Here is a 144,179-nt window from a genome sequence, read left to right on the forward strand (position 1 = left end):
TTTTGAGTTATCTATAACATGCCTACAAAGTTTCTAGAAAGATAGACTATGAATTGCCATAATGGGTGCCTTTTGTGCTCTCCTAATCTCTTTGAAGCATATCACTCTTTAAAAAAATATTCTCTTCTCTGACAGAGAATGAAATGAACTCTTGGTATCAATTCCTTCCTTAAGAGATAGGCTTTTAGGTGAAAGATTTTCTTCTTGCTTTGAGCTCTCTCCTTGGTTTGCTTTTGATTCATCATGTAGCTCCTCCTCCTTCATCTCTTCGTTAGGAACCTTCCTAGTAGTTGCTTGGTCCTTGCCATTAATGACTTTCCCTCCTTGTATCATCAACCATAGTATAAGTAAAAAGAAAAATCATTCAAGTTTATTATCAGGGTAAAGAAAATTTTTAGCAAAGGGTGTCTCTTACGCACAAAAATTAAAGTACCCTTAAAATTCTTTAGGCAAAGTATTAAAACTAAGAAGAATTTTTAAAAACCAACAATGTGACTCAAAATATGGTGATTTTGATCCCACCAATGCATCCGGAAGGCCCAAAAATCCTAGGATCAACTCCTAAGTCGCCTCTTTTGGACACCCGAAGAGGAAAAAATGTCAAAGAAACCAAGGAGCACACAGCATTTTGGGAGGCTTTTTTTGACATTTTTCCCTCTCCGGGTGTTCAAAAGAGGCAACTTAGGAGTTGATCCTAAGGTTTTTGGGCCTTCCAAATGCACTGGCAGGGTCAAAATCACCATTTTTTTTAGATTAAAATTTTCTTGATGGTGCCCTCCTTGCACAAAAACTATGTACATGTGTGGCTCTCCATTTTCGTGTAAGAAGAACACCATTAAAATAATTTATACAAAAGCATTTGTGTCATCCCTATGCGAAAATAGTATAGTCCGACATGTAGCTACACTATTTTTGCAAAGAGCAGACACAAGCACGAAAACAAATCAAAAAGATATTGTCGTTCCTATGTGAAAACAGTAGAGTTAGACATGCATTCGGCTGCGCTATTTTCGCATAGAGAAGACACAAGCATGAAAAAAATTTCAAAAAATAAATTGCTATGCAAAAATAGTGTATTTGGACATGCACTCGACTACTCTATTTTTGTGTGACGACATAAATTGAAGAATTTACAAATAAAGCATTAAGATTACGAAATTTGACCTTACAATGAGCGTCCAAAATTAGAGTATAGAAAATGAGAAGAAGGTCCAGTCTAAATCGACCCTCTGGAGAAATGTGGAGAGAAGAATGGAGTTGACAAGAAAAAATTGGTTGGATGCGAACGCATCTATATATATAGTAGTGCACAAATTACCTAGATGAAATTTGAATTGACACAATTTACAACGCACGTGTTTTGAGGTTCATGATTGAAATACTATTTATAGCTCTCAAAAAACTTATATATGTCATTTTTTAACCATCCTTTGTATTTTTTTAAGAATTTTTTATAGAACATAAAGCTCAAAATGTTGTTAAGGAAACACAAAGGTACAAATTTCCATTGAAATTTTTTGTAGAACATTTTTTTCAATGCAAATCTAAAGTGCATCGTCCCTACACAAGCATAATGTACACGGATGCCTTGTTGAATACACATAAATCGCATAGCACCAACACATCCTTGTCATTATATGAAAAAATAATAATCTAATGTGTCCTTGCTACGTGAAAATAGAACACTCGGACATGCCTCCGAGTGCTCTATTTTTGCATAAACGACACAATCAAGTAGACATCAATCTCCTTGCTAATGTCGTCTCTATGCAAAAGCTAGCCATCCGAACGCTCATTCAAATGCTCTATTTTTTCATAGCAAGGAAACAATAAAGTAGGAAAAAGACGTATTGCTTACGTCGCCCTTATGCAAAAATAGAGCGTCCGGGTGCTCTATTTTCGCAAAGCAATGACAGCATTGTCATTATACTTCACTTTATTTTGCATAGCAGCAATATTATCCAATCCTTCTCATATGTCATCCCTATGTGACAATGATATGCAAAAAAAAGCATAGAACCGAGTAAAACGCTCTCAACAAAGCACAAACACTCTCAAGTGCTAGTCACACATAGACCATATGCATCCAAAACTCTCATTGCTATCTCTTTCTCTCTCTCTACACTCTCTCTCCTTACTCAACTCGAATGCACGATTTTTCCTCAAAGAAAACCTTCTGTGTTTTTTTATTTTAGACATATTTGCACTCTGAGCTAGTTGATGAGATCTTCTATAAAGTCATGAAGCTCAAAGAGATCTCCGTTTTCAAAAAACAGGTTTTGAATATGAGTCCTATAGCTCCATTTATGAGCAAAACACTGACATGTTGTCAATTTGCCTTAAGCTGAGCAACTTGTTTCTCTCTCTATCTCTCTTTGACCTCACAGAAAGATCAATCTTTCACCTCTTGTGTCTTGTGGATTTTAGCACCTTGCTACCTTGATACATGAGCTCTATGCGCCTTGCTACCTTGATACATGAGCTCTACCTTGATACATGAGCTCTATGCGCCTTGCTACCTTGATACATGAGCTCTACCTTGATACATGAGCTCTATGTGGTGAGCTCCCAATACCTTTATAGCTATGGAAACTGCGAGCTTCGTTGATTTGTTGGCCGATGTGAAGCTCGTCCAAAAGAGGGAAACTCCGGGAGAGGGATAGCACTATAACCTTAGGCTCTAATACCACTTGAAGAGTGCACATTACGTACAAAGAGAGAGGGAGAAGAAGAAAAGACACCCAGTGTTACTGGAGCTCTCAGTGAGGATTTGAACTTCATCACTGCTCCTTATCGTTGTATATGATCAAAAGAATCAATAAGGTTAGTACGGTCAGTGTGATGGGTGTCTGGCTAGTTGGCCTAGACCCTAACACATTCTAAAACGCTTGGGAAAATTGGGCTCCATGGATAATGGTTCCTACCGTATTTTGAGATGTGGGTCAAGAAAAGAGAGGGACAAGGAGTTCAAAGCTATTTTTAAAAGCATTTTGAAATTCTTACAAGAAAAGGGTGCATGGTTGCAGCTTTCTCCCTGAGTTTACTACATGCTTGTTGAGGCATTTTGAAATGCACCAAAATGGGCCGCATGCAGGTTGCATCTAGAGACACTTAGAGAATTGTGGGACGTTTTTTGGAAGTGCATCTTGAGAAGCTAGTGAGGAAGTACATCCTTGGTCAACCCCACGAAGTGTCATAAAATATAATATCTAACTAACCCAAATGATTTTCTCATATTAAACTGATCAATTAATGTGGGAGAATAAATGGGAACAAGAGTTAGAATATAGACATGTGCTTATGGATATATCTCAGCATTGGACCAAAGTCAATGGGTCCAAATCAGAGATGGTATGTCAAAGATAAATGCTAGCTAATGGAGCTTGAAAGACCTTAGGGTTAGCTTCATTAAAGACCTCCAAAGGTTAGTGTTAAAAGTCCTTAGACCTAGGACCTTAGGCAAGCTCCAGTTGAGCTTGAGGTGGGAACCCGGCCCAAGCTTGAGGTGCTTGTCGTCGTCCTTGCTGACTAAGGTTCTTGAGGGGCTTCATGACTAAGGTGCTCAAGGGGTGAGGTGTTCCAAAGTCAACATGATCCCTACAAGAAGGGGTGCAATCCCTAAAGCTAGGAACATGAGAGAGAACACACACACACACTTATAACAAGCCCAAGACTCAAGAGGTAATAAGGACACATGTCAAGCACCTACACATGTTGTCCTCATGTAGTGCGTAAAGCCTATTGGTTGACCTCTAAAGGGGTCCAATGAGCATTTAGTTTAATTAATTAATTGTTTAATCATTATTCAAGCCCTCTCTCTCAAAGGGGTATGAAGGACACTTGTCATAATTCTACCCTTGTTGCTTGATATGCACAAAGCATGTAATTGGCCAGGCTTGAGGAGGTCCAATCACCATCAAGGAAGAGCTAGAAGAGGGGGTCGAGCCAAGCAAGGAGGGGGTGTGTTTTTATCAAACCCAAATGATTTTATCATAGTAAACTAATCATCTCACCCTTCTCTCCTACCCTTTCTCTCTCCTCTTTGTGTGTGTGTGTGTGTGTGTGTGTGTGTGTGTGTGTGTGTGTGTGTGTGTGTGTGTGTGTGTGTGTGTGTGTGTGTGTGTGTGGAGTGAACAGGTTTAGGAAAGTTGACTCTCATGTCTTATTCTACATACAATGTCTTCTAGCACTCGCAAGGATTCTTCTTCTTCAACAAAGTCTACAACCATTGTATAAAATGATCCAAAATGTCCTAAGTGTGGAGATAGCAACACAACCACTCAACCAACGACATCAAAAACCATGATCATGACATACTTGGTATCGTTGAAAGAGACCATAAACAAACAAGGTGAAGACTTACGAGCACTTGCAATGAAGAATGGCACGCTAAGGGTTCTTGTGGTTGAGAATGAGAATCTCAAGATGACACTTGAGATGCAAACAACACGTTTGATGCAACTTGAAGAGGAAGTCAAGGAATGTAAACGCTCTCTTGTGGACTTGAATGCTTTGAAGGAGCATATGAGCAAAGTAGAGCATGACCATGTATTAAAGAGAATAAATTTGACACCATGAGCCAAGATGTATGCGACATGAAAAATGTATGCACAAACAAGTCTTGGGCTGATGTAAGTGGTAGCAATGTGGTTCCTAATTCCTCCCTCATGCAAGCTATGGTTCAAACAAAGAATGTTGAGAATGTGGATGTGGAGGAGTTGAAGAAACGGGAAAATTGTTATTCGTGGAATCCCCGAAGAGAAGTTAGAGGCACCTCCTCCTCTTGCCATTGTTATTGAATATTTCTTCAAAACCCACTTTGGCATGTCCAGAGGTATGGTCTATGGAGCACATAGAGTGGGTAAGTAAGGAGCTCCTTGCTTGGGAGAATAGCCAATTGTATGCACCATGCCAGATGAAACCAAGCGAAAGATTATCCTTGATAATAGTTGGATCTATTTGAGGGATATAAAATGTTTTGTATGTGAAGATCACATTGTTAAGCAACAAAATATGTGTCGCAAGGCATATGAGAAAAAGAATATTAAAAGCAAGGAGATCTCTCACGAGGAAAATACCCAAGGAGGAGGCAAGTTTCTCGAGCAAATAGGGATGCACGACCTATGAGACTGAGTTACAATTGAAAATATACTTTTGGAATTGCAATGGATACCCATGGAATGCAGGGGTTGGCATTGATGAACTAGCAAGAAAAGCCGATATTGTACTTCTTGTTGAAACTTGGGAGCATGATACACAAAGGATAAACGGCTTGGAGGATTACAATGTACATTCATTGATGTGGTCAAAGAATCTCAATCAACGAAGTGGGCAAGGAGGGGTAACATGTATTGTTAAGAAAGGATTGAAATATTTTATATCAATTGTGAAAGATGACAAGTACAAACGTTATGTATGGCTGAAAATTATGACACCCAAAAGAGCACCCATTTTTGTAGCCGGTTGCTACATTCCTCATCATGATTCTCCCTTTTATTCTTGCATAGATAGAGATAGGCCATTTTTTTATTTAGAAGAGGACATTGCTTATTTCAAAGGCGAAGGTGATGTTATTGTATTTGGGGATATGAATGCTCGCACAAAAACATTGCAACATGATACTCAACTATTTGATATGCCATACACTTCAAGGGAGTTGGAGGAAGTTCACTCGTATGATCGTACTTCAATGGATGAGAAAGAGCCAGATCTCTATGAAAAGTTACTTTTACACATGTGTAATAGCACGAGTATGCTCATTGCCAATGGTGTATCTTTGTGGAGTGGAACCAACGGATTTACATGTAGAAAACATAATGGGGATAGTGTGATTGACTATATGCTACTCTCCAAAGCCATCATGTATCGCATAAAGAGTTTTATGTTTGGCCAATGGACTTCGGAATCAGACCATTGGACCTTATGTATTGACCTTGCATGTGACCCTGTTGTACCTGTGTGCGTATCTGGAATCTATAAACGGGGTATAAACGGGCTCAAAGAAAACCGTGTAAACTTGTGTATCGGTTTAGACTATGGAAGTCGATGTCAATTTTCCGCTGCAAGAATGAAAATGTACTAGTCGAGTAGCCTCCAAAAGAGTCGAAACCGATCTTATGCCGTAAAGCGTCATCGATGCGCTTGATGCTGATGTCGGGTGTCACTGATCTATAATAGAGGTACCTCACCCACGCATGTTATGAGACGAAGAGACGATGTCGATGTCAGAGGACTAGTAATATCTCTGCTCTCTCTCTCTCTCTCTCTCTCTCTCTCTCTCTCTCTCTCTCTCAAACTAAGTCGATGTCGAAGCCAAGATGCAAAGTAAAGGCGATACCGAAAACTTGAGATCGAATTGATGTCGAAGGTCGAGATGTGCACACACGCTCTATGTGTGTATCGATGTCGGAGTCGGAGAAATCGGACTCGATGTCGGAGAGTCCGGAGGCGAAGACGGGATACCGATGTCAATTTTGAAGCCGGAGATACCCAAATACACGCAACCACTCTCTCTCTCTCTCTCTCTCTCTCTCTCTCTCTCTCTCTCTCTCTCTCTCTCTCTCTCTCTCTCTCCAACAAAAAATGCAGCCGTTTTTTGACCTAGTAGACAGCAGTTCACTATTTTGATCATAACTTCTTCATCCGAACTCCAGTTTGGGTGATCTATAGCCTCAAACGAAGAGCACAAATCCCTCTATGTATTGATGTAAAGATTAAAAAATTTCAAAGTTATGGAAGGCATTTTTGTAGCAGCATATCCAAAGTGAACAGGTTCAAAAAAATTGACTCTCATCTCTTATTTTACATACAATGTCTTCCGACACTCGCAAGGGTTCTTCTTCTTCAACAAGGTCCACAACCATTGTGGAAAATGATCCAAAATCTCCTAAGTGTGGAGATAGCAACACAACATCCAACCAACGACATTGAAAACCATAATCATGGCATACTTGGTATCATTGCAAGAGACCGTAAACAAACAAGGCGAAGACTTACGAGCACTTGCAATGGAGAATGGAACACTAGGGGTACTTGTGGTTGAGAATGAGAATCTCAAGAGGAAACTTGAGATGCAAACAACACATTTGATGCAACTTGAAGAGGAAGTCAAGGAATGTAAACGCTCTCTTGTGGACTTAAATGCTTTGAAGGAGCGGATGAGTAAAGTAGAGCATGACCATGTATTGAAAGAGGAGAAATTAGACACCATGATCCGGGATATATACGACATGAAAAATGTATGCACAAACAAGTCGGGTTGATGTGTGTGGTAGTAGTATGGTTTCTAATTCCTCACTGATGCAAGCTACGGTTCAAAAAAATAATATTGAGAATGTGGATGTGCAAGAGTTGAAGGAATGAGAGCGATGTTCCAAGAACATTGTTATTCGTGAAATTCCCAAAGAGAAGTTAGAGACACCTCCTTCTGTTGCCATTGTTATCGAAGATTTCTTCAAAACTCACTTTGACATGTCCAAAGTTATGGTCTATGGAGCACATCTAGAGTGGGGAAGCAAGGAGCTCCTCGCTCGGGAGAACGGCCAATTGTATGCACCATGCCAGATGAGACCAAGCAAAAGATTATCCTTGATAATAGTTGAATATATTTGAGGGACATAAAAAAAATTTGTATGTGAAGATCGCACTATTAAGCAATAAAATATGCGTCGCAAGGCATATGAGGAAAAGAATAAGAAAAACAAGGAGATCTCTCATGAAGAAAGTGTGTCCAAGGAGGAGGCAAGTCCCTCGCGCAAATAGGGATGTGTGACCTATGAGACCGAGTTACAATTGAAATATGCTTTTGCATTTGTAATGGATACCCATGGAATACGGGGGTTGGCATTGATGAACTAACAAGCAAAGCTGATGTTGTACTTCTTGTTGAAACTTGGGAGCATGATACACAAAGGATTAACGGCTTTGAGGATTACAATGTACATTCATTGATGTGGTCAAAGAATCTCAAGCAATAAAGAGAACAAGGAGGGGTAGCATGTATGTATAAGAAAGGATTGGAATATTGTATATCAATTGTGAAAGATGACAAGTACAAACGTTATGTATGGCTGAAAATTATGACACCAAAAAGAGCACCTATTTTTGTAGCTGGTTGCTACATTCCTCATCATGATTCCCCCTTTTATGTTTGCATGGATAGAGATTAGCCATTTTTTTATTTAGAAGAGGAAATTGTTTATTTTAAAGGTGAAGGTGATGTTATTGTACATGGGGATATGAATGCTCGCGCAAAAACATTGCAACATGATACTCAACAATTTGATATGCCATACATTTCAAGGGAGTTGGAGGAAGTTCACTTATATGATTGTACTTCAATGGATGAGAAAGAGCCGGATCACTATGGAAAGTTACTTTTACACATGTGTAATAGCACGGGTATGCTCATTAGAGAGAGAGAGAGAGAGAGAGAGAGAGAGAGAGGGGGGGGGGGGGGGGGGGGGGGGCAGGAGGGATATACAAAGAGCTAGAGAGGAAGGGAAAGATAGGTATAGGAGGAGAGATGGAGTGGGGTTAGAGATATAAATGGAGTGAGAGAGGGAGATGAAGGATAAGGTAGAGATAGGGAGAGAAAGAGATAGAGATAGAGAGAGAGAGAGAGAGAGAGAGAGAGAGAGAGAGAGAGATAGAAAGGGAGTGAGATAGGGAGAGAAAGAGATAGAGATAGAGAGAGAGAGAGGATGTAGTGAGAGAGGGGGGAGAGGGTGTTAATTGTTTATAAATATGTCTTAGTGTGTCCAAAAAATTGTATCTACCTATACCATTGTAAAATTTCTTCCAGCGAGTGATGGCTTCCTCTTCAACATACACAGTGAGTTTATTCTTGAATACTATTACTGTTGAACCTTTACTACTTGATTGTCTGCAAGATTTGCCATGGTGAATTCAGGAGATTATGAGGGTAGTTGTAACAGTGAGATGTTTGCCATCCTTTCCACCCTTGATGGTGACATTCAAACTCAAGTGAAAGATGATGTGACATTGGGTGATCAATATCAATTTATATCGGATTCAACCTTTTCTCTACAAAATTTCTATTGGTTGTAAACAAGACTACAAACATCAATATTTTTGTGGAAAACTCCTCTAGGTCACATGTGTCCATGGTGGAGTTATCTGACAACTCCTCTGAAGAAAAAGAAGAATTTGTTGGTCTAACCTCCAACAAAAGCCTCCAAGATTCTAATTACGTGTGCCAAGAATCGTTCACCACACGAGACACAAGTTCTCTGGACCTAGGCTTTTGCAGTTGAATCTCGCAAAGTAGATGGTAATTGTTGGGGTATAAAGCCCAATGTGGTCGCCCAGGTAAGTGGGCGGGCCGCCAGGTATGTACACATATTCTTTTGTAAAAACCTAATAAGAACTCACTATGCTCTACACATTACAGTAGAGCGAGTTCACCATATCCTCGTGCTCTTCTTCTCGCACTCTCTCTCGCGTCGCACTTCCGCTCGTACTCCTTCAACTGGTATCAGAGCTCAGATCGAGGCTCGGGGCAGCACTGCAGGAGGCTAGAGTCACCAGCTCAGATTGCAGTGAAATTCGACAGGCAAAGACACGGCCACCGTCTTGGGTCATCTCGGCCACCGTTCGGCTTTGACAAAGGTCTGCGCAGGCCATTTTCGACTACGTGGTCTCGGCGGGTGCAGATCCGACTATGCAAATTTGGGGTTTTTTGGCCTACGACTGCAGGTGCTGAGGATATCGACACTCCCAGAGTGTTGATTTGTGGTTGTCTACACATCGAAGGACGGCTCACAGTTCTTGGAGGCGTGTCACATACGACACGGGCGCATCTACACACAGACTGTAGGCAACATCCACTAGTTCATCAGATAGCTAGCTTGTTGCTTGATATTCCAGATTTCATCCTGACATTGCAGGTACTTCCACATGGGATGTATTGTCAGAGATGATGTATGTGTGTTGAGGGTTTGTTGGCTGTGAGTCACGCAGCAAACAACCGCCGCAGGGATTACAGCATACAGTGGGAAATTTGTGGATGTATGACTTTGTGGGAAGTCTATGTACTGTCAAATTTACTGCAACCTTTGTTGAGGGTCGAGTGAGGTTTTATTGAGCTGGGGGATTCTCGAATGTTGAGATCCTTTCGGTGATACAGGTTTTGGAGCGATCCCTCGAGCACCCTTAGATAGGCAGCTAGGATGTATTGACTGTGAGTTAGACAGTTGGGATTGCATCTTTGCTTTACTGCCGTTGAGGCATTCTCACAGTCTATGCTTACAGGAGTGTGACAAGACAGTGAGAGACAGTACAGGTGCAGGACAAGTTTACCCGCAGCTTACAGTGTGAGAGAGAGAGTGTTTTTTGAGCTATTTTTGGTCTGTTTTTTGAGTACACCAGAGCCATTTTACAAAGGAGACTCTGTTGAAATTTATGCAGAATTTGAATCTTTCTTGGTTCATTTCACAGGTTGATATTGGTTCAGAGGTCAGTTTACAGGGGAAACTCTGCCGAATTTTTCCCAGGAAAGTAAATCACTGTGAAGCGTAGCTATGGCTGGATCACAGGACACTGCTCTTTACAATATCAAGAAGCTGGATGGAACCAATTTCCCATTGTGGAAGAAGCAGATTTGGCACGTGTTGGTACAAAAGAAGCAGATAAAACCTATAAAGCTCAAGGGGATAAAACCAGAAGATATGGACGAAGATGAATGGAGCGAAATGGATGAATTAGCACTTTCTACCATTATGCTGACTTTGGCAGAAAGCGTTTACTTCAATGTAGCAGACGAGATGTCGGCTTATCAAGTATGGTTAAAGCTGAGTGATCTTTATGAGAAGCAGAGTGCAGCTTCACAGGTATACTGGCTTAAAAAGCTTGTTGACTTGAAGATGAAAGAAGGGACACCTATGTCCAATCATCTGAATGAATTCAACACAATCTATAGTCAGTTGTCAGCTCAAGGTGTCAAGTTTGATGAACCTGTTAGAGCTATGTTCCTGTTGATCACATTGCCGGAAAGTTGGGACACTTTTCACACAGCTTTGAGTAATTCTGCACCTCCAGATGGTTTGAACATAGCAGGTGTAGAAGGAAGTCTGCTTACTGAAGAAACCAATAGAAAGACAATGGACAAAGGCAAAGGAACAGCCTTAGTTGTCAGGGGAAGGACCAAAGAAAAGTACAAAGGTGGAAAGAGGAATCAGTCTCGTAGCAAGTCCCGCAGCGCTAAAGGCAAGAGTGACATAGAATGCTACCATTGTGGCAAAAAGGGTCACATGAAAAGAGACTGCAAAGAATGGAAAGCAGAAAAAGGCAAAGAGAAAGCTGAAGACCATGGTGAGAAGAACAAGTCCTCAGTGAAGATTCAAGAAATAAATGTGACAAACTGTTGCAGAGGATGACAGTCTAGTGTCAGGAGACATCTACTTCTTGAAGAATACAATGGACTCAGCTCTTCTTACAGCATCTAATGGAAATGCACTGAGTGACTGGATTATAGACTCAGGGGCATCACTTCATGTGTCTCCAAACAAGGAGTGGTTTACCTCTTATGTGACCACTAAAGATCATGTTCGGCTAGGCAATGGGAAGACATGTGAGATCTTAGGTGTTGGAGATGTTCAATTGAAGTTTCAGAATGGCTCTTCTTTCACGCTGAAGAATGTGAGACATGTTCCCGCAATTACAAAGAACTTGATCAGCACAGGTTTACTTGATGATGCTGGCTACGTCACCACTTTTGGACAGAACATGTGGAAGATATCCACGGGTTCTATGACAGTAGCACATGGAGTAAAGTCTGGAGGACTTTACATGTTATTTGTATCAAAGTCTCTAAAAATGTAATCAATGTAACCGAGCAGCCGAACGTTTCTTTGTGGCATAGCCGGTTAGGACATATGTCCAAGAAGGGAATGGAAATCTTGTCTCGTTCTGGTTATTTGCCTGGCTTTTCATTTAATAATTTTGAATTCTGTGAACATTGTCTGTATGGTAAGCAAACACAGCAACCACATAAGCATAGAAGCAGTAGAAGAGATACACAGTTGGCACTTGTTCATAGTGATTTGTGTGGACCTATGCCTAACCTATCTCTAGGGGGAGCTTCTTACTTTATGACATTTATAGATGATTACTCGAGGAAAGTATGGGTTTACTTTCTCAAGCACAAGGATGAAGCGTTTAGTGTTTTCAAAACGTTTGTGACACTTGTGGAGAATCAGAGTGGCAAGAAGCTTAAATGCTTACGCACTGACAATGGTGGAGAGTATGTTTCAAAGGCCTTTCAGGACTTTTGTGAGTCAAAAGGTATAAAACGTGAACTTACTGCTCCTTACAATCCTCCTCAAAATGGTGTTGGTGAGAGGATGAATAGGACCATACAAGAGAAGGTCAGAAGTATGTTGTCTAATGCACAGCTGCCAAATGGGTTTTGGGCTGAAGCTGTATCAACAGCTGTTCATCTTGTAAATAGATCTCCTAGCAAGGTTTTGCAGAAGGATTCAGTGCCAGAGATGGTATGGTCAAGCAAAATGCCCTCATACAAGCATCTCAGAGTCTTTGGTTGTGAGGCATATACTCACGTTCCAAAGGAATTTAGGAACAAACTTGAGCCAAAGAGTAGAAATTGCATCTTTCTAGGCTATGGTAATTCTGGTGAGATGGGGTACAGACTTTGGGATCCCGAATCCAGTAAGGTTGGCCGCAGCAATGATGTTCACTTTAATGAATCCAAATATCATTCTAAACGAGAGAGGGTTGAGGAGATTAGAAGAGTTGTCTTCCAAGAAGATGGACCTGCACGTGCAAGACAAAATGTCAAGGCTCAAGAGGAGCAAGGACAGGATAGAGTGGAACCACAAGTTGTGGCTGAGCCTGAGCCACCTATTGTGCGTAGATCTAGACGTGTCACGCGACCTCCTGATAGGTTTGTTCCATCTATGAATTATGTCATGTTGATTGATTGCAATGAGCCTTCATGTTACAAGGAAGCAGTGCAAATGAAGGACTCCGGGAATTGGCAATTGGCCATGCAGTCAGAGATGACAGCTCTGCATAAAAACAAGACATGGAAGCTAGTTAAATTACCATGGGGCAAAAAGGCTCTACCCTATAAATGGGTTTACAGGTATAAGATCACCGCTCATGATAGTCAGCCAAAGTACAAAGCAAGGCTTGTTGCCAAGGGCTTTAAGCAAGAACAAGGCATTGACTTTGATGAAGTCTTCTCTCCGGTGGTCAAAATGACTACATTGAGATGCTTTCTTGCATTGGTTGCCATATTAGATTTGGTGTTGCACCAAATGGATGTCAAGACAGCGTTCTTGCATGGTGATTTAGATGTGGAAATTTACATGCAGCAGCCAGAAGGGTTTGTTGAGAAAGGCAAGGAAGATTGGGTATGCCAGTTGTTAAAGAGTCTTTATGGCTTAAAGCAATCACCGAGGGCATGGTACCATAAATTCCACAAGTTTATGCTTTCTCAAGGCTACAAACGTAGTGAGTTCGATCACTGTCTATATACAAAGAAGGCTAAGGATGGTAGTTGGCTGATCCTTATTTTGTATGTGGATGACATGTTGATTACTGGCAAGCACTTGGAAGAAATTTCAGCTTTGAAGTCAAAGATGGCAAAATCGTTTGACATGAAAGACATGGGTGAGGCAAGTCATATACTTGGTATGCGCATTGAGAGAGACAAATCAAAGAAGTTGATTTGGTTATCTCAAACAGAGTATATTGACAAGGTTTTGCGACGTTTCAATATGGAGAAGGGAAAGGCACTGAGTGTTCCATTGCCACCATATGTGAAACTTAGCAAACAAGATTTTCCTGTGTCTGAGGAAGAACAGGCTGAAATGGATAAGATTCCATATGCGTCTGCAGTGGGTAGTTTGATGTATGCAATGATTGCTACTCGCTCAGACATTGCATTTGCAGTGGGAGTAGTAAGTCGATACATGTCAAACCTAGGCAAGAAACATTGGGAGGCAGTGAAAGGAATATTGAGATACCTGAAAGCTACAAAGAGTATGTGTATATGCTATGGGAGTCAAGAGCTAAGTGTAAAGGGTTTTACAGACTCAGATTATGCAGGTGACTTAGACAACCGAAGGTCTACGTCAGGGTATGTCTTTACATTGGCTGGTGGAGAAGTATCATGGCGTTCTAGATTACAAGATTGTGTTACTCAGTCTACTACAGAGGCTGAATATGTTGCAGCATTAGAGGAATGCAAAGAATCAATTTGGCTTAATCGACTAGTAACAGATTTGGGAATCAAAGAAGAGATGCCTGTGTTATATTGTGATAGTCAAAGTGCTATACAATTGGCTCGCAATCCAGTTTATCACTCAAAGACAAAGCATGTGGATGTGAAGCATCATTTCATCAGGGAAATGCTCGAGGATAAGCAACTTCAGCTTGTCAAAGTTCACACCACAGAAAATCCTGTTGATCTACTTACAAAAGGACTTCCCTCAGAGAGCTTTGCGCATTTTCGCAAGCAGTTAGGTGTAGGGTAGTACATCACTTCTCTACATCTCTTGTATATTAGCTTGTATAGTAGCTTCCCTCACACTTAAAGTACCACATTGGACTTGAAGTGGGAGGTTGTTGGGGTATAAAGCCCAATGTGGTCGCCCAGGTAAGTGGGCGGGCCGCTAGGTATGTACACGTATTCTTTTGTAAAAACCTAATAAGAACTCACTATGCTCTACACATTACAGTAGAGCGAGTTCACCATATCGTCGTGCTCTTCTTCTCGCACTCTCTCTCGCGTCGCACTTCCGCTCGTACTCCTTCAGTAATGGGAGCAGTTGTTTGAGAAAATGGGGAACCACGAAATAGTAATGAGCTTCTCTCAATATTAGAGGAATGCGGCCATTGATCCATACATAAAGGTGATATTTCAACTTCTCAACTCCGAAGATGTTTCGCAAACATTTTCATGGCATCCTTGTATCTCCTATTATTACCAAGTTTAAACACTTGATGAGAGAAGCCACTACTACACGAATTGAAGGCGGCGTAGAGTCTCAATTGCTTCAGTTGAAGAATAGTTGCGGGTATAAGTTTTTCCACGGCATATTGTTTCCAGAACAATCCATAGACCCCACAACAAGATGCCACATATTCAAAATGTCAATCAATGGTCTTGGGTTTGGAGTCAAGCTAGTAAATAGAATGCAACAAGAAGGGAATGGGGACTTGCGAAGGAGCTGGGTTTGCTTCGATCATGTGCGAAGAGTGATGGGATGGACAACAATCATAGCACAAGTCTACGATCCTACGTAAGCCCTATGCAAACATCCTTCAACCCCCTATTCTTTCCTTTGTGGCATTGATTAATCATTTGTCTACACAGGATTCAAGAGATGCAAACAATTGCCATCTGCTGCTAGATGAAAGAAGAAGACACACAGGATTCAAGAGATGCAAACAATTGCCATTTGTGAGATGAAAGTAGAAGACACACAGGCACAAACCATGTTTTGGGAAAGGATGAATGTTGTGTTTTTGGACAATGGACACCCTCCAGCTGATTTAAGAGGATTCATGGCAGATGGGGCTAGAGAAAATTAGAAATCTATCCAAACAATGTTCAACGGAGTTCCTAACAATGTTATGGAAGGAAGAGAGCGCTCATGCTTGTTTCATTGGCAGTAGAGCTTGAACATTCACACCATGCAATACGTGCATAAGATGAGCACAAGCGTATGTGCAAATTGTGGCATTGTGCAAGAAGAGAGGAAGAGACGCCAGCTTGTACAGAAATATACGAGCCTGGTGGGCTTCTGGAAAAGTGTATGACTGTAACTTGTCTCAAATGGACTGTTGGCTAAGTTAGTGGCATGTACGAGACCCTCGATGGAGAAAACCCATTGTTGGGGTAAAGATTATCCATTTAATATTTGTGGAAATGTTATTTTCATAGTTGGTATACTATCTGTTAATACAATTGTGTTACAAGAAGTGGATGATTTGTCATACATACCTACTACAAACCTTGCCAAAACAAAGCATGCAAGTTGGCTTGTTGGTGAGGGAAACAAAGAAATGTTGAGCTTGTACGATGCATGTGTGTCCGATGTATCGAACACTTTTCTTCAAAGTGTGAAGATGCTTGCTTTTGTGGAGGGTAGATACCAAGGGGCAGGACCTTCTAAAGAAGAACTTGCTCATCAGACACAACAAGGCCGAGCACCGGGCCCAGCTACTATTGCAAGGTAGATTGAGGAAGAGCTCAGAGCTACAGCCCTATTTCAACAACCAACAGTGGAGGGGGATATATTACAGTATCCAAAAAGCGAAAATAGCCTAGGAATGTCAGCTATGAGGAGGAAAATGCTACACATCGACTTGAGTATTTGAAACATCCCGCAAAAAGTGGAGGTCTCCATGAAACTACCAGAGTGGCCAATCGGGTAGGAGATGAACAGGAGGGTGGACTAGTGGTTGAGGAGATAGACATTCATCAGACAATCACAAAGCAAAGTGTATATGGCTTGCAAGCATATCTACTTCATCTTCCTTTGTTACTTTGGATTGGATTTAAACCACAATATGTTTATTCATTAGAGCAAGCTATCGAATGAGGATTTATTTCATGTGTTCAATTGTCATCATACGGGATAACCGAGGAGTGCAATTGAGTTACATCCCTCAAATCTATTGGTCTAGTCATGTAATTGTATCGCATGAATTGTAACTGGTCTTTTAATATAGTTTTTATTTTTTTGAGAAATTCAATATATGCTAAATTATCCCATTGAGAGGGACTTGTTTGCAATCTCACTTGACAAATCATGAAAATGCATAATTCTTTCATATTCATGTGGTACACCCGGAGTTTCACGTAAATCAACTCAGGTGCAAAGGTCAACAACATTGAACTTACATTAAATACCATGTGGAAGTTCAAATTTAAAGGTCGTTGGTCCTACTTGCTGATTTAAATGGTCCACTAAACTTCACAGAGTTTTCTTGAACTTGAAAAAAAAATGATTATTTTCCATGAAGTTACTTGATGTCCTTCTTGTTAGCATATTTGATCTAGTGATCTCTAGCCTTGTAGTCATGCGATCTTTTCTTTTCCTTTCTTTGGCTGAAAAAACAGAGATTCTAAATGGTCCACTAAACTTCACAGAGTTTTCTTGAATTTGAAAAAAAAAATGATTATTTTCCATGAAGTTACTTGATGTCCTTCTTGTTAGCATATTTGATCTAGTGATCTCTAGCCTTGTAGTCATGCGATCTTTTCTTTTCCTTTCTTTGGCTGAAAAAACAGAGATGCTTTTCTCTTGGATACCGTAGAAAATTGTGTCATCCATACCCTAAGTAAGTGATGGTTAATCACTTTCACTTTAGGTTAATGTGTCAATATTTGATACCTTTGTATCCTTGGTTGTAAAAATTCTTTGAGAAAATCTTAGGATAACATACTTGTGCCATCTAAACCACATCAATAAACAAACTTGTCCCAAGGAAATATATATATACTCATAAATTATACTCATCTAAGTACATACTCCTCAGAAATGCTAAATCACATGGATGCTATAGAGTTAAGTTGGATGGGATCATATCCAGACCCTTGGTCTTTGTTTCAACCCCTATTAGAAAAAAAAAGCATGCCAAAACAAACTTGTCTTGGAGATGTTTCATATAGTGTCTATGGCAACACCTTTAATTGTTGCTGACACAACAATAAGCAAGGGAATTGCCATCAAAATCCAAAAAGACTACATAAAAAATCAAACCAGCAGTAAATCTTAATTCAACCAAGGACCTTGCTCATGATACTTATCTAAAAAATAAGAGTTTCCCGACTCAAAGGTTGTTCTATGTATATAGCACTCACCATAATTGTGAATACCTTCAAATGGTAAGATGTATGGCATACATCCACAGCCTGTAAACTGGTGGAAAAGTATGGAGTAGAAGACCCTTTGCCATATTGCAAATCCAATAAGAGAAGACATAACCCTTGAATGGAAAATTGATACAATGAAAACTGACTATGAGAGGGATGCAAATAGACTAAACTATTTTGCAACTTAGACAATATAACAGAAAAACCACATGCACATATGTTGCGACATGCTAGTAATTGAGAATTTATTGTGAGATATCTTAAGTATAAGAGAAATCTAAGTTAACACATGATTTCTCATAGCCGCATGCTTCAACTTCTTGGTTTGCTGATGAAGATTTATCCCATACATAACCATTCCATGGTCTTGGAAAAATTGTGTGAGTCAAAAGCATGCTTTGTATTAAAAATCACGTATCTAAACACATCACATCCTTTAGATGGATAAAGAAAATCTTCTTGCAAGGCCTTGCATAGTGCATAGAAAACTAATTTTGAGTTGAAACCATGCCTTGCATGTGTGGAGATTGAAGCAAAAATGCAACTCACACATAACTCTCATGGTATAAGCATCAAATTGAAATTCAATGTACACATCCCTTGAATGAAAGAAACATAAACTTGCAAAATGGTATGAATTCATAGGCCATCTCCATAGATCAAAATTATCAACATGGAAACTGAGATAAGCTAAATCATCTAATCTCCACTAAGTGGATATTAGATAAACTTGCAAAATGGTATGAATTCATATGCCATCTCCATAGCTCAAAATTATCAACATGGAAACTGAGATAAGTCAAATCATCCAATATTCACTAAGTGGAAGCTAGATACATTCATGCACTTGCTATCAAGATGCATAAAATCATTTTGATATGTAATAAGCACTTGCCACACCTTGAACTATCTAGTGAAACTCACGATCTCAAAAACATGGACCTTTTCAATTCATAATAATATGAGCTAGTATTGAATAAAAATCCAAACATTTTTTTTGTAAAAACAAAAATGTTCATGCATGTGGGTGCAAGATAAGTCACAGCTAAAGTGTCTACCTTACGGTTGAACTAGACAAGCGGTCTTGCAACATACTCAAATAAGCATTGAAGCCTTTAATTGGCTACTTTCAACATTTTTCTATTGAAAGTAGGTCTCATGCAACCTTATCTGGCACTAAGGTTGAACGCTTACACTAGAGGACCTGAGTAGGAGATCTAAAACATGTATGCATACTCATTGTTTGGTATGTTGTCATTCCACTTGCTCAATTGCAAGTCACAATAAAACTCAAATTCATGAAGTTGAGCATCAACTCCCACTAATAGGTTATCTTGTTGCACGTATGAAAATGTCTCTATTAGTGTCAAGATTTTCCACATCAATGACGTGATAGTTGGAGATTAGAACATCTTTTTGTGATGAGAAAACGTGGAAAGGAAATATCATTCACCTTGTTGGGAAACTGACACAGGAGGACATTAATGTGTAACTCTAGACATTAGGACATCTTTTCACAATGAGAAATTAACTCTTGGTCAAGCTACAAAGGCCTTGCAGCAAACTCAAATAAGCATTGAAGCCTTTAATAGGCTACTTTCAATATTTTTCCAGTGAAAGGCCTCATGCAACCTTTTCCATTAGATTTGGCAGAACATGTACACTGAAAGACTTGTGCACAAGATTGGGTAAGTGTGAACCTTCAAAGGCAATGAGGAACGCATCAAAAAGGGAAGAGAGCGCAAGAATTTTGGTTTTTTGTGTAAGGATGATTCGAGAAGCCTAGTTATAGATGGAGACGCCTAGTCACATCAGAGGTGTACCATTTAACCTTACAATCTTGCTTTAAAACCATGAATATCAACTAAAATTACCTATATACGTGTTCAAATTAGAGTCATTGATTGATCAAATATTCACTCATTGTCCTGCATAAATTACTCAACATCATAATTTGAGAAGTGAAGGTACAATAGGTGCGAGTAAATACCGGCTAACATATTTGGTTATAGATAGCTTGTAAGAAAGTGAGTAGGAGATCAAAAACATGTACACACATCGTTTGGCATGTTGTAATTTCACATAATCCATCGCAAGTCACAGTAAACCTCAAATGCATAAAGCAGTCCACACACAAACACATGGTTAACATTCCATGTGATTTGACCAGGGTGGTGGCATTCTTTTTTGTAAGGGCTGGCTTCCAAACAAAGATGTACCAACATGTGCACACAAGACATGCAGGTTAGACTTCACACGACAAGATCCAAAACTCAATTGATTGATGAAAATGGAAGTATTAGTTTTATACTTATAACACTGGCTGAAAATCAACAAATTACTGATCATAACGTTGAATTCGGTATTAAAATTTGGTGACATTTACAAGAGGACCAAGGGGGGACATAGGAAAATTTTGAGTCCAACAGGAGGTTTTTCATTGTTCTGTAATCCCCTCATGCCAAGCTGTAAGTTGCTTGCTTCAGCCCATAAAGCAGCATACATATACTCGGGATGTCTCATCCCAAGGTAGCAATCACCTCTCAGAAAAGGACATGAACAAATGGCAGGAAATGCTCAACCTTATTCCCAAACTCAATGATGACAATTACTTACAAAGCAGATTGTTAATGCACATACTCTATAAATTTTTCACCTAACTAGAAGGATTTGTTAGCAAGTCCAGAGACTGTTTAAGATATGATACAGCTGTTGTAACATCATCAAATGCAAGGGCACTAACCGCAAATTTCGCTGCTTTCTGAGCTTCAGTAATTTTGTCAGGCGGAGGGTGGTAAGTACTTATTTTAGTGTTTGACAAAGGTGCACTTGTTGTTCGTCCTAACCCAGCAGATTCGTTTGCACTCCCGAAGGAGCCATACTCTGCAGAAAACGGTGCCGATGCGGGGTAACTCACAGCATTTGGATAAGAGCCCTGTGGCTGAGACTGGTAGTAGGTTGCCTCCGAACCCCCATTACTGCCAGGGTAGGCCCCTTGAACATTAGGATACCCGTGTCTGCTGGCCGCCGCTTGTGTGTACTCAGGATAATGGCCCATATGTGGCTGATTGTAGTACTGATCTATCGATCCCTGTGGACTTACAGTCGAAGACGATAGAGCTGATGGGTCGGCCATTGAAGATGGATGGTACATGCCAGGATAAGCACCAGCATAGCCACCTTGTGTATGGCCTGGATGAGCATAATCCTGGGGCACCTGCTGTGACGTATGGTCAATGTAGTGATCCTGACGGTCAGGTGGTGACGTGTGGCTAGAAGTTGCTTTTGAGCCACCGTCCAATGTTGGATTTACATCTCCAAAGCTTCCACTTGGAGCATGCTGCATCCGCGTAGTTGCATCGTAAGGAGACCCCTGACATGCAGAAAACAATAAGAGTATAAGTCACCCCTCCTGTCATACATAAAGACGCAAAAGAGCGAAAATCCTTGAATAAGCAACACGAGTGTCATTTCCCCAACCTCCACATACGTGGGCTCATCAAGAGCAGCTCACATTTGCATCATAATGAGAGCATGTAATCAGAAACTAAATGACTAACATGACAAAACAGTTGACAACTGTAGCAACATCTGCTAGATTCATTTTGCAGCTGCTATAAAACATCAGAATTTTATAGCTCACATTTAATTCATAAATGAAAATAGTGCGCACTCTATTAGCAATGTTTGGTAGATTCTTTCTCAGTTTTGAAGTGTGCACAGACTAAAACAACACCTAGCCTTAACCGTTCTACCAAATTTGCATTTAAAGGCCATTTGTGGCCCCCCATCAATTAAATTAAGGAACCTCCTCCTACTGAATGTACACCAGGCAATTTGTGCTCAAAATCATCAACACTAACAACCCACCCTAAAGAAGCATGGCTGCCTTATTATACTATTGACACGCAGAGTATTATACTATTGACATGCAGAGTAAGGTTGCCAGCGACTGCAGTGCAATAATATTCCCCATTCCCTTACAATTGTCAACCCCAACTTACACATCTCACATCAGCAAACGCATGCAGGTACCTTGAAGCTTTTAACACAGAGAGAAGACATAAAAGGTTTATCGAGAGTTCTTGTTCAACAATTTCCACAAACTTGGAAGCATGAAGCAAAATCCTTAAGAGGCCAACAGATTTGCATAGCCTCGTTCAGGCTTTCAACACAAACAGGAGATAGGAGAATGCTTACCACAGAATCAACAGATCTGCGAGGGGACATAACAAAATCCTCATCACCACCTGGCGGCCCAGGTACAGGTTTCCTTCCTTCGCTGAGAGCCTTGCGTATGTCAGCTGCCTTCCATGCAGCATACTTCTGTTTTTGTTCAATCTGGCCGGGAGAAAAAACTGATAAGTTTAACACCCAGAAGAACTTGAAGCTAATTCATAAACAATTTAGAGACACTCACATCAGGTTGCAAAGGGCCAAATTGGTGCAACACCTCAATGAATATGCTGGCAGCATAGAATGTTTTCGCAGTGGTCCTGTGAAAACCAGAAGGCCCTAAAAATCACATTGGCAAGTTAAATGATGACGAAAGAAATCAATCTCAAACTTAAGCTCACAGATCTGCTCGTCCTGCTCTATCCTGCTTGTCTGCCTTTGCAAAAACGCTTAAAGCAAAGCCCTCGACATACAAATTGTCTTCTGGACTCACTTGAACAGTTTTTTTGTCCTGTTGAGAGTTTCGCACATGATCATATACATCAGTAGAGCTGATATCCAGTAAATATGAAAGACTGACACAATTTATCTAATAAACATAGCCTAAGAATGGCTAAACAAAATAAGATAATTTAAGGTTTACTGTGTAGCACTTCAGTGAGATACCTATCAAAGTACACAAAACCAAAAATTAATATTTGACCAAAAAGATACTGAACCCAAAACATATCTGATTATTTAAAGGATGGGCAAAAGTACAAGCATCTGTAAAGGGCAGGCACCATGAGGATGCATGCTCTCATATTGTCCACTCCTCATCTCACCGAGGATACATGTAGCTAAAATTCTATAAATGCACGAAGTCATATGCACACTTGACAAGTTGGCTTCACCTCACAGTGGGGGCCATACAAGTGAGCAACACAGAAAAGGTAGGCCAATGCTGAGAGGTGGCATTGAGCATAGGCCAACAGGTATTAGAAGCTCACACAAAACTGGATCATCTACACAGCCCTATGTTACTTCTCCCCGTCAGGCTCTTCCTACGGGAGGAGATGGGAGCATCACCATATGTATGTTTGTCAAAGAAAATATGTACTACTCCACATTGGGAGAGGTCTTCCTCAGGGGGGCTTGTACTACTCCACATTGGGAGAGGTCTTCCTCAGGGGACTTCATCGCCCGCACACAGAGCTGCCTGTGCGAGGTGTATGATTATGTTGAAATGGAGTTACTCCGTTCAGTAGAGCCAGCAGAGGTGGGGACAGCCTGGACATCAGAGGACTCAAGGCCAGACAGAAGTCGCTATGGAGATCACCTAATAGAGCTAGGAGCATGAAACTGTCTCTTTATTTATAACAGGAAGACACAATGGCCTAAATCGGGAGGATTGACATGAGGACATACACGAATAGGAGGCACTGTGGTGGACTACCTCATGGGGTCACTAGAGGCCTCACATCCAGTTACCTCGCTTTTTAATTCCACCACAGCCCATTGGTGCCAATCATACATATCTGGCATTCTTAGTAGCCGTACCAATGATGCCATCACCACAACACTACCATCCACCTCACACATGATATGGCTGACATATCCACCAACAAAGCACATGATGGGCTTGAGGCCCATGCATACTCTCACCACACAGTTGGCCTCATTGTTACGTACAGCTGTGATACAACTTCCACAACCGAATCCATTTCGGGGAGCTTGCTAGATCTAGGACTGTGCCCCAGAACAGATAATATGAATAAGTGTAGAGAGATGTACCCACACCTTTGCAAACACAGTCACATAAAGAGGGGGACTGTCACAAACGGGAGCGCATAGCAATATAAAATATATTCAGATAAATAAGATTTATCACTTATTACGGAAGCCAGAGGATATAGAGAGAAATAGTTAGAGAGAGAGAGAGATAGAGAGTGAGAAGATCGACACAGTACTGGACCAGAAGATGGTTTGGCCCTTGGGTCCCCCCCGTAATAGTATCTTCATTACTGAGGAGAAGTCTATACAAGCACTTGAACCAAACGTATTACCACGTTCATTCTAGAATAAAACTTGATGGTTCCCGGAAGCCTCGTCTTTCTATTCCTATGGCAAAACCCTATTCCGAGAAACTTCCGTTCCTTGTTCCAAATCCTCGAGAACCAAGGTTCTCGCCTCTGGATCTCACCTTCCAGACTCAGGGCATGGCATCCCTGCAACTCTTTTCCAACTCTGTTCCCAAAGTCCTCTTCCCGCAGAATAACTCTGCTTTCCCGGACACGAAATCTGTACTTGAAAATCTCAACTTCCGGATCACAACTTGAGAGACTACCTCTCTCCGATCCGTGGATCTACTTCCCAAACTTGGATACGAGACCCTTGGGCTGATCTGGCTCTAGTTCCTCGGAGCACTTTCTCCTGCAGACGCTCATGCCTTCCTCTGCTCCTACTCCCTCACTAAGAAGAAGTACACCTGCAAACAAATACTTAGAGATCATAACATAAAAATCGTTACCTTCAAAGTCTCTATGCTCGAAACGCAACTTGGTTCTCGAAAAGCAATACCCCGGAAGAGATCTCTACATAGAAAATCCTCTCTTCCAATCCTACACACAAAAGAGGTGTGTTCTCGCGTTCCTTCCCGTAAATCAGCCCCGTCTACGACGTTTATGGGCTGAAAACAAAGAAAAACAGTAACTTCTCGCGATGGAAACACGCTTCGTAGGCACTTCTTCGCGAGGGAACTCGCGCACTGGTCTTGGCGACGTCTGGTACACTTGGGGTAGCCATGGGCATCACCGGCAACGTCTTCTTTGCGGATGAAATCTGCAGCAGCATCTTCTTGCAAAAACTGTTCTTCTCCTCTGAGTGAGGGCATGTAATGCTTTTATAGCTCCTAGCCACAGCACGAATAGCTGAGCGCAAGCTGCTCACGTAGAGTATACGGCCGTTTTTTTTCTTCTTCTTTTTTTTCTTTTTTTTTGGCGTTGTTCTGCCAGAAAGAGAGAGAAATCGCTGGCTGGTTTTTGCTGCTTTATTTTCCAAGTTGCTGCCCACTTATTAAGTGGGCGGCCGGCGTATTTTAAAAATAGTCTGAATCTGCCCAAAAACTCAATAAAACCTTATAAGTTAAAAACAATGTTTTCACAACATTCACAAGCGTCCCTGGATGCAATCACATGCACATTTGCAATGCAGACATAGACTTCCTCGCGGGAAAGCATCTGCTTTCCCGAAAAGCAATCCCGCTTTCTCAAAAAGCATTTGTTTTTCCTCAAAGTTTCCTCTGAACCCATCTTCATTCAAGTGCTTCCTTTTCCTTGTGCACATTTCTAACACGGTTCGGAATTTCCTCTTGACTATATATATTCCCTTTCCGATGCAACTGTCACCCACCTTGTAACACATTAGGAATACCCATCACCTAGTCTTTTCCTACCGAACTTACGGTACAATCTCCTTCGCGATGCTCTATGTCACCCATCCTATGACGCATCAGAGATATCCGTTCCCGAATGGTCGGATACTTCTTTTCGATGCTCCCTGTCACCTATCCAATGTGACGCATCAGAAGTACCAGTTCCTGGTGGCCTTACAGATATTCGCGTTCTCATTGCTCCCGTCATTACTTCGAATGACGCACTAGGAATACTCTGTACTCGGATGTCTCCAGTGAAAAACCCTCTCACTTAAAATTCCAATAATTCACCCAGAAGAGACATGGTGAGGCTCACCCGCCATAAAAAGCAGGCTTTTACAGAGACACAGGCGATAGAGATGTACCGTTTTCCCCTAAGCAAAGATAGCTCCATTTCATAGCAATGATGGTTATGGTAGATAGAGCACACAGAAATTCATTATTTAAGCATAATGGAAATTAGCAACTAATCACACATGTAATCAAAGTATGCACCAAGAGAGAGAAGTAAACTTGATTATTGAACTAACACCGTGAGTACATGATTGCACCTTTAGATAAAGCTAGAGTATGTAGTACAAGGGTGTAGCGCAAGTGCATGTGAATCCAAACTCACCTCCAAATCAGTCCCAAGAATCATGGGTCCACCCTAGAAGTGCGGGGGCTGAATATGGTGCCAAATACAAGTCACCTGCCCTCATATACGCCTAGGACTAGGCACATAATAGTCACAAGACTCCTTGCCAACTAAGCTCCATGTAAACAAATTGGGATACACACCAAGAAGCATAAACCATAGGCCAAAGCCCACATAACCTCACAATCCTCCCCTTGGGGTTTGGGCTATGGCTAGTGATAAAATAAAACAACATACTCCAGCCTAAGGCCAAAATAAAGTCACATCCTCTATCCAGCAAAACATCCCCAATCCAAGAGACCAAACATCTCTAATCGAAGAGACAAATTTGCACACTTCTAATTTAAGAGACCAGCTAAAAACACCTCCCCTCAAACAATGTATACAAGACTGAAACCAAGTTAATTAATTGCTAGCTCTAACATGAATCCACTGCAAGAGGTAAAGGCAAAAGGAAAAGCTAGAATATGTCATCACTCTCATAGTCACAAGAGACATGATTGTTGATGCTGACTTCTTCTTCTTCTTGGTCTTCATCTACTACATGAATTGAAGCTTTGGCCTTTGAGCTGCTGCTGGTACTACCCTTCTTCTTGAAGCATTTGGAAGGAGGATGGATCTGCTTCCCACAACCGGTAGAAGCCTTGGATATGAAATAATCCTTGACTAAATGTCCCTTCTTTGCCACATTTAAAGCATGCTTTTGTACTGTTATTGGATGCAGTTACTAATGCTCCTCCCCTTGATGGTTGATCTATCCTTTGCTTCCTCTCTTCAGATTGAAGGGACTTAATGGCATCTTGCATGCCGGAAGTTGGGTCTTTTTCTTCAATGATAGTGACAATGTGATCAAAATTAGATGATAAATGTAACAGACTTGAACACTCCAATTCAAGAATCAATCGCGACAGCACCAAATAACCACTTCAAACAATTCACAAATCACAATAGATTTGCATTGGCCCAGCGGAGTTTCGTGCCTAGGGATATTGGCCCCAAAGACTGGCACCCCTTTCGGTATTTCTTTTTGTGTTAATCAGTTCATAGTACAAGAGAGTGGCTCGGGGTTCACTCTCAGACTCTGTGTCCAGATGCTCTGAGAAGTGAAGGCCCAAACCACTTATTTAAATGTTTACAAGGGATGCCAAAAGTAGAGCCCCAAAAGCATCAAATCAAAAGCAATTGCTATCTCTCTCTCTCACAAAGAGTCAAAACTTGAAAGCAAAAGCATTCTCTCTCTCTTTCTCATTGCGTAGAGAAAAAGCAAGATTTGCATCGCTCAAAACCAAAAATAAACCCCGTCTCCGCGATTTCCGAAAATTAAGGTTTCTGGTAGAAATTAGGCTGCTGTCCGTAGCCACGTCATCACTTTGTGACATACCTCCCTCTTGAAAGCATTGTAATCGACCGCGATTACGCCTGCAAAACCGACAAAAGCCATAAACCGTCTTAGCAGACACTGACTGTTAGTACCTACGTACTAGGAACACACATCTAGCACATGTACAAAATCGACAGTCAGATCACACGACATCACAAGACATCGCCAGACATCACAGGACATCACATGACATTCAACATTCATTCAGATCTTAGACCATGATTTATCGGCAATGTAGTTAGCAATCACATCTAGGTCCCATCGGGACCTCATCGATGTCCGATTGACTAAACCCTATTGCAACCATGTCTATTCGAGATCAATCAGACCAAAATGCTGCAATTATTTCGTCTATCAGTTCCTGCACTCAAAAGAAGTCAAGAACAAATCAGTATCATTATCAGGAATTCCATTTCATAAAGTCATCCAGCAGAATACTGTCCGCTCTCAGTATCCCTGAAGCTCAAAGAGACATCAGTGACTTTAGTATCAAAATCAAGGCATCTGTTGACAAAGGAGCGGAGTAACTCCCCTCTTGTGCATCCCACTGCACCAGATCTTCGGTCAAGCTGAATTTCTGGGTTCCGTTTGGAGTAGACTATGCTAAACCAAAACATCGAGGTAAAGTTTCACAATCTGAGGAGTATCTGCTAGGTCCTCCTCCTCCATACACTGCTCATGAAATGCAGGAAAGTTCTTGAACTTAACCAAGAACCGCCTTCGGACTTTAGCTTTCTTCGTATCCCTATGTGCCAAAATCTGTTCAGGAACAAGGGTCTCCTCGTTTTCTTCCACTTCGGGTTGCTCATCAGGCTCCCCATCATCAGGCACATTACCCTTAAAAGGTTTCAAGAGACCCACATGGAATGCATTGTGATTCCTCCAAGTATCTCGCAATTTCAATCGGAAGGAGACATCATTTATCTTTTCAATAATCTGGAAAGGTCCGTAGTATCGCATACTCAGCTTTGGAAAAAGCCTCTCCTTTCCCTTTTTCTTTCTTAGGCGTGCCTTCTCAAAATGTAAGAGAACCCAATCATCCTCCTTCAATTTCAAGTCGCGACGACGGCAATCCGCTGCCTTTTTTTTGTCGTTCTTAAGACTCTTGCAAAGTCTCGCGAACCTTGGCAAAAGCCGTATCCAATTCTCGTGAATGTTCATCCGCTTCAAATATCTAATCTTTCGTGCTCAGGAAGGATGGAACCTTCACAGCACTTTCAACAATCTCAAATGGCGTCTTCCCCGTCGAAGAGTGTAGCTTGTTTTTGTAGGCAAATTCCACCAAAGGTAAGTTCTTTTCCCATTGAGTCTTCTGATCCGAGATACAAGACTTCAATAAATCTAAAACCACTGAATTGGCAATCTCAGATTGCCCGTCAGTCTGCAAGTGGAACGATGACGAGAACTGCAACCGCGTGCCAATGTTCTCCCAAATTGCCTTCCAATACAAACTCATAAATCTGGGGTCTCTATCGGAGACAATCATCTCAGACGTGCCATGTAATCGGAAAATCATCGTGATCATTCTGTGTTCTCGGGAGATCAAAAATGAAATCCATTTCAATATTTTCCCAGGGGCGGGTGGGTATGGGTAAAGGCTGTAACAATTCCTGTGCCTTATGCCTGTCAAACTTGACCTTCTGGCATACTGCGCACAAACTCTTCCACATCCTTTTTGAGTCTCAGCCAAAAGAAGTATCTCTCTACCCCTTCATGGTGGTAGCAATGCCGCAGTGACCCGTAAAAGGTGGACAGTGGCATTTTGTCATAACCTTTTCCCACAACAGCTGTGTAACGCACAACATAGTCTTTCTCATCAAGTAGCCTTCCCGAAGGGAGTATCCAGCTATTGTCTCCCAATCCCGTATCCGTGTGAAAATATCAGCAAAATCTGTATTTGTGGCATACTGATCGACCATATCCTCGAAGCTCCTATGATGTATCGCGGAAATAGCCAGAACCAACGGCTTCCGAGACAAACCATCTGCCACCACATTCTTCTGTCCTTGCACATGGACAATCTGGAAGTGAAACTGTGACAAGATGTTTGCCCACCGCATCTACTTTTCTGAAAGCTGCGTCTGTGGCAAGAAGTACCACAAACTCTGATGGTCTGTAAAGACAGTAAAATCCACTCCGAGTAGGTAATGCCGCCACTGAGTAAGAGCATGGATAACCACCAAAAGCTCTTTCTCATAAATCTGTGCTGTCATCTCCAGCCTAGAGAACAATCGGCTCTCGTAAGCAATGACATGGCCTTCTTGTATCAAGACCGCACCCAGACTACGACCATAAGCATCACAAAATACTTCAAATGACTTCTGCAAGTCCGGCAAAGTCAAATCTGGTCCTGTAGTCAGTTTCTCTTTCAATGTCTGAAAGGCAGTCACCTCTGTGGATCCCCACGAGGAAGGGACTCCTTTCTGTATCAAGATATGCAAAGGGGAAGCAACCACTGCAAACTTTCGAATAAACCGTCTGTAGTACGAACACAGTCCCAAGAAGCTTTCAACTTCATGGACATTCTTCAAATCGGGCCAATCACGGATAGTGTCTATCTTGGCCGGATCCATTTGCACTCCTGTTGCTGAGACAAAGTGTCCCCAAAAAAAAAAGTATCTCTGAAGCATATGATCTCTATGTCCTGTTTCATTCTTGGAGAAAACAATGATATCATCAAAGAAAGTGCCAACAAATAGCCTGTACTCTTGAAAAATCATGTCCATCATCCGGTTAAATGTCGCAAGAGCATTGGTAAAGCCAAAAGGCATCACCAAAAACTCAAATAACCCAAAAGTCGTCCGAAAGGCTGTCTTGTAGACGTCTCCCGGCGCGATTCAGATCTGATGATATCCACTCTTCAAGTCAATCCTGCTAAGCACGAGGATCCCTGTAACCTGTCGAGTATATCATCGATCCTAGGAATCGGAAATCTGTTCTTGATGGTGATTTTGTTAAGAGCTCTATAATCGATGCACATTCTCCAAGATCCGTCTTTCTTCAAATCCAAAAACAGTGGAGAGCAATACGGTGAAGTACTATGCTGGACAAGACCATATTCCAAGAGGTCTTTCACTGGGTTCATAATCTTTTCATTCTGTACTCGGCTCACACAGTAAGGTGGCCGGCTCGGTGGCGTGCTTCCAGGTATCAGGTCAATGGTATGATCTTCAGGCCCTCTAAAAAGCAATCGGCATGAGTGTGGAGAAAAATCTTGGCGTTCTTTTGTTCAGGTCAAAACATATTCAACCTTTATCCATCGTTCAGGTCTCTCCCATAAGAATGAGTAAAGAAAACCGAAGTTCATCAAGTACAATCTCTGAGCCCTTCATTTGTCAAAGTCGCTTTCTCGGCCTGGTAGTCAACCACGGCGTAGTTCTTGTGGTACCAAGGGATCTTGAGTAGAACGTCACTCGCGTGCCCTGAACACCCTTGCCATTGCAAACGAAGTTTGCCAATGCTCGGTGTAATGGCAACATCCCATCCGGGTGCCAGTCGAACTACCTCCGCCTGTGGCGTCAGTCTGTCGGGCGTAATTTCCAAATCGAGCCGCCAATTCCAAGTGAAAAGAAGTTGGACTTGGCTCCTTCAAAAGAGCTTCTTGATCCTTCACTTTGCCCCAAAAGCGGCAAAGTTTTTTCTGCCACGTTCCTTAGCTGCTCTCGAACTCTCAGGCCTGTCGTCATCTTTATCATTCTGTTCTTTCTGTGCCTTGTCATGTTCCCCGCATCCAAAGCACTTCCCCTCTCTGATGAAGCGAACTCTCTCCTCAGGAGTAAGCTTGGGTCGTGCATCCTTTTTCTCTGGGTTACCCAGAAGTCTGTTCGGCTCGTCGTGTCATGGCCTCATCTGTGGGGTAGGTCAGACTGCCAGAGTTAATGGTAAAGCCCCGCTTCGCATGACTCATCAACTCTTGAATAGAAGCTGACTTCTGTTCCAAGCAGTGATCTCGGATCTCTGTAGATAGACCCAAGATGAACCGCTCAATCTGTTCTCTGAACAAGATCTTCTTGAATGAAGATACGGGTAGAAAAGAGCTCCAGAATCTTTCACAATAAGCATTGATTGTATCTTTCTTGGTCATCCGAAGATGGTTCCAGGCAGCTCGTATATCTCGTTCATATTCTTGCGTCAACCAAGAAGAAATAAAAAGCTTTTTAAATTTCGACCATTTAACTGGCGCAGTCTTGTTTAAAAGAAGCGCGGATCACCGAGTACGAGCATTCCCCTTAAGGTAAGAGGTAGCTCTCTGAATCTTGGAGTGCTCTGAATAGCGTCCTCCCGCGAAAGCAATGTCAAACTGTTGTATAAAAGACAAAGCCTTCGAAGCATCTGAGTATCCTGAAAAAGTGTCAAACTTGATCGAGTGGCCACCTTCCTTAAACTCTCGCACTTTCTTGCTTTTATCTTCGAGAAAGTCATACTAGTTGGCTTTGTAAAAATTCTTCTTATTTCTTGCTTTCTCGATTTTTACCTTTTTTGTCTTCTTCGCTCAAATCTGAAGAGCTAGAAGAACTGGGTACTCCTTCAAATCGAACACGCTTCTTCTGTTTCTTTGCCTTGTCGAATGTCAACTGACGACCCAAATATCCCGGGAAGTCAGTGCCTTTCTTTTGCTTTTTGCCATGCTTTTTGGCTTTCTTTTGTGCGTCAAAAAGCTGAGCAATCCGTGCATCAACCACCTCTTGTAATTCCTTCTCTGAATACTGTTTGTGATCAGAAGGTTTCTTGAGAGCGGATTTCAGCGGTGGTGTAGTGGTTTTCTGCCACTGTTCATGCGCTTCCTAAAAAGAAGTCTCGCTCATATATTTTGCCAATTTCGGATCCTTCGCAAAACTGAGCATCATCTTTGTTGCATCGCCGATCAATTGACGACGCTTCATCTCTCTTTGCTCCGCCTGAGTAGGCCGAGGCGGGCCATACTCTTTCAGAATCTTCCTGTGATCCCTGCCTGCATCTCCAGATGCAGAGAGAGTCGACTGGTCCTTACGTGAATCCATAGGTGCCGCGGAAAAAAAAAATTGGGGATCGGATTTCCCGTAGAAGAGAAATCGGTTGTGCTTTGATACCACTGTAACAGACTTGGACACTCCAAGTCAAGAATCAATCGCGACAGCACCAAATAACCACTTCAAACAATTCACAGATCACAATAGATTTGCATTGGCCCGGCGGAGTTCCGTGCCTAGAGATATTGGCCCCAAAGACTCGCGCCCCTTTCGGTATTTCTTTTTGTATTAATCAGTTCAAAGTACAAGAGAGTGGCTCGGGGTTCACTCTCAGACTCTGCGTCGAGATGCTCTCAGAAGTGAAGGCCCAAACCACTTATTTAAATGTTTACAAGGGATGCCAAAAGCAGAGCCCCAAAAGCTTCAAATCAAAAGCAACTGCTCTCTCTCTCTCACAGAGAGTCAAAACTTGAAAGCAAAAGCATTCTCTCTCTCTTTCTCATTGCGTAGAGAAAAAGCAAGATTTGTGTCGCTCAAAACCACCCAAAAAAAAAAAAGGGTTTGTGGTAGAAATTAGGGTTTTTGGCAGAAATTAGGGTTTCTGTTGTCCATAGCCACGTACGTCATCACTTTGTGACAATAAAGCACCCGACAGAAAAAAGATCTTGTCCTCTTTAGTAATGTGGAACCATGTATAGTGTACCATACAAATATGTGCATACAATACGTTGTCTTGTATGGCTTAAGTTTTAAGATGCGTGAAAATAAATACCATTGTACAAAACCGTTAATTAATGAACATACGGACATCATGAAAAGACAAACATACAAGATGTCTCTTGGCAACTCCTATGTAGAGAACACATCTATTTCGATCATCATCAAGAGACCTAAGAGGCTAGATGAAACCGGCCCGTGGTGGGGCGGTAGGCGTTGGCTTTCACCCGAAATTCTTTACTTTAGACACAAACACAGAGCACTTTACAAAGAGAACCTGCGACAGGAATTAACACTTGAATACTCACATAGCTCGGAAGCTAGAGTGCCCCGAGCAGACGCCGACAACCTGTAGGCCCCAAAATTGGCGCCCCTTTCGGTATTTCTTTATTCTTTGAGAGGGTAAATTTACAAAGTAGAGTCCTGGGAATCCTTTGTCTATATCCAACTAGATACCACTTGATTTGGCCAAATTTCGGTAGCATAACAACCCCAAAACTTGCACGAACCCAATTCCCCTCCTGGAACACACTTCCACTGGCATAAACCCTCTGATTCCTACCCAAAAACGGTAAATTCAGCACGCTGTATTTACTAATTTTTGCCCTGTTTTCAGCCCCAAACAGTCCCCTAACTGTTCTCTGCCAGTGGGGCACTATTCCCAATGGTTCTGGCGTCCGTATGGCTGAAAAACAGTCAATTTACAGCGCATACACAGAGCTGAAAACGCACCTATACGGTGAGGTTATGACCCTCACCAGTGCCTGCTTTGGAGTAGCAATTAGCTACCCCTGTTCCTGCTCAAGGAGACTCTTGCCTCAGCACAAAAGCATGAAACCACACAGTTGTACATCAGTCAAATGAAGAGCCCTCTTGTGGGGCATCACATAACTGCACGTAGGGGAGAGAGAGAAAGCAGTGCGTACCGTGCAGCATAGTTACCCGAAACTGGAAATTGGAACGGGGGACGGGGAACGGGGAACGGCAACATGCATGAAATGCCATTCCCTATTTCGGATACTCACGTTTGAAACACAAAACAGGGATTCGGAACGGGAAATTGGGATGGGAACGGGAAACGGGGACTTGAAAATGGCCATTCCTTGTAACCATGCCGTGTAGGGCATCACTCCTAGCACCACACTGTACATGAGAGGCAAAGAAAGCACTCCATAGCTCTTAACCTGTGACAGGTTCTCAATGAAGAATCCCCCCAGCATAAATCAAGTGCCCCCTCTTCTGCCCTTGACCTGTAATGCATCTGTGAACAAATAGATGCAAAAAGGGGAAGATTTCAATGGCTACCAAAACCTGTGTATCGCTGAAAACGCAGCAAAACAGCCCTGTAAACACGCATCTGATGCCTTCCAATGCTGAAAATGAGCTTTTTGGACCTAGGTAAAGTCGTGGGAAGCTCAAAAATGGAGAGAAATGGCTGAAAATCAGAGTTATCAGCCTCCAAAACTGCTCCAAAAAGTCAGTTACGAGTTCTCTTCTCCCAAACTTGGTAAATTGGCCAAAAAGTGCCACTTGGCACTCATACATGCAATTTCCACGCATTTGGCTTCCTACTTAAAAATCTCTCAAATGATGCATCACTTGACTTTGCAGCAGAGTAATAAAATGTTCCCCTGGTCATACCGAAGATAATGACACGAACACAATTCACGGCCCAAAATAGCAGTTCCCTAATTTTTAGGAGATCTTTCCATTGGGCTCCCACTGATCATCTGATCATCTATCCTCATTGGGACCGCATCCAAAAGTGCAATGTGGCTCAACTGTCGGATACTTTCTGTTGGTGATTCCACCTTGACTTTATGCCTTTATTGAGTTCACTTCCTAGTATCCACCAACTTGCTAAGTGCGACGGGGGACCTACATTATCTTGAACTGAGCCTAGACATCCTTTTACTTTACGAGTTCCAGTGCCGACCAACTTCACGTCTGCGGGTGAAACTACCATTCACATTGGCCATACAATGTCCGACCATTTGCAACTTCAAAAAGAGGGTCTCAAAAATTAAACAAAAATCATTGGAAAGAAACCAACGTTGCACTTGCCACGTCCTCGTGACATACCCCGCTCTTGAAATCCCAAACGTCCTCAATTGCATACCATAAATACATGCCATAGATGATCTTGTGTGGTAAGCACCCTTTTATCATCGCATGTATCCGCAAGAAAGACTGTCAAAACATATGTACAAATGACTTAATGAGGTCTTCATACTTTTGTAAAACTGTACACTGATATTGCACTGAACCCATGAGTACATTTGATGTGCTGGCTCTACCATTACCCCTCCTTTGCAGACATTGGGTTGGGACATACGTAGGCTGTAACCCAAAGGCCTCAAGGTAAAGCTGCAATACAGTTGGTGACTCTGACAGTTCATGCTCTTTCATCCACTTTGCATCCATAGGTGGATAGTTCTTCAACTTCACCACATAACATCTTGCAACCTGTCCCTTAACTTTTTACCTGTGCAAGAGGCTTTTGTCTCTGCAAACGAGCATAATTCCACAACACTGACGTACCACCCACGACCAAGTAAGCTTAAATTTCAAGATGATTTACCGATGCGTCAAAGAATCCAAGCAATCACCTCAAAGAATCGGCAACCAACGTGTCACCTGGCAGACCCACATCACTCCCGCAGGAGATATAGTGGCCAATCTACCACCGTGAGACCTCTTCCTATCTCATCTTGGTTCATACTTACAAACCCTAAAAACGCAGCAGAAAATCAACCCTAATTTGACCACTTTTTAGCAGGGCGTACATGCGGAATTTCTTGGCTGTACTGTGAAGAGGAACCCTCTTCCATAATGCCCTTCCCTTTGTCGGCCATAGTGTAATCCCGTGTTCCTGTTGTAACCGGCCTCTTAACTTCAAAAAGGGCGGTAGACTTTACTTCAAACCTTGATTTAGCTTTCACCCATTATTAGTCGTCTATTCTACCTGTGCTATAATGACACAAGAGAGGGGAATGGGATACAGATGCTAGAATGCATCTGTATGCGAGTCGGACACTAGATTGGCCCCTAAATAGGCGTCCCTTTCGGTATTTCTTTATTCTTTTACAGTTAAGAGGAAGTACATAGAGTGCTTATAGCACTAAACCTGTATCCCGCAGTTTCTATCCTGTTTGGAGGAATTTGGGCAACATAACGACGCAGAACCTTGCCCAAAACAGTCTGCAAGTAGGGAAGCTAAGGAGACCACTGTCCTTGTCCCGATCCCACCTTTAATTGACCAAAACAGAGCATAACCATCCTCTGTAATTTCTGGTTATTGACTGGTTTTTCTCTGTTTTCAGCTCCTTGAAGCCCCTGCATTGTTCCCTGCACCTTGGGCTAGTTGCCCCTTGAATCTGGAAGGATTTAGGGCATCGAAACAGCCCCAAACCTACAAAAATCAGAGTTCCGGGAATCCTAATCTGTATCCAGCAATACAACACCTCTTTTGGCTAAATTTTGGCAACACAACGGCTCCAAAATTGACCCAAAATTCTTTACGTTAGAGATACACACAGAGCACTTTGCAAAGGAAACCTGACAATAGGAATTAACACTTGAATACACACACGGCTCGGAAGCTAGAATGCCCCGAGTAGACGCCGACAACCTGTAGGCCCCAAAATTGGCGCCCCTTTCGGTATTTCTTTATACTTTGAGAGGGTAAATTTACAAAGTAGAGTCCTGGGAATCCTTTGTCTATATCCAACTAGATACCACTTGATTTGGCAAAATTTCGGTAGCATAACAGTCCCAAAACTTGCGCGAAACCAATTCCCCTGCTGGAACTCACTTCCACTGGCATAAACCCTCTGATTCCAACTCAAAAAGAGCAATTACAGCTGGCTGGAATTTCTGGTTTTTCACTTGTTTTGAGCCCCAACACTTCCCAGAAGTGTTCTCTGACAATTGGGCATTGTTCCTAATGTATTTGGCATCCATACGGCTGCAAAACAGTAAATTTCAGATCGCTGTATTTTCTGGTTAGGACCTGTTTTTGACCTAATTTCAGCTGTCAAGTGTCCCTGTACTGTTCCACCCAATGCCTTGGACTACGTGCCCCTTGATTCTGTCATGATTCCGAGCACAAAACAGTCTCAAAACAGCCCAAAATCAGCAATAAAACAATGTTGATTTTTGTGTGTTTACTTGAGAGGTTATCACCCTCTCGTTTCCCCGCTTTGAAGTAGCAGTTAGCTACTCCTGTTCCTGTTCAGGGAGGCTCTTGCCTCAGCAATAGAGTATCAAACCACAAGACTGTACATGGTCAATCTGATGAGCCCACTAGAGGGGCATAACCATAAAGAATAGGGGAGAGAGAGAGCAGTGAGAGGTGTGCAGGTCATGACATCCTGCGCCTCACTGTACATAGAGGGTAAGCCAACACTCCATTGAAGCACTCCCACCTGTGACAGCACTCAAAAACGAGCTCACAGCTGAAAATTATGTTTTTGCCTTCTCTTTAAGTAGTAAACTGGCCTCAAAGTACCAAGTGTCACTCATTTGTGCATTTTCCCGCTTTAGACCCTCGGGTCTAAAAATATCTCACTTGCAGCCTCTGTTGACTTGGCCACAGAGTAACAAAATGATCCCCATGTCAAACTGCACGTAATGACGCGAAGACATTTTGCCGTCCAAAAATAGCAGTCCCTAAAATTTAGGAGTTTCTGCCATAACATTCTTCTAGGTCATCTGACCCTCTTTGTACACTGCAGCCACACCCACAACTGAAATGTAGCCTATGTAGCAAAGGATTCCGCTTTGGCTGGCCAATGACCCCACTTTGGCCAACCATAGTCCTTGTCCAACCTTAGTGCTCTTTAGCCCTCAGACCTGGACTCTCTCTGAACAGTTCCACACTGGCTATGCAATGCAGGGCAGTTAGATTTCCAGAGGTGTGTTTCCAAAAGGTAAAACAAACGAAATTCCCCAAAGAAAGAGAAAATAAACAAAAATGGAATTGCCACTGGCTGGTGACATACCCCTCTCTTGAAATCTCAAACGTCCTCGTTTGCACCTATGTCGTACATGCTTACAGTCAACACTCGGGAGTCCGGACACCGTGTGGACACATGTACGACACATACATGCTTACAGTCAACACCTCATTGACACATGTATTGCCTGCGTGTGAACCCTGTCCCAATGACATAGTGGAAGCGTCACACTGTCCCATTGCTTTGAGTCCAGAACTTTCCAATGACAAAATGGAAGCGTCACATTTTGCCACTGTCTTTTAGTACACGTTGGATCCAGTAACCTTTCGAGCATACCCAAACCGACAGTTTAAGAATGCAGTTACACATGTACTCTTCAATAGAAACAATTGTTGTACCCTTGACAAACTGACAAGAAATACTCACTTCTATAGCACTAAACAAACTTTTGGACATTCCACAAGAACAATTGCCAAACTGACAATCTGTACAGCTCTAACATTTATGTAACATGCACTTCATTTGAGCTCACTGACAATCCATGTAGCTCTGAATCTCAAGGGGTCAAGGTAGGTTGCAAACCAAGGTTTTTAGTTCCCATACTTTTAGTGACTCTGCAAGTTCACTTTTTTCCATCCACTTGACATCCAAAGGTGAATAGCTTTTGAACTTTACCAAACAGCACCTTGCAACCTTGCCTTTTCTTTTCTTTCTTTATGTGCCAAAATCTATTCCGGGACCAAGATCTCGTCAAGTTCCTCGACTTCCAGCTGATTTTCAGCTCATATCTTCCAGCACATCACCCACATAGGGTCTGAAAAGACTCACGTGAAACGCTCAGGCAATTTCAGCCTCTATGCAATATCACTGATTTGCATACTGAGCATCGAAAACAATCTTTCTCTGCTCTTCATCTTGATCTTTGGAGATTAACCTGTGATCTACCCTTATGCTGTCACTTTTATTGGGTTGAGAATTCTCTTTTTCACCCAATTTTGGCAACATAACTGTAGTAGAAACCTTCACAACCAAAAATCCACATATCCAAGTGATTATCCACGCATAATAGAGCACTTTTGCAAACCTGTCCTGGAAATTCAACGCGCTGAATTCTCTGTTTTTAACTCCTAAAATACTCCAGATCACTTGTATTATTGTCCTCTACCTTCCCCGAAGCTCTTGGGACAAAAAGGCATCAAATAGGGTCAAAACCCTAAATCTGCAGAAAAATACAGCAAGCTGTATTTTCTTCTTTCGGGCTCTGTTTTGCGTGCCAATCGCACTAATTCGTAGCCTTTGATCTTCTGCATCAATAGGACTACTTGCCCTTTGATTTATACGAGATTTCTCGCAAGAAATCTTGTTAAATCATCCTATACCTGTTTTGAATTAGCCTTTAGCTAATTCGCTACCTGTATGAAATCATTGCAAGTGGAAGGAGTTTGTCCTTGTAACAATAGTGTATTCCACCACTGACTTGCATTTTTTTTCCAGAAAAGTGGCAGCTTTCCTGACTTTAAATGCTCCTTCCGACAAATGCTTTGTCAAACTGTTCGAGGAAAGAGAAAACCTTTGTCCTCTCATCAAAGCCATTGAATGTGTCAATGGACTCACTGATCATCTTCTTTGTATGGCTTTAGCTTATCCATTGACTCCAAATTGTCAAAAGAGACAGTTTGCACAACGGGTACACCTATGGGAGCCATCTGTACTCCCTGGCCAGTAACATGTTGATGTCCAGGTGTCATATTCACTGGCGGGATTGAAAAACCAGCCATACCCAAATTGCCTTGTGACACCCCAAACTGACCTTGTGTGCCCCGAAATCTTGGGTGCAAACCAATGTTTGCATACATGGGGTTGGGCACCATGCCTTGCATACCCCTAAACACTATTCCTGGCATGCCAAAACTGCCTTGAACTTGATGTGCTATTGTTGAAGATTGTAACTCCATAAATCTTGGATTCTCCATCAATTGCTTGAACATGGTCACAACAGTAACAACCTGCAAAGCTTTCTCTGCTTGGCCTGGACTCTCGCCAATTTCATGTGCAGTTGGAATAGGTTGTCTATCCTCTGAAGAGGAACCCTCTTCCTTGTTGCCATCCATCCTGTATCCAAAGAAAGACTCGTAGCCTTTCTCACCTGTATCCAAAGAAAGACTCTCGTAGCCTTTCTCACCTGTAAATCCAAAGAAAGACTCGTAGCCTTTCTCACCTGTATCCAAAGAAAGACTCTCGTAGCCTTTCTCACCTGTAAATCCACTCGATCTACTTTCAAACTCTCTGTGTTTTCAAGGTCATCCCAAACTCTCTGTGTCTTTAACCCAAACTGACCAAGGCTCACTTTTTGAGGAAAAATTGATTTAATCCCGTCGATGGAACCATGTAACCGGCCTCTTAACTTCAAAAAGGACGGTAGACTTTACTTCAAACCTTGATTTAGCTTTCACCCATTATTAGTCGTCTATTCTACCTGTGCTATAATGACACAAGAGAGGGGAATGGGATACAGATGCTAGAATGGATCTGTATGCGAGTCAGACACTAGATTGGCCCCTCAATAGGCGCCCCTTTCGGTATTTCTTTATTCTTTTACAGTTAAGCGGAACTACAAAGAGTGCTTCTAGCACTAAACCTATATCCCGCAGTTTCTATCCTTTTTGGAGGAATTTGGGCAACATAACGACGCAGAACCTTGCCCAAAACAGTCTGCAAGTAGGGAAGCTAAGGAGACCACTGTCCTTGTCTCGATTCCACCTTTAATTAACCAAAACAGAGCATAACCATCCTCTGTAATTTCTGGTTATTGACTGGTTTTTCTCTGTTTTCAGCTCCTTGAAGCCCCTGCATTGTTCCCTGCACCTTGGGCTAGTTGCCCCTTGAATCTGGAAGGATTTAGGGCATCGAAACAGCCCCAAACCTGCAAAAATCAGAGTTCCGGGAATCCTAATCTGTATCCAGCAATACAACACCTCTTTTGGCTAAATTTTGGCAGCACAACGGCTCCAAAATTGACCCAAAATTCTTTACGTTAGAGATACACACAGAGCACTTTGCAAAGGAAACCTGACAACAGGAATTAACACTTGAATACACACACGGCTCGGAAGCTAGAATGCCCCGAGTAGACACCGACAACCTGTAGGCCCCAAAATTGGCGCCCCTTTCGGTATTTCTTTATACCTTGAGAGGGTAAATTTACAAAGTAGAGTCCTGGGAATCCTTTGTCTATATCCAACTAGATACCACTTGATTTGGCAAAATTTCGGCAGCATAACAGTCCCAAAACTTGCGCGAAACCAATTCCCCTGCTGGAACTCACTTCCACTGGCATAAACCCTCTGATTCCAACTCAAAAAGAGCAATTACAGCTCGCTGGAATTTCTGGTTTTTCACTTGTTTTGAGCCCCAACACTTCCCAGAAGTATTCTCTGACAATTGGGCATTGTTCCTAATGTATTTGGCATCCATACGGCTGCAAAACAGTAAATTTCAGACCGCTGTATTTTCTGGTTAGGACCTGTTTTTGACCTAATTTCAGCTGTCAAGTGTCCCTGTACTGTGTGTTTACTTAGAGGTTATCACCCTCTTGTTTCCCTGCTTTGAAGTAGCAGTTAGCTACTCCTGTTCCTGTTCAGGGAGGCTCTTGCCTCAGCAATAGAGCATCAAACCACAAGACTGTACATGGTCAATCTGATGAGCCCATTAGAGGGGCATAACCATAAAGAATAGGGCAAAGAGAGAGCAATGAGAAGTGTGCAGGTCATGACATCCTGCACCTCACTGTACATAGAGGGTAAGCCAGCACTCCATTGAAGCTCTCCCACCTGTGACAGCTCACAGTGCCTTCTCTTTAAGTAGTAAACTGGCCTCAGAGTGCCAAGTGTCACTCATTTGTGCATTTTCCCGCTTTAGACCCTCAGGTCTAAAAATATCTCACCTGCAGCCTCTGTTGACTTGGCCACAGAGTAACAAAATGATCCCCATGTCAAACTGCACGTAATGACGCGAAGACATTTTGCCGTCCAAAAATAGCAGTCCCTAAAATTTAGGAGTTTCTGCCATTACATTCTTCTAGGTCATCTGATCCTCTTTGTACACTGCAGCCACACCCAGAACTGAAATGTAGCCTATGTAGCAAAGGATTCCGCTTTGGCTAGCCAATGACTCCACTTTGGCTAACCATAGTCCTTGTCCAACCTTAGTGCTCTTTAGCCCTCAGGCCTGGACTCTCTCTGAACAATTCCACACCGGCTATGCAATGCAGGGCAGTTAGATTTCCAGAGGGGTGTTTCCAAAAGGTAAAACAAACAAAATTCCCCAAAGAAAGAGAAAATAAACAAAAATGGAATTGCCACTGGCTGGTGACACCTGTACTCTGTGTCTTTACCCAAAAAAACCGAGGCTCACTCTTTGAGGAAAAAGTGATTGATGTCCCGGCAATGGAACCTTGAAATCGGCCCATGGTGGGGCGGTAGGCGTTGGCTTTCACCCGAAATTCTTTACTTTAGACACACACACAGAGCACTTTGCAAAGAGAACCAGCGATGGGAATTAACACTTGAATACTCACATAGCTCGGAAGCTAGAGTGCCCCGAGCAGACGTCGACAGCCTGTAGGCCCCAAAATTGGCACCCCTTTCAGTATTTCTTTATTCTTTGAGAGAATAGATTTACAAAGTAGAGTCCTAGGAATCCTTTGTCTATATCCAACTAGATACCACTTGATTTGGCCAAATTTTGGTAGCATAACAGCCCCAAAACCTGCGCAAAACTAATTCCCCTGCTGGAACTCACTTCCACTGGCATAAACCCTCTGATTCCTTCCCAAAAACAGTAAATTCAGCACGCTGTATTTCATGGTTTTTGCCTTGTTTTCAGCCCCAAACAGTCCCCTAACTATCCTCTACCAATGGGGCACTATTCCCAATGGTTCTGGCGTCCGTATGGCTGAAAAACAGTCAATTTACAGCGCATAGACAGTGCTGAAAAACGCATTTGTACGGTGAGGTTATGCCCCTCACCGGTGCTTGCTTTGGAGTAGCAGTTAGCTACCCCTGTTCCTGCTGAAGGAGGCTCTTGCCTCAGCACAAAAGCATGAAACCACACAGCTGTACATCAGTCAAATGAAGAGCCCTCTTGTGGGGCATCACATAACTGCAGGTAGGGGAGAGAGAGAAAGCAGTGTGTAGCGTGCAGGGCATTACTCCTAGCACCACACTGTACATGAGAGGGAAAGAATGCATTCCGTAGCTCTTAACCTGGACAGGTTCTCAATGAAGCATCCCCCCAGCATAAATCGAGTGCCCCCTCTTCTACCATTGACCCGTAATCCATCTGTGAACAAATAGGGGAATATTTCCATGGCTGCCAAAACCTGTGTATCGCTGAAAACGCAGCAAAACAGCCCTGTAAACACGCATCCGATGCCTTCCAATGCTAAAACTGAGCTCCTTGGACCTAGGTAAAGTCATGGGAAGCTCAAAAATGGAGAGAAATGGCTGAAATCAGAGTTATCAGCCTCCAAATGTCACAAAGTGATGACGTGGCGGACAGCACAAACCCTAATTTCTGCCAAAAACCCTAATTTCCAGAAATCGCCGAGGTCAAAAAAAAAAAGGGATATTTTTGAGCGGCGCAAATCTCAGCTTTTGGCCAGAAAAGTATAATTGCTTTTTGTTGCTCTCATGAGAGAGAGAGAGAGAGAGAGAGAGAGAGAGTTTGCTTTTGCTTTCAGAAGCTCTTTGTGAGAGAGGGAAAAGAGCTTTTGCTTTGAGGCTTTTGCTTTCAAGCTTTTGGGGCTCTGCTTTTGGGCATCCCTTGTAACTTTAAATAAGTGGTTTGGGCATTCACTTCTTAGAGCATCTGGACGCAGAGTCTGAGAGTGAATACCGACCCACTCTTTTGTACTTTGAACTGATTAATATAAAAAAAATACCGAAAGGGGCACCAGTCTTTGGGGCCAATATCTCTAGGCACGGAACTCCGCCGGGCCAGTGCAAATCTATTGTGATCTGTGAATTGTTTGAAGTGGTTATTTGGTGTTGTCGCGATTGATTCTTGACGTGGAGTGTCCAAGTCTGTTACAGTGGTACCAGAGCACGGCCGATTTCTCTTCTACGGGAAATCCGATCTCCAATTTTTTTTCCGCGACACCTATGGCTTCACGCAAGGATCAGTCGACTCCCTCTGCATCTAGAGATGCGGGTTGGGATCACAACGAAGATTCAGACAGAGAGTATGGCCCGCCTCGGCCTACTCAGGCGGAGCAAAGAGAGATGAAGCGTCGTCAATTGATCAGCGATGCAACAAAGATGATGCTCAGTTTTGTGAAGGATCCGAAATTGACAAAATATATGAGCGAGACTTCTTTTTAGGAAGTGCATGCACAATGGCAGAAAACCACTACACCACCCCCAAAATCTGCTTTCAAGAAACCTTCTGATCCCAAACAATATTCAGAGAAGGAACTAGAAGAGGTGGTTGATGCACGGATTGCTCAGCTTTTTGACGCACAGAAGAGAGCCAAAAAGCATGGCAAAAAGCAAAAGAAAAGCACTGACTTTCCAGGTTATTTGGGTCGTCAGTCGACTTTTGACAAGGCAAAGAAACAAAAGAAGCGTGTTCGATTTGAAGGAGTACCCAATTCTTCTTCTGACAGTTCTTCTAGCTCCTCGGATTCAAGCGAAGAAGACAGAAAAGGTAAAAAGCAAAGCAAGAAGCAACGCTTCGGAAAGGGCAAGAGAAAGGCAAAGAAGTCTAAATCTCACCCAGAGACTGACAGTTCTATTGAGGACTCGTCTACAGACAGCTCAAATTCCGATGACGGAAACTTTTATGCGAACAAGAAGAATTTTTTTACAAAGCTAGCCAGTATGACTTTCTCGAAGATAAAAGCACGAAAGTCCGAGAGTTTAAGGAAGGTGGCCACTCGATCAAGTTTGATACTTTTTCAGGATACTCAGATACTTCGAAGGCTTTGTCTTTTATACAACAGTTTGACATCGCTTTCGCGGGAGGACGCTATTCAGAGCACTCCAAGATTCGGAGAGCTGCCTCTTACTTTAAGAGGAATGCTCGTACTTAGTGGTCTACGCTTCTTTTAAACAAGACTGCGCCAGTTAAATGGCTGAAATTTAAGAAGCTTTTTATTTCTTCTTGGTTGACGCAAGAATATGAACGAGATATACGAGCTGCTTGGAACCATCTTCGGATGACCAAGAAAGATACAATCAATGCTTACTGTGAAAGATTCTGGAGCTCTTTTCTACCCGCCTCTTCATTCAAGAAGATCTCATTCAGAGAACAGATTGAGCGGTTTACCTTGGGTCTACCTACAGACATCCGAGATCATTGCTTGGAACAGAAGTCAGCTTCTATTCAAGAGTTGATGAGTCATGCGAAGCGGGGCTTTGCCATTCACTCTGGCAATCAGACCTACCCCACAGATGAGGCCATGACACAACGAGCCGAACAGACTTCTGGGAATGAAAGTAGAAAGAAAAAGAGCAACCCAAAGAAAAAGGATGTACGACCCAAGCTTACTCCTAAGGAGAGAGCTCGCTTCAACAGAGAGGGAAAGTGCTTTGGATGCGGGGAACATGGACATATCTCCGCGAAGTGCCCTAAAAAGGCACAAACAGAACAGAATGATAAAGACGACGACAGGCCTGAGAGTTCGAGAGCAGCTGAGGAATGTGGCAGAAAAGGCAAATAGAAAAACAGAACTCGTACCACATGGCGTGGGACCTGCACCGAATCTAATGAATGAAAGTACAAACTTTGTCGCTTTTCAGGCAAAGTGAAGGATCAGGAAGCTCTTTTGAAGGAGCCAAGTCCAACTTCTTTTCTCTTGGAATTGGCAGCTCGATTTGGAATTACGCCCGACAGACTGACGCCACAGGCGAAGGTAGTTCGACTGGCACCCGGATGGGATGTTGCCATTACACCGAGCATTGGCAAACTTCGTTTGCAATGACAGGGGTCTTCAGGGCACGCGAGTGACGTTTTTCTCGGAATCCCTTGGTACCACCAGAACTACGTCGTGGTTGACTACTGGGCCGAGAAAGCGACTTTGACAAATGAAGGGCTCAAAGATTGTACTTGATCAACTTCAGTTTCTTTACTCATTCTATGGGAGAGAACTGAACGATGGATAAAGGTTGAATATGTTTTGACCTGAACAAAAGAACGCCAAGATTTTTCTCCACACTCATGTCGATTGCTTTTTTAGAGGGCCTGAAGATCATACCATTGACCTGATACCTGGAAGCACGTCACTGAACCGGCCACCTTACCGTGTGAGCCGAGTACAGATTGAAAAGATTATGAACCAAGTGAAAGACCTCTTGGAAAAGGTCTTGTCCAGCCTGGTACTTCACCGTACTGCTCTCCACTGTTGTTGGATTTGAAGAAAGACAGATCTTGGAGAATGTGCATTGATTATAGAGCTCTCAACAAAATCACCATCAACAACAGATTTCCGATTCCTAGGATCGATGATATGTAAAGAATGAGGATGCAAGAGAGCTACACAAGACAAGCACAAAGCACACAGAGATGGAAAGCTTCTGCTTCTTCTTCACAGAAAAGAGAGTACAAAATGACTAAGTGCTAAAGCTGAAAAGTAGCACATATGTACATGCGGTCACTAAGTGTGAACTCGCTAGAAGTGTACTAGGCTGGCACTATAAGTGTAGTCCAGCTATAGAATCATTGGCAGAGATCCTCCGTGTCGGTCACCTAACGCGCCAGTGAGTAAATGCCGTAAGCGGCCAAGACCCGTAGTGGATGCCAGCTCAAGGTGTAGAGCTCGACATCTCAACACTCCCCCTCGAGCTCTGCATGTCGCAGAGTCCAAGCATAGTCCGGAAACGTCGAAGCTTCTCAGCTCCGAGGGCCTTGGTAAAGATATCCGCTATCTGCTCCTCTGTGCTGACATAGACCAAGTCGATGTCGCCCGCCAACACTCGCTCTCGAACGTAGTGGTAATGGACCTCTATGTGTTTGGTCCTGGCATGGAATACTGGGTTCCTAGCCAACTGCATGCTGCTGAGGTTGTCACAATGGATGAAAATCTGCTGGTCCACCTGCACTCCCAAGTCCTCAAGTAATGTGCCAAGCTACCTCGCACGCCGCAACTGCTGCACCTCTGTACTCGGCCTCTGTGCTCGATAAAGCAACCGTAGGCTGCTTTTTGCTGCTCCAAGTAACAGCAGCACTCCCAAAAGAGAACATGAAGCCACTCGTAGATCTCCTATCAACAATGCTACCTGCCCAATCTTCATCTGTATACCCATACAATGCTAATGGTGCATCTGCTGCATAGAACAATGCGTAGTCAAGAGTACCTTGCACATACCTAAGTGTGCGTCGTACTCCATCCAAATGTGGCTTCCTCGGAAGCTGCATGAACTGACTCTCCAAGCCTACTGTGTAGCTCAAGTCTAGCCTCGTGATAGTCAAGTAGATTAAACTACCCACAATCTTCCTGTACATGTTGACATCCTCAACAACATCACCCTTCTCTGCACTCAGCTTTGCATTCACATCCAAGGGAATAGAAATTGGCTTACAATCAGCCATACCATACTTTGACAACATGTCCAAAGCATACTGTCTCTGTGATAGCCATACACCCTCTGGAGTCCTGATCACCTCAATGCCAAGAAAGTAGCGCAACTCGCCTAAATCTTTCATTTCAAACTCCTGTTTGAGAAGACCCTTCACATGGTCAATCTCCATAGCATTGTCACCAACAATAATAAGGTCATCTACATATATGGTAATGACCACAATCCCCACATCACTCTCACGTACATAGAGTGAATGATCAGTATGAGCTCTCCTAAAACCAATACTGACAAGATACTTGGCAATTCTATCATACCATGCTCTAGAGCCCTGCTTCAAACCATACAAAGCTTTGAGAAGTCTACATACATAATCTGGGTAACCTGGATCGACATAACCAGGTGGCTGATCCATATACACTTCCTCTTGCAACTCACCATTCAAGAAGGCATTCTTTACATCCATTTGATGCATAATCCATCCTCTAGATGCAGCCACTGCTATGACAGCTCTCACAGTCGTCATCTTTGCCACTGGAGCAAAGGTCTCCTCATAGTCTATGCCATACGTCTGTGCATAACCCTTTGCGACCAGCCTTGCCCTGTGACGCTCAATGTTACCATCAAACTTATGCTTGGTTTTATACACCCATTTACAGCCAATAGCTTTCTTGCCACTTGGCAATGGCACCAACTCCCATGTGTCGTTTGCTTCCAATGCAACCATCTCTTCATTCATTGCATCATCCCAATGCACATTTCCAACTGCATCCTCAAAACATGTGGGCTCCACATCTTGTATCACCTTAGCCATGTAGGCTTGGTGATACGCTAGATACCCATCATAAGTCAATTTCTGAACTGGATTTCTGACTCTATTACATCTGCGCGGTCTTGGGTCACTCCTTTGCCCTCTAGCATCTTCTTGTAATTTCCTTACACCAGGTGTCTTGACAGCCGGAATTCAAAATTCCTCATCAAGACTTTGTTCAGAACCATCTGAATCCATGTCTACATGTGAAAAACCTGATGATGCATCAGCCATAAAGGGAGGTTCATCAACCTTTTCCTTTCCTTTTCGTGATACATTCCCTGTACCTGTTGGTGGAGTAACCTGCGTACGTAGTCTACCATTCCATGGTTTCTCAACAGAGCCACGAGAAGAGGACTCTTGTGGTCCACTCAAAACCTGTGGCTGTGGCCTCACATTTTGTACAACCTCATCATCTTTTACATCAGCCCCAATAGTGCCATGTGCATTACTGTACCAGCTGCTCATCTTATCAAAGACTACATCTCTGCTCACTCGTAATTCTCGTGTAGTAGGATTGTAGCACCTGTACCCCTTTTGCTCAAGGGAATATCCCACAAGAATACATTTCTCTGCTTTAAGATCCAATTTCCTACGCAACTCATCTGGTACATGCACGTAAGCTATGCAGCCAAACACTTTCAAGTGTGCCAAATCAAGCTTTGTACCTATAAACTTTTCCTCAGGTGTTACATCATGCACCGCAGCTGTAGGTGTCCTATTCATAATGTACACAGCTGTATTTACGGCTTCAGCCCAGAAATGATGAGGCATGTTCTTCTCATTCATCAATGCACGTGCAACCTCTGCAATGTGCCTGTTTTTCCTTTCTGCGACCCCATTCTGTTGTGGAGTATATCTGCATGTAAACTGCCTGCGTATACCATGCATTTGCAGAAAATCTGAAAAATCATTGGAGAAGTACTCTCCCCCTCCATCTGACCTCAATGTCTTGATTTGCATATCTGTCTCCTTCTCAATCATGACTTTGAAGTCTTGAAAGTGACCAAACACTTCACTTTTGTTACGCATGAAGTAGACCCATACTTTCCTTGTATGGTCATCAATGAAAGAGACATAATACCTGCAACCATGTATACTTGCAGTATCAGTTGGACCCCAAACATCTGTGTGCACCACCTCAAGTGGCTTTTTACATACATTGCGCTCATGTGGAAATGAGCCCTTTGACTGTTTTCCAAACTGGCATGCTGCACACACTTTATGCATTCCATCCACTTTGAATTTGGGCAGACCTTTTACAATCTGTTTTGATTGCATGCTGCGCAATCTTTGCTCATTGACATGGCCAATGCGTTTGTGCCAAATGTCAACATCAGCCACAACACCTGTGCCCTGTGCAAATAATGCAGCTTTTACCTCAGGCATGTCTACATTCAGCGTAAACATTCTGCCCACACATTTGCCCTCTGTGATCAGCTTACAGCCATTCTGGAAATCTTCTACATAACAGCTGTCACCAGCGTGTGACTACTATCTATCCTTTTTGTTGATTTCTTTCTTATTATCTATTTACTTTCACTTTTTGGAAACACCCCTCGGGAAATCTAACTGCCCTGCATTGCATAGCTAGTGTGGAACTGTCCAGAGGGAGTCCAGGCCTGAGGGCAAGAGAGCACTAAGGTTGGACAAGGACTATGGTTAGCCAAGTGGAGTCATTGACTAGCCAAAGTGGAATCCTTTGCTACAGAGGCTACATTTCAGTTCTGGATGTGGCCGCAGTGTACAAAGAGGGTCGGATGACCTAGAAAGATACAATGGCAGCATCTCCTAAAATTTAGGGAACTGCTATTTTGGGACCTGAAAATGTGTTGGCGTCATTACCTCCGGAATGACAAAGGGAACATTTTCTTACTCTGTTGTGAAGTCAACTGGGCAACCGGTTGGGAGATTTTTAGGCGGCAACCCCGAAACGGGAAAATGCTTGTAAATGTGCCAAGTGGCACCTTCTGGTGCACTTTCCTCATGCAACAAGAAGTGGCGCTGAATTTGAAGGAGAGAGAGCCTCATTTTCAGATTTTGTCACAGGTTAAGAGCTATGGAGTGCTTGCTTTCCCTCTTATGCACAGTGCGGTGCCAGGAGTGATGCCCTGCACGCTACGCACTGCCCTCTCTCTCCCCTTTGGCAGTATGTTATGCCCCTCTAGTGGGCTCTTCATTTGACCAATGTACAGTTGTGTCGGTTCATGCGCGATTGCCGAGGCAAGAGCCTCTTGCGCAGAACTGGATTAGCTAGCGGCTAATCCCCCCCGCAGGCACAGGTGAATTCGGAGAGGTTTCACGCCAGAAATCTCGTCCGATTCAAAGGGCAAGTAGCCCTACAGGTGCGGGAGCTCGAGGACTTGCTACGGATGCGACCGGCACGCGAAACCGAGCCCGAAACAGTGAATTACAGCCTGCTGTGTATTTTTGCAGGTTTAGGGTTTTGGCCCTAAACGGACCCTAATACCCCCAGGAGGTTCGGGGACGCAAGGGGACCACTGTACAGGTGATCTGGCGCATTTTCAGGGCTGAAAACAGAGAATTCAGCGTGCTGCAGATTCTCGCCAGGTTTTGCAAAGTGTCCGTATGCGTCGGGAAAGTCGGCCAATGCGTGGGAATACTGACTGTGAAGGGTTCTAGTACAGTTATGCTGCCGAAATCAAGACAGAACAGTCAAAATTCAGCCAAGGTTGTGCAGGGCAGCTTGAAAAGAACCACAGCGTATATTCCCTCTTTTAAACAATAAAGAAATACCGAAAGGGGCACCTAAGTTAGGGGCCAATCTGGTGTCGGTCTTCTCATACAGGTGCATTCTAGCATCTGTATCCCATTCCCCTCTCTTGTGTCACTAAAGTACAGGTAAAATAGACGACTAATAATGGGTGAAAGCTAAATCAAGGTTTGAAGTAAAGTCTACCGCCCTTTTTGGATTGAACAGCCCGGTTACAACAGCCATTTGGATTGAAGCGAACCTGCAAACCCTGCTCAACCATTTGTCCAACAGAAACAAGATTCTTTGTAATGTTTGGGACATGAAGTACATCTACTAAGTACTTTGATTTCCCACTCTTCGTATTTAGAGGTATGTCCCCTACATGAGCAATGGGGTGAGCTGTGTCATCTCCTATCTGCACATAGCCTGACACATCTGGTTTGCGCATATCTCTAAACCACTCTCCACGAGACGTCATGTGATTAGAGGCACCTGAATCCATATACCAAACATCATCTTGGGTGGAATTCTCTGCAGTCATTGTATTCATTACATGTTGCATAACAAACATGCGCTCGTTTTTGCTGTCATCTACATCTCTGCTAGTAGATGCATAGTTGCCTTGTTCTCTCTTTCCACTTGCTTTTCCCTTTGGACAGTCACGTGACATGTGACCTCTTTCACCACAAGTCCAACATTCTCTGCTATCTGGAGTATGTTGCTGCCTGCTTGATCCTGCACCACGACCTCTTTGACTCCCCCTGCCTTGAGACTGGTTTCCCCTGTCACCTGTATTGTTTTGATTTGATTGGCCTTCCAGAAATTGGCCCCTGCAACCCCTTGGGCCTCGACCACGACCTCTACCTCTACCTCTACCTCTGTTGGAGTTAGAATAGAAGGTCTGTTCAGAATTATTTCTGCCATGAGAAGAAGATGTGTCAAGGTTCTTCTCCTCAAGAATAAGCATAGAAATCAAATTTTGGAACACGGGGATGTCGTCTCTTGTATTCATGGAAGACCTAAAATGTACATACTCATCTCCTAGACCATCCAAGCATGCACGGACAATGTCATCGTCTTCCACTGAGACTTTAATAGATCCAAGAGCCTCAATGATACTCTCGATCTTCAAGGCATAATCATTGATTGAGAGGTTGTTCCTCTTAATCTGATTTAGCTCCGACTTTAGTTGAAGCTTCCTGGCCTTGGTGTTCACCTCGAACACTCTGCCTAAGTTTCTCCATGCAATGGCGGGGGTTTCAGCATCCTGTAGATAGCCCATCATGCCATCTGTGATGCTCATAGAAAGCCAATACATCACTTTGCTCTGGCCTTGTTGCCAGTCCCTCCAAGCTTTCCTTTGTTCTGCTGTAGCATTTGCCTCGGGAATCTCTGGTTCCTTTTCATTGTCTCCTTCTACATAGTCCCAATAACCTTTTCCTTTTAGGAAATTTGTTATTCTGAACTTCCATGCAAGGTAGTTATTTTTCTCAAGCTTCTCTGTAACAATCTGACTGAAACCATCAGACATCTTGAAGCACTAAGACAAAATAGCTGCAATCTGCAAAAACCTGCAAATCTGCTGAACCTGCTATCGTGGTACCTATAACGCTTTCTACACTCAACGAGTGTCCACAATCAAGCGTACATACAACCATTGTACTTGTACAGTAAATCTCTGTATACTGCACTTTGGAGACCTGTTCAGAAACTTGTGCGAAAAACCCCTAAAAAAAATTTCGCTGCGCGAGACGCCTTCGACATCTGGTCGTGGATTGCGAACGAAGGGATTGTGATGCTCTTGCTCTCTTAGCCTCTCTTGCCTACACCAGGCTCTGATACCATGTAAAGAATGAGGATGCAAGAGAGCTACACAAGACAAGCACAAAGCACACAGAGATGGAAAGCTTCTTCTTCTTCTTCACAGAAAAGAGAGTACAAAATGACTAAGTGCTAAAGCTGAAAAGTAGCACATATGTACATGTGGTCACTAAGTGTGAACTCGCTAGAAGCGTACTAGGCTGGCACTATGAGTGTAGTCCAGCTATAGAATCACTGACAGAGATCCTCCGTGTCGGTCACCTAACGCGCCAGTGAGTAAATGCCGTAAGCGGCCAAGACCCGTAGTGGATGCCAGCTCAAGGTGTAGAGCTCGACATCTCAACATGATATACTCCACAAGTTACAGAGATCCTCGTGCTTTAGCAAGATTGACTTGAAGAGTGGATATCATCAGATCCGAATCGCGCCGGAAGACGTCTACAAGACAGCTTTTCGGACGACTTTTGGGTTATTTGAGTTTTTTTTGGTGATGCCTTTTGGTTTAACCAATGCTCCTGCAACATTTAACCGCATGATGGACAGGATTTTTCGAGAGCACAGGCTATTGTTGGCACTTTCTTTCATGATATCATTGTTTTCTCCAAGAATGAGGAAGAACACAGAGATCATCTGCTTCAGAGATACACTTTTTGGGACACTTTGTCTCAGCGCAGGAGTGCAAGTGGATTCGACCAAGATAGAGACTATACTTGATTGGCCCGATTGGAAGAATGTCCATGAAGTTGGAAGCTTCTTGGGACTGTGTTCGTACTACATGCGGTTCATACGAAAGTTTGTAGAGGTTGCTTCCCCTTTGCATATCTTGACACAGAAAGGAGTCCCTTTCTCGTGGGGATCCACAGAAGTGACTGCCTTTCAGACATTGAAAGAGAAATTGACTACGGGACCAGTTTTGACTTTGTCGGACTTGCAAAAGTCATTTGAAGTATATTGTGATGCTTGTGGTCGTAGTCTGAGTGCAGCCTTGATGCAAGAAGGCCATGTCATTGCTTAGGAGAGCCGATTGTTCTCTAGGCCGGAGATGACAGCACGGATATATGAGAAAGAGCTTTTGGCAGTGATCAATGCTCTTACTCAGTGGAGGCACTACCTACTCGGAGCGGATTTTATTGTCTTTACAGACCATCAGAGTTTGCGCTACTTCTTGTCACAGAAGCAGCTTTTGGAAAAGCAGATGCGGTGGGCGAACATCTTGTCACAGTTTCACTTCCAGATTGTCCATGTGCAGGGACAGAAGAATGTGGTGGCAAATGCTTTCTCTCGGAAGCCGTTGGATCTGGCTATTTCCGCGATATCATAGGAGCTTCGAGGATATGGTCGATCAGTATGCCACAGATACAGATTTTGCAGATATTTTCACACGGATACGGGATGGGGAAAAGCAGATGCGGTGGGCGAACATCTTGTCACAGTTTCACTTCCAGATTGTCCATGTGCAGGGACAGAAGAATGTGGTGGCAGATGCTTTGTCTCGGAAGCCGTTGGATCTGGCTATTTCCGCGATATCATAGCAGCTTCGAGGATATGGTCCATCAGTATGCCACAGATACAGATTTTGCAGATATCTTTCACACGGACACGGCTTTTTTGTTAGGTGCAGCGGAATGAATGTTGTATTTTCTCAAGATTAGTGATCCTTATTGCTCAAGGTTCCTTTTAGTTCTTAGGGAAAGAGAGAGCTTTCCGTCTTGTGGAGAGTGCTATGATCACGAACAAAGTGAGTGGATATTGTGCGTGCAAGTGAATGAGACTGAGAGAAGGAGAGAGAAGAGATACGACACCGAGGGGTTGTAAAACCCTCCTCCGAAGGCCCCACTCTCGTCGGCGAGAGTGGTCTACTTGATTGCACAACGGTGTACAATGAGAATGCAATGGACTGATGCAATGGGACTATGCCAATGACGACGACGATGATGACGACGGCGACTTGGGCTGAAATCTGAGATCTTCTAGATGCTGAATTTCTTGGACTGTTTCAAGGCTGAAAATGGACTGTTTTGGCTGCGTCTTTATGGCTGAAAATGGGGGAGCATCTGCAACCATTCTGGGGGAGTTCTGCGTCTGTGTCTAAGGCTGAATACTGCGTTTTTGCTGAGGGTTATTGGCTGAATAAAAACGCTGAACATGCAGGTATCTGGGGCTGCAAATCAGCACTGAATTCTCTGCTGCAAATTCCTGTCAATGGCTGCGTTTTCCTAGGCTGAAGGCTGAAGAAAAACGCTGGATTCTGCTGATGCTAGCGATCCCAAAAACGCTGCAGGCTGAGGGTGGTTGTCGCGGGGAAAACGCTAGGAACTGTTGTGGGAGGGCGACGGCTGATGTAGATAGAAAACGCCAGGGTCTGGAAGAGCTAGGCGATTCCAAAAACGCTAGGGGCATGAAGGGGGTGGCCTCACCAAATGGCTTGACGAGGTTCTTGCTGAGAAGTTGCCTGTTGAGCGGGAAGCTCCTGCTGCCTCTTTTGCCAGAAAGTGCTAACTTGGGTTTGCTTATATATTAACTTAGCAAAATTGCCCTACCTACTTTTGTTGGAAAGTCACTTAAAAATAATAAGTGAAAATCCCAATAAATAGGAAAATAGGCTAAATGCAATGGAAAATTCCCTTAACTGATGCTAATGGATTCTGAAGGGAATTCCGATGATCATGCTGTGTGCACGGTCTACGAATAGACTCACAAAAGTGCCAGCTCACTCCTAATCTAACTTGATTGGACTTTGACGGAAACCCTGCTATGGTGTAGCTTGTCCACGGACACATAGGGTTGGGATGTGTCACGTGACATTTTTCCAAAGCTTAGTATGCGATACTACGGACCTTTCCAGATTACTGAAAAGATAAATGATGTCTCCTTCCGATTGAAACTGCCAGATACTTGGAGGATTCACAATGCATTGCATGTGAGTCTCTTGAAACCTGTTAAGAGTGATGTGCCTGATGATGGGGAGCTTGATAAGCAACCCGCAGTGGAAGAAAACAAGGAGACCCTTGTTCCTGAACAGATTTTGGCACATACGGATACGAAGAAAGGTAAAGTCCGAAGGCGGTTCTTGGTTAAGTCCAAGAACTTTCCTGCATTTGATGCGAAGTGGACGGAGGAGGAGGACCTAGCAGATACTCCTCGGATTGTGAAACTTTACCTCGATGTTTTGGTTTAGCATAGTCTACTCCAAACGGAACCCAGAAATTCAGCTTGGCCGAAGATCTGGTGAGGTAGGATGCATAAGAGGGGAGTTACTCCGCTCCTTTGTCAACAGATGCCTTGATTTTGATACTAAAGTCACTGATGTCTCTTTGAGCTTCAGGGATACTGAGAGCTGACAGTATTCTGCTGGATGACTTTATGAAATGGAATTCCTAATTATGATATTGATTTGTTCTTGACTTCTTGTGAGTGCAGGAACTGATAGACGAAATGACTGCAGCATTTTGGTCTACTTGATCTCCAATAGACATGGTTGCAATAGGGGTTAGTCAATCGGACATCGACGAGGTCCCGATTGGACCTAGATGTGATTGCTAGCTACATTGCCGATAAATCATGGTCTAAGATCCGAATGAATGTTGAATGTCATGTGATGTCGTGTGATGTGACTGTCGATTTTGTACATGTGTTAGATGTGTGTTCCTAGTACGTAGGTACTAACAGTCAGTGTCTGCTAAGACGGTTTATGGCTTTTGTCGGTTTTGCAGGAGTAATCACGGTCGATTACAATGCTTTCAAGAGGGGGGTATGTCACAAAGTGATGACGTGGCGGACAGCAGAAACCATAATTTCTGCCAAAAATCCTAAAATTCCTGCAAACCCTAATTTCCGAAAATCGCCGAGGTCAAAAAAAAAAAGGGATATTTTTGAGCGACACAAATCTCAGCTTTTGGCCAGAAAAGTATAATTGCTTTTTGTGGCTCTCATGAGAGAGAGAGAGAGAGAGAGAGAGAGAGAGAGAGAGAGAGAGAGAGAGAGAGAGAGAGAGAGAGAGAATTTGCTTTTGCTTTTAGAAGCTCTCTGTGAGAGAAGGAAAAGAGCTTTTGCTTTGAGGCTTTTGCTTTCAAGCTTTTGGGGCTATGCTTTTGGGCATCCCTTGTAACTTTAAATAAGTGGTTTGGGCATTCACTTCTCAGAGCATCTGGACGCAGAGTCTGAGAGTGAATACCGACTCACTCTCTTGTACTTTGAACTGATTAATATACTAAAAGGGGCGCCAGTCTTTGGGGCCAATATCTCTAGGCACGGAACTCCGCCGGGCCAGTGCAAATCTATTGTGATCTGTGAATTGTTTAAAGTGGTTATTTGGTGCTGTCGCGATTGATTCTTGACTTGGAGTGTCCAAGTCTGTTACACCAAAACTGCTCCAAAATGTCAGTTACGAGTTTTCTTCTCCCAAACTTGGTAAATTGGCCAAAAAGTGCCACTTGGCACTCATACATGCAATTTCCTCGCATTTGGCTTCCTGCTTAAAAATCTCTCAATTGGTGTATCACTTGACTTTGCAGCAGAGTAATAAAATGTTCCCCTGGTCATACCGAAGGTAATGACGCGAACACATTTCACGGTCCAAAATAGCAGTTCCCTAATTTTTAGGAGATGCTTCCATTGGGCTCCCACTGATCATCTGACCATCTATCCTCATTGGGACCGCATCCAAAAGTGCAATGTGGCCCAACTGTCGGATACTTTGTGTTGGTGATCCCACCTTGACTTTATGCCTTTATTGAGTTCACTTCCTAGTATCCACCAACTTGCTAAGTGCGACGGGGGGACCTACATGATCTTGAACTGAGCCTAGACATCCTTTTACTTTACGAGTTCCAGTGCCGACCAACTTCCCGTCTGCGGGTGAAACTACCGTTCACATTGGCCATACAACGTCCGACCATTTGCAAGTTCAAAAAGAGGGTCTCAAAAATTAAACAAAAATCATTGGAAAGAAACCAACAACTAAGGTTAGCACTTGCCACGTCCTCATGACACTAGAGGTGCAATGCCATCACCTATACACAATCAGCATACTCCATAGAACATTGAGCATTTGACTTTTGAACCAACCTCGAATCAAGGCATACAATCATTTTACATTTCCAATGTGTGCGAAGATTTTGCCACACGTTTCTCTTTGAGTCTCGAGTTCTTTGAGATCCAAGTTTTGCTATTCAATACAGGTGGATAGTGGTCCTGCTTGGACTAGAAACCAGTCAGAATTGGCTAGAGCATTCTTCGCAGTGGGGCGACGGTCTTCTCGATTCTTCTAAGGTTCCACATGTATACTTTCATTCCGGTTCACCTACCTCGAGTGATCCAATTACACAGGTAGAGACTGTTGGAGAGTTAGGACAGTTATCCATGGTCCGGGTTTTCTCCCTTCAGAGGGGGATGTGGAGCTAGCTTGGGAGTTAGTTTCTAGGCGTACTTCCTTCAGTTTTGGTGGTTCCATGAGCAGCGGGGACAAGATTGACAGTCTATTTGGTGGTTTTCCATAGCACCTTGTTCTTCACTAAAGAGCTTGGGTGCAGGGCCTCTAGATTTTCCGTATTCCAATTGTCTTAGTATTGATGAGTGTTCCTTTCTATTGGAGGTACATTCTTGATTCACTCTGAGAGTGGGGTAATATTCTCTCAAGATTTGTTCCAGACAAATGAAGATCAGTAGAAATTTTCACCCTCAATTCTGAGTTCCTTCAGATACAGTTTGCAGTTCGTCATTCTATATGGTGGTTGGTGGAATTCCTTGGTTCTTCGTCATTGGACACTTGATTTCTCAACCTTGGTTGTCCCATTCTTTAAACTTTCCATAGCGGCTTGAAGATTCTGGCATGTGGTATGTGACCAAAGGTGCAAGATCGCGACTCTTTTCTCGAGGGTGGAGCTCTTGAGAGTTAGAAAATGATCCGGATACCATTAGTTTATGCCTTTACCCTTAGTTTTGATGGATTCTCTTGGAGCGGTCAAGAGCAATACCTTCTGCAGATGCTGGTTGTGCGACTTGTGAGTCAGTTGAGTTGAGGAGATTCTTATTAGAGTTAGATTCACTTTCAACAGACAGCATTTCACTTCCCGGATATCTTTTGCAGCAGGGCCGGGCACCACGTGCCAACAGAAAAGAACCGATTTAACAACTTTAAGCACTTCAAATAACAATTGAACTGAAAGAGATACATGACACGAGACGGGGAGTGGCGGAGTTCCACCCCAAGAGAGCACTGGCCCCAAAAGTTGGCGTCTCTTTCGGTATTTCTTTGTTATTGCTGATTCGCAAAGTACAACCACCGAGGAGCACCTCCTTTGCAATCTGCGCGTTGAAGAGTGGCAGAGAGGGCCCCCAAGGCTCATATTTAAAGGCCCAAACCCTAAAAGCATCAAATATGAAAAGCTGATCCCAAATAAAAACACTTTCCCAAAATTTCGGGATTTCCCTAAATTCCATCGCAAATTCCGGGATGTCCTTACAGGTGCCACCTCATTATATTTTGAGGTTATAAACTTGTCTGACTTCGTTTCGGCCACTTTCAGGCGCTTTAAACAAGTTTTCTTTGACCTTTAGGGTTTTTAGGCCCCTTGGCCGTTGATCTATGAGTTGGTCGGGGATTCCTTTTGTTTCTCCTTCTTCTAGGTTTTAGGCCCCTCGGGCCGGGATCTACAGGTTGGCTTCGTTCTTTAGCGGCTTGACACATCAACAATTTGTGACATCTTTTGGGAGTAGTAGTTGGATCGTATGTCACAAATTGGTGACGTGGTAGACCTCCAGGACATAAACACACACATCTGCTAACATGGCTGCCTTTCTCGGGCATTTGCTAACATGCTGACGTGGCAACTATACGGAATTCCGTAATTTGCGCTCGTTGCTTTTGGCTGGCAGATTTTGAGTGAAAGCTTTTGGGATAGTTTGCTTCTAATTTTAAGAAGCTTTTGGGAGCCATTGCTTTTGAGTTTCAAGCTTTTGGGTCTCTGCTTTTGGCATCCCTTGTAACCTTTATAAGTGGCCTTAGGGGCTCACTTCCCAAAGCATCTGGATGCAAAGTCTGAGAGTGAGCACCCGTGGGCTCATTGTACTTTGCACACAGATTAATATAAAAAGAAATACCGAAAGGGGCCAGTCTTTGGGGCCAATACCTCTTGGCACGGAACTACGCTGAGCCGTGTCGTCTTTTTTGAACTGTTTTGAAGTGAATCTCTACAGTGTCGCAGTAGAATCCTGACTTGGGGTGTCCAAGTTTGTTACATCGTATACTGCAGGATACGTTTCTACTACAGAGATCTGTTGCACATATCCTTGTCCATGAAGCCCTCTCTTCACAGTTGCACATTGCTCACTCCAGTTTCCTAGTCCGTCTTACTGTCCAAGAGCTGAGAGGGGTGTTCGGAGTTATGGCATCTCTCTGGATTTGTCCAATCGGTCCCAGAGGGGTGTCTCAATGCACTATGGTCACATACTCAGGCAATCTCATCCAATTTGGAATTATTGATGCACCAGAAAAATGCTTTATAGATGACACAGAGTTCACATGTGCAAACAAATAACATAAAACATCAAGACTCAACTAAACGCTTCCGAAACCAAAGTTCGCGTCATTCGGAGGATTCCCAAGTACAACTAAACGCTCCCTAGACCAAAGCCTGGGTCATTCATAGGCATATACAACCAAACGCTCCATAGACCGCAGCCAGCATCGTTTAGAGGACCGATTACAACTAAACACTCCCCAAACCGCAACCTGTGTCGTTTAGAGGACCAAATACAACTAGATGCTCCCCAAACCACAGCCTGCGTCGAGCAGAGGTTCTCAAACAACATTGAAACCAGCATAAAAACCAAAATCAAACAAACTCAATCGGCCCCAAGACAAGTTTAAAACAGATCAATTCTATTTCAAACAATTTGTAAACAGTATTCCCAAACACAGTTCAAAAGTATAAATACAAAACAAAACTAAAATCATTTGGGGGTGGTCTCTCTCAGTCGAACTCGAAGGATGACTAACTTGCCATTCTGCATCAAAGTGTCACAAACTGCTGACATGTCAAAGCCTAAATAATGGAGCCAACTTGCAGATGCTGGTCGAGGGGGCCTAAACCCTAAGAAGAACAAGTAAAAGAAGAAAGAATTCCTACCAACTTATGGAGACCCCGTCCGATGGGGCCCAAGTGACATAAAGATTAAAATAAAGCAGGACCCGCAAGTGATGACGTGGCAATTTCTGAAAATTGCGCTGACATGATGACGTGGCAGGCTGTACGGATTTACGTGATTTACGCTGGCAGCTTTTTGGCTTTGCTTTTGGACCGGATGCTTTTGAGTTTGAAGGCTTTTTACTGTAAACTGCTTTTGGGGCCTAGGGCCTTTAAATATGAGGTTAGGGGTCATTCTCTGGCATGCTTCCTTGAGAAGGTGCAGAGTCTGGAGTACCGGCTTGTACTGTGTTGATGCAATATAAAGAAATATCGAAAGGGGCGCCAAGGTTTGGGGCCAATACTCTCTGGGGTGGAATTCCGCCACTCCGTGTCGCATGTCGTCTCTCTCTTTCAGTTCAGTTGTTATTGAAGTACTAAAAGTCTGTTCAGTCTGTTCTTTTCTATTGGCACGTGGTGCTCGTCTTGTGACACAAAGTGATGGTTCGGTTCCGAATCTGAATGGTAGCATTGTTCTTGTCGTGCCAAGGCATGTCCAAAAGAGCGTGTTGCGTCACAATGCCCTAACTTCATGATGTGCCTTGCCATGATACCCTTAAATGGTGACAGGAAGGGCACCAATGAGTGATACAACTTTACTTGTAGCCCATGCGACTAACTCAACCTCCATTTCTCTAGCAAACTTATCATACTCAAAGTCCATCTGCTTGAGGAACTCTGGGTGGATGAAATTCTCAGTGGCTCCTTGGTCGAAGAAGATAAGTGCCTTGTGACCGTTGATCTTTCCATATGCTGTGCACAATTCTTTAGAAGCATAGGGTACAGAGATGCCGTAAATATATGGACAATCCTACCACTGTTTTGGATTTCTTGGCAAGTGGTTGCTATGGAGGTTTGTCACCTTTATGGGGGTAGACGTAGGAAGTCTGCCTCGTCTGAAAGTATTCGAAGCACCTCCCTTCTTACTGTAGAGTTTCTCGTTGATAGGTGGTCAAACGAGATCGTGCAGGTTGAGTCGAGGTGTTGTGAAAATCTCAAGAATTTGTGTGTTGTTGTTGTCACAAAGTGATGACGTGGCAGACCACCCGGATGATGACGTGGCAGACAGTACGGATTGATGACATGGCAGACAATACGGATGATGACGTGGCAGACAATACGGATTTTCGTAATCTGCGCTGACATGCTGACGTGGCAAACAATACGGATTTTCGCGTTTCGCGCTGATAGATGCTGACGTGGCAACCTGTACGAAAATCCACTTTTTGTGCTGAGAGCTTTTACTGACAGATTTTTGACCAGTTGCTTTTCAAACAGTTTGCTTTTGAGTTGAACGCTTTTGGGACTGTTTTTAGCACCCCTTGTAATGTTTATAAGTGAACCAGAGTCTCACTTCTCAGAGCATCTGGACGCAGAGTCTGAGAGCGAGCACCCGCAGGAGTGGCACTTTGCTCAAAGATTAATATTAATATTCTTTGTATAAGTGCTAGATGTGTCGTGTCTAGTGCGTCAGTACTTAGAGTCAATGTCTGCTGAAATGGTTTATGGCCTCTGTCTGTTTTGCAGGCGTAATTGAGGGCGATTACGTTTCTTTCAAGAGGGGGATATGTCACAAAGTGATGACGTGGCAGGACCACCCGGATGATGACGTGGTAGACAATACGGATTGATGACGTGGCAGACAGTACGGATGATGATGTGGCAACGGATTTTCTTCATTTATGTTGGTGACGTAGCAGCCTGTACGAAAATCCGCTTTTCGCGCTAAGAGCTTTTACTGGCAGATTTTTGACCGGTTGCTTTTGGAACAGTTTGCTTTTGAGTTTAACGCTTTTGGGGCTCTGTTTTTAGCATCCCTTGTAATGTTTATAAGTGACCCAAGGGTCTCACCTCTCAAAGCATCTGGACGCAGAGTCTGAGAGTGAGCACCCGCGGGAGTTGTACTTTGCTCAAAGATTAATATAAAAAGAAATATTGAAAGGGGCGCCAGTCTTTGGAGCCAATACCTATGGGCACGGAACTCCGCCGGGCGGTGTCGACTTTCTCTCTCTTTCTATTAAAGTTCAGTGATTATGAAGTTTATGTTTGTGTGTTGCTATTGAGATCTCACTTGGAGTGTCCAAGCCGGATAGAGTTGTCAAGGATTCTGGGTGTTTATCATCAGAGGTAAATTCCAATCTTCCCTTAATAAGTTTGTAGCCGACCGCAACATGGTCCATAAGCTCTTGTATTGTCAAACTTGCTTGGACAAACAATATTCCTATAGAGGTGATGTAGCAGGGACACGCACCACGTGCCAACGGAAAAGAAGAGATTAAACAACTTTAAGCACTTCAAATAATACTGATGCACAATACACGAGATGGGAAGTGGCGAAGTTCCACCCCTAGAGAGCACTGGCCCAAACCTCGGCGCCCCTTTCAATATTTCTTTATATTTCTTGAACTTAGTACAATGCCGATACTCCACGCTCTGACCTTCACTCGGAAGCGTGCCAGAGTATGAGCCCTTTGTACATATTTAGAGGCCCTTGGCCATGAAGATCAGTTACATGAAAAGCTTCAAGTTTTAAAAGCATCTCGTCCAAAAGTGGGCATCCAGAAGCTGCCATCACGAATTACGAAAATCCTTAAAGCTACCATGTCATCAGCACAAAACGTGAAAATCCGTACAGGTGCCACGTCAACATGTCAGCGCCTTTTGCGGGGATTCCTTACAGCTCTGCCACATCATCAATCTTTACACAAAAGGGTGAGTAGGTGTCCTGCTTTATTTTATGGTCCTTGAGTCACTTGGGCCCCATCGGACGGGGTCCCATAAGTTGGTGGGAACTGGTCTTTAGAAATAGGCCACTCGACAAGACTTTGCAACTTCTTCTGATGCTTCCGCTTCTTCTGATGCTTCTGCTTAGGGTTTAGGCCCCTTGGCCGCGATCTGCAGGTTGGCTCCATTCTTCAATGGCTTAACATGTCCGCAATTTGTGACATGTGATTGATCATTGTAGAGCGCTCACATTGATCCTCCAAGGTTATCAGCTTGAAGAAAGACACCGGAAGATATCTAGAAACTTCTGGTTGTAGTCGTCCACAGTCTCCATGGCCAGCATTTTCAAGTTACCCCATTCTGCCACGAGCTGCACTTCAAAAAAGAATGTCATGTCACTCCGGGCAAAAATATTCTTCAAAGCTTGTCAAGCTTTTGGAGCGTGAGACTTGGTAGCTATAGAACTCCACCATTGCATGGCATTGTCTTGAGAAAAGTAGCATCTTGAGAGATTTTTAATTCTTGTGTAGTTCCCCACAACATAAATATTGTCGAAGTGCTAAATGAACTGTAAAGCTTTCTTCCGATCTTTCACTCTCTCAAATGTGAAAAATTTGACCATGGATCCACATCTGTAAAGTCCTTGGGCTGATTTGGTGTCACACGTGGAGGTGGCTAATAGGGGTAGGCATATGGGGTCTAGCTGTTATACCCAAGTGGTGGTGGGGGAGGTGGTGGCAACGGCGGTGGCAAAGGAGGTTGCACCGGGTAAAAGTCAGCAGATGGTTGAACCATATTCTTGAAAACTCCGTCAATCGTAATAGAAGACTATGTAGGTTGTTGAGAAGAGACCCTTGTGTTTTCTCATGCCGAAGGAGGAAAAGCCCGAGGCAACAAAGGTGGCAACATGTAGTTCAGAAACTGTTCAAAGATCTGCAGAATCCGGAGGTTCTACTAAGGTTGCTTTGAGAGTATGTCACGGAGTTCGTCGAGGAGGAACTGCAAATACTCTGTAGAATCAAACAGCGCCATCTTGTTCTGTCTATTCAAAAAGGGATCGGTGATTCGGTGTGCTTTCAGAAAGCAGACACTTGAAGCTCTGGAACCACTGTGATGAGCACCACATGCCAACTGAAAAGAGCAGACTGGAACATACTTTTAGCACTTCAAAACAACTGAACAAAGAGAGGGGAGAGAGAGAGAGAGAGAGAGAGAGAGAGAGAGAGAGAGAGAGAGAGAGAGAGAAAGAAAGAAAGAAAGAAAGAAAGATTTTTAACGTCTATGTCAGGCCGAAATCGGCCTATGAGACAAATCAAATGTACATGGCGTGTATGTCATCCGTCTATCGGAAAGACAAATGAAACAAAACTGATACAAAACTGAACTGAATGTAGGTAATGGAGTATCTGAGGAGGGATGGGGCTCTATCTCTAGGGGTATATGCATGTCTATATGCTCAAGGTAGTACAATCATGAGAATGCATCAAGCTCTCTAGCTCCATCCTGTACAAATGGGGGGATGTAAGATGTGGTACATGGGCGGGGCTGGTGCCAAGGCTACCCGGATGAAAGCTGTCGGGTCGGCCCTCATCTGAGCTACTCGCTCCTCAGTGGCACGGCGCTCCCGGGCTCGGATCTCCTCGATCTGTCGGTGGTGGGAGCTCACGCCCCTGTAGCCTGGGACTCGTGGTCGTCGTCTAGCTCGGTTCACCTCCGCCTGTGGGAGTGTCACTCCTCTCTGAGTATCTGATGAGGTAGGGGTGGCAATCCTCTGAAAGAAGTCTGTGAGCTGCGACTGTCTCCCCTCTGTCTGTGTAGCTGTGCGTGGCTGTAGTAGTGTGTCCCGATGGCTCTGTATCTCTAGTAAGAAACGTCCGAGCTGTCTCTGATCTCGAGAGTCCATGATCTCTCGGAGAGGGGGCTGTCCTCTGAATAAGGCCTCATACCTGCCTCTGATCTCAGTGTATGCTCTGCATCTACATACAAAGTGCTCCTCACTCTCCACCTCCTCTGTGCAGGCTCTGCAGACTCGCTCCTCCCTGGGAACACCAGTGTGTCTCCCGATCTCAATCTCTAACCTGTGTGAAGCCACTCTCAGCTGACCAATCGCCACCCGTGAGCTATGTGGCATATATGTGTCCATATAGCGTGGTCTCTGTATGAACCCCCCAGACAATATGGTGAGAAACTGGTCTCTGTAATCTGACATCCTCGTCCCCAAGCCAGGTGACTCCCAGACTCTCCTAGTGTATAGCTGCCACAGATCCTGTCTCAATACCAAGTTTCTCTCACTGCGAGAGAGGTGAACAGATGGTGAGTGGGGGTCGTACTGGAATGGTGGTAGGCTCTCCATGTCAAGACCGTGTCCCTCAAACCATGCTCTGACCTGTGAGTACCAAGCTCTCGCATGCCCACTCTCTGATAGCTGTATAGCTGCCTCGAATGCTCTACGAGTAAGTCTGTCAGGAGGTAGCTCTCTCATCCTCTGGATGAAGCAGACTGTCTGGAATAATGCCTCTACAACCATAGGTGGTGTGGCGAGCTCGGCTCTAATAATGTCATGTGGCACTGTCTTCTTGCTGCGGAGCAAGCGTGAGATCATACATACCTGTGGCCTCTCAAGCTGTGTCCACTGGTCATCTGTCAATCCTGGTGCCCATACTGCCGCCGAGTACATCAGGGCCGGGGTGACTAAGGTGTCAAAAAGCCAGCCCTTCGTGCGGGGCTCCTGAAAGTGTGCCTGGTGGCATCTCCGCTCTAGCATGGTCAGAGCTGCATATCCTCGGGTGAGCCTGTCAGCAGCAGCCTGCCTCATAGTGAAGGGTCCTGGTAGGCTGGTGAATGTGATGCCAAGATAGACATAGGAGGTGACTACATCAACCTGTCCTCCTGCTGCTGTGAAGGTGGCAGCGCTCCTCACTGCACTGGATGTGTGAAAGATCATGACCTTGGTTTTGCCAAGGTTCACAGTCAACCCCTTGTGTGTGCTGAATTCGTCCAAGGCCTCAAGATGGCGTTGCAAGCCCTCGGGTGACTCTGAAATCAACACAATATCATCAGCATATAACATGATGTGGACCGGAGTACCTGCCAAGTCGCTCCCCTCTCCCCCTGCTCGTAGTATGTAATCGGAGATCTCGTCGATGTAGAGCCCAAAGAGTGTCGGGGAGAGTGGGCATCCTTGCTTAACACCAATGGTGCTAGCAATGGTCTCTGAAAAGCCGCCTGGGCAACGAACTCGACCCGTCACCCTCTCGTAGAGAGTATATATGGCCCAAATCATCTCTGTCGGTACCCCAATGCTGTGAAGGCGCTGGAAGAGTCTCTCGCGTGGGACTGTGTCAAAGGCCTTGCGGAAATCCACAAAGCAGCAGTAAAGCCTCTTCTTCCGCGCCTTTGCCCCATCAATGAGGCAGCGCAGAACGAAGATGTGGTCAGTGGTGGAGAAAGCTCGTCTGAAACCTGCCTGGCCTGGAGCTCGTAAGCCCTCGGTCTCTGCGTAGCAGCTAAGCTGTGCCTCAAGTACTGCTCCATATAGCTTGGCCATCGTGTGGCCAATCATGATAGTCCTGTAGTTCCCTGGGTCCAGGGTGTCGCCAGATTTGTGGATAGGCACTATGGTGTGCTGTGTCCACTCCTCTGGGAAGCCCTCCCCTATAGCCCGGTTGAAGACATGTGCAATCAACGGGGCTATAGTGGAGGCCGCATAAATGATGTGCTCACTCTGTAATCCAGTGTGGTCAGCTGATCGTCTGTGCTGCATGCGGCGTATGGCCCTCTCTACCATCTCTGCTGTAAAGAAGGAGGAGCACGTGGGGCGTGGCTCATGTGGCTGTGGGATAGGAGGCTGCCCTGGCACCTCATAGAGGCGCTCTGCATAATCATGCCATATCTGTGGATCCTCAATGGCTGTGGTCGGACGTGGCTCGCGCAGGGTGCGCCATGCCGTCGCGCTATCTATGCTCATGAATAGGCGGTATAGCTCAAGCTCCTGTGCCTCTTTGAATGCTCGCCGCTTTTGGCGTGTCAGCGTCTTCATATCTCGTCTGGCCTCTCTCTCTGTGATCTCTCCTAAGGCTCGCCGTGCACGGAGGCGTCGGTATAACTCTCTGCACTCATCATCATACCAGCGGTTCTGAGGCATAGTCCCGGGGGGGGGAGTGCGTCCTGTGTGGGTGGTGTGTGGAAAAGAGCTAATAGCTGAAGTGTGGAGAACGGAAGAGATATGTGATGTGAGAACTGAGAGTGGTGTGGATGGGTGGAGGAGGCATAGGCCATGCTCGACCTCGGCTGAGTAAAGAGAGGCTAGCTCATGTGTGAAATGGATGGTGGTGTGTGGAGTGTGTGTTGTGGAGCTATGTGGGATGGTATCTCCGGTGATGGAGAAAGAGAGGTATGTGTGGTCGGCTCCGATGGGTATGGGTGGAATGGTGAAGGATGTGATAAGGTGTGTAGCCTCCCTGGGTCCCAGAATATAGTCGACTGTACTCCCCCCTCCCTCTGTAACTCCATGTGGCATACAAGTCAGGCCCCCTGAGGTGGGCCACTGGGCCATCCCGTTATAAATAACGAGACGGTGCTGGGAGCCAAGTCGAAGTAGGTGTCGTCCGTAGGCTGTGACTGGAGCTCTGTCTGCTGTATCTCTCATAGTGGCCTCCTCATCTAGAGTGTGTAGTGCCTCTGGGTCCTCGTGGTCATATGTCTCACAGTGCTCACTGCGCGTACGAGCATTGAAGTCTCCCATAAGGAAGACTTCACCCAGTGTGGAGTACTCCATAATCTCCTCCGTGAGGCATGCGTACGGTGACTCCTGCTCAATAGGGGCGAATCTGGAGCCTGTGGGAGCAAAGTAGCAAAGGGCAATGTAGACGATCCTGTCTCGTGAGAGCTCGAGGCGAATCCACATGTATCGGGCCTGTGGGTCCCGGGCAACAATCTGTAGTCTGCTGTGAAGCCCCTGTCTAAAAAGTATAGCCACTCCTCCTGAACCGCGAGTGGTGTGCTGGCGCATACATCCCCGATGTAGAGACTCCCATTGGAAACCATGTATCCGTGGTAACCCTCTCTCTGGGCTCTCGTGTGTCTCTGTAAGTAGAATGATGTCTCGACCTCTCATCACCTCCTCAAGTCTCTCTGGGTGTGTCCATAGGTCTCCATTGCAATTCCAAACCGTGACATGAATCTCCTCGTGTGTCCCACAGGCCGCGAGTCCCTATGCGATGGTCTTGCCATCAATGATAACCCTACCATCTCGATATACTGCCTTCTTCCCTTCTTTGCGGGCCTGGTGGACTCTAGGCATGCACGTGCGGCGGTGATCTTGTTGCATCTTTGTGAGGTCATCATCAAGATAAATCGGGGGGCCTTCTAGCCCTCTCAAGATGACCCTCTTTCGGAGGAAAGAAGTTCGAGACTCCTCGGAGGCGAATTGGAGGATGAGAGCTCTCTTCTTTGGATCTTTGCCGGCTCTCCAAACTTTGGAGAAAGGGATCTCTTCTTCCTTGTATCCCACTTTCTTGCATAAGGCTTTCCCATCGCTCTCGGGTGTGGACCCTTCTTCTTCTTTGATGCCGGTCACTCGCACATTGAGACGGCGAGCTTGTCGCATTTTCTCCTCCTCGATGGTTGTGTGTACGATGAGTACCTCATCTTTTTGGGCTTCCTCTCTTGCTACCTTCTTGATATTCTTTTTGACCACTTCGACCCATCCTTCTTTGGTGGCTTCTAATTTGTCCTCAATGCTTGCGGTGAGGGCTTTGGTGATCTCCTCCTTGAGGGCTTCCTTAGCCTCCTCTTTAATCTCTCCTTCCTCGGGGGTGAGGGATGTGATGGAAGCATGAAGGAGGTCGATTTGTGCCTTCATCTCTTCTTGCTCTTTCCTCCATCTCTCCCTCTCCTTCTCGTTCTCCCGTGCCCTTCTCTCCTTCTCCTCTTTGAGGTTTTGGATTTCCGCTCTCATGTCCTCTTTTTCTTCGTTCCATAGCTTGATGAAGGTGGCTTTCTCCTCCCTCCATATCTCTCTCTCCATCCACCATTCTTTCATGTCCTTCTCCAATTGTGCAAGCCTCTTGTTCGTGAGCATGAAGGTTGTCTTCATTGTCGATTTCGGCGACTTGATGATGGGGGAAGACATAGCTGTATTCGGAGCTACCCTCTCTTCATATTGTGAAGAAGAGGGGAGAAGGGGAGTACGTGTATGTATGCGTGTATGTGTGTAGTGTGTGTGTGTGGGTATGTATCCGTGTGTGTGTGTGTGTGTGTGTGTGTGTGTGTGAGAGAGAGAGAGAGAGACACAGTTGCGGAGTTCCACTCCCAAAGAGCACTGACCCCAAACCCTGCCGCCCCTTTCGGTATTTCTTTTATATTGCTTCAACGAGGTACAATAGCAAGAGCTCTGTTCTGCCTCCTGCACTCTGGAATGCCAGAAAGAGATGCCCCTCTACACATTTAAAGGCCCTTGGCCTTGAAGCACACTGGGTGAGGATTCAGCTAATCTGACTTGGCACTCATTTACGGAAAGTGTCCTCATGTAGTCTAGAATCAGATCAGTCTGTTGACGCTAGCTTTCCAGCCCATCAAAGTCTTTTCATGCAATAAGATCCCGGAGAAAGCACCCCTAACCTCACCCAAATCCCCAAAAGGTATCTTTGTGGAGGAGTTACTATGGAGAGGTCTGTAGGAGGAGAGAGGAGCATTCTGAGAGAGAGTGAACAGCTGGTGCCAAGTCATTTACCAGTGGCATCTTCGTTGAAATCATAAACCACTCTGGTTCACTGGGATCTGTCTCATGGGTTCTGAAGAAAAGGGTCTACAGGGCATTTCCTAACCTTCCTAGTCACAACTCTGATCCTCTGCAACCAACAAGCTCAATATCATTCCAGATGTAACTCATGGACCCCTGTAAGGAGATATGCCCATGCTATCTACTGTTGTATGAGACATATCATAGCTGCCTATGATTTGAGATTTACAAAAATAATACCTATGCACTACTTGAATCATCCCCTACAGGGGTGCACATGCGATGCAAATTACTTCTTAGACCAAACATAACTTTGAACTCACTTCACATTATGCACCATCACGAATTAAAAATTGCCCTGTAACTAATTTTATGCAAGCTATGAATATAACCTCAAGCAGCTGGGACATCCTTGCAAATATCATCATTGCCCAAGAAGACTTGCACATACGGTTTTTTGAAGGGGATTAGGCCAGGCTCCAGAAAAAACAAACAAATGGGGCCTACCCAACCAGGGGCAAGAAGAGGTGGAAGCTATCAAAAGAGATCCGAGAAGCAACATGCATCAAGATCCTGAATCATGATACTCTAAATCTCTACCATATTACATGCTAGTAAAAGATCCTTGTCAATGTACCATGCAGCCTGTGAAATCATAGCTAACGACACTAAACATCAACAGCAAACCAACCTAGCATACGTCAGTCCCTTCCCAAACCAGGACTGCAAATTCTTTGGTATCCGGAAACAGACAACCTGTGTGCACAAAACTATTTCGTATACAAGTATAGTACCTTCTCTAGTTGGTTCATCAGTGAAACGAGAATTGCATTGGTAGTTTTTGTACGTTCTTTTACAGGAATCTTTAACCCACGCTCCATTCCATATAACCTACCTGCATTAAATTTGGAAATGACATGGAAATTTTCTGAGAGGTCTTGCTAAGACACACACACACACACAAAAAAAAAAAAAAAAAAAAAATCATCACTGGCAACTATCTGATTTAAGTTTTTACGGCTGGAAATTTCAACAAGTTAGGCACAATAAAATTATAAACAGGAATGGAAAGCACTAGGCATATAATCAAGAAGACAGAACGGAGCATACAATCGCAAACGCAGAAAAATATCATGGCCTACTTAAACAAAGGAGAAAAACAGATCTAAAAACGGCCTTCTTTCATCCTAATAAAGTCAACAAATCAAGCTACAAGTTATTAATAAGTGACCGGCATTATTAGAGTCGTGGGATATTTATCTGGCATCCTAGCGACTGCTCAACCCCACCTTGCAAGGCTATAAAACTGGGCCCTTGGTTCACCACTACATCATCAATCAGCTACCAGTACCTCTCATGGGCAGCACCACCTTCCCTAGCGTTTGCAAAGCAGCACCCAGTACCAGCATTTTTCAATCAAGCATCCGCATCGCCAGCATCAGCCATTTCAGCCCATGAGCATTTTGCAGATCCCTAGCATTTTCACCCTAACAGCAGATCAGATCAGCCCTAGCGTTAGTATTTTCAGCCCTCATCATAATTAGCATTTTCAGTTTTCAGCCATAGCCTCTTCGGATCAGCCTCGAGTTTGCAGATCCAAGCCAGATCCACCAGCATTTTCAAATTTCAGCCCATAACCTCATCAGTACTGTCAGCCTCGAGCATTCAGTGCATGGTCCCTTCAGCATCTCAGCATCTAGAATCAGTGTATCAGCATGTGTGCGATCTAAAGCAAATATCACTCTAGCGGGCCCTTGGAGGGTGGGTTTGGGACCCCATCTAGTGTTAGTCTTCTTTCGCTCTCTACCACTCACACAGTATCATTCTCTCTTTTCTCTGTCTACTTTTTGCACATCTCTCATTAAGTAAAAGGAACCTTGTGTGTGTATGTATTGAGAACTCATCCTGAACACTTCCGTTGCACCTAACATTGGTATCAGAGCTCTTTGGCAATGCTTTGGTTTCAACAATCAAGAAAAGAACCTAAAGAACCACATAATTTTTGCTTGGTTTGAGATTTGGCATGTAACCCAAGAAAAACTTGGGCCTGTCGATCTCTTTAATCTATGCCTTTGAAGAGTGGCAGGTCACCAAGAAAAGAAGGGCTTGTCCGGCCTCCCCATAGATCCTCACTTTCACTCATCAAGAGTAGACCTTGCACATTGCGGTGCAAGGCCGCCAAGGGGTGTCACAAATTGATGACATGGCATGGCCTAAAGGACACAGCTCGAACCTCTCGGGAAGAAGCAAAAGAAGTTTTGACCAGCTTACAGAACTTATCCGAGTGTCTTGGAAGGGGTTAGGTTTAAAAATCTAACCCATAAGTTTTACCAACTTATGAACCCCTGTCGAGGGGCCTAAAAACCTGTTAAATAAAGCAAGGACCCCCAAATTGCCTAGAGCAATGCTAACGTGGCAACATACGGACTTCCGTGTTTTACGACTGAAGTGCGCAGCGTTCGAACGTCCGCGCTTTACAATCGGCCCAAGTGGCACCAGCTTTTGAGAACCCAGTGCTTTTGGGACTCAACGCTTTTCATGTAACTGCTTTTGACTACGCCAGGGGCCTTTATAATTGTGCCAGGGCCTCATCTCTTGGGAGATTAGCTTGGGAGCATCGCCAGAGAGAGGACCCCGGACATTGTACTTCGCAAGCATAATAATAAAGAAATACCGAGAAGGGACGCCAGCCTTTGGGCAAGTGCATCTGGGCGCGGAACTCCGCCGTGCCGCTCTCTCTCTCTCTCTCTCTCTCTCTCTCTCTCTCTCTCTCTCTCTCTCTCTCTCTCTCTCTCTCTCTCTCTATTTTCAGATGTTTCCAGTTTCTCTCACATGTGTTGTTGTAGATCTTTCGGCTTGGAGTGTCCAAGTCTATTACAGTGGTATCAGAGCTCAGACGATTGTTTTTCTATGAAGGATTCGATCCCTTTTCCCACAACACACACGGATTCCGGCAGTGAATCTGGCAGGAAGAAAACAGTTATCCCTACTCGCCTGAGTGAGGAAACCAATGGAGGATCTAGCGGGAATCGGACTTCTTCCGAGACCTCGGGAGAAGAGTACGGCCCTCTTCCGCCAAACGACATTGAAAAGATGGAAGCGCAACACCAGCTTCAGGTTGACATCTATGTCAATCAGATGCTCAAATACGCCAAGGACCCGTAATATGCAAAATTTTCGAAGAACCATCCACTTGGCAAGATTCATTCAGGATGGCACGCAACCATTCACTCACCTCTCATGTCAAAGAAACGGAAGCTTGCACTTAAATACTTTAGAGTTAATTCAACTATTCCACGTAGGATTCCGCACAAAATAATACAGAGAAAACAATGTAAAAAAGAACACAGCACTAAGGACAGGTCCCCCCCCTTGAGAAGATTTTCTATTAAATCCGAACTTTTACAAACACATGAACCGGAATAGTTTGCACAGTTTCCTGTTCTAGAGTCTACTCTGATGCATAACAATGCATGTGTTCATGAGCCTATTGGCAGAAACTTGTCATACCTGTAGCCAAGAACCGCTATTTCTCCTTCATCACTTTCTTGGGCAGCCACCATAAAAATAATAAATCGTGATTCTTGTGAGCGAACTGAGGCACCATCTTATTCATGTGCTTGTTCTGATTTGTTCTACACTGCGTCCGGCTACTGTTCTACTTATCATACTATCCGGACACGGATAAATTTCCAGATTACACATTGCACCAGAAAATTTACCCGTTCATTTAAATTATTAATTGGTACCAATAAATTCATAAATATGTTCTATGTGCACAAAATCATTTTCATTTACATGTAGCCTTAGCTAAAAATATTACATCCCTTTGGCTTCTAAACATTTGTCCTCAACTGTAGGGCTTCATGATATACACACAAGATGTCTTGAAAATCTTTCAATTTTGATCATATGTCATCTAAAACGAGCCCGTAGGGCGGTAAACTTTAGATTTCACCCGATTCTTTACTTGAATTTTACGACACCAAGAAACTTCGCAAAAGAACCTGTAATTGGAATGAACACTTCAAACAAAGCACGGCTTGGCAACTAGAGTGCTAACAAGCAGACAGCAACACCTTGTAGGTCCCAAAGGCTGGCGCCCGTTTCGGTGTTTCTTTATCATTATAAACCTTGGGAGAAAAACCTGCAAGTTCCTATGAGCTGTCCCGCTTTTACGGGGCTGAAAATAGCCTACTCTAGCCTGATTTCGGTAGCATAACCACAGTAGGAGGCTTTCACGGACAAAATCCCATGCCAAAGGTGACTTTCCCGACGCATACGGACACTTTGCCAAACCTGGCGAGAATCTACAGCACACTGAATTCTCTGTTTTTTGCCCCGAAAATGCACCAGATCACCTATACAGTGATCTTGAACGCTTCTCCAAAGCTCTTGGGGGTGGATCAATTACGGCCAAAACCCTAAACTTGCAAAAATACACAGCAGGCTGTAGTTCACTGTTTCGGGCTCCATTTTGCGTGCCGGTCACATCAGTAGCAAGCCCTCGAGCTCCCGCACTTGTAGAGCCACTTGCCCTTTGAATCAGACGAGATTTCCCGCGTGAAATCTGCCGAATTCACCTGTACTTGCCGGGGATTAGCCACTAGCTAATCCAGTACTTGTGCAAGAGGCTCTTGCTCGGCAATCGTTCATGAACCCACACAATTGTACATACAAATGAAAAGCCCTTGAGCAGGGCATCACGTTTCTGTATTCAAAGGGGGGGAGAGATGCACGAGAGAGGCATCATCGCGCTACATAAGACAAGGGAGAAGGCAAGCTTTCCATTAAAGTTGTGATCACCTGCAGCCACTACTCACACACACTAGTTCACTTATGAGTCAAATCAGCCTCCTCGAAACCAACAACTAAGCTTAGTGGTTGCCACAGCCTCATGGCATACCCCCGTCTTGAAATCGCAACCGTCCTCGATTGCATGCCAGATATACATGCCATAGAAGATTTAGTGTGATTAGCACCCTTTTATCATCACATGGATCCCCGCAGGAAAGGTCATGAAACATAGATACAAATGACTTAATGAGACCTTCATACTTTTGTCATTTCATCTACGATAGAAGTGAGGATAATATCTTTAGCATCTGTAGAGTAGTGTCCACTTCTATTGCACTGAATCCGTATGTACATTTGATGTGCTAGCTCCATCATTACCCCTCCTATGAGCACGTTGAGTTGGGGCATACGTAGGTTGTAACCCAAAGGCCTCAACATAAAGCTGCAATACATTTGGTGACTCCAAAAGTTCACTCTTCCATCCACTTTGCATCCATAGGTGGATAGTTCTTGAACTTCACCAAATACCGTCTTGCAACCTGTCCCTTAACTTTTCTCCTTATGTGCCAAAATCTGCTCGGGTACCAAGATCTCATCAAGTTCCTCAACTTCTGGCTAATCTTCATCTGGCATATCTTCTGGCACATCAACCACAAAGAGTCTTAGAAGACTCACATGAAACGCATTATGAATCTTCCAAGTGTCCAGCAATTTCAACCTATACGCAACATCACTGATCTTCTCAAGCACTTGAAAAGGCCCATAATAACGCATTCTGAGCTTCGGAAACAACCTTTCCTTGCCATTCAATGCAACATGCGGACTCTGAAAGGTGGTGGGCTGAACTGGCAAAGCCTGTGGAATAGGCATCGTAACCACCTGTTTGTAGACAAAAGGAACTTATCCTGGAGCCCCACGTGACTCCGCAACATGTGAGTGCTCCCCGCCCTGCTAGGACGCACAAGGGACCTAGGCTTGAGCCTCAACAGGCTCTATTGCATGAGACGGTTGCCTTGTCTGTTGTGGCATTCGCGGCGCTTGCAAATATTCCATAAACCTAGGATTCTACACCAACCGAGAGAACACATTCACAGTAGCAATCAACTGTGTCTTGAATGCATCCTCGTCTAGTTGCCCATTCATAAACCCTTGACCTTGTGGAGCATTCAAATCAACAAAAGGTACAGACAGGGGTGGCCATGAACTCTCGCCAACCTCTAACACTGGAGGAATAGCCTGTCTGTCCTGTGAAGAGGAACCCTCTTCCTTGGCGTCGTTTGTCCTGTCAATCATAGTGTAGTTCCAAGTTCCTGTACTCTCTGTCTTCGCTGCAAACCAACCAAGGCTCACTTCTTGAGGAAAAAGTGATTTTGTCCCGGCAACGGAATCATAAAACCGGCCTGTAGGGCGGTAGACTTTAGCTCTCACCCGATTCTTAACTTGATAACTTTACTTAAATTTTACGACACCGAGAAACTTCGCAAAAGAACCTGTAACTGGAGTTAACACTTCAAACAAAGCACAGCTTGGCAGCTAGAGTGCTACCAAGCAGACGGTGACACCTTGTAGGCCCCAAAGACTAGCACCCCTTTCGGTAATTCTTTATTATTATAAACCTTGGGAGAAAAACCTGCAAGTTCCTACGAGTTGTCACACTTTTACCGGGCTGAAAATGGCCTACTCTAGCCCCATTTCGGCAGCATAACCAAAGTAGGAGGCTTCACAGACAAAATCCCCATGCCAAAGGCGACTTTCCCGGCATATGCGGACGCTTTCCCAAACCTGGCAAGAATCTGCAGCACACTGAATTCTCTGTTTTCTGCCCCAAAAATGCACCAGATCGCCTGTACATTGATTTCAATGCTTCCCCAAAGCTCCTGGGGGTATTAGAGATCAATTAGGGCCAAAACCCTAAACCTGCAAAAATACACAGCAGGCTGTAACTCACTGTTTCAGGCTCCGTTTCGCGTGCCGGTCACATCTGTAAGCCCTCGAGCTCCCACACCTGTAGGGCTACTTGCCCTTTGAATCGAACGAAATTTCTCGCGTGAAATCTCTCCAAATTCACATGTACCTGCGGGGGATTAGCCACTAGCTAATCTAGTACCTGTGCAAGAAGCTCTTGCCTCGGCAATCACGCATGAACCCACACGATTGTACATACAAATGAAAAGCCCTCGAGCGGGGCATCATGTTTTTGTATTCAAAGGGGGTGAGAGATGCGCGGGAGCGGAATCATCGTGCTACATAAGACAAGGGAGAAGGCCAGCTTTCCATTAAAGTTGTGATCACCTGCACCCACTACTCATACACTCAGTAGTTCACTAATGAATCCACTTTGCCTCTTTTGAGTTAATTTCCTAGTACTCACAGACTTATAAGTGTAGCGAGGGGCCTAAATGACTTTGAACCGAGCCTAGACACCCTTTTACAACTCGGATTCTAGTGCCGACTGGCCCGACCATCTCATGGAGGCTTGCCCTTCTTGACTACGGGTGAAACTCTTGGCCGTCGTCCGTTTCACACTGGCCACACAATGTCCCGCCATTTGTGACTTCAAAAAGAGGGTCCCAAAAATTAAATAAAAATCAAGGGAAAGAAACCAACAACTAAGGTTAGTGGTTGCCACAGCCTCGTGACATCATCCACTAAGGATCTAGAGGGGAATAATTCCTGAACTTTACTAAGTATTTACAATGAGTCCTTCTATACTTTAGTTGGCGCTCAAGATGGTGTATAATTTGTTTTGGAAGGAGTATTCTATCATCCACGAAGCATCTAGAGGGGAATAATTCATGAACTCTAAACAGTTGTCCTCAACTATAGGGCTTCATGATACAGGATGTCTTGAAAATCTTTCAATTCTGATTTTGTCATCCACTAAGCATCTAGCGGGAACTAATCCCTGAACTTTACTAAGTACTTACAATAAGTCCTTCCAGACTTTAGTTGGCGCTCCTGATGGTGTATAATTTGTTTTGGAAGAAGTATTTCTTCAGTTTTTTCTACCTCAGGGGATTCTTCTGTGACTAGTTCTGCAAGAGGTTCACCAACAAAAGCTCGTAGGCTCCCCTCGTGCTACCTTGCAGTTTAGGTGTGAAACCCTAAACCTGCAAATAAACACAGCAGGCCGTAATTCCCTATTTTGCATCATTTTGAGTGGAGCAAACACGTCTACGCGTGTCTCAAAAGCTCCCACACACAATGGGACAGTTCCCCTTTGGTTTGGATGAGTTTTCACGCAAGAAAAATCTCCATTTTCGCAATTCTTCACGATAGAACCGTGCGTACCTGTGGGAGATTAGCAATTAGCTAATCCGTCGCACTGCATGAGACAAGAAAGAAGGTAAGCTTTCCATTAAAGCTCTAATCACCTGCACCCACTACTCACACACACTGTAGCGCACACACTGAGTAAAAAGTTAAAACCAGCCCTTCTCAAAATTGGGCAACCCCTCTTGGGATGAGATTTCTGGAAATGAGAGTTGACTTGCACGTTGCTCTCCTACTGCCATGTGTCCAGTTTGCTCCTCTTGGTTTAATTCCTAGTACCCACCAACTATAGAGTCTTGCCGAGGGGCCTAAATGACTTTTAACTGAGCCTAGCCACTTCTTTACTAGTCAAATTCCAATGCCGATTGGCCCAACCATCGCGTGGCTGCTGTCACAAAGTGATGACATGGCATGACCACCCAGACACCCCCTAGCACCTAACAGAAGATAAAACGATTTTATAAGTTGTTCCAACTTATGGATCCCTTTCCAATAGGGCCCAGGGGACACTAGAGTTACTAAAATAACCCAAAATCGCGTGGCTGGCTGACATGATAGGTTGTACGGACACCGCAAAACGCGTTGACTGCTAACGTGGCACAGTGTAGGGATTCCCACGATTTGCGTTGCAGCTTTTGGGACAAGATGCTTTTGAGTTGAAGCTTTTCTTGTAATTGCTTTTGAAAAGGCCATGGGCCTATAGATATACTCAGGGGCACTCCCTCTCTCAATATTTCCAAAGAGCACTGAGTAGAGAGGACCCTCAGACTTTGTACTTTGCTCAAGCATTAAAATAAAAATATATACCGAAAGGGGCGCTAGACATTGGGGCCAATACCTCTCGGCACAAAACTACGTCGGGCCGTGTCGACTCTATTGAATTGTGATAAAGTTTGTGAAGTGTTTTCAAGTGATTCTCTCGTGTGTCACGCCAGATTCCCGACTTGGGTTGTCCAAGTCTTTTACAGTGGTTTCAGAGTACAATCAATTTTCCTCCTACGGAGAATCCTATCCCTTTGGTCGCAACACACATGGATTCAGTCGATGAATCCCGCAAAGACAGAGCAATCCACCCGACAATTTAGGGGCCGGTGAGAGCACACAAAATTCAAATGGACAATGACCGGCACCTGACAATTCAGAAGAATACGAGCCACCACGGCCCACACAGTATGAACGAAGGGAGATGCACCGTCAACAGCAAGTTGATGCTTGTGCTAAGCAAATGCTCCAGTATTCGAAGGATCCCCAGTATGCAAAATTTTTGACCAAGATCCAATCGACGAAATGCATACTCGGTGGCGTACAACCATGAACTCACCTTTAAAATCAGCATTGAAGAAACCACCTACCCCGCGTGTGTACACTGAAGATGAACTTGATGATGTGGTAGAACGACGAGTCAACCAAATATTGAGGACCAAGAAGCATTCAAAGAGACGCACCTGAGGAGCAGACTACCCTCATTATTTAGGTCGTCAGTCTTCTTTTGCAAATGCACGAAATCCAAAGAAGCGCGTACATTTGAGGGTTTTCCAGTTCATCCTCATCCTCTTCAGCCAGTTCAAATAGCTCCTCTGTTACAATAAGGAGGACCGAAAGAGCAGGAAACGAAGAAAGACTCAGAGACACAGTAAGAACAAGAAGAAGGCCAAGAAGAGCACATCCCACCGAAGATCTCGGAAATCTTCTGACAATTCTGAGGAGGATTCATCCTCTTCTGAGAATTCGGACTCTGATGACCAGATGTTTTATTCTAAGAGGAAGCACTTTTATACAGCCAATCAACACGAATTTCTCGAGGATAAGGACAAGAAGACCAAAGAATTCAAGGAGGGTGAACAAGCACTAAAATTTGATACCTTTTCAGGTTTTGAGATGCTCACAAGGCCCTCGCTTTTATTCAACAATGACATAGCTTTTTTTGGAGGGCGCTATTCAAAGCACTCCAAGATCAGGAGGGCAGCATCCTATTTGAAAGAAAATGCACGAACATGGTGGTCCACTCTTCTGTTACGAAAAGAATCACCGACAAAGTGGCTAAAGTTCAAGCGACTATTTATTTCCTCTTGGCTCACTCAGGAGTACGAATGTGATGTGATTATCGCTTGGAATCATCCTCGAATGACCAACGGAGATACTTTGGATATTTATTGTGAGAGATTTTGGGATGCTTTTCTTATTGCCTCTTCTTTTAAAACAATCACTTTTAAGAAGCAAATCGAGCGATTTTGTTGTGGACTTCCCAAAGAGATACGAGATTATTGCTTACTACAGAAGTCCGAGTCCATACAACAACTGATGGGACATGCTAAGCAAGGGTTTGATATGCATTTGGGTAATCTGACTTATCCAACTGATCAACTTTTGACATCGAGGACCGAACAAAATTCGACAAATGATAAGAGAAGAAGAGGGAAGTTTCAAAAAAAGAAAGATACACGTCCCCGACTGACAGAGGAACAGATATCCGAGTACCTCAAAACAGGGAAGTGCTTTGATTGTGGGGAACAAAGGACATATTTCTGCACAGTACCCCAAAAAGGCACCCAATGGACAATCAGAAGATAGGCCAGAGAATTCTGGAGCACACCCGAAGAACGTGGAAGAAAAGGAAAGACGACAGCAAGACTGGTACCAAATTGTGAAGGGACTATTCGTGATTGGCCTGATTTAAAGAATGTTCATGAAGTTCGAAGCTTTTTGGGCTTGAGCCTTGTGTTCATATTATCGACGGTTCATTCGAAAATTTGCAGAGATAGCTTCTCCTTTGCATATACTCACTCAGAGAGGGGTTTCTTTCACTAGGAGACCGACAGAAATTGTAGCCTTTCGGACTCTCAAAGAAGAGTTGACTATTGGACCACTGTTGGCCTTGCCAAACTTGCAAAAACCATTCGAAGTTTACTGTGATGCTTGTGGTCGCAATCTGGGAGCAATTTTGATGCAAGAAGGCCATGTAAGTGCTTACGAGAGCAGGATGTTTTCACATCTTGAATTGGTTGCATAGATTTACGATAAAGAGTTGGCAGTTATCCATGCTCTTACGCAATGGCGACACTACCAACTCGGAGCTGACTTTACCGTCTTCACAGATGATCAAAGTTTAAGTTGTTTCTTGTCGCAAAAGCAGCTCTCGGAAAAGCAAATGCGGTGGCCTAACATCTTGTCGCAGTTCCACTTCCAGATAGTCCATGTTCAGGGCCAAAAGACCTTAGTGGCAGATGCATTGTCTCGAAATCCCTTGGTTCTGGCTATTTCTACGACACGTTATCGAAGCTTCGAGGATATGGTAGATCAGTACACCACAGATCGCGACTTTGCAGACATCTTTCACCTGATACAGAGTAGGAAGGGAGGCAGTTGCAGACCTTACAGGACGGCTATTTGATGCAGAAAACAATGTTGTGTGTTACGTAGCCTTTGAGGGAAAAGATTTTGACAGAGTGGCACTCCACCTTTTTCGGGCCACCGTGGCATAGATACCACCTTGAAGGGTGTTGAGCGTTACTTTTATTGGCCGAGGCTCAAAAAGGATGAGGACAAGTTTGTTCGCAGTTGTTTAGTATGCCAAAAGGTCAAGTTTGACAGGCATGAGGCACCAGGACTTCTATAGCCTTTACCCATACCCTCCCGCCCTTGGAAAAGCATTGCTATAGATTTCATTTTTTATCTTTCCAAGACCCAAAGTAGGCATGATGGCATTTGGATAGTCATTGACAGATTTAGCAAGCAGGCCCACTGCATTTTGATAAAGAAGACAGTTAAGCCTAACCATTTGGCGAGACTATTCATCTCACAAATTTTTCGGTTACGTGGCATGCATGAGTCCATAGTCTCGAACAAGGACCCATGATTCACCAATTTGTTTTGGAGAGCAATCTAGGAGAACATTGACATGTGGTTGCAGTTCTCGTCCTCATTCCACCCACAGACAGACGGGCAATCTAAAATAGCAAATTCAGGTTTTGGATTTATTGAAGTCTTACATGTTGGATCAAAAGACTCAACGGGAAAAGTACTTGCCCTTGGTGGAATTTGCCTACAACAACACAGTTCATTCATTGACGGGCAAGGCGCCATTTGAAGTAATCGAGGGTGCTAAGAAGGTTCCTCCATTTCCAAGCACCAAAGCCAAGATTTTTGAAGCGGATTAGTACACGAGAGATTTGGACACTGCTTTTGCCAAGGTTCGCGAGGCTCTTGAGAAGTCTCAAGCACGGCATAAGAAGGCAGCTGATAAACATTGACGCGACTTGCAATTGAAAAAAGATGATTGGGTGCTCTTACGATTTGAGAAGGAACCCCTCAAGAAAAAGAAAGGGATTATGCGATATTATGGCCCTTTCGAGATTCAAGAAAAGATAAATGATGATCCTTCAGACTGAAGTTGCTAGATACTTGGAAGATTCATAATGCTTTTCATGTGAGTTTCTTGAAACCTTTCAAGGGTGAGGTGACAGTCGACAGGGAGCCTGAGAAGCAACCTGAAGTAGAAGAGAGGGAGGAGATACTTGTTCCTGAACAGATTCTGGCCCACAAGGAAAGGAAAGTGAGAGGTAAAGTGATACGGCGGTTCTTAGTGAAATTCAAGAACTATCTGGCATTGGATGCAAAGTGGATGGAGGAAAAGGACCTAGCAGATACTCCTCACATATTGGAACTTTACCTTGAGGCTTTCGGTCTAGCTTCGACTATTCCGAGAGATCCCGCAGATCACTAGGGTTGAATCTGGTACAGGCGGACACGAGGGGAGTTACTCCGCTCCTTTGTCACAGATTACCCAGATGGAATGAAGTCATTGATTTTCCTTTGGATTTCAGGGATACTGATGTGCTGACAGTATTTTGCTTTAAGACTTTATGTATGAAGTACTTTGAAATGGGAATTCCAATTTCCCGAAATTGAATCTAATTTATGTGTGCTCTCACATGTGATTGTGTTTGAGTCATAGCAGCCACGGTACGGGATGGGACGTTTAATACACGGTGTACAATACGCGTGTTAGACATTTTTTAGAATAAAAAATAAAATACGTCAACTTTTTTAAATATGATGCTTTAACAAGGACAAATGAAGCGGGTCATGCACCTCCTCAATGACTCTTCAATGTTTAATCATAGCATACATAAACAAGCACCATGAAGCTCTAAAACACACTTGATCAACTAGCAAAAGATATTAGAATAGAGTACGTTTTGAGCAAAAAAATGCTAGAATAGAAAACGTTATGAGACATACTGTACGTTTGAATAGGGGATGTCCCGTAATCTAAATAAAGTATGCGTATTATAGTTGCTATGGTTTGAGTGCAGGTTTGAAAGACGAAATGACTGCAGCATTTCGCTCTTGAGATTCTATGGATATGATAGCAATAAGAATTAGTCAATCCGACATCAATGAGGTCTAATGTGGATCTAGATGCGATTGCTAAACACGTTGCCGAGAGATCATGGTCCTAGATCTCGATAGATTTTATGTGATTTGATTTGTGTGATGTGGATGTTCAATAACTGTCGTCTTTGTGCAAGTGCTTGATTTGTATCGTCAAGTGCGTCGGTACTTATAGTCAACGTCTACTGAACTAGTTTGTGGCTTGTGTCTGATTTTGCAGGTGTAATCGAGGACGATTACAATTCTTTCAAGAGGGGGATATGTCACAAAGCGATGACATGGCATGACCACCCGGACACCCCCTAGCACCTAACAGAAGATAATATACCTAGATGAATCCAGGATAAGCCCAGATTCACCCTTGAAGGAAAGTGCAAGGTATAGACCCATGGTAGTCACCCACAAGACAATATAACCATCAGCTCCATCATACATAGTATTGACTAAATACCACGACATCCCCACTAACGTCGTCAGTGCCCAATAGTGGGTATAGAACTAGGTAGTAACATATGCTCCCCAACACAACACACAACACACGCACACACATGAGCATACGCATCAACACAAAGTTCAACGTACTGAGTTTCTGATTTTAAAAGTTGTTCCAACTTATGGATCCCTTTTTGATAGGGCCCAAGGGACACTACAGATACTAAAATAACCCAATATCGTGTGGCTGGCTGACGTAGCTGACTGTACGGACGCCGCAAAACGCGTTGACTGCTGACGTGGCACAGTGTACGCATTTCCGCGATTAGCGTTGCAGCTTTTGGGAGCGCCAACTTTCCGGACAAGATGCTTTTGAGAAGGCCATGGGATTATAAATATGTACTCGGGGGCACTCCCTCTCTCAGTTTTGCCAGAGAGCACTGAGCAGAAAGGACCCTTGGACTTTGTACTTTGCTCAAGCATTAATATAAAAATAAATACCAAAAGGGGCGCCAGACTTTGGGGTCAATACCTCTGGGTGCGGAACTACGCCGAGCCGTGTCAACTCTATTGAATTGTGATAAAGTTTGTGAAGTGTTTTTAAGTGATTCTCTCGTGTGTCGTGCCAGATTCCCGACTTGGGGTGTCAAGTCTGTTACAACTGCCTGGCCTTGTCTCCTGCAAGTTAAACTCTCGACCAACGGCTGTTTCACACTAGCCATGCAATGTCTAGGCATTTGCGATTTCAAAAAGGGAGTCCCCAAATTTAAATAAAAATCAAGGGAAAAAAACCAACAAATAAAGTTAGTGGTTGTCACAACCTCGAGACATTTGTTGCTCGAGAAAATTGAGCAAGTCGGGAAAATATGCAAATGTGCTCACATATGAGTTTCTGACCATAACTCACTATTCTGTGACCCATTTGACGGACAGGTTGGACCGACGAGTTCCTCTTACCTAGACTTACACAGTCGTCATGTCAGATGTCCACCAAAGTGTAACAACATTTGTCAAAACGCTTGTACAATCTAGTTATACAAGAGGGTTCCAAAACTGGAAAACCTAATCTAATGGACTTGTTCAAACATGCAAATCCTACAAATAGGCTCACAAAATTGCCGGTACTAATCCTCCTAGGATTCTAGACACTCCAATCTAGGGATAGGAAATTGGCTCTCAAACTCAATGAAGCATGTCCACGTGGCACACAAAGCCATGTGCACGTGACAGTTGGACATGCCACGTCATCACTTTGTGACTGTCACAAGACGGGCACCACGTGCCAATAAAAAAGAACAGACTGAACATACTTTTAGCACTTCAATAACAACTGAACTGAGAGAGAGAGAGAGAGAGAGAGAGAGAGAGAGAGAGAGAGAGAGAGAGAGAACATGCGACACGGAGTGGTGAAATTCCACCCCAGAGAGTATTGGCCCCAAACCTTGGCACCCCTTTCGGTATTTCTTTATATTGCATCAACACAGTACAAGCCGGTACTCAAGACTCTGCACCTTCTCCAAGAAGCATGCCAGAGAATGAGCCCATGGCCTCATATTTAAAGGCCCTAGGCCCCACATCAGTTCTCATTCACTTAGTCATCACATCCCGATCTCGTTGATCTATAATAGATGTCTAGATGCACTAAGTGCAAATCATTCGTCCAACAAAATGCTGCAGACATTCCATATTTCTCTACATGTCTCTAACAATACACACATGAAAGAGCACGTCTTCAGTTCAATCAAGGAAATTTCCAATTCAATGTATATATTTTCATAAAGTCATTCCACGAAATACTATCGGCCCATCAGTATCCCTAAAATCTCAGAGAGAAATTAGTGAATTTGTCACAAATAGCTGACGTGTCAATTCATTGAAGAACGGAGCCACCGGCCAAGGGGCCTAAACCCTAAGAAGCAGAAGCATCAAAAACTGATGACATGGCAGCTGTACAGACAGCCCGGATTTCGTATTGGCTTGCTGACGTGGCAAACTGTACAGAATCTCGCGTTTCACGCTAACTGCTGACATGGCAAACTGTACGGAATCCCACGTTTCACGCTGACTGCTGACGTGGCAGATTGTACGGATTTTTGTGATTTGCATTGACAGGTGCTAACGTGGCACTGTACGAATTTTCGTAATTTGCATTAGCAGCTTTTGAGCACCTGCTTTTGGACCAGTTGCTTTTGAGTTTGATTGCTTTTCATGTAACCGTTTTTTATGGCCAAGAGCCTTTAAATATGAAGCTAGGGCTCATTCTCTGGCACTCTTCTGGGACAGGTGCAGAGGATGGAGTACAGGCTTGTACTTAGTTGTTGAAATATAAAGAAATACCGAAAGGGGCGCCAAGGTTTTGGGCCAATACTCTCTGGGGTGGAATTCCGTCACTCCGTGTCGCTTGTGCTCTCTCTTTCAGTTTCACTTGTCAAAGCATCAGGCATGTGCTATTCTGAAAGCATATCGGTCCTACAAAGGAGGACACAAAGCAAACCAGAGACTATTGGAATTTTATTTGAAGTATCTTCGGGTTCGATCCCGGACTTATCAGCCACCGCCACCCTTCTTTCATCGCGCATCGGGCGCGCTCCCGTCTTTACCGCTCATCTCTTACAGGACATAAGCCAAAAAGATCACTTGCAAGAGAAGGATCCAAGATTTGTTTCGAGTCACTATTTTTCTCAAAAGCAGTGCCATGCAGATGTTGATGTCTATAGCTACCAAGCTGCACACTCCAAGGACTTGGCAAGCTTTCAAGAAAATTTTTGCCCGAAGTTATATGGCTTCTGACATCTTCCTTCGGAGTGCAACTTCTGGCGCAGTGGGGTATCCCGAAATGCTTGCCATGGAAACCCTAGAAGATTATAACTTGAAATTTCTTGGTATCTCTCAGTAGGTGTCTCTTTTTGAGCTAAAAATCTTGGAGGTCCGGTGTGATTGCCAGGTCTTGGGACTACCATCGCAAATTACGAAAATTCGTACAGTGCCACGTTAGCACCTGAGAAGCAGAAGCAAAATTCTTGGAACCCTGATTTTTGGTGCAGGTTTCAGGATGGAAAGTCAGTCTACTTTTTCGAGCTCGACTGATGTCGAGATTGCTTTTTAAGTTTGAATTCTATTTGAGAACTTATTTGGTGATCTTGTTTGGAATTTGTTTGAAATGGATGGTATCTCTTTTAAACCTGTCTTGGTGCCGATTTGAATTGTTTGACTCTGTTTTTAATACTGGTTTCAATGATTGGTCATTTTACTTCCAAGTGGAGTACTCAAAAATGATGTTTGAGAATGCTTGTTCATACTCATGGCCCCGACCCTTGTGGTTATTTGCGGGGGGAGTATTGAAATGTTTGAAAAGTGTTGTTTTTACTCATGGCCCGGACCCTTTAGGTTATTTACGGGGGGAGTATTGTTGTTGTTACTCATGGCCTAGACCTAGATGGTTATTTGAGGGGGGAGTATTAAGAAGTCTGAGCAATGGTTACTCTGAGCACCTCCAAACAACGCAGGCTGCGGTCTGGGGGGCGTTTTGGTTGTAAAAGGCCTCTATATCTCATGGCACGGACCTTTTTAGGTTATTTACGGGAGGAGTGATGAGGGAGTCGTTGGACAGCTCATGGCCCAGACCTTGATGGTTATTTGTGCGGGGAGTGTTCATCAGTAACTTTATGTTTCTATGTCTTGTAAGATACATATGTGAGCATTTGTGTTGCATTGTGATGTGCCAACCACTAAATATTCCTAATTGGATGAGATTGCCTGGGTATGTAATTTTAGTGCATCAAGACACCCGCAGAAGATCAGTTCGATCAGGGTGTGATGGCTAATTTTACTACGCCAGAATATCAAGAGTTCCGATCTGGACGAAAGGAGAAGCCAACTCCTTAACAAAAGAGTCGAAAGGAGAAGCCAACTCCTTAACAAAAAAAAAGCGAAGTGATTGTCCCTCAGAATCACCCTCGGAAATTTTTGAGCTAACTTGAGTTGTTTTGCAGATATGCTGTAATCGCAGACGATTACTTTCTTCAAGAAGGGGGGATGTCACAAATCGTTGACATGTCAAGTCGCTGAAGAACGGAGCCACTGGCCAAGGGGCCTAAACCCTAAGAAGCAGAAGCAATAGAAACTGATGACATGGAAGCTGTACGGACAGCCAGAATTTCACACTGGCTTGCTGACGTGGCAGACTATACGGAATACCCCGTTTCACGTTAACTACTGCCGTGGCAGACTATACGAAATCCCGTGTTTCATGTTGACTGCTGACGTGGCTGACTATATGGATTTCCGTGATTTGCGCTGACATGTACTGACGTTGCACTGCACGGATTTTCGTAATTTGCGTTGGCAGCTTTTGAGCACCTGCTTTTGGACCGGTTGCTTTTGAGTTTGACTGCTTTTTATGGCCAAGGGCCTTTAAATATGAGGCTAGGGCTCATTCTCCGACACTCTTCTGGGAGAAGGTGCAGCGGATGGAGTACCGGCTTGTACTCAATTGTTGAAATATAAAGAAATACCGAAAGGGGCGCCAAGGTTTGGGGCCAATACTCTCTGGGGTGGAATTCCACCACTCCGTGTCGCGTGTGCTCTCTCTCTCTTTCAGTTTCACTTGTTATTGAAGTGCTAAAAGTCTATTCAGTCTGTTCTTTTCTATTGGCACGTGGTGCTCATCTTGTGACAGAATTTATTCAATCTAGGCAATTTGTGACAAAGGAGTGGAGTGGCTTCCCTCTTGTGCAATCCGCACCGCACCACATTCAACCTGCTGATTTCATCAGTAACTTTGGCATAGACACTACTAATAATCCAAAAACTTCAAGGTACAGCTCTCTCTGAAGAGAATCTGCAATGTTCTCCTCTTCCATCTACTTTGCATCAAGGACCAAAAATACCCTTGACCAAGTTATCAGGTGAACCTAGCTTACCTCTCTGTTCTTTTCTTGTGCCCTGTGACTTGTTGGCCTCCCCTGTCCACTAGCATCTCAATCTAGATCGTCGGAATTCTTTGATGAACCATGTCACAAAATGATGACGTGGCACTGCTGACAGCACAGCAATACGGATTTCCGAAGTTTGCCTTGACATGCTGACGTGGAAGCTGTACGGACCTCCGTGTTTTACGCTGACATGCCACGTGGCAAGCTGTACAGAATTCCATGATTTGCGTTGGTTGCTTTTTGGCAGTTTTTGGGACCGGATGCTTTTGGAACAAGTTGCTCTTGAGTTTAACTGCTTTTGGGGCTCTGCTTTTGGCATCCCTTATAAATTTATTCGAGCCCTTGGAGCCTCACTCTGCAAGACGTCTGGACGTAGAGCCTGAGAGCAGAGGTCCCTCGGGAGTTGTACTTTGCAATGATTAATGAAAAAGAAATACCGAAAGGGACGCCAGACTTAGGGGCCAATACCTCTGGGCACGGAACTACGCCAGGCCGTGTCAAGTCACTCTCTCTCTCTCTCTCTCTCTCTCTCTCTCTCTCTCTCTCTCTCTCTCTCTCTCTCTCTCTCTCTCTCTCTCTCTTAAAGTTCAGTAATAATGAAGTTTCCGTTCGTGTGTTGCTATTGATTTCTCGCTTGGAGTGTCCAAGCCTGTTACAGTGGTATCAGAGCACAGAAAAATTCTTCTTCCACGGAGAATCCGATCCTTTTTGCAGCACACATAGGTTTTTGTGAAAGAATTTTCGTGCCCCGACACCAAACTTATTTTTGTGAATGAATTTTCGTGGCCCGACACCGGACTTATTAGCCACTCCCACCCTTCGTACATCGCGTGCACTTTGTCTTCATCGCTCTGTCTTACAGGGCATAAGCCATAGAGAACTCCAGATTACACATGGGTTCTCGCGGAGAATCTGACGGAGATAACACTTCTCGGTGAGTAGGCAGAAAAAAAAAGTTGAAATCCAACGCAATAGTGAACAAAAGAATGAAGATTTGGGCAAATTTTTCGGCGGAGAAGTTTGCCACAGCGAAGTACAAGCGTCAACTACAGGTTGGCACATCTGTGAAAAGATTGATCAAGTACTCCAGAGACCCGAGATTTGCGAAACACCTAAAGAATTACTCGATTGATGAGATTTACTCGAGATGGCATGAGGACGTTGATGCTCCTCTCAGGAAAGGAGGAAAGCTGAAAGGACAGACAAGTGCAAAAAAGCGGAACCTGTACCCGTAAAAAGAGCTGGACAGAACTCTTGAAAAGAAGATGAACCAAAGGACCACCCGAAGATAAGCAGAGAGAGTTATGGTGCAGCAGCCAAGCGCGGAAGAAAAGGAAAGATGAAAGCAAGACTGGTACCAGATTTTGTGGGGACCGCCGACCTTGATCAGATGAACAAAAATACCGAACTCTGCACGCTATGGGGCAAAGTGCGAGACCAGGAAACCCTTAATTTCCTTGATGGAGAAGCCAAGGCCAACTTCAATGAATTGGCGGCTCAATTTGGAATTACGCCCAAGGAAAAGGGGCCACAGGCCAAGGTTATTCTCGTGGAACCCGGACGGGATGTTGCCATTACACCTGTCACTAGCAAACTACGTTTGCATTATCAAGGGTATTTAGGCCACAAGGACTTTCTTCATCATGCCTTTGGAAGGGTGTGACGTCCTTCGAAGAATCCCTTGGTTCCCCAAGAACAGTGTCGTGGTCAATTTCAAGGCAGGGAAAGCCATCTAGAAGAATGAGAAGGGCAAAGAGATTGTACTTGATGGAAAACTGAAAGGCGAGTCCGTCCCTCTTGATGAAATCCAATTTTTTATTTATTCGATCTTCTTGAAAAAACTGAATGATGAACAAAGGTCCATTATGTTTGACCTCGAAAAGGAACGACAAGATTTTTTTGCAAGCTTAGGCTGATTGTCTCTCTGAAGGCGTACCAGGCGAGTTGCCTCCTTCACGTCTTGAAGATCACATGATTGATTCCCGGTAGTACACCACTGAACCTACCACCGAAGCTACCACCATACAAAGTTAGCCGAGCCCAAAATAAAGAAATAATGAACAAGAACACATTTCCCCATTCAAAGGATTGATGATATACTCGACAGACTTCAGGGTTCTACTTGCCGAATTGATCTGAAGAGTGGCTCATGATTATTCTTATGGCGAACTTGTGGGACTCGCTTATGGGCAAATCCAATGACAATTGTCCTTCTGTTCCTCTTACTACTTCTAGATCGGCAACTCCTACCTCTTCTATTGGTGCATTATCTGCTGGATCTAGTACTTCATCATTGGTCGTCACACAAGCCATGGTTGATTCCTAGAACGAGACCAATTGCAAGTGTTCTCCAAAGTGCAGATTCTGTGATTTCACTTCTAGCATCATTCAATCAGCACATCCGAGTTTCTTTGCAACCTGTACGAGGTGATTATCCCCGGTTTTGGCTTGGCGCTCATTTTGTTGAGAAAATCCCCTTCCCTTATAGAAAAATTGCCTTCTAACTACATTTACTAATAGCAAGTTTTATGCAGTTTTGGCAGCTGCCAAACCACTCAAAAACTTCATTTGTGTACCACAAGATAGCAAAAGGAAATGCCATCAAAAGCAAGCATCTAATCAACAAGTAACATCCCGGCAGTTACATGTACACAATATGTGAATGTCCTTCCATTATATGTGAGAAAGGTCTTTGAGAGTGTGCATCCCATACAAGCCTCTAAAGCACCACATGCTACATGATGAACATATCAAAGTATCTCTTGCTAAAACAAGAGTATGTCCTTTGCAAATCGAAAACATCGGTGAGAGATAGAATTTCACGATTGTGATAGTGTTCTTCAAAGTATCTCTTGCTAAAACAAGAGTATGTCCTTTGCAATTCGAAAACATCAGTGAGAGACAGAATTTCACGAGTGTGATAGCGTTCTTCATCTACTTGTATGTAAAGCTCCGCTTATGGACGAGCACGAAGGCTGGCCAGACAAGCCAGTATCATCCACCCTCTTCCAATAGGAGGGTAGGAAATTGTGTGAGAGAGATCAAAAACATCTGCTGTAGAAAATTGAGCAAAAATGAGAATTAAAGCGCTGAGTTGAACTTTTCCTTGCCCTGATCTCAAGAAAAATATGCAAGAAGGAAGGGCGAGAGAAATGCTTACAGTAGTAGGCAACAAGGGGCTCGTGCTTCTGCAACTCATCTGCGCGTTGAAGGTAGGGCAACAATACCTTCTTTGCAGGCTCCACATCGCTGCTCATGTTCAAGGATCCTCGCAATCACGTATGCGCTCGCCTGTACAGTATGGGATGGCAATCGAGAGAGAGAGGGTTGATTCATATGATGCAAAATGTCACGTTAGAAGATCCCAAGAGAATACGCATGTCGGCCAGAGAGATTAGAATGCGTGTACAATGAGAAACGGCCACTTTTTGGAGGTCGTGGTTTGTCGTTAGTTGAGATCACTTGGTCGAACACTCAAAGTTTTTGTGGCAAGTGCGAGAGCTCGTTTTTTAAGGTTGCAGAGTTGTAGAGCTCGTGAAGTTCCAAAGGATGACAAAAGTAGTTGCGCTTTTGAGTACTCTTCCACTTTCATTTGATCATCTAGTCACTATATAAGAAATGAAAAGAATATTTACAAGAAGAGCCCAATAGAAACCTTAATACCACCATCATCTCATGTATCTTAAACCCATGTCAAGCAATTGGGAGATCAAAGCATGCTGACAAATATTGCTACATCCTCAAGCATTGCATCCATTGTGGAGAGAGCAAATATCTTCCTTCAAGATGTTATTCAAAAGACAAAGGCAACAATAGCAGTAGCAATAGCACCAACAAGTCCAAGTAAGTAGAAAATGTAGCAGCAAAACAAGAGGTAGAAGACAAAGTTATCATGTCTTTCTTTTAGTGGAGGTGAGCTTGGTCCCTACCATGGTTACATTGTTTGAGGGGAGGAATTTTTTCTTCTAAGTGGAGATATCTTCTTATAAGTGAAGCTCTTTCTTTTTTATCGAAGGTTGGTCATCTTGAGTAGATATATTTTTTTAAAGCCCAAGAAGAGGATTGATTGGTATGGGTTTGTGTCACGTGACCTAGCATCTATGTGAACCCTACCTTGGAGCTATCTTTTGTCCAGTTGGAGCCTGAGTGGAACCTAATCGTGTGTCTGTGTGTTTCCTATGTGGTTTGTCTAGTTGTACTACCTCCAAAGGCATCCCTTCTTTTGTGGTTCGATAATGGAAGTGGGAGGCTTGTGCTTTGTCTCCATGCCTCCTTCCATAGCTGGAGTCCAAGAGCTTCCTCATAATATTTGAGAGAATCTTGATAAAATAAGATAAAATCAAGCAATAATGGAGAGAAACCTATAGGAAATTATGTGTGTGTAGTTGGATAACCATGACTTCTTCCCGTGTGGAATAATAGGCTCCACCATTTCGGCCATATCACCCAAATCGTAGCTCCAAAATTTATTAAAAAGACAGGGGCACAAAGATCATCTCAATGCCTACAATTTTTCTCTTGAAAAAGTTTTAAAATTTGGAATGAAAAAAATAGAGAAAAATCCCACAAAAATATGTGTCGTCTTTTTCCTTCCAAAAGTCTTCCAGGTGGTCCCCTCTTGACTTCATGTGCAAACCTGTGTCCACAAGTGAATTATGATTGACTTTGATAATATTTTGTTGACTCCAACTCCATAATACATAAATCATTCCATAATTGATTTGATTGAGTAGTAGAAGAGCCAATATCTAGTTGCCTTTTGAACTAGCCATTGCATTTGGCCATTAGTGAGATCTCAGAGGTATTTACCTATTTTCAAGAAAAGCAATAGACAAGGCTTCATGGCTATAGCATCAATGATCAACAACTCAAACTGACTTTGAGTAAATGAGAAGCATACGGCTTCCAAAATTTTGTGCCAATATCTTCTAGGATCCCATGTAAAGAATAGGATTGTCACCTGCAATGTCCTAACAATAAGACTTCTTGCTTCATGTCCAAAAGGATAGGATTTGTAGCCACCATAAGTGAAAGGATAATTGAGTACTTTAGCTCCTTCCAAGACATTACTTAGAATCATGATCCCCAAGATTGTACCAAGAGTCCTCCATCTACGGCTTCCTTGTTGATGTGGCAAGTCCCATTTTTCTTCAGAACCTAACTTACCACTATTACTGAAGCGAGCAAAAGAGTCACTATGGGTGTTGTCAAAAAGGTACATTGCCTTTCTTGACATTGGTAATAAGCCACCAACCTTGTAGCTCAAATAAAAGCTTGATACATGCTGTAACAAGGTGCATAGCATATACAAAAGATAGACTGCAATCCACTGGTTGAAAAACACTTCATCTCGACTATATGCATGCAAGACCGTACTCCAATCTTTCTCATGCTGGGACTCATTCTCTGTGACTCTTATGAACACTCCTTGTGCTAAGGGTTCTTTAAATATTTTCTTAAATGCATCTAACACAGTATGATCAAACACAATCTCTACATCTAGGTTGCCAAACCTAGATCTCCAATAAGTTACCACTACGTCCACTTGTTTAAGAATCTCCTTAGGGTCAAATTCACAATCCCATTCCTTGGTAACAACCATCCCAGTTTGCTTTCCAATAGCTTCCTCTAATTGGGGTAGTTCCAAAGACTTCATGCTTCCTTCTTGCAACTGTATATCTAGTGGATCCACCTTGTTGTGATCAGTGAGAATGAGACCCATGATTTCAAGAGGTTGTCACTATCATTCGTCGTGGTAGATTCCTCCTCCTTTGATGTTTTAGTAGAATTGTTAGAGAGCTCATATGTAGTGGTCTCTAGGTCCATCTCTTGTTGCTTAGTACCAGCCTTCGTGTTATATGGGCTCTCCTTGCCCTTTCTACCTTGCATCTTGAGAATTCATGTGTCTAAATATTGCTTTTCTCTCACGGCCATGAGCCATGGTCTCTCTGGGATACTTGGGTAGCTCTCCCCCTTAGGGACCTTTGAGTCCTGCATAGAAACATCAGTCACAAGATCACAATATTTTGCAGACTCACCAATTGTGAAATCTGAAATGCCAAATTTTTTTCGTAGCTTAGACTTCCTCTTGATCGACTCTCCCTTGGCCTTCATCTTTTCTTCCCGTTGTGAAGCTTCCTCATGTAAAGTGTTTTTAACTCCCATGGTGTCTACCTCTTCAGCATTGGTCTTACCCTCCTCTACTCCCTTGTTGTGATTCTCCACTTTCATCTTGTCAAGACTGATGACACTCACTACCTGGTTGCCAGCTAGTAGTGGTGGTAAAGGTGGAATGAGGGTATGTGGTGGTGGTTGTGGTTGCACAAGTCGTTGTAATATTTTCACGGGTGGTGCTTGTTGTGGTGGCCTTGGTGGTGGTGGTCTTGCTCTTGGTGGTGAGAGTTGGTTTTGTCTTGCTTCTTTGTTGAAATTTTGTCTCCTTGGGTGTGGGCAGTAATACATTCCATGGTCGTCTTCTCCACAATTGTAGCAGTGGTATTCTTGGTTTTGCCTTCGTTGTCCTCTTACTTGATCTTGATTGTGGTTGTGTGTATGTCCTTGTTGCACCAAATGCACAAATAGATTCTCCAACTAAGTAGTGGATGTGGTTCAATAGGTCTTGCTGCTCTTTTGATGTCTCTTCTGGTTGGGTCCTCTGAGCGGTTGTGGCAGTTAAGAGGGTTAGTTGAACTGAGCTTGATTCCTCTAACTCATTGACTCTTGCTTGCATGTGCACCTTCTTGTCTTTAAGGCGGGCTACTTCCACTGCCAACTCATATGTTGTAGGGAATCTCCCCTTCACCTTCTCTTTAAGCGACGACCACAGGCCAGCAATGAAACGGTCCTTCTTCAGGAAGTTAGGCACTCCTTCATTTTTCTCCAGTGAGGCAACCCATCGCTCCCACAAATCCACAAACTTGGATTCATAAGTGGTATACTCTAGCAGACCTCCCTTCTTTAACTCTGTCAGCAGTTGCCATAACTTTTCTGAGGTTGTGCCTCCACCAAACCTCTTCACAAATGTAGCACGTAGTGAGTCCCATGCATCCTTGGTAGCTTGGGGCAAAGCATTGTACGAAGACTTGGCCTCTAGTTTCATTAGTAAAGGAAAGATTCATAGCCCTAAGGCATTGTCATCCTTGTTGAAATTCACATAAGCAATGTCAAAGTTATCCAAAAAGTCGGTGGTGATGTCTTCTCCCTTCTTGCCACTAAACGTGGGAAAAGAGATACTTGCCATGGTAGTAAATCAATGAGCAAAAAATCACAGACTCTTTTTTTTTAGTTTTTTTTTTAATGACTTGGTGATTATAAAGGTTATACATGGGTGGAAAACTTGAGCAGGCGCTAAGAAGAGTACAAGGCTAGAATAGAATAAAGATGCTTACATCAAAAGAATGGTAGTAATCAAGAATGGGCAAGATGATGGGACATGGGGATCTAAGGATTTCGTTAGGCATCTTTGGTCCGAGCAGAAAAACAATCTTTTGTTGGTAGAATATCTTCCTATCAATGTATAGGTTTACATGCATGTGTTGCAAGAAGCAAAAAGGAAAAACTTATGGCCTATTGTGATTATCCATGTTGGGTGTAGGGTACGGCTTTGACCACTAGAGTTTTATACCTTAAGTGTTGACGAGGTAACACCTTCACCACAAACCTCTACCTCTTGTTGAAGCCCACATAATCCTCCATACTGGGTTCAAAATAGACTGGGCGAGAAGAGTCTATCTCAATCGGCTTTCAATTTTTCATGCGATGGCGACGTTTGGGTGGTCGTACTTCACTCGAACTCTCTAGGCTTAGAACTCGCTTGGGTGGTCGTACTTCACTCGAACTCTCTAGGCCTAGAGAGAGGGTAGGCCCACTTGCTTCCACCAAATACTTTAGTCTTTGTGGCTTGGACTTTATGGTTGTAGTTGACGAATCTTCTTTGATCGTTGGAGAGAAAACACTTGGTGCTACACAAAATCTGACCAATGTGAGAGTGCTAATGCAGTTCTTAAAAGTCAAACTCACCATTCTTTCTTCACCTCCTCTATGGGCACTCATTGACAAAATGCTTTCGTTGAGAGCAGTGATGACATTTTGTAGGCACCCTCCCTCCGAACAATGCGATATGGGGAGCTTACCTCTTGGATATCGGTGACGCTACAACCTGGCAGTAGCACTCCGATGAAGGCCTTGAGTGCTTCTACAGTCTCGTCTTCTTTAGTCTTCTTGTTTGAAAACTCATGTAGCCACTCATCCATGATTGATGGCATGCATTGCTACTCTTTTTTGATTGAAGGTCTTTGTAAAGCCCTCCTTAGTGAGGGCACCAAATGAGTGGCAGAAGCGCAAAACAAACCCGGTGGCCTCTACACTAAGACTATGCACAATAGACTCATCATGGGATGTACACAATAGGGGCACCACCTAGCTTGGAATGCGGCTAGGACGCATGGTAGGGGGGTTGACACATAGCACAAGGAAGATGTGAGAGAAGGAGAGAGAGGGAGCGGAAGAGATCATTAGAGATTCATTAATATAGGCTTCATAGACACCATACAAACACGAAAGGAATTGTACATAATCAACATCTCACAAACTCATGGGTGCATGGTAACTCTAACCTCTTGGACATTAAGAAACCAAAACAACGTACCATACCCAATACTATTCCATATTAGAACTATGTGTGCGTAGAGATGCATACATAAGGATATACATATGAGAGTGTGAGTGCTAGAGCTTGATTGTGTGTGTGTGTTTACAAAAGAGAAGGCCTCCTTTTATAGACCAAGAGAGTGATTAGGGAAGAGATTATGAGCAAGAGGAGTTATTACAAAGTAACCTCCGTTAGAGGTATTTTCCCAAAATGAGAGCTCCGTGTGCCCTGCTTATTGAACAATTTTCTCATAACTGCCTTCGTCATGGCGAGCTTTGTCTCCATGCCTCCTTCCATAGCTTGAGTCCAAGAGCTTCCTTATAATATTTGAGAGAATCTTGATAAACTAAGAGAAAATCAAACAATAATGGAGAGAAACCTATAAGAAATTATGTGTGTAGTTGGATAACCATGACTTCTTTCCGTGTGGAATAATAGGCTCCACCATTTCGGCCATATCTCCTAAACCGTAGCTTCAAAATTATAAAAAGAATAGGGGCACAAAGATCACCTCAACGCCTACAACTTTTCTGTTGAAAAAGTTTAAAATTCAGAATAAAAAAATAGAGAAACATTCCACAAAAATATGTGTCCGTCTTTTTCCTTCCAAAAGTCTTCCAGGTGGTCCCCTCTTGACTTCATGTGCAAGCCTTGTGTCCACAAGTGAATTATGATTGAATTTGATAATATTTTGTTAACTCCGACTCCATAATGCATAAGATTCTCCTCCCTTTTACTATTGACTCTTATTCTTCACTTGTAGTGACCGTCAGGTAGTGACCATTAGGTAGAATCAGTATCCAATGAATTTTTTGTTTTCATAGGGTTTGTTTCTACCTCTCCTTATTTTCGAGATCCAAATGTGTCGAAACCATAGCTATGTACGAAATATATACATAGATTTTTTTGTGATTTTCATGCATCAAGTCCCTCTTCCTCCGTGAAGCCTTGAAGCCTTGCCCAATCAAGTACATACCAAGAGAGAGGTGGTCCAAAATTTGAAAAGTGGCTCTCAACACCTAAACTAGGACACCATACACACACACACACACACACACATACATAGAATAGATTCGATAGTGAAAAATTCTAAGAGAAGAAGATCTAGACATGATTTGAGAATACACATCATAGCATAAGAGTGAAGAGAGAAGAATCTTGCACATGAATGTCTTAAAGATTGTAGCCCTAAACTCCACGTCACCTCTTGTGGAGTTTGGTATTTAATTTTTGTTATTGCTTATTGGTGCCAAAAATTGGAGATCCCTTTACACTTAGTTCCACTTTAGTCTTTGAGTGGTGGCTATCACTTATTGCATGACCCTCTATAGGGTGAGAGTTCTCACTAATTATTTACAAGGAAGCCATATTGGCTTATTGGAAAAATAAACTATAACCCTATGTAAATGAAAATGGTTGAGAAAATAATTTATTTTTGGCGCCTTCTCCTCAACTCCCAGAGTTCAAATCTACACAACATCAACTCATTATTAGTAAAAATAGAAAGATAGCACAATAATTAACCCATCACATGCCAGCTATCCCAATAGTCAACCACATACAATAGAAGGATGCCCAATCTCGTAACATCCCTTCCACCAAGGATAGCAATAGTCCTCAGTTGCTCAATAGAGAATCAATTGGACCGTGGCTGATGGAAAGTGTGGAGAAGATCAAAGAAGTTTCAGAAAAAAAATCAGACATCCACTTAGTATCTTCTCTAGGGTAGCCTTTAAAAGTCAAAAGATAACAATTGTAAATTGTGACAGTGCGTGTGGTGGTGGTCTCATGATCAGCTATTTGGTCAAGGATAAGTTGCTCTTCTTGATCTAAAAGTATAGGTGCATCTTCATATATATGATGTGTAGGTAGAGGTCCTCAAAGGATCGTAACTGGCTAATGTGAAATACATTGTGAATGTGCGAGTGTGAAGATAATTCTAAATAAAATGAAACATCATTTATCACAGCAGAAATTTTGAATGGACCATAAAAACGAGGAGCAAGCTTAACAAAAACATTTGTATCAACACTTTTAATTATTCTCTTTTCAATTCAAAACATAATATAATCTTCATCCTTAAATTCATGTGCTTTGCAATGTTTATTACCGTGCTTAGTGTAAAGTTATTGTGAGTTCTTAATAGCATAGTAAACACTTTCATAAATGTCATGAAAATTTGAAGTAAAACTATCGGCAACATGCACAGTGTTAGAAAGACATGAAGTAGGAGTAGGAAGAGAGTTACCATACACAATCTCAAATGGAGATTTACATGTAGCAGAGTAAGTGGTATTGTTATAAGAAATTTGTAAAATATGCAAGTAATCATCCGGTTGAGAAGACACAAGCTTTCAATAAATCGATGATAGTGTGATGAGTGACTTCTATTTGACCATTAGACTCAGGATGGAATGAAAAAGTGAAATCAAGTGTAGCACCTAAATTTTCAAAAACTATAGTCCAACAAGCACTACAAAAGTTAGAGTCTCTATAAGATACGATTACTTTTGACAAACCATGATAAGAAAAGGCAGCTTTAAGAAAGATAAGTACAACTTGATGTGCAGTGAGAGTTTTCTTGCATGGAATGAAATATGCTTGCTTAGAAAAAAGATCAATAACAATCCAAATCATATCATGCTTGTGAGCACTGATTGGAAAACCAGTAACAAAATCCATAGAAATGTGTTCCCAAGGTCTTTCAAGAATGGGGAGAGGGTGTAAAAGACCTACTTTCTTACATGTTGATGCTTTAATCTTTTAGCAAATTAAACAAATTGAAACATACTGCTTGACATCACTTTTCATAGCATGCCAATAAAAATCACAACATAAATTCTGAAAAGTACTAGCAAAATCTCTATGTCCAACATGAGGTGGTTTATACAATTCTTCAATGAGTAAAACATGGAATGGTTTTGTGACACACAATTTCTGTTTGAAGTAAAGGAAATTTTCTTGTATAGTGTATTAAAAAAATGTGTGCACTGAATTTTCAAGATTATGCATCCATGTGGTTTTAGAATCATCATCTTGTGCATAAGTATCGGGCATAGAATCAAATGAAGTACCTGTAATAATTGATAGATTATTAAAAGAGGGTCTTTGACTCAAAGCATTAGCCACAACATTTTTTTTATTAGAATGATATTGAATATTGGGCTGAAAACTTTGAATGAAAGCAGCCCACTTAATATGCATATCATCTATTAGGGGTTGAGATAATAAGTATTTGACACTTTGCTGATCCGTTTTAATTATCAGGTCAACACCCATTAAATAATGTTTTCAAATTTTCAAAGCATGCACTACCGCAGTCAATTCTTTGTTATCTGTACTAAACTTAGATTAAGAGGGTTTAAATTTATGACTTTCAAATGCAACTGGATGGTTATCTTGCATAAGAACTGTACCTCAATGACTAGCACAAAGAATGGTCATCAAAATCGGGCAATTGTAACACAGGTGCATTAGACAAAGCATTCTTGAGTGTAGTGAATGAGCTTTCTTCTAAGTGAGTCCATACATATGGAGTGTTTTTCTTTAATAGGAGAGTCAGATAATGAGTTTTGTAAGCAAAATTGCGAGCAAACTTCTTGTAATAACTGCATAGAACAATGAAAGAACGTAGCTCATATAGTTTAGACCATGATTGAATACCTTTAATTTTCTTGGGGTCTACATGTATTCCCTTCCATGATACAATATGTCCCAAGTATTCATTTTCAAATTGAAAAAATGAACTCTTTTTGGGATTCAAGTATAGGTGGTTTTGTGAAAGAAGGTCAAAGACACGTGTTAAATGCTACTTATGTTCTTGCTCAGATTTACTAAACACAAGAATATCCTCAAAAAATATAATGACAAAGCACCAAAAATTCATAGTGCCACGTTTGTGTTCTGAATTCAATTTTGTAAACATCTTCCTTGAACATTTTGACTTTGTGATATCCAGATATAAGGTCAATTTTGCCGAAAATGTTTGCCCCTTTCATCTTGCTACTAGACCATCCACTCTGGGTATAGGAAACCCATTCTTGATCTTGTTTAAAGCTCTATAGTGAATACACATACAAAAGGTTCCATTTTTCTTCTCAACAAAAAGTACTGGAGCTCCGTACGGTGAACTACTAGGTCTAATAAGTCCCTAGTCAAGTAAATCTATGATTTGGTTTTGCATTTTCCTATGTGCAGTTGGGTTTACATGATATGGTGCTCTACAAGGTGGTCCACTACCCAAGATAGTATCAATTTTATGGTGTTCAAGGCATGATGGTGGTATTCTAGGAGCTAAATCATGCATGAAACAATGTTTAAATTGTGAGATAAAATCATCGTGTAGAGTTTTGAGGAGTTTCAATTTGAATAGAGAGTTGGTTTACAAGCACTAGATATGTTTTTCCTTGATTTTGAATTGCTCATTTGGCTTGAGTGAGAGAGTGGTGGAAATTTTTGATGTTCTAGGATTTCTTGGATGGAGTAGGTTTCATTTTCATGGGTAAGAGTCAAAGTGCATGTTTTGTAATTGATTGGTAGGTTGAATTTATGTCAAAAAGGCATCCCCAAAATCATATCAATACCATGTAGTGGTGCGATTGGAAATGTACGTGTATGGAAAAATTCACCAATGCAAACTTCAATAGTGACTTGAATTTTACAGTTGAAACGTTGATTATTAAAAGACAGTCTTTACTTTTTGTGGTGAAGAGAGTTGAGAGAGAGAAAGTTGTTGTGCCAATCTTGCAGAGATGATCGAGAGCAATTATAGGAGTCTAAAAATAGAAAGTGAATGTGATAAGTTCAAGTCATTAGAATAACTCTTGAGAATCTAAGTATGAAGTCTGGGAAGCCGGTTTTAGGGTGAAATCCTAACGTGCCACAAAATGTATAAATTTAGCAAGTTTTGGGAATAGTTTGGTGGCACCTCCAAAGCACTGTGCTAAAGTTTTGCACAAGAGGTGAATCTTTTAAATCCCAAAGGGTGAGTTTTATTTTTGTCAAAAATTATCCTAATTTAGCAAGTCCTAAATTAGCAGGTAGGCTATAGCCTCAAGTTAGCTTCATAAGCCTCCAAGGTTTGTGCAAAGATCTTGTACTTGAGCTCCTTAATAAAAAGGTAAGTTTATGATTTTCATTACATGAAATGAAAAAGGTAAAGACTAAGGTTATATCATCCATTCTTCATTTTGTAAGTTGACTCTAGTCTTTGTTTACTAAGCTTGACTAAGCCACATGTCCAAAGTAGCCTACACTTGCTTTAAGTGAACTTAATGAGTGTGTATGAGTGTGTGTGGTGTTTCCATTTGCCAAGATGAGTCCCAAGAAGGGCGCGGGGGAGGGGGGGTGGTTCTAGCATGCAAGGCAAGAGTGGAAAAGTGTTGGACATGCTTGATTTGCATTAGAAGGTGTTCTCAACTCAGGTCAAGTGCAAAGCATTCTAACTTAAGACTAATTGCACTCTTGCATAGCCATATAAGAGAGGTTCATTGAATTTTTGAGGCTCTTTATCCTCTCAGACACTCTCTAGAGTTCCCAAGTTGGAAAAGCAAGCTCTCCCTCTCTCATAGGAGCTCTAGAGACGGACTCTATGCTCAAGCTCTTGGCTATGAATGCAAATCCAAGCCAATGAAAGTTTCCTCTTCTCCATCTCTACTATTCTATTACTAAGCTATGCTAAGAGATTTCCCATGAGTAAGTGTACATGGAATATCAATTCTCTTGCTTGAAAATACTTCTCTCTACCTTCATCTTCCTCTTTCCTTGTAGTTCCTTTCTCCCTGCTGGGGTGTTTAGGATTTGGGAAGGAGGGTTATACTATGGAATCTTGAAGACATCATCTTCTTGATTCAAGCAAGGCTCTGCAAGATCACAAGCATGTATTGTAACAAAGCTCTCTTTTGAGAGGATTATAATACAAGTCCTTTTGGAGGGGAGAGAGGCTCCAACCAAATCCGATCCTCATTGAGTTGTCAATCTTAATTGGTTATTCTCTTTGAATTATGTGCATGGTTGAAGTGTTTTTAATGTGTGTTAATGTAAAGAATTCAGCCCGGCATAACCTATGTTCTCCTTGCTCTCTCTTAAAGGAAAACTCTCTCCTTTCATAACTAAATTCCACTGAATCTAAAAGTAATTGTTAGATTCTTTGACATTGGTAATAGATCCAATGTTTCTCTTTTCTTGCCCAAGAAGAGAGGTCTTTGAGTAATCTATGAAAGGTTGGAGTTGTTCATTGCAATAGGGTGGGTAAGTGGGATTGGAATTTATTAACTTGGTTGGTATGCCTATTTACAGGGTATGGGGGACACATTGGGAACTATGGTCTTACTAATGGAATCTTTTGGGACTTGCCTATGGCTTGAGCTATTAACAAGTCCGTTAGGAACTGGTACCAACCTTGCACTGTTAAACCCACTCCACTACTATTTGCAATTAACAATATTCTAAACCACAGGTGTAGTTACTCGAGTGCTAATTTTCAAGGGATAAGAGGAGTGGTAACGAATGTTTTGGAAGTGCCAAGGAAAGAGTTAGCATACACATATAAGGAAATTTAATCATGGCCCAACATAATCAAGAGAATGTAATTAATATTGACAACTTAGATTTGGCTCGTGGTATAACATTTGATAAAGGTTGCAGAGCAACCTTGTTGACAAGTTACAAGAAGCAATGGGAAACCCTATTTTCGACAACTTAGATTTGGCTCATGGTATAACATTTGATGATGGTTGCAGAGTTGTCAACTAGCTTGTTGACAAGTTACAAGAAGCAATGGAACACCCTATTTTGCAAGCAGAGGTTCAAAGCCAAATTCAAGCTCTTCAAGCTCAAGTTCCCCTAAATGCCCAAGAAGAGAGAATTCCTATGAGACCTCCCAGTGAGACCTCCAAAAGAGGAATATATTTGGGTAATGAGGAGGAGATGCCGGGGGGACCTCCAAGGCAAACTGTTCAAGAAGAAGAAGTGCACCCTAAACTTTCAAGGGAGGGGTATGAAAGTGACACTCCACCTACCTTTGAAAGTGATGCTACCCCAAGAAGACGGCGGGCACATCGGTCACCTATTCCTCTCAAAAAGAGGAGGAAGTCATCAAACACTCCCTCCCATGCTAATTCAAAGAAGGGAGAAAGAAATCCAAGCAAGAGGCTACGAAGAAACTAGTCACCATCTTCATCTTCTTCATCCTCTTTCTCTTCATCATCATCACCATCTTCTGACTCGAAAGACAGTGACTTGCCACCCAAGAGAGACAAGAGAAGGGGGGAACAGAGGAGCTATGCAGCATGGAAGAGGTCATGAAAGTTGAATAAATTCAAAGAGGGAGGAAAGAACATCAGATTTCTTACTATGATGGAACTTTCGAAGCAACCGATAAAGTGTTGGCCTTTATCCAACAATCTGACGCAGCTTTGGGAGATGAAGATTTCTCAAAATCTTCAAAGATTCAAAAATTTTCTATGCATTTCCAAAAGTCATTCTTGTCAATGGTGGGTAAGCCTATGTAGCCAAGGTGAAGCTTTAAAGACTTGAATAGCTTTGAGGATTGCTATCACAAAGCAATTCCTTCCAAGTGGTGCCAAAGACAAAGTCCTGACGGCATGGAAAATCTTGAAGATGGCCCCATATGAGTCTGTCCTAAAGTATGTGGATATGTTTTGGGAGTTACATCTCAAAGCCACTGTCTACAAAAGGATAGACTTTGCAAAACAAAAGCAATAATTTTGTGTTGGACTATCGGAGGAGATGAGTGAGCATGTCAACTCACAAAGTCCTAAAACTTACAGAGGTCATACATCATACTATGGTTGCTTCGAGGATTCATTTCCAACAAAGGACCAAGAAGGGCTCAAAGTGAACGGAAGTCAAAGAATCAACTGAGCCAAAGGGGGAAAACAATGTGATGCAAAATTCTCCCAAGGCTAATAACAACAACAACAACAAAGAAAATGCAAAAGAAAAGGGCTACACATGTAAAAATAAACTTTCTCTTGAGGAGGTTGAACATTATCGTAAAGATAACAAATGTTGAAGGTGTGGAGAGCAAGGTCATATTTCCTGTGTATGTCCCAAGAGAAGTGAACGTAATGACTCTCCTAGAGTCACCATGGTGGAAGATCTAAAAGAGGAAGGCCATTGCAAAGTAGCACCACTCTCTTATGCTTGGGAAAAAGTAAGAGAGCTTTCATATTGTTTGACCCTCACTCTACCCACAACTTTATTTCTATTGAGCTAGCTACCAAGCTAGGAATTCATTACTTTGAGATGGGAGATGTGGTTCAAGTAGATGGAGCTTTCAAAGGGTAAGAGGTCTCACTCAATCCATTGATTGGGAAGCTAAGGCTCCATGTGAAAAGCTATGTTGATAAAGAAGATTTCTTCAGTTATGCACTCAAGCATGCATATGTTATCCTAGGGGCACCATGGTTTGATCACATGGCTGCCACTATGACATTTCCAGAGAGAAAAGTCCTATTTTCCTATCTAGGCAAGGATGTTGTGCTTGATGTTAATAGTGCGGGCAACATTACACCTCTTGTACATACTCAAACTTTAGACAAAGTAATGAAAAAGCTCTCTTTCTTGTTACATGGTTTTTGTCAAGGAGTCTAAGAAAGATGTATGTGTTCCTAATGAAGTTAAAAATGAAACTAAAGAGGAATTAGAACTTTCTAGTTTCTATACGAGTTTCAAGATGTGTTTACTTATGACATTCCTAGGGAGATACCTCCCAAAAGGGGACAAGATGATCATTCCATAGAACTTCTACCTGGTACCTCACCTCCTTATAATTCTCCTTATCGAGTCTCACCGTCTTAGCAAGGGAAGATTATGAGGCAAGTGAATGAGCTTTTGAAAAAAGGGAAGCTACCTCCCAAAAGGGGACAAGATGATCATTCCATAGAAATTCTACCTGGTAGCTCACCTCCTTATAATCCTCCTTATCGAGTCTCACCATCTTAGCAAGAGAAGATTATGACGCAAGTGAATGAGCTTGTGGAAAAAGGGAGCAGAAGCATTGGAAATAGGTGATTTGCCACTCATTGAAGAACCATGAGAAGTGGCTACATTGTTGTTACCACTTTTTCTATGAGCAACAATAAAAGCCTATTCAACTGCGCATTGTTCGGCCCTGTTTTTTCTTGCAAGTGACTCTTGCAACAACAATGTGCATAATGCATCAAACTTTACAACTTCTAGATTTCCTTGGGTCATAAGTCTCCAAGAGCTAGAGCAAAAGTTTGGTAAGAATCTGGCAAAGCATCAAGAACAGTCTACACAAGGGATGACTTTGCCTACAAAAATAAGTTTCTCATTAATATCCTTCAACCCATCAAGGAAAGTTTCCATTTCATCTTCCTCATGCATAATCTTTACTCTAGCTCCTTACACAACAATGCAATTTTAGCTAACCTCACTGCGACTTGCATAAAGACCATCCAGAATATCCTAAGTTTGTTTTGCAGATTTAGCTAAACGAATGTGAGGAGTAATAGTGCCCTTCACAGATAATGCAATCAATGCATGAGTCTGCACATGTCTTACATCCAGCAAGCCTGCTCAGCCTTAGGCAAAACAACTATGACTGCAGCAACCCTACCACCAAAACTTGCAACATTCTCAACATTGCATGCATCCTCGAGACCGAGACGTACATCAATGCCCTGCACAACATTCCAAACACCTTTTGACACAAGAACATGTTGCATCATGTAAGACCACATTGGATAATTGTCCCCATCTAATTTGTCCTCAACAACAAACATCTTGAACACATCTGCGTTATTGTCAGTTATGGTGAATGCCTGCACCTGATGAGAAAATTGCCCAAAAAGAGGAGAAACGAAGCGATACCAACACATGCTATATATCACAACCCATAGAATATTGTAAGGGACCTATTATGCAAAAAAAGAAATTGACAAAAATTCTACACAAAATTACAAAATTGACTGCATAGTACCGTGTAGTGGAAATGGAGGCCGAAATGAGCCCGAATGGGAAATCTCAGCAGAGTAAGCTCTTTGAGTTATCCCGAAGCATTTGTCGACCTACTGACACTCATCAAATCTCATTGAAATATGAGAAAGTGAGCAAGCTATGCCGGTGATGCTGACGGCTAAGCCTGGGAGGACGCAACCTGCTTTGATACCAATTGTTGGAAATAGGGTTGCAGGGAAAGACACACAGCTTGGAGAAGATGAAAGAAGCTCAAGGCGCACAACATAGAGAGTAGTATTACTTGGTGTGCAATGGAAAGATAAGTTAGCCCTAGAGTGATGGGCTGTATACAATGCACGGGTGAAAAACCTCCTAGTGAGGAAAAAAAAGCCCCGACAGTCCTAAGTGTTCACACACATCACTACCACATGTATATGGTAGCACACACAACAAAGAGGGTATTGCTTAGTGCACACTCTTTATGTGGTAGTGATGTGTTCACACACATCACTACCACATGTATATGGTAGCACACACAACAAAGAGTGTATTGCTTAGTGCACAATTGAAAGATAAGTTATCTCTAGAATGATGGGCGTATATACAATGCACGAGGGGAAAAACCTCCTAGCGAGGGAAAAAATGTCCGGACAGTTTCCTAAGTGTGTTCACACACTACCTCATATATGGTAACACGATTACTATTTCGGTTGTATCTTCCAAACTGTTATGAATCAGGAAAATTTTTTTGAACTGGAGATTAACCACATTTGTTAGAGCATTGTCTCTCTTATGTATATTGCAAAATTTTGCTTGCGTGAAGAGTGTTGGACGGATACGCCACGACGGACGTCAGCACAGCGAGAACTCACCTAACAAGATTTGTCAGCTAAGGACGAAGCTCGACCCACAGGCACATGGAAGCAAGCATAGGGTGTCACTCTAAACTCAACCGACTCCTAACTAATTCCTACAGAGGTCTCTACCCAATGTCTAAGCTACAGCCTTCAGGAGTGCATAAGAGGAAACTTCCTACAACACTTTCTAGAGCCGAATACCCATCAAACGATAAAGAAACGCCACATAACTTGAAGGAGACCCTACTAACACCAATAGGTCTCTCTCCCTAAGATCCATGAACCAAAATCTCAACCCAAAACACCCGGTGCAAAATCACGTAGGATGTATGGCCGAAATTTGCAGGTCGTTGTTTCTGAAATCTAAAGTGCCTAATGTGTAGCTCTACTCAATGCGAACGCGTGGATATGCAGAAATGCGAAAACGGATAACGTATGCTCACCGAATCACCAGATGAAGCTCGTAGGTCGAGCTCGAAAAACCGGATCATACGCGCGTAATGTAGGTATTGTCGCGTAGCTCTCATCAGGGGCAACATGCTGCACTTCTTCGCACTCGATTCCGACCACCGGTGCGCACGTAGCGCCAAGATGAAGCTCTCACTCTCTCTCGTACACAGTACGCTCACTCACAGACTTCAAACTTTTTTAAAATGACAAAAGGTCTTTCCATTAAGTTCAAAAAGTGGTATAAATACCTTACAATCTCAAACCCTAATGTTCCAATTTAACCATCTACTCAATCTAAATATCAAAACTGGGATACAATCTGGAAACTTCTGTAAGCTCCAATATTTACAAAGGTGAAATGTCGGGTTTTCTCAATAAATGAATAATTACAAAAAATAATAATCCGCCGAGCAGTCATTTTCCATAGGGTGTGTCTAGCTTCTAACATTCCCCCGCTCCTTGTTCATGTCGTCCCCGACATGGCTGTTGAGCTGCTTCTTTAGCGTAGGCTTTCTCGCATCTTCAAAAGAGACTCATATCTTGCATGTTGAGCTAGTAGCGTCGGGCCGAATATATCTGTGTTGATTGTGAAGAAGCCGGTGTAGAAAGCTTCTTCAAAGGCCTGGAGGTGATAGGATGGCAAAAACATGATCCTCTGATACAATGCATGTATCACCTCCTTGGAAGGCTGACTAGACAGATCGTATGCACATCTGTATGTATCTTGAAAGAAGAAGATACTGTTTGTCCGCCTGGCCTGGTTTGAATGTCTCGAAGACTGCCAAAAGTGTTTTGCAAATCTTTCTTATCATAATGCAAGATAGGCCAAGCGAGCCAGTGAACAATTTGATGGCGCTCGTTAGGGTTTTCACCATGTATTGAACACTTTCTCTCGCTTGCCTTCAAGCCTGGCAGCTTTGGATAATTTAGCCAAGTAGGTTGGCTTCTTTGCAATAGCTCATGGGCCTTCCACGTTGGCATCCTTGGTAGAGGGCAGAAACTTAGGTTATCTCTGATGACTTTAGGTGCCTCTACCAGATGGATTAGATACTGTGGATACTTTGTCAGCCATGCCTTTCTCCACCTGGGCTGAGAGTCTACTATCAACTTTACCCCTTCAAGCTTGGAGATGTCTGCTTTGTACATTGGCACTATTGGCTCCTCTCTAATCCGCTTGTTGATTGTGGCAGCTTCATATTTCAGCAAAGGATATGGGAGAGAGGGCTGTAGCCATTCACGCCGAAGGTTGCTGGCATCTATCTTCTGAATATTCATTGATTTAAAGACCCTTTGCTCCCATTCCAAAGCTTCTTTGGCTGTGTCTTTGACTGCTGCTTCTATTACCTTTTGCCTCATCTTTGGGCTTAGCTTCTTCGCTTTGCTCTTGCTCTTTGGTCTCTTCTTGCTTTGATTCTTCTTGTTCATCAGATGTGTTTAGCTCCTCCTTTTGTTGGGTTTGTAGAGGGCTACGAGGAGGTGGTGATGGCGGTGGGCTAGATTCCATGCTTGACGGTGGAGTTGGTGGCTTCTTCTTGAAGTCCCGGTCCGCCTTGGTCTTCTGCTCTCTTTCCTGGCCTTCCTACTCTTCTAGCAGTTGCCGTCGTACTTCATCCACTTCTTCATCTGTAAATGGGATGTTAGAGATGTTTTCTACAGTAGCATCCAGGATCTCAAAATTTTTGATATAATCTTCAAACCTATCTCTGTGCATCCTTCGGGATGACCCCGGCATGGCTTCTAGTGATGGCTTCCATAACTCACTCAAATCTCCCTTGAGTGCTCTTTCCGCTCTGAAGCTTTCCATTAATCTTTCTAATCGTGCCGCTTTCTATGATTTTGTCTCTTTGACCGGCACTTGTACAGTTTCCTTCTTTCCCTTCTTCAATTCTGGCTGCTCTTCTTGCACGGTCTCTAACCGGCGCTTCAAGCGTGTGGCAACTCTGGGTGCTTTGGGCTGTTCATCCTCTTTATCTTCCTTGAGCCTTAGCTAGTCATTCTGTGATGGAGGGTCAGGCCATCTTCCCTTGGCGTGCAATGCCCCATAAACTGCTTTTGTTATCAGTTCACCTGGCACAATGTAGGTGGGGTTCTTGTTGCCCATCTTCACCAGATTGTCATGGATATAAGCAGCATAGTTGATCACCTTTGGCTTGCTCTTCTGCATTGCCCAGGTGAAGGTTTTGGCAATTGCTCGAGGTGGCATTCTGTACTTTTGTGGCCGCTTTGTACACATGTGGAAATACTGGTTGTAAATCTGGCTCATGACCGCCACTTTAGGGTTTGCTATATCTTCAAAGGTGTAGCTGCTCTTCTTTTCAGAGTATACCTTGACTTCATCTCTTCTTTTGGTTACACTATCCCCTTTGTTGGAGAGGTCTAGTGCGGCTGCCACTACTCTCTCTGTGATTACAATCACAGTGTCTGGCTTGCCCTGCAAATCAGTAACTCTGGCCACTCCATCTTCTTTGATAGTAGTCACAAACTCCCATACTCTTTTTATGTCAATTCCAGTTGGCACAGCTTCAAAATAGTTATGGAGATCTATGTGCTCCAGGTATTCTGCCATCTTGCTTCTGACAAACTCATTGAGCTCCCGAGGTAGCATGGGTAGCTCTATTGCATTTCCTTCAGTATCTTTGAACACGCCTTGGTAGATCTTCAAGCCATTGGATTCTAGCAAATCCTCCTGAATCCACGTGCTGGTTGTCTTTAGAGTTCCTTATGGGATGACAAAGGGCTCTACTTCTTCCAAGTAATCTTTTATGGTCATCCTCTTTTTCTTTGCCGGTGATTTTGCGGCTGCCATAGATCCTGTTGCACTCAGTAGTCCGAAGTTAGCGTTTTTTCCATATCAGCTGAGAAACTGAGTTCTAACTATCCAAATGACTTGAAAATTGAAAATAAAACTTAAAAGGAACTTGGGAAATCCTGCATGTGCTCACAGTATCCTTCTGGACAAAATTTATCATTTAGACATCCTACACATAGGATGTCTTTTTCATCAGTTTTTGGTGAAACTTGACATGCTGGTGGTCCTCGGCCTGTGCAACATGGCTATGTGATTGTAATTGGGTTTGGGCATCAAAAAGTGCATTTTTGGGCAGATTTAGGCTTTAGGCTCACAAATTGGGTAGGATGTCCACAACAGGTGGCAAATGATATTCAAATGGGTTGAAATTTAATATATGAGCTTCTTGCACCATGGTAATGGCTCCCATGAGGCTAGTTTTTGCACAAAAGGCCAAAATCATGCTTGAGACATCCTACGCGTAGGATGTCTATTTCATCAAAATTACTTGAGATTTGTTCTGAGGATAGCTCTTGGCATGTGGAACATGGCCCTGCTCTTGGATTTTGATTTGGACAAGAATTAGTGTTGGTAAGACCATGTGTAGTGTTTTTGGGCTCAAAAAGTGTATCTTGGAGGTGTTGGGGGCCAAAAGTGATGGGAATGGCTTGATATATGAGCTCTTGAAGGTGATATGAAGAGATCTGGAATTGAAAAACACCATTTGTGGGCCAAAAATGTCATTTAGATATCCTACGCGTAGGATGTCTATTTCATCATTTTTTGCATGTGACCACACAGATAGCTTGGCAATGTGCCCATGAATGTATTGTGCAAGTTTCATGTGATTTGGACAAGTTTTGATAGGTCTATGGCCCATTATTGCCTCTATGCCCTGACTTTGCGTTTTTTCATGCATATGAGGTCAATTTTTGTCCATATGTGATGAAACTTGGTGGAGAGCTTGTACAGGCTATTCAGAAGCTGTGTGTGATGACAGATGTTAGGTTTGGTGCCCAGATTTGGCCTTGAGACATCCTACGCGCAGGATGTCTCTTGATGAAATTTTCATGGTGACTACTCTAGTGCCCCTTAGTCCCCCTGAGTCCCTTTTAAGCCCTATTTCAACAAAAAAGTCAAATAGATAGAAAGTAACTCCCTGTGTGGATTTCAGAGCCTCCGAGCCATTTTCTGACTTTTAGAGTGCTTTTCGGTGATGAAATTTCTCGATGTTGGTCTCCATAGCTTCCCGAGCCCTTGGGGATCCTTGCCGTATGGTTTTTGTCGACTTTAGCTTCACCGGAGCTTCGTTTGGCAATTTGTCGCTCTAGAAGCACCCGTGGTTGCGTTTACATGTCTTCGATGACTTGTGGTGGTCTACCACCATAGGACTTGGTTGTTAATGGTCTAGGAAATCGGCTCGTGAAGTTTGGTGGCAAACGGACATGCAGTTTGGCCGCGAGAGCTATTTGACGCTTTGTGTGTCTGATGCCGTTTCTGAAGTTTAGTGCCACTTCGGGTCACCGTGTGGTCATGTGGGCTATATAGACTTGTCGAGCATGTCGAGATGCTCCTACCCATGAGTTTTGATAGCATTTGGGCGCCTTTCTACTGATTCCTCATTTGGTGGCCTCTTGCGGGGCTCTAGGAATTAGGGTTTTTCCTGATGGTTTTCTACTGCCTTTGGGCATCCAAGACTGGTCTCCTATGCTAGGGTAAGCTGCCGATGAAGTCTCATTGCTTTTGGGTTAGCCGTTAGGTGGCCACTTCTACTTGTAGGTCTCTACTGCCCGCTTTCTATGTGAACCCTACGCTAGTTTTCGCGACAAAACGACAAACATGTGCGAAAAGCTCAAGGTGGTGAGCGTACCTCTCATGTCTGGAGCCCGTCGGGTAGTCGTGCGCGTTGCAGAAGCTGCTGGAAGTTCCGTTCGCTCTAGGTGGCATAAGCTCTCTCTCAAAAGTCAATAGTGGAAATGAGCTTAAAATGAAGTCAAAATTTCTTATAATGGGGGTCCCCGAACCACTTTTCATGAAATTTGACATGTGTTCCCAACTTCTTGCGAGTTGCGGTTTAGGCTCAAAAATTTCTTGATTTGGACTCCAATTGCCCAGTTTACGAGAAATTTGACGTTTCGATCAAAATCTGGCCAAATCACGCTTTCCGCTCCATTCACATAATTGCACCCCCACTGTACCATAGGTTGTACTATAGTCACTGATCATCCCCATATTTTTTGTTTTTCATTACGACCGTTTTTCACCTGTTTTTTTGTATTTTTGAAGTTTTTCTGCAGAAAATTAGTAAAATTAAAAGGAAAATAGGAAATCAAACCCAAAAAATCCCCAAAAATCATAATATATAAAAAACATTACTGCAAAACACTATCTATACTCACATGCAATTTTTATGGCCGGATTTCTCCGTTTTTTCATTATTTTGTCCGAAAAATGGCTATTTTTACTTATATACACACACCTAGGAGCTTGATTTGGCGTTTAGCCCCATATACTTGTCTATTCATGCTGTATAAGGGCATATGTACTTATGTTAGTTTAGAAAATTTCGCAATCAAACGATAATCCTTAAAAATAGTCGAAAAACATGCCCTTTTTTGCTCTTTCTGCCATTGGGTCCGCATTTGAGAATGCCTCCTCCCCTCCTAGCCGGAGTCCTCCCAGACGACAATGTATTGCCTCGGAGTATGTGCCGTGCATGGGTTAAAAAATTGTGCTAATGTTGGACCGTGTAATGTGGCCCTAATGATGCATAGTCGGTCAATGCATGGAAAAATTAATGCTGTGCAAGAGAAGGGTATAAGCAAGATGCTTATTGGCATTTGCCGTCGAGGTTTCCTGTTGGTTGTTGATTTGGTCGGCAGATTTTCTTTACAAGCAAAAGTTGTAACTCTACCGCTCTTTGTTTGATCATTTTTCTTGCAACAATCGCGAGGTTTGCCGCTACTGTCAATATGGCCGTAGTAGTCTCCTTGGAGAGAATTTGCGTGGCAGAATTGGCCATAGACTTTGTCTCTTTTGCTTTCCATTTGTAGCTTTGCCTTGCCGGTTTTTGTAGGTTTATTGCTACTTCCGCGGTTGTCATTGTTTTGCTGCTGATTGGCACCCACATAGATTGGTTTGTCGGTTTCATATGTTGTGTGTTCCTGCCTTCCGTTGTTGCTTGTACTGAAGAGAGTTCCTTTTGTTTTGGTTTCGGGATCTAAATACGAGTCGTATTTAAGTAGTTGCTGAGCATTTTCTTTGGAATCCATATCTGTTTTATTCCCTTGGTTTTTGGTTGAGCTGTCTGCTTCGGTTGACTTCTTCTTGTGTCTTGTGGTTTTTCGGCCATGTCATTTCGATCCTTCCGCACCCATACTTGTTTGTTGCGTGTTGCTAGCCTTGATTTGGTACTGCGTTCTGTTTGGTTGGATGTTTGTAGTGAACATGGTTGGCAGTTCCTTGTTTGTTAGCCTTGGGTATCATGTTGTTCTCTAGTGGCACCCTTCTTTTTGTCTCTTTATCCAGTGATTGCATTGCTGGCAGAGCTGATTCTTCCGGGGTTGCTGAGCAAAGGCTACCATCTGTTGTTCTTGTGCATGCTGAATTCTTACTGTATCCGCATTCCAATCTATCTGCACATTGTACTCTTTTTGCCAAGGTTATCCCAACAACATGGGGTGTTGTGTGCTTTCATCCTCAACCACATAAAACTTGTGTGGGTAAATATATTGATGTAGTTGTACATGCAATATAATCCAGCCCAATGTTTTCAACGAATGTGATGTACTACTTTCCAGCACTTGTGGAGTAGGATGTAGTTGACCTTTGGGCTTGAGCTATGTGTATAATCTGTAAGAGATCAAATTTACTTGAGCTCCAGAATCAAGCAATGCCGTCGATTCAACTTGATTGCTACCCAATTTGACTGCAATTATTGGCTCCACTGTGTCTTCATCAAAATTCGTTAGTTGAATGACATTGATTCGCAATGGTGATCCACATTGTTGTCTTTGTCGTAGAAGCTGTCTTTTTGCAATGCGTTCTTTTGCTTTTGCTTGAGCTTCTTCTCGTACCCTCTGTTTCTCCTTCATCCGTTGTTTTTCTTGATGTATTTGTTGAAGCATATCCCGTGTTAGTGGTAAATGATATTTCTTTAATCGGCACCCACTAATCCAATTTGGCATTTCTTCACCTGCTAATGTAGCAAGCTTGACAACTCCACTTTGTGATAGGACACTAATCACAAAGGGTCCCATCCCTCGCTTCTTAAGTTTCTTGGCATGTTGCTTCAAGGTATAAACAAGTACATAAACACATGTTTTGAACTCTTTCGTGCGCACATGCTTGTCAAAAAACTCTTTTTGTCTTCTCTTTTTAGCATAGAGCGAGGCTACAGCTCGTAAGCGAAGTTCATCTAGCTTTTCAAGATCATCTATTCTTGAAGAGAGCTCATGCCTTGTCCATTCTAAGCTTTTCGCTACTCGTAGAGTTGGAATTAAAAACTCTATGGATAATATAGCATTTAGGCCAAACACCATGTTGTACGGTGTCGTTCCTATTGATGTTTTGTAAGCTACTCTGTATACCCATAGTGTTGAGTATAGCTGCTGATCCCAATCTATTCTTGACTCAGATACGATTTTAGTGAGAACCGTGCATAGTGTTTTATTTGTGGCCTCAGCTTGTCCATTTTCCTGTGGATGATATGGAGCAGATTTTCTATGTATGACCATGAATTCCCCTAGCAGATATTCAATGAATTCATTAAGAAAATGTGTCCCTTGATCACTGACAATTTCTATTGGTAATTCATATCGTACAAAGACATTCTCATACAAAAATTATGCAGTGGTTCGTGCATCTGCTTTTTGTGTTGCCTTAGCTTCCGCCCATTTTGTGAGATAGTCCGTAGCCACAATGATATATTGGGTATGGGTGCGATATGCCGAGGGTGAAATAGGCCCCACAAAATCAATGCTCCATTTTGCAAATGCCCTTGTTCTCATCATTGGCCGTAGTGGCATCTCATCTCTCTTTATCGGCACCTTGGTGTGCTGACATGTGTCACAACGCTTTACAAACTCTTCAGCATCCATATGCAATGTAGGCCACCATATTTCTGCGCGGTTAAGACAACTTTTTCCGTCTTATCGCCTGAAAAATGACCTCCACTCATTCCGCCATGTGCGTGTTCTAGAATCAGCAGGTATTCACTTTCACTTGTACAGATTCTAAGTTGATTGTCCTTTCCTCGCTTATAGAGTTGGTTCCCAATTAAACTAAAGTTGCGAGCCTCCAGATCTATAGCCCTTTTCCATGCTCTTGTTATGTTTTCAGGAAACATCCTTGTGGTTAAGAAATCAATGATATATTGACTCCATGCAGGTGCAATGTTTACCTAAAACAATGTCGCGTGATCCACTGGTCGTTTGGCACTACATATAGTACAATTGTTAACATAAGCATGTGTGTTAGCGTACATAGTTGGCCAATAAACCCCCAATTGTTTTAGTCTTTGGTGTGTTTTCATTGTTGAACAATGAAATACACAATCCTGAACATGTGCTTCTTAAAGATAACACTCGAATTCTTCCGGATTTATACATAATCGTAGAATTTGGTCCGATCCTAGATGATACAGCCGTCCTGCAATCAACTGGATGTTTTTTGTTTGTCGAATTGTTTGTTGTTTGGATCTATCTTCCTTGTTATCAAACCTTCCTCCAAAGGAAAGAATGCTAACAATTTCCTAAGACCATTTGGGTATCATTCAATATTGAAAAGATACGCGTTAGGTATGTCGTCATCTACTCCTTCGGGAGCTTCCCCGTTTTGTAGCCTTGAAAGATGATCCACTCGTAGATGTGTTTTACCCTTTTTGACTACCACTGTGAAATCAAACTCTAGTAATATAATAAACCAGCGTACAATTCTCCCAGTATTGCATGGTTTATTCACCAGATACAAAAGAGCTTGATGATCTGTGAAGAACACAAATTTGTTTGCGAGTAAATAATGCCGAAATTTCTTGACAGCATAAATCATTCCTAACCCCTCTCTTTCGGTGGTTGTGTAGTTCTTTTCTGCACTGTTTAACTCCCTATCGCATATGCAGAAGCATCAATGTGAACATGGAATATCTTTTCCCAATCTGGTGCTTTAAGTACCGGTGCTGATACAAGGTTTTACTTAAGCTTTTGGAATGAAGTTTCACACTCCTCTGTCCAGTCGAAACTGACTAACAAACGATACAGAGGTTGTGCGATGACTGCATACATATATATGAATCTTCGATAATATCCTCAGTGTCCCATGAAGAATTGCACTTGTTTCGCATTAGTAGGCCTGGGCATGTCTACTATGACTTTGATTTTGTCTAGGTCAGTGGTTATGCCATTTCTTGAGACAATGTGTCCTAAGATGCGGCCTTGCCTAACCATAAAAATGCACTTTTACGGGTTAAGACAGATTCGATATGTTCTGCACTTCTCAAATACCTTTTGTAAATGGTCAATATGTTCCTCTCGCAGAAGAGAGTGTACACAAAGATCATCCATATATATTTCTAAGAATATTCTCAGGTATTCTTTGAACACATGAGTCATTAATCTCTGAAAGGTAGTTGGGGCATTAGTCAAGCCAAAAGGCATAACTCTATACACATAGATTCCCCATTCTGTTGCAAACACTGTTTTGTGTTGATCCTCCATTGCAATTGCCAGTTGGTTATACCCTGAAAATCTATCTAGAAAGGAATAAGCCCGTTTCCCGGCCACCCTCTCAAGTACATGTTCTGTGATCGACAAGGGATAATTATCCCTTATGGTGGCTGCATTTACCTTTTTGAGTTTCACACACACTCGCAGCTTTCCGTTCTTTTTGGGGACAACCACAATGGGTGACATCTTTATACTTCTTGAGAAGTTGTGTTAGCCGTTCTTCTTCTTCAAGCTCTAAATCAGTTGCAATATAGACAGGCTCAGGCTTTTCTCATGGTTCAGCAAGGTCTATCCGTTTTGCATTTTTCAGCCTGTCGTAAGATTCCTGGTTCGTTCTTTCCCTGACTGGTGGTGTCATTATGAGTTTTCTGTCCTGGATTGTGAATTTTCGATAGTGTGATGGTACATTCATGTTTCCTTTTTATGACTCCTCCTTACCATCACTTTCTCCCTCAGTAGTCCATACCTCTCGTAAAGACTGTTTTAGTTCTTCGTATTTCCTTTTATGCTCCAGTTTGGTCCACTCTGGGTCTTTTGTTTTTTCCTGTTTTGATTTTTGTGATTTTGTTTCTGTTTTAGCTTTCTGTACTTGTTTTATTTTCTCTAGCGTTCTTTTCCTTCGCACTCTCGAGAATCTTCATGATATTTGATTTTTTACACAATCCTCTGCTTTGACAAGCATTAGATAGTGACTTTTATCTTTGATCCTGGGCATCATGTTCTCTCTCGCTTTGTATTTCTACTCGTTTTCTCCTATAGTGTTCCTGGCGTCTAGGGTGCTGATTGGCAAAATCATAAAACTTGATATTCTCTGTTTTCTCCCCACGCTCACTTGAGCTGTCTGAACACTCATTATCTGCATCGTTATTCATCTCCAGATGCTCAAAGGAGTTATAAAACTCTTCTTGTTCTGGTGGTTCTACAATCTCATCTCCTCCTGGTATAACGCTTACCATGTAATAAGGTAGCACATCATAGCAACCCTTATCGCAAAATTTTGTCGTTGGGCTATCTGTAATGGTACAGACATCCAATGTTGCTAGTATGTGTTCCCATTCTAAAGGTTCGAAGGCATCTTCAGAAAAAGGTTCCGGAATATAATCCTTGTCCTCAACCGCTCTTTCTAAGACGCATTCCTCTCTTTTTAAGCTCCCACAATGTGAAGCTCCGCACATCCATAGCTCTTTTTGTTGCCCTAACCATGCTGGGAGTTTTGACCCTGCCAATGTAGCTGAATCAAACTCTTCTACTGGTGTCTGGTTCACATCCTTGTGACTATGGTCTTTCAGGTGTATTTTGGTTGTTGTCTCGCCATGTCTGAGGTATATGTGGTCGTAACCCCAATTCTGGACCATCTTTAATTGTCGCATGAAAGGTCTTCCCAAGATGATCTCGTAATTGTTCTTTTTGTCAAAATCGACTATTGCAAATGTATGCTCATACTCGATTCCACAGGAAGCGACAATCACTTTTTCTAAGAGTCCTAGAGGCTTTTCCATGAACGCATCTGCCAATTGCAATTTCATTCTGGTAGCTCTCAAAGCCGGTTTTTCCCATTTTTTCCAAATTTCTTTGGTGGTGATAGCGACTCCTGCTCCACTGTCAAGAATAGCTTTGGAAACTACTCCTTGGAATTCTACTGGTAGCGTGGTGTTTCCATCTTCTCCCTCACAATATTCTCCAACCTTGTTTAAAGGTACATGCTTAGTGTTTAGTTGAGGCCTCTGTCCAATTCTCTGATCCCTTCTTGAAGCTTCAAGGTGGGGTCTTTCACTCCAAATTTTTCTAAGCATTTGCCTATGGTAGTCCACATGTTTGGTCGTAACCTCAGGAGTTCAGCTAATGTGATTGTACATGCCATTGGGGTGGATAGCAACTCAATCAACCCTTGTGAATCCATCACTCTGTTAGAAGACAGTCTTTGAGATGGGATTGATCTCACCTCAGACTTGGCTTCATACTCTCCTATGTAAGAGGGTAGAGTTTTTAGTGAGTTTGGTTGGCTGTGCCCCGAACTAATTGATCCCTGGTCTCCCCCTTGTGAATGCATATCAAAGTTCATTTGTGATCCTGCCTCAAATTCTTCAATAGGAGGTAAGATCTCATTTTTCTCTTTTCTCATGATGTTCATGTGGTAACTCACCCTGTTAGCTTCGTTGGCATCACGGATTTGCTTCCACAGATCATCTAGACCGTTACAATCCTTATCCATTTCTACCAATGTTTTAGGCTAGAACCCCTCACTTGCCTCATTTGTTGTATTTGGCACTATGATAGGCTCTCCCCTAAATTCAGAGGCATTCGTGAGCCTTTCCTTCATTTCTACTTGTTTCTCTAAAGTTGGTTTGATAGGGGTTGGAGCTGGTACTTCATGCCAACTTGCAGGTTTACCAAGCGGGTTTTCTATCAAGGATTGAGCTGTTTCAATCATCTTTTGACACATCTGTTTTTCTATTTCAGCATATGGATAAGTTATCCATCTTTGCTCTTGGGTTTGGTTCTTTTTGATTCTGGCTTTGTAAGCTTTTAGAAGTGCATCTAACTGCTCATTTAATTTTTCTGCCACCCAACACTGATCCTCCTGATCCTGCACTTTTGGGTTTTGCTATTTTCTTGGGTGCTATGGTTGCCGCAGTGTGTGAGATTAGGTTGCCGCAGTGTGTGAGATTAGGCTAGCTAGATCCTCTAACCGCTCTCATCTATCCTTGGTGTGTTTTAACTCCTCTGATAGAGCCGTTTGCTCTCGTTCTTGGGTGCTATTTGCTATTTTCTTGGGTGCTATGGTTGCCGCAGTGTGTGAGATTAGGCTAGCTAGATCCTCTAACCGCTCTCATCTATCCTTGGTGTGTTTTAACTCCTCTGATAGAGCCGTTTGCTCTCGTTCTCTCCTGGCTTTCATACGCGCCTTTCTAGCTTTCCAAGTGCTTCTCTGATTTTTCGTTTATGAACTTGGGGCATCGGTTTTTGGCTCTTCGATTATGGGTTCGTTCATCATTCTTTGAGCTTGGGCTCGTGTTACTACCTGAATAGGTATGATTGTTTCGCTTTCTGACCCTCCACTAGAAGGCACCGTTTCCAGTATGTTCAAGGTAGTTTTTGCTCCTTTGCTCGAGTTCTTAGGACAACCAGGAATCAAATGAGTAAATCCACACTGGTGCAATACACGTTGACTCTAATGATTTCATCATGAGGACAGTCTCTTAGCCAATGGTCTCCACCACACTTGTAGCAGGGTCCTTTAGGATGTTGAGGTGCTACTTGAGCTCCTCTTTGTTGGTATGCATGTCTCTGTCCGCCCATGCCTCCGTTGGCTGTGAACAACAATGTTCGTTCATCCAAGCTATATCTTCCTTCTCCTGCTGCCTGTGCAGCTGTAGGTGGTCCTGCACTTCCTATCATGCTCCATGGTTCTGGTGTTGAGGGTTCTTCAGGTGGATAATAGACAGGATTTGTAGCATATCCATTGGGATCTTTGTAATATGCATGCATAGGCACCAAAGCCTTCTCTTATGATACGGTTACTGTTGGTGTTTATCTTATGCCAACTGGTCGTAATCCTGGTAGGGGTGGTTGTTGCCCCAACACTGGTTGTGGTCTTTCTACACCTATAGGTCGTGGTAGGTTGCCTCCTTGATACCTAGGCATCGGTGGAATTTGAGGAGATGCTACCTGAGCTTGGGGAGTGTAAGGTCTCTCTCTCACATATCCCTTGTTATAATACAATTCCTCCGTCCCATGGTTTGTCCATTTTTGTTCAATAGCATACCACTTGGGCTGTTTAGCCTGAGGTTTGGCGTACAAGTTAATCTTTTTTAGCACTTCCTCTACAAACCGCTCCTGGCTTACAGCTACTTCCCCTTTCGGTGTTGTCTTAGCGGACTTGCTTCCAATTTGTTGCGAGGATGAATCATCGTCGAGATCCTTGAACTCACCCTCTTTGTAGACCGCACAACTGTCTACAAGGTAAAGATCCTCCTTAGTTAACTCATTTAACGTCGTGCTCCTCTTCATATGTAAGTCCTTCTGGAGATCTGCATTCCTTAGTCCTTGGATAAATATAAGCATAAGTCTGTACTGAGTTGGTAGTTCTTCCACAGGGCAGAACTTAACATATCTTTTTAGTCATAGGGCTGCCTTTCGCACAGATTCCCCGTCTTTCTGTTTGAATTTATGGATTTGTGAGACTGTATTATGAGCTATCCCTCTTTGTGAGAATTCCTCGATAAACTCATCAAACACCTCCTCCATAGACTCAAAGTCTCTACGCTCTACAGAGTCAAACCAAGTAGTAGCATCATCCTCTAGGGTTAGTCCAAACCATGCAAATTGGGTAGGGAAGTCTAACACCTCTTCAACTCTAATTACACGCACAAAGGCTGCTACATGATCCCTAGGATCTTTGTTTTTCGTGTATTTATTGTTTACCCATTTTTGCACCTGAGAAGGTCTAATTCTTTGATGGTCTACAAATCTCATCATTGGATCTCCTCGTCCCAATCTATATACCTCCTCTGGTCTTCGGTAGTAGGTAGGTTCCTCTCCCAATGGTGCTCCTAAGCCGTAATTTCTAACAGCTCTTGCAAGAGATGGTTCATCTCTTCGAACTCGTTCTATGGGTGGTCTTCCAGGCTCTGCTGACCCTTGAGTTTTTGGCTTACTCTCACCTTGATACATTGAATAGAGTGGTGGTTCTTGTAAATCCCTTAGCCCTTGTGCGGCTTGATAAGCATCTCGGTTTTGGTCTTGTTCCAATGTTGCACTCTGTTGAAGCCATGCCTGCAATGATGGCTGGGTTGCTGGTTGGTTTTGGTTGTTGAATGTCTGCTGTTGGGTAGAATGTGAGGTTGCGTCGTAATCTTCTGAAAAGGGATTTGTCGACTTGCTAGGGGTGTAGGTGGCTCTTGGCACTTCATCGGGGGCATATGTTGATGCTCCTGGAACTATTGCCTTTTCTACCTCCTCTGAGAGAATACGTGTGTATTCTCGCCCATAGCTATCAACGAAAACAATATCCTTCCCCATAGCAATTTCATAAGAGAATAAGTAAAGAACCTTGTCTCTGTTTAACTTGTTTGGGTAGGGTTCTTTGCAACGAAAGTAAGAGACTATTCCCTTGCTCTCATGCTTGTAAATCCCCACATTCTCATTATAGGTTGAGACCCTGGTGGTTTTCTTATCATACATAAAAAGCGCTCCAAGTCAATCAATGTTTGGTGGCGGTTCTTGAGTTAATGAAACCATTTTTCCTTTCGCCACGTTATCTCCATATCTGTTGTAATCCCTATATAAACAGGTGAGGGTACATCTCTGCCCCTCACTTAGCCAGTGTAGTTGTGTTGTGTTTTTGTGAGAGGTCTTACTGCCTGCTTCACAAAAAAGAGATATGGAGCTCACCACGTAGGTGACATAGGTTTCTCTGTACCCTAGCTTGCTTCATTACTGGCTTTATTGGATTTTTGCAGTGTATGCTTTTGTCTGGCGTTGTAAATTTAACATTAAATGTTTTAGCATAGGGAAGGTTGTTCTACCTTAGGCATATTCTGCATACGTTCATAATAGGCTTTCTATAGAGGTCGAGGACTGTCGGTTTTCACACTGTATACAACTGTTATTTTTTTGTTGTATCATTAGGCTCAACATGGAAATTATGGGTAAATTATGCTTTCTTCTGCTATTTGTTGACAATGTAAGGTAAAACATTATATATTTTTATATGATGGCAGGTGTTTCACCTCAAACATTTTCTACCTGTGTTTAGGATAGGACTTACAGCTGTCGGGGTTTGTCGGTTTTCATACTGTGTACAATTGGTGCTTTTATTGCTCTAGAAGGATAGGTTTTGTCAATTTTACTCAAGCATGAAAATTATGGGTAAGGATTGGTAGGGATAATTTGGCATACATTGGAAAAAGTGAAAATGGGGTTTGTTCTTGGCTTACTTAAAACTAGAATTCACTTACTGTTTTTTGAAGAAAAGGGGTTTTCTTTCCCCGGGTGCTAACCAGTACTGTATAAAAAAAAGGGGGGATATGGTTTGGGATTAGATTGGTCATCATGGGTAAATGCTCACTCGTTATTTGGTGGTATTACAAGCTTATTAAACTCATAATTTTGGTTTTTAAAGGAGTACTGTTACAGGGTTTTTTTCCGGGTGCTAAACAATACTATATGAGTTCACTTGCTTTATTGAGGTAACTGCTTAGAGAAAGTATGGTTAGGGATTGGATGGATTAGCATGGATAATAGTTCATTGGTCATTTGGTAATGGTACAAACTGGCAAAACTCATCGTTTGGATCTTTCAATAAGGAGTACAGGATTGGCTTTATACGCACTGTGTGCAGGGTTGATTGGGTAGGCTCCATACATTTGTTGTATAAAATCTAGGAATTAGGTTGTCTATTACCTCTGTCGCATTCGTTGGAAAATTATACAATTTTGTATATAAGTACTCCTTAACCTGTCGCACCTGATGCTTTGTAACATACCCCGTTTTATCTTACTTAAGAGCCTTGACCTAGTTAAGGTAAGTATACACTATGGGACTATTTTTTCAACTACATTTAACTGCATATCATATGTACCCCTTGGTTGGGCATGAGGAGGATATGGTACCGGATATCTTCTTGAGTAATAACTTGGCCTATGGTTTTCAGAGACTTGGTTTGTTGGCTGCATATGGATTTTGAATTACTTGGTTACTTCAAGGGCTCCTTGCCACTAAAAAGAGCTGAGAGATGTATCTGATAAAAGTCATACACGCCATAGGATGTTTTAAATTCCATATACCATGATGAACATTTAGCTTAATTGATCTAAAAAACAAAACATAAACTAGCGTATTATTTTTTGGACTATAAAAGTCTTTTTTGGAGCTTCAGATAAAATTCATTAAAACTTGAAAGAATTATTGATAGGGGACTATGACACTTGGATTAGAAGGAGTGGTGGCCTTCTAATCAGAATGATGTTTTTTAAGCTAATAAACTTGAGAAAAAGAGAAGAACATTTTTATGTCACTAAGCTTGTTAAAATGAAAAAAGTTCATAAGATGGACATGGATAACAACTATTGGAATTAGGGTTGCAGAGAAACACACACAACTTGGAGAAGACAAAGGAAGCTCAAGGCACACAATGGAGAGTGTGTTACTTAGTGTGCAATGGAAAGATAGATAGCCCTAGAGTGATGGGCGTATATACAATGCACGGGGGAAAAAGCCTCCTAAAGAGGGAAAAAATGCCCCGGCGGTCCTAGTGTGTTCACACACATCACTACCACATATATATGGTAACAAATCCCCCCTGGAGTGATGCGGTGAATGAGAGCTGGCACATGAGTAAAGGGAAGTGCCATGCTTTGAGGACAGGATTAGGGGAGTAAGCCCAAAGCTTTGCGGAAAGCTTCAAGCTTCTCACGAGACAATGCCTTTGTGAAAAGATCTGCAAGGTTGTCCTGTGTTGGCACATAAGCCAAGCTGATCTCTCCAGCTGAGAGCCTCTCGCTGACATAGTGGTAATGCACCTCAATGTGCTTTGTGCGAGCATGAAAAACTGGGCTCCTCGCAACTGCCAATGCGCTCTGACTGTTAGTGTAGATAGTGTTGGCAGTGTCCTGTCCAACACCCAAATCAGCCCCATAAGGCATCTGAGCCATACACACTCAACCGTACCTGTGAAGACTTCCCTGTACTCAGCCTCACAACTCGAAGTGGCCACAGTAGGTTGCTTCTTGCTCAACCATGATATACATGAACTGCCAAGCATGAAACAAAAACCACTAGTGGACACTCGTGTGTCAAAAGAACCAGCCCAATTTGAGTCCGAAAAAGCATGTAAGTCTGGTGGCAATGATCCCCCCTTGGGATAAAACAAGCCAAGATGTAAAGTGCCATTAAGGTAGCGGAAAATCCTCTTGACAGCGTGCCAATGCTTAGACCTTGGGCTATGCATAAATTTGCTGACCTGTGAGACTGCAAGCTGAATATCCGGCCTCGTGTTGCATACATAAATGAGGCAGCCAACAGCAGTTTGGTAAAGAGTGACATCAGCAGGATCACCAGCATCATGTAGAGTAAACTTCAAACCTGTTTCCATGGGAGTGGCAATAGGTTTGCAATCCTCAAGTCCAAACTTACATAGCAATGTCTCTATGTAACTTTTCTGACACAAGGCAATACCACCATTACACTGCTAAAACTGTATACCCAAATAATGATGCAACAGCCCCAAATCTTTCATCTTGAAAGTAGCATTCAAATCAGCCTTAAATTCAGCAATATGTCTCTCATTTGGTCCAGTGATCAGCAAATCATCAACATAAAGAACCACAATGAGAAGTACATCACCCTCACGCTTTACATACAATGTGCTTTCTGTTGGACTATTACGAAAGCCTTGTTTGACCAAATGAGTGTCAGCTTTCTCATACCAAGCACGGGGAGATTGCTTCAACCCATACAAAGCCTTGTTACATTTGCACACTTTGTCCTCTTGTCCTTTTATGACGAAACCGCGAGGCTGCGTTACATAAACTTCCTCAAATATGTCACCATTCAAGAAAGCAGTAACAATGTTTGATTGATGTACATCCCAACAAAAATGAGCTGCCAATGCACATAGAAAACGCACAGTAGTCATATGAAAAGTGGGAGCAAAAGTCTCTTCATAATCTATGCCTTTTGCTATGCATAACCCTTTGCAACAAGTCGAGCCTTATGGCGATCGATCTGACCATCCGGCTTGCGTTTCAACTTGTAAACCCACTTCGTACCAATGGCCTTTTTGCCGGGAGGAAAATCACATAAAGTCCATGTGTCATTTTCTATAAGTGCATCATATTCTGATTGCATGGCAGCCATCCAATTTTCTGAATTTTGTGCTTCATCAAAAGTCAGAGGCTCCTCAACATCATGTAAGCTAGACACAGCCAAAGCATAACAATCTGATGCATAAGATGCATGGCGAGAGCCTGAACGAGTACGACTAGACAAAGGTGCATCCAATTTACTGTCACGCAAAGTGTGCACCAGCCATTTTGGCATACCGCTAGCCTGCTCATTTTCAGCCCTTTCCTCATCAAGTACATCATGTACATTTGCATTAGTGATAGGCTGATCTAGAACATTTTCAGAAACCCCCATAGGCTTTACATTTGCCTCATTGGAACTGACATTCGTATTTCCACCACTGAAAAGAGGCAACAAAGTGTCATAAATGTTCAGTGAGCTTACATTACTATCTCTAGTACATGACAGCAAGGGCTGAACAGAATCTTCCACAAACACTACATCCCGAGAAACCAGAATACGTTTTGTTTGCGGATGATACAACTTGTAACCTTTGCTTTCAGCACTATAACCAACAAAAATACATTTGACAGCCTTATCATCCAATTTTCTGCACTGCACTTGTGGCACCAAAGCATATGCCAAACAACCAAAAACGCGCATGTGCTCAATAGAAGGGTTTGTATCATGCCATGCTTCATATGGAGTAATAGACTGCAAAGATTTCGTAGGACACCTGCTAAGTACATAAGTGGCACACATAATGGCCTCAAGCCAAAAAGAATGCGGCAAAGCTTGACTTTTGACCATACATCGTGCCATTTCCGTCAGTGACCTGTTTTTCCTCTCAGCAACACCATTTTGCTGAGCTGTATAAGGCAATGTACATTGGTGTTTTATCCCACGACTAGCCAGAAATGCATTAAATTCATGAGACATATACTCCCCCCCTCGATCAGAACGGAGGGTGCCCATAGTACATTTCGAGACATTTTCAGCCATAGCCAGAAATTGTTTGAAGCACATAAAAACTTCGGACTTCACTTTAAGAGGAAATACCCATGCATGCCTGGAGTAATCATCTATGAAAGTCACGAAGTAGAGGTAATTGCCCAAGGACGGAGTTTGCATGGGCCCACAAACATCACTATGCACAAGCTGCAACCTGCATGTGGCCCGAACTGAACCATCCTTCGGAAATTTAGAACACTGCATCTTACCCAAAATACAGCCTTCACAAACATGTTTGACAGGTGCTTCAAGAGGCGGCAAAGAAGCAACCATATCAGATTTCTGCAAACACAGCAAACTGGCAAAATTCATATGACCAAAACATGCATGCCAAAGTTTTGCATCTGAAATAGCCCTTGAATCTGCAACAGCATTTGCAAAATTTTGTCCACACTTGTCATACAAAGTGATCTTATACAACCCACGGCACAAAAGCCCAGATGCAACAATTTCACCACCAAAACTGAGATCATGAACTGTACATCTGTCATCCACAAATTTGACTACAAGTCCAAGTCTAGCAAGTGCGGATACAGACAAGAGATTCTTCTTGATCCCAGGTACATAAAGTGCATCAACAAGTGTGAAGGAACTGTCATTAGCAGCAGTGAGCACAATCTTTTCAACTCCCTGAACTGGATAAGAGGCGTTGTTGGCACAAGTGACTGAATTCCCATGAGGGACACAGACTCAAGAGAGGTAAACAATTCACGATGTGAGGTAATGTGCTCTGTAGCACCACCGTCGAAATACCACACATGTGAATTTGCAGCAACTGACAAGCATGCATCATGGACAGTAGGATTGTAAGTGCACTCTGCGCTAAACGCCCATTCTGCATCAACATCAGCAACACAGTCTCCTTTCACAGAAGACTCAACAATGGCTGCATTTGTAGTGGAACCAACATTTGCAGTGGAACCACCCTCTTTCTTCTTAGCCTCTTTGGCCTTCAACTTAGGACACGACTTGATCAAGTGATCATTGGGTTTACAATAATGGCAACGCATCTTCTTTTTGCCCTTATCACCAGAATTGCCAGACGAAGTACTGCCAGCAGAAGCATTAGGAACAAAATTTTTGCCACTCGCAGCAGAACCATAAGAAGTGGTTGCATTGTTGTAACCACCCTTTCTTTGAGAAGCAATAAAAGCCTGTTCAACTGCACGCTGCCTAGTCCTGTTTTTTCTAGAAAGTGACTCTTGCAACAGCAATGTGCATAATGCATCAAACTTGACAACTTCAGGATTTCCTTGGGTCATCGGTCTCCAAGTACTAGCAAAAGTCTGGTGGGAATCTGGTAAGGCATCAAGAACAGTCTGCACAAGGGAACTGTCTAAAATGACTTCACCTGCAGAAATAAGCTGCTCATTGATATCCTTCACACTAGCAAGGAAAGTGTCCATATCATCTTCCTCATGAATCTTCAATTCCAACTCTTTACATAGCAAAGCAATTTTAGCCTCATTGCGGCTTGCATAAAGACCTGCTAAAATATCCCAAGCCTGTTTTGCAGATTTTGCTGAACGGATGTGAGGAACAATGGTGTGCTTCACAGACAACGCAATCAATGCATGAGCCTGCGCATCCTTAACATCCCAACAAGCTTGTTCTGGCGTAGGCAAAACAACTCTAACAGCTGCAATCCTTGCAGCAAGACCTGCAACATCCTCAACATCGCCTACATCCTCAGAACCAGGACGTACATCAATGCCGTGCCCAATGTTCCAGACACCCTTTGACACAAGAACATGTTGCATCATATAAGCCCACATAGGGTAGTTGTTCCCATCCAACCTGTCCTCAATAGCAAACATCTTGAACACATCTGTGTTGTTGTTGTCAGCCATGGTAAATGCTGCACCTGATGTGAAAACTGCCCGAAAATAGGAGAAACGGAGCGGGAACAACCTGTGCTATATAGCACAAACCGTAGACGACTATAAGGCACCTGTTATGCAGAAAACGACACAGACAGAAATTCTGCACAAAATGACGAAATAGCCTGTGCAGTACTGCTTGTAGTGGAAACGGAGGCCGAAATGATCCGAAACGAACGCTCGCCAAAGCTGACTGAAATCGGAGAAAGTGAGCAGGCTTGTGCTGGAGCAGCTGGCGACTAAGCCCGGGAGGACGTGACCTGCTCTGATACCAATTGTTGGAATTAGGGTTGCAGAGAAACACACACAGCTTGGAGAAGACGAAGGAAGCTCAAGGCACACAATGGAGAGTGTGTTACTTAGTGTGCAATGGAAAGATAGATAGCCCTAGAGTGATGGGCGTATATACAATGCACGAGGGAAAAAACCTCCTAAAGAGGGAAAAAATGCCCCGGCGGTCCTAGTGTGTTCACACACATCACTACCACATGTATATGGTAACAACAACTGGTATGGTCCATTGATACCTGTAAAACACATCCAAGGCTAAGTGAATTGTTGTCTTGTTTGGATGGATGCAGGTAGGACTCTATCTTATCTTGGAAGGTTTTTTTTACTTTGGCAAGCTACCTACTCTACCTACTCTGGATAAAACACTCACTGATGACTTGGGAAGTTAAAAAAAAAAAAAACTTTCTACATACTCAAAGGGGATCTCTTTTCTACAAACATTGTACTTCAATGATTCTAATACTGAGTTGTTTTTGTACATATCTATTCCTTGTTCCATTGCCATCTGTCTTTTGAATGTAAAAATTCAATTATGTCTTATTATCTAAGATTTAAGAGCTACCCACATACACACACTCGTGCGCACGTACACACACACACACACACACACACACACACACACACACACACACACACACACACACACACACACACACACACACACACACACACACACACACACACACACACACACTTGTGAGCACACAATGGAGAAGGAGATGGAGATAGGGAAAGAGAACTCTTCTTTTGCATGCACCCTTCAAAATAAGGGATTTAGGGCACAATGGCCCTTTCATATGGGTTTGGTCCATGCACACATAGGTGCCCACACTGGCCGATCAAAAGTAAAAATAATGTCAAATGAGGTATGTGGTGTGCCTCTCATCGGTGATCACCCAAGCACCTATAAAACTGACAAGCCCGGCCCATGACTCAAAACAATGTGATATGGTATCCGTGGATGTGAACTGAGCTTCCATTTGCAAGGCCAGAACCAAGCAAAGAGAAGCGTTCGGCAGACAAAGCCTCCTATTTGCTCGGTGCTGACTCCACTTAGCCGACGTTCTCTTGTAATGACTTTAACACAAAGGTTAGAACCAAGCAATGGGGAGTGTTGGGCAGTCACCAAGTCCCCTATTTGCCTGGTGCTGACTCCACTGCATGACTCGTAATCACACATCATCACATGGGTCTCCATCATCGATTAACAACATTTTGTGTGATTGAAGTAGGAGCACTACGTTTGGTAGTTGACTCATTGGTTGTAGAAGAGGAACTACTAGTGTTTGTGTCTGCATCCTTCATCACCTCCCCATACGTTTTGCAATTGTCAACTGGGTACAAAGCTTCTCTAGTGACTTGTTTAAATGTGGTGCACGTTTTTAAGTGTAGGTCCTTTTTGAGGGTTTTGCTTCTTAGGCCCTCTATGAAGAGAATCGACAACCGATCATCTTGAGGTAGCTCTCTCACTAGACATCTCCCAATGTACTGCTTGAAGCGAAGCAAAGCTTCCTTCATCTTTTCGTTCTCCTTTTGCTTAAAAGCATAGATTTGGGAAACCGTGTTGTGCAAGATTCCTCTCTTAGAGAAGTCCTTTGCAAACTCTCATAGAAGTTGATCAACATTTAGAAAATCTTGACTATTTAATGGCTGGAACCAAGTCAATGTGTTAACCCTCACGGATCACAGACACCCTATCACCTACGACAGACACCGTATTATTTATTTGGTAGAGTCAGGGATCGGGCTTGTCGGTCCAATAGGAAAAGGGTAAGAGTGATTGCCGATGAGAGGCGCACTCTAACTGGAAGATTCAAGGGTTAGTTGGCTAAGCATGGCCGCCCAAGTGTGAATGGGGTGAGCTCATATAAAAGTCACCTAAACCTAAAAATCATTCATTCTTTCATTTGTACAATTGAAGAGTGCTCTTGCTCCATCTCCATCTTCTTCTTCTTCATCTCCTTGTGTGTGTGTGTGTATGCGAGAGAGAGAGAGAGAGAGAGAGAGAGAGAGAGAGAGAGAGAGAGAGAGAGAGAGAGAGAGAGAGAGAGAGAGAGAGTGATCGAGCATTGTGACGATGGCACGGCGGCAGTGAAGCGATTGAGCGCGGCGCAACAACGGCTTCTTCTTCTTCGCGGCAAGGAATCCTCCACGAAGGCGAGCATAGGGCGGTGAGTGACACACCCTTGCTCTCTTGAGCTTGCTAGATTAGTCTAGTTGTGTGCTTGGAGCCATTTGTGGCTCACACACAGTGTATCAGCAAGTCCCTTGCATTGACACGTGCAACATACGCGCACATTTTTAGCGCACTGCCGGGGAAATGCCTTGCATTAAGCTTGAGTAGCACTCTATGCTACTTTGTGGTGCATTTTGAATTGTAGGAAAGGTAGAGAAGGAAGGTGTATGTGTTGAGAAAGAGTTTGTTTTTTTGCTGTGTATTGTTTTGTTAAAGGTACTGTGTTTTTTTTGTTAATAAGGTGTTGAAAGGTACCGTGTTTTCTCTGTGGTGTTAGGATTAAGGTAGTAGATCCATAATGTTAGTTCTGTGTAAAGTACAGTAAGTAGCTCTGTTAGCTAAGGAGTTGCTGTAGTAGTGTGTTAGTGTGTAACAGTAGCTGTATTAGTTGTAAGTAGGTAGGTTAGGTGTGTGTGTGTGTGCTCGTGCGCACAGCGCGGCCGTGGCGACCTTATCCCAAAAAACAAAAAAAATAAAAATATATTTTTTTAAAAATTAAAATATTTTTTTTAAAAAAATTAAAATTTTAAAGGTAGGACCGGGATCGGGAATATCCCCCAGACCCAAGCCCAAGCCCACGCTTAGGTTCAGGCTCAAGCCTCAGTCCCCCTTTAAAATTACGTCTTTTAGCCTCACGCGTAGGTAAAAATCGACCTTTTTGAGGACCAATGGAGCTTCGAGTAACCGAACACTGTGCTATAAAGCACACCACAATCCCCTAAGCAATACGCTTGTTTCGAGATATCACACGCTCTAATCCAAAAATTGATCATTAGAAAACATTAAAAAACAAGTGAAAACGGACGCCTAAAAAAGTAAGCGGTTAACCTTGGTGGTTAATTATAGACGCTTGTAGGGTGCCAAAGGCACATGCATCTGCGCTCTGGTTGAGTGCTAGAGGCCAAGCAACTAGAGAGCATTTTGACTTACGCGAGTTCTCAATATCCACCTACCTTAGGTTCCGGGTCCTCGACGGGGACCCAAGGTAGTACAAACCAAGACCCAAACATCACAGCTAGTGACTCTTCATCTGACTACAACGTCATGGAGGGTTACCCAATGCCTAATCCCGATAGCTCAGGCCAAGACATGCATGCCATGGGTCCACGGTCTGGGCCATGCGTGCTTAGCCGCTTGAAGGAAACCTTTAGTAGAGCCACTTGCTCCAAACATGGAGCTAACAATGTAAATGAGGGGGGTGGGGAAGTAAATTCACTATTCATGACCAACGTAAACCCTATGCTCATAGAGAGCGTGCACGTGAATACTCCATTCACTGCACCCCCTGACTCTTCATAGCTATTTCCCTCCGAGGTTATATTACATGATGGTAGAAGCCTTGCCGAAGTGCAAGAGGTTGAGCGACATATCATTGCGGCTAGGGAAAAGGAAATTGAGAGCTTACGCAAGGTGGAGCAATGAAGAGAGTTAAAAGAGAAAGCCCCTATGTCAATATCCTTGCTAGGAGAGCAATTGAATGCTCCTGACTTAGCAATCGCTAAGGGCCAACCCCTAGATAACAACATTGCATCTAGCTCAAAGGACACCCCTAGCACCTCAAGCCTAGATGGAGCGTTCTTAAATGAGAACTGGGAGTACGAAATACAAATGGAAACTCTAACCAACCTATACACAGATCACACCTATCACGTGGGTTGGTTAGATGTCCTACAATCCACAACGGATGCTACTAGTGTGGATGATCAACAACAAAGAGTTTGTGAGGTCATCGATAGGGTTATTGAGTTAGAGAGACAGAACAAGGGGATCAACATGCCTTCAACGGGTCTCATGAGATTCTTGGATACAGGGAAGGCTAAACAACCAACCTTATCACTAATGGAGACTCCCTTGGTAAGTCCGATGGATCCCCCATATATTGTTTCGCCAAGGGTCTCAATGCAATCTGAGCCTACAAGTGATAGCTTTACTTTTCCAAGTCTAGCTCATCTTTCCCTTGATGACAACACGGATACCATGCTTACCCCAAAGGTTGGGATGTCAAGAAACACGCCATGGACCTCATTTGTTAGTAAAGCACCACTACATGGTAGCTCAATGCCTGCAAAAGTACCTACAAGTGTGTACCAATCGTATAGACCTATAGGTCCTCGTACTCATGTAGTCCCTACCCGTCCCATTGTTTCAACAACCTATGCTCCACAACCACAACACCCAAGTTCTTATTTCCATGGGACCATAGCGGCTAGCATTAGCATGTCACATCCGACGCCGGCTATGCCTAGGGCCACACATATGAACTTTGGTCCGCCACATGGCACAACACTACCAAACGTGGAACCCAAGGGCTTCCTATGCGCCAAGCCCAATGCCAATACCTACTCCACATGTAGTCTCTGGAGCACCTTCACCCACGGTGCCTGCTCACTTAGGTGACTTGGAAACATTTGCTCAAGCTATCGATCGATCTATTGCTGAGAATATGCGTAACACACCAGATAGAGAACCTAGAAGTAAGGTAGTACAAATAACCAAGCTCACTGAAAAATTTAGTGGAGACGGGGATGTGAGAAAGCATATCGAAGTGTTTGAACAAATATGCAATTCTCTAGAAGAACACAATGACCTGCATAAGAGTAATGCTTTAAGCCTAACCTTAAGTGGGAAGGCTGGGGATTAGTATAGAACCCTACGGGTGGAAGAAAAAACGATTTACCCTACTCTTAGGAGACTGTTCTTAAAAGAATACATACGAGAGGGAGTGCTTTGGGGTGTAGCCTCTCAACTCCAAAAAGCGCAACGAGAGGAAGGAGAGTCGGTGAGAGACTTTATTAGTCGCTTGAAGCATTTGAATTCTTGTTGTAATCCAAATGAGCGCTTCAATAATAATCAATTGCTTGATAGATTCATTAGGGGATTACGACATTAGGATATCTACAATGGCCTAGTCATTAGAGGTATCACCACTTGGGAAGCAGTCACCACCAATGCGATCCAATTGGAGGATAATTTAATGATTCAAGGAGAAAGAGTGTCTGTTGAGCCTAAATCTATTAGCTTGCAAGCATCGGGGCATCAGCCAATGACCCTAAAGCCTATTGCTAAGGAGCCAAAGATATCTGAGATGACTTTAGCAGATCTCACCAATGCCATTCAAGAGAGTCTTAGAGACAATCGTGCTCCGCAAAACAATCATATGTATCCAAGAAGGGAGCAACAATGGTGCTCAGTATGATATGGACTGCATAGTACTAGTGAATGGCCTACTTTTAGAGTAAAACTCAATGGGAACTGTAATGCTTGTGAGAGATATGGTCATCAAGCTAAGGATTGCATAGTATTTAAGCATGCGATGGCCAATAGACCAACCTTAACATGGATAGACACACCTCGAGTGCTTGCATTGATGCCGACCCCACCTTTTGAACAAACGTCACAACACATGGTCCCTAGGACCCAAAATGTTGTTCAAACAACACCCTTACCACCTTCAGTGCTAGGACCGCAACCACCACATCCGAGGATTACTTTGTGAATCAAGTGGGTTGTGAGTCATCCATTGCTTGTTTGGAAGGCTGTGAGGAAGATATAGACCCTAATATTGCCTATGGGATGGATGTGCTTGAAGAAAGACCACAATACTACATGGAGGACTACTGGGGACAAGTCAAACCTGTCTATCAAGTAGCTGCTCTTGCTGCAAGAGGCCAAAATATCAATTATGCTGCTAAGAGACCACCTCTTCAATGCTATGAGTATGGAGGTCCACATCGTGTGGCCAAGTGTCCTATTAGGCTACAAAAGAATGCCACACTAATGCAAACCAATCAAGAGAGCACGTCTACAATGCCAATAAACATGTGTAATCGATGTGGCATAGATTATTTGATTGCTCAATGTCCAAATAATCCAAATGCATCAAAGATCACGCCATTAATCTTGATGGAGGTTACCGACGAGCCATCACAAAGTACACATGTGGTACCAGTAAACGTACTCACACGATTGATGTTCCATAAACAAAATTATATTCTTAAGGAAAGAGACACGTCATCAATCACCCAATCTCAAAAAAAGAAGAAAACATGAAGGAAGAGATCGCAAAAAGCAGCGCAGTCAGACCCCAGTTCAAAGACCAACATAGGGACTGGTGACGACCCCATATATATGAACGATGCTGAAGAGGATTCTAATTCAGGTGAAACCATGGACACCAAAACAACCACTAGGAAAGAAACCAACAAGGAATATTGTCATGAGCCACAATGGCCAGGATCCAAGAAGAAGATAGGAACTTACCCAAACTCTACAGAGGAAATTGAGCGAGTCATCATTCACTCACTCCCCTCTCAACCTTCCTCCTTGACCACTCAATCTCCCAATCTTAGGGAATGTATGTATAAAAGCCTTATACTCACAAAAAAAAAAAAAAAGTAAAGAGCAAGAGCAACTAGCAAACGAGTGTGCACAATAAAAGTCAAAACATTGACCCAGACCTACATATTCACATCAGGTACATTGAAACAGAAACCGATGTCATCAAACACCTTTGATCCTCATCACTCGAGTGATGGAGGGTAGGTAGGATTAGTACAATAGGAGTGTTTCTGTTTTGGGTTTAAGTGATTAGCAAAGTTCTTTGTTCCCATTGATGTGCCTCCTAGAGGTATTCTTTGTGTGTCCTCGTGTGTACAGAAACGTGTTGCTGTTGTTAGGATTTGGACCTTCATGGGATCTTTCTCTCATTCACTCTTCAAATTAAGCGTGATTATCAACACGAATAGGTGTTTCTTGTCCATTAGCATCCCTTATCTTTTTTGCATCCATGTTTGTCTACGTTAATTGTAATTGGTAGCATAATATTCAATGCATTTGCTTAGTATCAAACATTAAATTCAATGTAATTTTTTGTCATAAGCACTTGTCCGACTAAGCTAGTTTGACCATGCTAGGTGTTAGAGATCTTCTCTTAATACCATGGGGAATGCGTTCCTAATAATCAATGGTTACTTAGGTTCTTAATCCGATTTAGGCAGCATTGTGTGCAATGTACTAGGGCTTTCTAGTGGACTTAGTCCCTATTGACCTTTAGCTTAAGTATTATAAAGGGAGTTTACTAGTGTGATGAGCCTTGGGAGGGTAACAATGTTATATGACCCCCCAAAGTTACAAAATTAAAATGCTGAAAAAGAACAAACAAAAAAATCAAAGTGCCACAATGTAAAATTTTAAGCTGGAAGAGAAATCTCAGCTTGATTTGGTACTCCACTCACATATATCACCTATGGTACTAGAGCCCTAGAGGTTCCCAGTGTGGGCGCTTTTCCTGAAAAGCAAAAAACCCAAGGCATACAAAATAAGCACGCACATCAAAATTGAATCACTGTGAAAAGACTTTGGGGAGTCAAGGAAAAGGAAATAAGTCAGGCGATGATTTTATGAGCAATTCCTTTTATCGTAGCTTAACTACAAGGTCTTCTAGGTATAGCCTCTAGTCAGCCCTCGAACATGAAATACTTGGCTCTCGCAATTAAACAACTTAATTGACCAGAGAAAATTTGAGAAGCTTGTGCATGGTATTAATAGTCGATCTCTAGTGCCTTTCGATCGTTAAATTAGCGACCCCAAACTTGTTTAGTTTTTTACCTTTACAACTGTTTATGCATTTGATTATATTACAATCTAATGTTTATTACTGATAAATGATTTAAAATTCTGTTACCAATCAAATTGTCTGACTACAACTGCATATGCTTTCTAATTGTATATGAGAATGCAATTACTGTGCCAATGTTGTTTGATTTTGTAGTGACTGAATAAGGCTAAGGGCATTCATCTCAAATGCTCTTCCACCTTGACGAACGAGCTTCAACTCAATAGATTCCAAAGATGGAATCTACATTAGGAAGGGGTGCATGTTAACCCTCATGGCTCATGGACACCCTATCACCTATGACATATACCGTATTATTTATTTGGTAGAGTCAGGGACCGAGATTGTTGGTCCAATAGGAAAAGGGTAAGAGTGATCGCTGATGAGAGGCGCACTCTAACTAGAACATTCAAGGGTTAATTGGCTAAGCATGGGCCGCCAAGTGTGAATGGGGCGAGCTCATATAAAAGTCACATAAACCTAAAAGTCATTCATTCTTTCATTTGTGCAATTGAAGAGTGCTCTTGCTCCATCTCCATCTTCTTCTTCTTCATCTCCTTGTGTGTGGGTGTATGCGAGAGAGAGAGAGAGAGAGAGAGAGAGAGAGAGAGAGAGAGAGAGAGAGAGAGAGAGAGAGAGAGAGAGAGAGAGAGAGAGAGAGAGAGAGAGCATTGTGACGACGGCACGGCGGCGGTGAAGTGGTTGAGTGCAGCACAGTGGCGACTCCTTCTTCTTTGCGGCTAAGAATCCTCCACGAAGGCAAGCGTAGGGCGGTGAGTGACACACCCTTGCTCTCTTGAGCTTGCTAGATTAGTCTAGTTGTGTGCTTGGAGCCATTTGTGTCTCGTACACAGTGTATCGGCGAGTCCCTTACATTGACATGTGCGACAGAGGCGCACACAATGTTGTTCCTTCCAAGGTCAAACCAAATCCCTCGTATTGCGTATGTAAATCTGCAACTTGTTTTACTCTTAATACTTGTTTAAATATGGAAACATGTGCGTATAGATCTCTCAATATGCTATACTTTTTGGGCACACACTTCACCACTTGAGAAGGTTTCATTCTTTGCATTTTTTCTACCATTCTCATCATTCTAGGCTCTCCTACTACAACATCTCTTGCCTCATACCCACTAATAGGTGCTCTTGAGGGAGTTCGACCAGTCACTCCCTTCTCAGGTCTCATGTTTCTACCCACGATTCTAGTGTCAGACACCCTTGTGTTGAAAATTGTGTTTGGGGCATCACTGCCCCAATACATGGTCATTGGAACCCTCAAACTCATGATCCCATTCGTCTAGGTTTGGAAAAATGTGGTCACTGAAAGAGTCTTCCACTTTTGTTCTCACACGACTCGCTCTCGTGGTTTCTGGCCTTGTTTTAAAGACTGTTGGTCTATGAATGCTTGGGGTGACATAGCACTAGTGGCATGGCCCTCCAAAGTATGTATATCCCTAAGCTCTTTGTGATCTACCACAAAGTACCTCGACCATACTTGTCCAACATGATTACTTCATTATCTCTCTCCGATTCATATGTGAACACATACAAGCATTTTTGCTCCATTAACTCTCTCACATTGGGTTCATCACACCTGTAATAGAGCATCTGTTCTCTGTTATCGTAATTGTATAAAACCACATGCGTGTTATTTTTGTTGATGTGAGTAGCCACATTCACTTTGTTACCACATACATGTGGTAGTGATGTGTGTGAACACACATAGGACCGTCGGGGCATTTTTTTCCCTCACTAGGAGGTTTTGCCCCCCGTGCATTGTATATATTCCCATCACTCTAGGGCTATCTATCTTTCCATTGCACACTAAGTAATACACTCTCTGTTGTGCCTTGAGCTTCCTTCATCTTCTCCAAGTTGTGTATGTTTTCTTGTAACCCTAATTCCAACAATTGGTATCATAATACGTTGTGTCCTCTTGGGCTTAGTCACCAGTAGCTCCAACACATGCCTGCTCACTTTCTTTGATTTTTGTGAACTTTGGCAAGCGTCAATAGGTTGAAAAATACTATGCGTAGGCTTGGAGAGCTTGGTCTACTCAGAATTTTCATTTGGGCTCATTTCGGCCTCCGTTCCACTATAGGCAGTACTACGCATGCTATTTTGTCATTTTGTGCAGGATTTCAGTCACTGCTGTTTTTTGCATAACAGGTCCCTTAAAATCTTCTACGGTTTGTTCTATATAGCACGTGTTGTTGCTACTTTGTTTCTCCTCTTTTTGGGCAGTTTTCACATCAGATGTAGGCATTCATCATGGCTGACAACAACACAGATGTGTTCAAGATGTTTGCTGCTGCTGAGGACAGATTGGATGGGGACAATTACCCTATGTGGGCTTACATGATGCAACATGTCCTTGTGTCAAAGTGCATTTGGATTATTGTGCAGGGCATCGATGCGTCCTGGTTCTGTGTATATAGGCGATGTTGAGGATGCTCCAGGTTTTGCTGCAAGGATTATTGTTGTTAGAATTGTTTTTCCTACAGTTGAGCAAGCTCATTGGGATATGCATGCTATTACTCCTCACATTCATTCAACAAAGTCTGAAAAATAGGCATGAGATATTTTGGTGGTCTTTATGCAAGTCACTATGAGGAAAAAATTGCATTGCTGCGTAAAGGACTGAAGTCGAAGATTATGCACGAGGAAGACAAAATGGACACTTTCCTTGCTGGTGTGAAGGATATAAATCAGAAACTTATTTATGTTGGCGAAGTCATTTTTGACAGTTCCCTTGTGCAGACTGTTCTTGATGCTTTGCCAGATTCTTACTAGACTTTTGCTAGTATTGAAGACTTATGACCCAAGGAAATCCTGAAGTTGTCAAGTTTGTTTCATTATGCACATTGATGTTGCAAGAGTCACTTTTCAAAAAAAAAAAGGGCTAAACAACGTGCAATTGAACATGCTTTTATTGTTTCTCAAAGAAAAGGTAGTAACAACAATGTAACCACTTCTCATGGTTCTTCTGTGAGTGGAAATTCTTATGTTCCTAATGCTTATGCTGCCAGCACTTCGTCTGGGAATTTTGGTGAAAAGGGAAAAAAAGGATGCATTGCCATTATTGTAAAGCCAATGATCACTTGATCAAGCATTGTCCAAAGTTGAAGGCAAAAGAGGATAAGAAGAAAGAGGTTGGATGAACTACAAGGTCCAGTACAAGTGCAGCTATTGTAGAGTCTTCTGTGAAATAATATTGTGATGCTGATGTAGATGCAGAGTGGGCTTTTAGTGCAAAATGTACGTATGATCCTGCTGTCCATGATGCATGGATGTCAATTGTTGTGATTCACATGTGTGGTATTTTGACAATGGTGCTACAAAGAACATTACCTCACATTGTGGTTTGTTTACTTCTCTTGAGTCTATCCCTCATGGAAATAATGTCACTTGTGCCAACAATGCCTCTTATCCAGTTCAAGGAGTTGGAAAGATTGTGCTTATTGCTGCAAATGGCAGCTCTTTCACACTTCTTGATGCATTTTATGTACCTAGAATCAAGAAGAATCTTTTATCTGTATCTGTACTTGCTAGACTTGGAGTTGTAGTCAATTATGTGGATGATAAATGTACAGTACATGATCTCAATTTTGATGATGAAATTATTGCATTTGGAATTTTATGTCATGGGCTGTATAACCTCACTTTGTATGAGAAGCGTGGGCAAAATTTTGCAAATGTAGTTGTGGATTCAAAGGCTATTTCAGATGCAAAACTTTGGCATGCACGTTTTGGGCATTTGAATTTTGCCAGTTTGCTACGTTTACAAAAATATGATATGGTCGCTTCTTTGCCACCTCTTGAAGCACTTGTCAAACATGGTTGTGAAGGCTATATTTTTGGTAAGATACAACACTCAAAGTCTCTAAAGGATGGTTCAGTTAGGGCCACATGCAGGTTGCAGCTTGTGCATAGTGATGTTTGTGGGCCATGCAAACTCCGTCCTTGAGAAATTACCTTTACTTCATGACTTTCATTGATGACTCCAGGCATGCATGGGTATATCCACTTAAAGTGAAGTTTGAAGTGTTTATGTGCTTCAAACAATTTCTACGTATGGCTGAAAATGTCTCAAAATGTACTATGGGAACCCACCATTTAGATCGAGGAGGGGAGTATACGTCGCATGAATTTAATGCATTTTTTGGCTAGTCATGGGATAAAACACCAATGTATAGTGCCTTATACGCCTCAACAAATCCACCACATCCAAGAGCCACCCCTATGAATCATATGGGTTGCAAGCCATATAGTGCTTGTTTGGATGGCTGTGAGGAAGATGTAGACATAAGTATTGCCTATGGGATGGATACTCTTGAAGATTTTCCTATATATTACATGGAAGATTGTTGGGGATAAGTCAAACCTTCTTATCAAGTAGCCGCTCTTGCAGCAAGAGGTCAAAATATCAATCTCACTACCAAGAGACCAACTCTTCAATGCTACAAGTGAGGGGGTCTACATCATGTAGTCGAGTGTCCTATTAGATTACGAAAGAATGCCACACTAGTGCATACCAATCAAGGGAACACATCTACAATGATGACACTCATGGGTAATCAATGTGGCATAGATAATTTGATTGCCCAATGTCCTAATAATTCAAATGCACCAAGGATCACGCCATTGAACCTAATTGAGATTGCTGAGGTGCCATCACAAAGGACGCTAGTGGTACCAATAAATGTACTTATACGATCGATTCTCCAAAACCAAAATTATATTCTTGAAGAAAGAGACATGGCATCAATTTCCCAATCCAAAAAGAAGAATAAAACACAAAGGAAGAGATCACAAAAGGTAGCGAAGTCAATCCCTAGTTCAAAGACTAACATAGGGACTGTGGTGACGACCCCATGTATATTAACAATGCTTAAAATGATTTTGATTCAGATGAGACCATGGAGACTAAATGAAAATTACAAAATAAAAAAACAAGGAGAATCATGATGAGACACAATGGACACGAACCAAGGAACATTGGAAGAAGATCAGAACTTACCCAAACCCGATAGAGGAGATCAAGCGAGTCAAGCAATTGAGGATTTTGGTAGACAAGACCCAAAGGGAGCTAGAACCAACACCTAGGAAGATCCAAATTACAAACACAATGTTTCCTACACAAAATCAACCTCACAAGGACCATAGACCACTAGCCATACCTAGTGTCATCCAAGAAGAAAGTGACTTTAAGTCATTCGGAAGTGGGCGTACTCCCTACTTGTTGGAGAGAATGTTTACAGAGGGATTACTTGACCTTTTTGAAAAAATGGAGATTCCATTTTTGCCGTCAAGGAACTGAAGCCCAAAAAGTTCCGTTAAATATTGCCAAATCGATGGATTTCATGGCTTCAAAAGTTAGAACCACCATTATGTCTAAACTATATGGAGACCCCGAGCTATTCCTAGCTCTTTGAGATTTCC

At 43.0% G+C, this 144,179-nt stretch overlaps 1 protein-coding gene across 1 annotated transcript; it reads right to left on the reverse strand.

The window, feature by feature from the left end:
• Positions 1 to 20,211: 20,211 nt before the first annotated feature.
• On the reverse strand, positions 20,212 to 92,930 carry EXT-LIKE (hydroxyproline-rich glycoprotein family protein). Its single transcript, XM_086491106.1, has 6 exons — positions 92,665 to 92,930; positions 71,469 to 71,569; positions 22,447 to 22,556; positions 22,290 to 22,365; positions 22,070 to 22,210; positions 20,212 to 21,242 (listed from the first exon to the last, which is right to left on the reverse strand). Exons 1-6 carry the CDS (start codon positions 92,759 to 92,761, stop codon positions 20,526 to 20,528), a joined length of 1,242 nt encoding a protein of 413 aa, XP_086347232.1. The 5' UTR covers positions 92,762 to 92,930; the 3' UTR covers positions 20,212 to 20,525.
• Between the last annotated feature and the right edge of the window lie 51,249 nt (positions 92,931 to 144,179).

Source organism: Adiantum capillus-veneris, chromosome 19, assembly GCF_014529385.1.
Source record: "Adiantum capillus-veneris isolate H3 chromosome 19, ASM1452938v2, whole genome shotgun sequence".
Classification (NCBI taxonomy): domain Eukaryota; kingdom Viridiplantae; phylum Streptophyta; class Polypodiopsida; order Polypodiales; family Pteridaceae; genus Adiantum; species Adiantum capillus-veneris.

Coding starts and splice junctions, on each gene's coding strand:
- EXT-LIKE (XM_086491106.1), bottom strand. CDS start 92,761: ATGAGCAGCGATGTGGAGCCTGCAAAGAAGGTATTGTTGCCCTACCTT. Junction 71,570..92,664: donor GCCCCTTGTTGCCTACTACT/GTAAGCATTTCT, acceptor AATTTAATGCAG/GTAGGTTATATGGAATGGAG. Junction 22,557..71,468: donor TGATGAACCAACTAGAGAAG/GTACTATACTTG, acceptor AACTCTCAACAG/GACAAAAAAACTGTTCAAGT.